Raw genomic sequence first — 144,179 nt, 5'->3', positions numbered from 1 at the left:
CCACTACGGCGTCTCTCATAATCATATGGTGGTTTTGGGACGTTAAACCCCACAAATCAATCAATCACCAGGTGGTGACGCGTGCTCATGCCTTCATATATGACGCGTACTTTGCCCCGCGCAGGGGTGGGGAAGACACTCACCCGGGCGCGGGCTTGTCTCGCGGTGGGAAGAAAATGGCAGCATATCCACGGAGTGAATGATGGAGAGTGGGGCAAAGCATTCGTCCGTCCATGCGTCCGTCTGTGTGAGCGTCCATGCGTCTGTTCGTGCGCCCGTCCCTGCATTCGTTCATGCATCCGCCCCTGCGTCCATTCATGCGTCCATCCATGCATCTGTCTGTGTGTCCGTTCGTCCATCTATTATACACTCCAAGTCCCACCATCTCGCATCTTTTTATCATATATTCCCCATATAGAAGCACCGCTATTCAGTGGACATTCCAAGGACTAAACGAGAGATGGCACGCGCACACTTTCTTACGGCTTGCGCTTCGGGTCTACTTCCCACCTTCAACCACCTAGAGTTCATGGTATATACTAGTTCACTGTATTCATAGCACTGCGGCCCAATGCTCGCTAAACCTTTCTAAAACCAAGGAGGTTACGCCCAGCGAGTATAACGTAGCAACCTTTTCCTGTCAGTTAGTGCTCAATGTACATGCCAGTGGCTGCTAATGTGAAATGAGAGACAGGAGGATTCAGCTTTTAATTTCTTACGGCTTGCGCTTCGTATCTGCTTCCCCCCTTTAACCACCTCGAATTCATTCATGGTATATACTAGTTCATTGTATTCATGGCCCTGCGGCTCAACGCTCGCTAAACCTTTCTAAAACTAAGGAGGTTACACCCAGCGAGTATAATGTAGCAACCCTTTCTTGTCCGATAGTGCTCAATGTACATGGCAATGTCTGCTAATGGTGATCGCAGCGTGCGCGTTGACTAAACGCCGAATGCTCCTGTCTCTCATTCCCCATTAGCAGCCATTGACATGTACATTGAGCACTATTTTTTATTGTTAAACAACGCACAGAAGAAATCTCTCACCGGCACCACCTTGGAGATCAAATGTTATACCTATTTCGGGTATGTGGCACTGGTGGTTACGTACTACGAGGGACGCGCAAGCCACGCCATAAGGAGCTTCGCCTCTAAATCTTACGCCTTTGGCTTTCACCGGAATGATTCTGTTGTAGTTACCGGGCGCACGAAGGTCAATGCACTCGCTGCACAGTCTCCCTTTGCTAAAAGGGCACGGTTTTTGAGACACATCGAAAAACAAATTAAATGCTTATTCGCGTTCATCTGTACCTGTGAGTACGTGTCGTGCGTCAATTGTGCGTTAGCAACACGGAAAACCTTTATATCTGCCTGCCATTCTTCGCGTGACATTTCAATTAGTTGCTATTGCATTCATTGCTTCGCCTTCATGGCTAAGCTGTCATATTTTTTTTCGTTTAAGGAGGGGCTTGCTTCCAGTGTGATTGCAATCACGAGCGTGGCACGTGGTGGCTTCTTATGCTGCCGCGGTAACTATACAGCTCACACACAATACTCACATCAATCAATGGCCGTAGACTTAAGGTCTATGACGCAGTTATTTGAGTTTATGGCATCATTTGTCGAGAGAAGCGCCACCGTTTTCAAGCAGGTTTTGAGAATTTGTTGTAAATTCTAGGCTACGCACGGCTCACCCGTTCTCGTGTACCTCGACCACAAATGCAGCGTTTTCTCGTGTTGGTGAGTAAACGTTAAAAGTTAGACAAAGCTAAAAAGTTATGACGTAGAGTGAACATTGAGGATTGTTAACGTAAGAAAGATATCGACTTTATGAAAGTTTGCTGCTCAGCATGCGCTTCGGTGGTCGTGGGATGTCTATTCTGAGGTCGTTAGAGGCGCTGACGAACGCTTGAAAGATGAAAGACGCCATGGTGATGCCGGCCGAGAACAACGTTTTAGGGGATGTAAAATAATATGTGTACGCTTACGCATCACTTAGACAACTTCCAAAAGAGATTTCTACGTGGACTCGTTTTTCTAAAAACCACGTACATCTGTAGAGTCTACAAAATCTACATATTCACGTTATCTAATTATTTCTATCGAATGTGGGCTTCATCCTTTTAAATAAATACTAACCCCTGTATTCACAAACGCTCCTCGACTCGACTTTCACCCTTCACTTGACACAGTTGAACACTGCGCCACTGCTCGGATGAAAAGGACCTTGTGCTACTCAAAAATTGCAGCAGACTATCGCAGATATGCAGTGACTTGCCGTGCCTATAGAAAACAGTCCCATCGGTTTTTTTCAGTGAAGGTGAAGCGTTGAGTTAAGGGACGCTCTAGAATACGGGGGTAAGATTGCTGTAAAATGCAGTGAAATGAGAGCAGAGATCTATATTGCTCTATTCTGATTAAAAAAACCATGTTTGTGATGATGGTATACGAAGACACTTATAGGAACATAAAGCTACGTTCGTAGACATTGCTTTAATATGTTTGCCATATGTATTTATGGTCACTTGACGTAGTTTGGAAGAAGTACCCGCTATTTTCTGGTGCTCTTAGGCTAGTCTTACCACATTTACTGAGTTCTTTCACACAATAAAGTTTATTAGCATAAAAGTAGTATATTTTCATTACAATAGATTAGTGACATTGAGTCTGGAAGTTGAATGAGTAACCCGAAGAAGGGTAGCTCAAATGAGCGCTTGAAGTAGCCAACACTACGTCATGCTGACCTTTAATTGCCATGAAAACTTGATAAAACTCGAGTGAATCAGCGTCGTTGTCAGACTTAGTTCCAGAGGGCGCTGTGAGTACTGCTCGAAAAAACGAAAGGGCTGCACAGGCATATATTCCACATACGCCACGCGCACAAGCATCGGGTAAGTACTTCGTCGTTTCCAGCGTCGACCATGGTCGACAAGAGCAGAAACGTGTATAAGGAGGAAGCTCGCTGGCTCTGGCGGTCCCTCGCAGGCGGAAGCCATCCATCAGTTTAAAGTGGGTGGCGCGATGGCCACGGACGTTCTAAACTTTTCGTGGTCTTCGTTTTTCATATATAGCTGCCTGGAGACATGGTAACGTTAAAGAAAAATAGCTTTTAGGTCATTTACTAGCAATGACGTGTAACCAAATCATGTTGGACAACTAAAAATGGAGAGGAGGTGCTGAAAACATATTGCTTCTATATTCTCTAACTGTGACCCTTATGACTTTTAAAGGGCTCCAAAACCACACCAAGTTGAAAAGTGCGACAGTAGTTCCTTCTCGCCTTTACTAGCCTTTCCAAAAGCTGATTTCTTCCTCGCCATTTATTTCGTTATAAAACACGTAGACAATGTAATCGCTAAGCGTTGAGCCTGTCAGGAGTTTGCGCTTTTCAACTACACGTTGTTATCTCTGCTTGCGCAGTTGCGAACACAGAAAACTAAATGGTGTCAGCTTATGGCGCATAGTGCTCATGCGAGGCAAGGCAGAACAGGCATGTGACTGCATGGCAAGCAGAGTAGGAAACACTACACTGCATATATGTCTCGTACATAGACCAAACGAGAGCTTATTTTATCCTGTTGTCACGTGAGCAAACTGCTGGTGTCACGGATCGGGCGGAAAATACAGGAAACGCTGGGCGAGAATGACGCACTCGTCTTAGATGCGAAGCAGCTTATGGCGGAGTTCGATCTCGTGGTGTGTGGCATAGAGATTTGTAAATATCCACTAGAGGGAACTCTGGCGCTAGTGTCTATAGAGCTGCGACGCATGGCACTTCAGTCAGCATGGAAATTATGGGTATGTCATGGATTTGCCTAGTCTTCGTACTTTACATTCGTTGCGGCTTCGCGTGGCTTGAAGCTGCTTTGTAACGAAACAAAAAAACTTGGGCGAATGTTCGGCTGTTATGCTTCACCACATTAATATTTTAGGTTTACCTCTCGAAATGGGATCACGAAGGAAAAAAACGTTTTGTTCTTTCCTTCGCAACAAAACCAAAACACAGCAGTAAACGATGCCACAAATGCATTCGCCGCCCGCAAGCACAAAGTTTAGGCGAATTCATGTCATACTTATGATTTCTATGGTCGCTGAGCGATCGCAGCACCAGAGTCCCCTCGAGTTCTTTTAGAATACTCTAGGATGTGTGGTGCGACCGTGGACCATGACTGTGCATGCGCAAGAGGCTGTACCCTAGCACTGCCAGGACGGGGTCACATGCTAGCACGTTCTGGCCTGTGTAATGGGCTGCGTAAGACGCTGTGGCCTCTCCTCCGTGAAATTTTCAGAAATCACGTGACGGCATCGGGGAATTAGATTATGCTAACGTGCGATGAACGCACGTGCTTCCGCGTGGCGTGGTGATGGTGTCGGGCTCTGACGAGAGTTCGGGATGAGTAACAGGAACTGAAACTACAGTGAATTATGATTGATCGATTTGTGGGGTTTACCGTCCCAAAGCCACCATATGATTATGAGAGACACCGTAGTGAAGGGCTCCGGAAGTTTCGACCACCTGGGGTTCTTTAACGTGCACCCAAATCTGAGGACACGGGCTTACAACATTTCCGCCTGCATCGGAAATGCAGCCGCCCCAGCCGGGATTCGATCCCGCGACCTGCTGGTCAGCAGCCGAGTACCTTAGCCACTAGACCACCGCGGCGGGGCTACAGTGAATTATGGTGTGCTCCACTTTTAGGGACGCGTTAACATCGGGCAAGGCGCTCGTGGTGATCGAAACTTTGGGCTGCTTCGCTTATTACTCATAGTTCACTTTAGTAGAATATGTTGTAATTTTATGTCGTATTTTCAAAGGTAGTTTAGGGGCTCTTTCAAGTACGCCTCCTCTCTGCTCCCCACTCAACATTACTGGAAAACTTGTAAACGAGGCTGTGTCGTAAAATAGAAGCAAGTGAATCTTAATGCATAAACCTCCGCCACACGCATTCCTTTTATTTTTTTCTCCTTAAGTATGATTATATTATTATTTATAACAATAACACGCTGCTGTATTATTATTATTATTATTATTATTATTATTATTATTATTATTATTATTATTATTATTATTATTATTATTATTATTATTATTATTATTATTATTATTATTATTATTATTATTATTATTATTGGTGTAAGCAGGAAGATATTATTTCTCCCCTGCTATTCACCGCATGTTTACAGGAGGTTTTCAGGACCATACATTGCTAAAAGTTAGGCATAAGCGTTAATGAAGAATATCTTAGTAACGTGCGATTCGCTGATGACATTGCCTAGATGAGTAAGACTAATTACAGCTCATGATTACTGAACTGGATACAGAAAGCAGAAAAGTAGGTCTGAAGGAAGGTGTATAACAGCTTCATTTTGCCAGAAATTACGTACGCAGCAGAAGCCAAAAGGCTTACAAAGAGGGTTCAGTTTAAATTGAGGACAACGCAGTGAGCGATGGAAAGGAAAATGATAGGTGTAACCTTAAGAGACAAGAATATAGCAGAGTGGGTCAGGGAACAAACCGGGGTTAAGCAAATGATAGCTGAAATCAAGAAGAGGAAATAGACATAGGCTGGGCATGTAGCGTGTAGGCAGAATAATCGCTAGTCATTAAGGGTAACTGACTGGATTCCCAGAGAAGGCAAGCAGGTTAGGGGGAATGAATGAATAAACTTTATTGAAAGTCCGGCAGCTTTACTGGGTGGGGTGGGGGAACAGGGGATTAACCCCTGTCCCTTCCCACTCCCCTTCGATTATGATGGCGGTACCTCAGATAACCGCTGGAAGTCCTTGGAAGGGGAGACAGAAAGCTAGGTGGGCAGATGAGATTAAGAAGTTTGCGGGTATAAAGTGACAGCAGCAAGCACAGGACCGACTTGTCCGGTGGTACATGGGAAAGGCCTTTGTCCTGCAGTGGACGTAGTCAGGTAGATGATGATGATGATGATGCCGGAAGCACTTCAAAAGCCGGGGACGTCTTAAAAGCTTGGTTCTTATGATACCAGAGGCAGGGGCATTAATATCGTTATCTGATAAAAAGTAACTTTTTGGTCATTTTACTGTTGCTATAGAGTGCTAAGTAAACCACGTGGTATCTGGGAGAAATTCGGCATCAAATATGCTCCGTGCCTTCATCTGGATCGCAGCTTGCGCTCCATTTGTGCCCGATTTCGCCCCATTACAGAATGTTGAGTGCTTGCAGAGGCGGATACACTGCTTGAATAAGAGATGGCAATTTCCCATCAGCTGAATGAAAAAATTTCTCCTCAGTTGGCATTAGAGTTCTCTTCTCAACAGATGCTGAAACGGTGAAATTGAATCCAATACGTAGTGAAGACGAGCTTAATTATAAATGTCAAGAGTAGCGTTAGCAAAGTAAGGTATTGGGGTACTTGGTTTTTCATGACGTTTATTTCATATACAACTTGCGCTTGTACTGCTCACTTCATTTTTGTCTCCTCGCTAACTTTGTTCTTCGCAGCAACTGTAGCGCTATTTTTTCAGTCATCCTCGCTAACTTTATTCTTCGCAGCAACTGTAGCGCAATTTTTTTCAGTCAAGAGTAGCACCACATTCGAAAATTCACGCTATTAGTACGTGCGCTTGCAAACATAGTCGTTACAGCTTTCTCTAAAGCTTATAGATAACAGCTTTGGGCAATGATTAACTGGAGGGCCGATTTCAGCGCAACCTTTAGATGGATACCTCGGGAAGGAGTGCAAGTGCATTTTGCTATAAATATTGTGCGGTTGTAGGCGAAATTAGTGAAATTATATTCGATTTTTAAAATACCTGAAAGGTACAATTTTAGTCCGGTTTATATTTCTACTAGTCGCAGATTATCGTTTATATTAAGAGGGCACGCCATTGTGTGTTACAGCTTTAAAAGAAAGAATTGATTTAAAGGTCACCTTAAATAAAGAAGTTATATTTAAAGAGGTACCTGCAGGGTAGTGCACGCAAATATTCAGTTTCTATGGTGTTCGAGATGTCCATTCAGCTGTATTCACATGACAGGTATGATCACCGATGGATCAGTCACGTGATATGTGACGTGACTTGGATCTCTCCGTAGCCAGCATTCCCACGACAGAAGAGGATTTACGCTGCTGGTGAGGATTTCGACATTGCTTCTCAAGGAATCCAGCTGTGATTTGGGCATCGATCATTTCAAAAGTCGCTCCTCACGGACCGAAGCGGGAACAACTATTTTAGGCTGCCGTAATGCGTGATCCGTAGGCTGGAATCGCTATTTTGTCCGTTGTGCGAATACACCTTTAGATCTCCCTCCCGATGGCAAATGCTATCCTCTTGCTTTACTCAGTTCTAGACTACCCTCCCGCAAAGGCATTGGACCGGTGCTTCAATCTTTGACCGAGGCGTTTTTCTAAATTCAAATGCATTTCTTAGTCGGGCTATGTCAGGCGTCCGTCGGGATCCATCAACCGCCCTCTGGCTTAACAACAGCGGCGAGAGCGCGCGTCTCTAGCAGATGGAGCACCCCCCATTTCACGCTTCGGCGTCGGCAGCAGTTATCCTCGTTGCCCCTAGCAACCGGAGCCTTCACCTCCTTACTTTGAACGTAACTTGCCACTACCTCAATGCAGTGCAAATGAAGCGCGTTTGTAGAGTTTGTGATGCCACCGATTGCGTAGCGTTTGTGTTGATAAGACGCTGACATTATGACCGTCAGGTACAATGAGAGGTGCGGTGCTTCGCCACTTTTTCTCTCACCGTTCACTCTCTCTCCTTCCTGTGCTCCACCATCTCGTTCGCTCGCGCCTCACTCTCGACTGTTCGCTGGCTGGGCGCCTCTCAAGAACATCCAGAAATGTGTACCCGAGACAGCACAATTAAACGCCAATGCAGAGCCGACAACGCTCTTTATTTTAAAGGCGAAGCATTACTTAGCTAACTTCGGCAACTTTGAGCGTATCTGTCTATCGATATATCTAGCCGCCTACGAATTTTAGCTCTCCTGGCTTCGATAATGGTATCGATACCAAAATTTATATCGCATAGCATCACTGTATGACGAGCATAAGTGACTAGTCATAACATGAAAATCATGAGATGTCATGAATGTCATAATTTACATGTTATGTTGTTGTTGCTCTTGCGGTGATTTCGTTCACATGGCATATAGCACAACTGGTATGGTGTGACATGACTGCATGGCAAACATAAGCGACAAAACCTAACGTAGAAATCAAGGCATGCATGTCATGTAAGTCATGACTACATGCCACGCTCACGATGCGCTCGTGGTCATTTCGCTAGCTTCCAATTTATCAAACATGGTATTGCGGAATGTGAATAGATGACGGTGTATGACTGATGAAAACATGATAATTATGAGATGCGTGTCACATAGGAATATGACTACATGACGCGCTAATGATGCACTCGCGGCCATTTAGCTTCACATATACCAAATTAGGTATTACGTGGCGTGAACTGACAACGAAGGTAAATTAGACATCCAATCATGATAATTATGACATGCGGGTCATGTAAAACATGACTACATGCTACACTCATAGCTTGCTTGCAGTTCTTTCACTAGCTCCACATATACCAAATTTAGTATCACGGGATGTGAATAAACGACCAAGGCAAATGGCTTGTCCAAACATGAGTATCATGATATGCGTGTCATGTAAAACATGACTACATGCTAAGCTCATAGCACGCTCTTGGCCTTTTCGCTAGCACCATATACATCAAATTTGGTATCACGTACGTAACGTCAATAGACGACGAAAGTAAATGATACGTCCAAAGATGACAATCACGACATGGAAGTCATGTACAGCATAAAATACGTCCACCTCATGATGTTGTGATGATTTTAAAGTGACATATCGACTTTCCTCGATCGTGCTTCGCATATCATCAATTCCCACTGTACGTGGGATCTACCAATTTTCGTTCACTTTATAGTATTTTAAAACCAAGCACACTAGCTACTAGACCTGGAAGCGCATACTGCGTTTCTCGCGACACAAAAGCACCACGCTGGGTGAAAGGCACCATAGACTGCACGGTGTGAGAAAAAAAATCATAATTCTTTTAACGCTGAGCTCTCACGTACGAAACACTGTTTTTGACAGCACGCAATGCATTCGGATTTCCTTACGATTCCCTAATGGGAGGTGGGGCATTTTTCAATATTAGACGTTCCTGTGGGAGAAATCTTTGTGGAATTTCCTGCAGCTTTGTGCTACAAAAGCTGGCAATATCCCATTTCAAATTCTTTTTCATCGTTGCGGGTCGCCGCAGAACTGCTTTCGTATAGCGTAGCCCTCTTGAAGCAATCATAGCTTTCAATATTGCGACTTCTATCGAGATAACCACGTCATGTCACTACAAATGTGGCCACTATAGGCACTGTTGCAGTGATTCAACTGTTCAAGTCAAAATTACGATGCCGCAACTGAAAGCGGAAACGAAGGGTGCCTGCATTGCCTGAGCTTAAATTGTCGCATTTCTATTCATGCGCGTTGTATGCACGTGGTCAATTACTGCACGCAGCGTGCTGTTACGTTCACGCAGCGTGAAACAGTCAAATAAAAAATATACTAAGTTTGGTAATATGTGGCGTGAATAGACGACGAAGATAAATGACACGTCCAAACTTGATAATTATGCCATGCATGTCATCTAAAACTTGACAGAATGCTACACTTATAGCACGCTCGAATCCATTTCACTTGCTTCACGATACCAAATTTGGTGTCATGAACGAACGAATAACACAAATGCCAGGCGCAAACTTTATAATCATAACATGGAAGTGATGTACGGCATAATTTGCGTGATAAGACAGAATATATTATTATTATTATTATTATTATTATTTATTATTTGAGTACATAGAGAACACGAAGACAGGAGAAATAGGAAGGGAACAGGCTGACAACTGCCACCTATAGGGGCACAAAGCCTGCCTGCTCCTTCGGGAAGGGGAGGCATAGAGGAAATAAGGGAAGAAAGAAGGAGAGAGACGAGGAAAGTTTTAGAAAAAAAAAGAGAAAAAGAAACACGCACACACAAAAATAGCCTCATGAAAAGTGTGTATAAACGTAATGATCGGACATTCCACTGCAGCACGGAGTGGCGGGGCTTTCAAGTGTTCATACTGTTTTTAGTAAAGGCCATCAAGAACTAGGACGAGCGCCTCCAAAAGATGTTCTGCGGCTTTTGCTGCTGGTGTCTGGCGACGAGCAATCAGCAATCTAATGACATTGAGCAGCATCTTAAGTAGGTTGAAGAGCTGGGCATCGTCGTGGACAGAGTCCGATTTGTTTGCAATCTTTTCCACTGTAGGCGGGGCCTTAGTAGTAGCTGGTGCAGATGCTTTGCGAGAAGCGATATTTTAAGAGACTGCCTCGGACATTTTCTGTGAAAGCGCCGACCACGATGTTGCCGAGAGGGAGAAGTTCCGCTTCTGCTCTTCCCTCTGACGTACATTTTTAGTACTATACTTCGAAAGTGCAGGTACATCAATTTTGCCTTCTACAGTTGGTGAACGCGAACTGCGGTTAATGGTCTTCTCTCATGATGCTTCATCTGTGGCTCTTTTTTTTATAACTTTTATTTTTTCTTCAGGGTGGGACATTCTTTGTCTGTTGCCAAGTGCTCGCCGTAAGACTAAGGTCACCGAGATGTCGAGTTGTGACAAAATTTTACATTGTGCTTTCCGCCACATTTTACACAAAGGAAAACACTTATGCATAAACTCTGCACATGTCCAAGCTTCAGCAATTTACGACACTGTAAGGGTCTTGGTACAAAGGGTCAAACTGGGTATCGCACTAAACCAACCTTTATGTGACTGGGAAGCTTTTCACATTCGAAAACAATTTTTACACACTTCGACGAGCCTAGTCTGCGGACACTGATGATTATGCATAGAGGCGTGCAAACAATAAGGCTCTTCAAAACGTCATATTGAAGTTCCAAGTCGACGTCAGACATAACACCAGCTGTTACATTCGTGCCCTGGGGTAAAAAAGTCCACGTGTTGACACCACAGAGATGTTCAAACCAAGTAGAGTTTGCACCGCCTTTTTATCTGTTGTGTCAACAGCTATAATATTTTTCCGCGGCTTCACACGAACCTCTTCGACAAGACCAGGGGCCAAGTTGAAGAACAAGTCATGTAGCTTTGGCTTGGAGATAGCATTGAGGCTTACCGTCACGTCAACAGGCACGTAGGCTACAGTCGTGATCTCGATGTTGTTGTATATGACAGTGTCTTCACTTGAGTACGACGTAGAAGACTTCCGTCTTGAGCAATGATGCTTAGCAGGTATGAAGGCTTCTGAGTCATCCGATGTAGCATCAGACTCAGAATCGGGAGCTTTCGATGCCACTGAAGAGCTGAGGCGCTTTCTTTCGGTGGGAGGTCGGTCCCTGCTAAAAGACGCTTCCACTATCATGTCTTCCATGGCAAACTTCACCAGAAAGGCGTTTCAGCAAAGCAGAAGTCTTGAGGACCAGTAGAGACGGCGCTGGCTGTTGCTGATGCACAGATAAGCACAAGATACATGAAACTTGAGCACTAAAAGAAATACCAGCCGATGCGTGAAAGCTTCGGCGTCGTCTTCTCCAGATTCTTGGGCAAGGTGGTAATTGGAAATAAACATATTCGCACAGCTCAATCTGTCCGCAAAGACGCCTCGCTGCAAATTCTTGTCTTCGAATAAAGAACAAGTTGCACATTGAAATAACCATTGTTCGCTTATGCGACACACACCGAGGGCAGGTATTTGTCAACCCAAAGCATAATCTTAGCAGCCAATGTGAAGCTGTTTGAAGATGATATGTCATTTCCTGGCATACCATGCGCTGCCTTATCGGCAGCTGGACGTGGCTAGCGCCTATCTTAAGTATTAACGGCGGACGCCTATCTTGTCTTATCCCAGCGCTTCCCAATCGGAAAGGTGGACCCACTACATTACGTAACTCCCTGCCTTTCTCTTTATTCTCTTTCTCTTGTTTTAATAATGTAAATATGGTCTTATGCAGCTTCCAATATAATTCTCATAGGTCTATCTAAAGTGTGGCAGCTTGGGCTAGTTGGTATGGCATTACGATAGTTATAGCGCGAGAACAAAACGACGACACAGAGACAAGAAGGACACAGAGACAAGAAGGACACAGAGACACAGAAGGACACAGAGACAAGAAGCGCTCGTGTCTTTCGTGTCCTTCTTGTCTCTGTGTCGTCGTTTTGTTCTCGCGCTATAACTATCGTCTATCTAAAATATCAGCTTATGATTGATTGATATGGGGGGTTTAACGTCCCAAAACCACTATATGATTATGAGAGACGCCGTAGTGGAGGACTCCGGAAATTTAGACCACCTGGGGTTCTTTAACGTGCACCCAAATCTGAGTACACGGGCCTACAACATTTCCGCCTCCATCGGAAATGCAGCCGCCGCAGCCGGGATTCAAACCCACGCCCTGCGGGTCAGCAGCCGAGTACCTTAGCCACCAGACCACCGCGGCGGGGCAAAATATCAGCTTATCCTTGCAAAATGTAAAATAGTGTCCACAGCCATCACTATTTTCATCTTCTCTATCGTGATGACCATGCCCACTGCAAGGCAACTATGTCTCCTATGTACTACCAACCAACTTGTGCTTGCTGCTGCCATGTTATACTCGCACACCTAATATAATTTGGCCAACTAATTTTCCGTCTCCCTCTCGTGCGTTTGCCTCGTCGTGGAGTCCAGTCTGCGATCCTCAATGAACAGCTGTTATCTTGGCTAGGCGCTACATTTCCTGCCAATGTCCATTTTAAAGACGATAGTCTTTCTTGGGGACTTCTGTCGCAAAAATGTTCGTTTGTCTGTCTGTCTGTCTGTCTGTCTGTCTGTCTGTCTGTCTGTCTGTCTGTCTGTCTGTACGTTTGTCTGTTTGTCTGCCCTTAAGGATACCCTAACCGGCACCAAACGATACTCCAAACGGCCGACCCCATTCGCAGCGCCCACGAATATTTCTCAAGGTTTAGCGTTCATACTTGTGCGATTGTCATATAAAAAGGAATTATTGTGCATATTTGAGGCACCATAACAACACGTCAATATTCTGTATGTGTGTCTTTTTACTAAAAAAGACATACATAAGTAATTATAAGGACCATAGCGCTTATCACGCTGCGCGGACGATGCAACGCTTGCACGAAAAGGCAAGTGTTTTCAACGCTTTCGTAAGAGGACACAGTGGTGGCACCTACCCGTCGACTTGCGTTTTACACCTTATCACCTCCGAGACGGGCACGCATATCACACGCTTCGTTTTTCATGATAACTGCCAGATATTGCTCATGTCTCATGTCTGACGTGACTTGATGCGCTCGGTCGACGATGAGCCAGTATGTAATTAGATTCAGTAGAAAAAGCTCATTGTCTTAAAGTGTCTAATCCCAGATAAAAAGCTTGATAACATCAAAACTTTAGAGATGTACCACGATAGCTCATGGGCGATTGTTTAATGTTCGATAAGTTAGAAGGCCCATTCCTAAGAAGCTTGTTGATTGATATGTGGGGTTTAACGTCCCAAAACCACTTCATGATTATGAGAGACGCCGTAGTGGAGGGCTCCGGAAATTTCGACCACCTGGGGTTCTTTAACGTGCACCCAAATCTGAGCACACGGGCCTACAACATTTCCGCCTCCATCGGAAATGCAGCCGCCGCAGCCGGGATTCGAACCCGCGCCATGCGGGTCAGCAGCCGAGTACCTTAGCCACTAGACCACCGCGGCGGGGCCCTAAGAAGCTTGTTATATTTTATGGTATTATGAGCATTGGTTGCACAGGGGCCTTCTATGTCTAGTATATATGTTGCCCTACCGTATAGGTCCCGCCTTTGGCTTGTTTTGTCAGTAATGCACAAATAATGACATCTGCACTGAGATGTTTTTTGATTTTATAGAGAGTAACATATTACGAGATGAAAAATTCACTCTTCTAGCACCTTTATTAGACGATAGCGAAGACCTGGATGATTTCATAAGCAAAGCTTAAAAACTATCCCACGCCACTAAGGTCGTGCGGTTAAGAGGGCAACCTATCTTTTCGGAACATTCTCGGTGGCCTACCGCTTTCTTGTCACTGTTCTCTTGAAATATTTGCCCTATTTTCTAACGCTGTGAGCCATGTACGCTGTTTTATTGCCAGTCGTGTTTTGCCACAGAGTTCGGATAGCTCAAGAAGCTGGCAGAAGTTCGTGTGTGGTGAAGAAAATAAAAAACTCGAGGACGCTTAGCTTGTTTACACTATAGCAAGAACGCGCAGCTATGATTCTGACCACTGACAGACGTGGAAGGAAATAAAAGAAATAACGTAGCGCAGAAAACACGCGCAATTTCAAGTGCATCGCTCCCGGCGTATGGATGCATCCGTTTTCCAGCTGAGCCAATTTTCACTCTCGTGTGAATGCGAGTGTCCAGTTCAGCGCATGTTTCTTGGCATTGAGTCCGGAGAACTTTATCCTAGAAAATGTCCAGCAGACGCGTAACAGCCAAGTTTGTTTTTGACTCGGCACAACGGAACAACTTTCGCATCCAGCGAAAACACGACTTCGCATGGTCTCGTATATTCGTGAAGGGATGATTTCCATTCCTCGGAGTCACTACATTTGGTTGTTGCACGTCCCCCTGAAATAGACTGAATGTTCGCGCGAGGACAGCCAGGGGCTTGCCGCAAATTCATCCTGCCAAATAAGCGCTTGGTAGCTCCACTTCTCAATGCCGTGGGGGCCTGCCCGCTCCAATTATACCAGTAACTGTGTGACAAACGGTGAGATGAAGTTGGTTGCCTTTCTTTTTCGGTGTGTAGTCATAAGTTTTTATTTATTTCACTGCGGGTGAACGTACGTGGTCCCAGTTGTGGGTAATAGATTTAAAGGGACTCAGCCTTTTCAGACTTTAAAGCTACGGGAAGATACATCTATCGGCTTTTTTATTTACATTTAAAAATTCAAACGAACATTAGCATTGACCAGATAAACCTCTAACAGGTTAGCCACGAACTATCGATAGCAGAAAAAGATTAGGTTTTCAAAAAAAAAAAAAACAATTGGGGACATAGCAAGAGAAAAACTTGCCTCATGTTACGTTGCAAACCGGTTCGAAATATGTAGCTTTTCAGAGTAAATCTAGGCATTTTCAGCATGCCTTGATGACTTTGTGCTATAAAGGTGTCTGAAAACAGTGGAGGCACGTACAGGCGTTTTTTTCGGGGGGGGGGGGGGGGAGTGGAGAAAACTAATTTCTTGTGGCTTTTTAGCACCCTACTTTTTGTGAATAAGCTTAATGAAGAACCAACCATTATAACGTTTCGTTTTTTTAAGGTTTTACGATTATTGTCTGTTCGCGCAGTCATTTTGTGTACTAGTTCAACAACTTGTCGAAATGTACCCTTTGTTGTCGAATACACCCACCGGCGTCACTGTAGTCAAAGTTCAAGTCATTTCTCAGAATTCGTATACTCGCATAGCAGCTGAATTGTAACAGGTGACTTGAACTACGTAATAAAACAACGCAAGAGCAGCCTTCCCGCAATGCCCAAAGAACACACAGTGATTGCTTTTGATATGCTTTCTTCTAGAAGTTGAATACTTCTTTTTTAATAAGAAAACGCGGCCCAGTCACGCATTTAATGTTTCGCCTGTCTTGTGGTGCTGACATCGCTATATTTGGTGTCATGCCACCGGTTCCACCTTCATAAGATAAAGAAGGTTAACTATTAAAATACTTTTTGGGCTAGTTGTTGCATGCGTAACGTAATGCAAAGAAAGCTTGACCGCCTTTCTGTGGGGGTGACACGCTTGTTCGTATTTCCGTAAGCATATCTGAGTTTTGCATGGTATCGCAGAAACTGAACGAGACAAGCGTAAACTGCGTTCGATGCGAACGAAAAGCAAGAATCTTCTTTTTTTATTATTCGCATATTAACGCAGACGTTCTTCCATGCCCACTGTCTTCTTCTCTTTTTCTTTGACGAGTTTCAATGGCATCCGGACAACATGATGTTTTTTTCTTCTACCCATTGCAAACAACCTTCAAGTTGGTAGATAGGCTGCAAAGGCCTCTGAACGAGTTTTCCATTGATTTTCAAAAGACGAGAGCGTATTTTCTTGTCGACTCCCGAATAAACTTCCATTACTTTTGCCAGGTTTCAAAGTGATCTAGGAGTGCGTGAACCGATCAATACGATGTCTCCTCGGTTTACTCTCGTTTCTTGTTATTTGCGTAAGCTTGCTCTCTCAATTCCTTCAGGTATTCCTTGTTCTATGTTTTCCACCAATCGTTCATGCCGTTTTGCCGCTTTTTCTAGGTTTTTTGATGTTGACTTCATGTTGATCTTCGTCTTTGCCTGGAAGTCTGTATTTTTCACCTTTTATGTCAGCCGCCACAACAGGTAGCGGCTCATCTTGTTCGATGTATACATAAGTCAACGGCCTGTTGGTAAGCACTACTTCAGCTTCAGGGGTGATTGTTTGCATCTCTTCCCTGGTTAGCAGTCTCTTTCCAATTACTTTACTCATTGACGATTTCATGCTTCGTGTTATCCCTTCATAGAAGCCTCCCTACCAAGGCGCTTGTTCTGTGATCAACTTCCACTTTATTTGATCTCCCTCGTTAGCTTTTTTAGAAACTTCTTGTAATTCTTTAGCATATGATTGATTTCTATGTTCGCTTTTTTGAATCTCCTTGCGTTGTCACTATATATTGTGCAAAATGAGTCCCTTCTCGCTCCGAATCTTCTGAATGCATATAAGAAATAATGCTTCTGTGACACAGTTGTCGACAACTTAGAGATGTACAGCTCTTGTTGCACATACGAATACTTCGATGTATAGTTTTGCGTGACTTTTACGGCGTCGTTTATAAGCATCAGGCATGCAAAATCTACACCGGTCACTTCAAATTGTTGTCGCTAGTTGACTCCGTCAGCAGGCAGGAGTTCTGTGTCTTGCTTAATTGGCTTAGCGTCAGATTATCGACACTTTAAACATCCATGAATAACCTTTTTCACCAGCTGCCTTCATTGGCTTATCCAATATTTCGTTCTAAGCTGCTAAAGCGTTGCACTGACTCCCCCATGTAACGCGAGTTGATGCACATGCCATATCTTTGTAGCAGCAGTCCACTTTGGTAGCACAATCGGGTGTTTTTTGTTGTATGTCATACAGACGAACCTTGTGTCTTATTAGCCTTTGCTCATCTTCAAAGACTTCCCTACTACAAAGAAAGACCCTTGTTGCCTTAGTCGTATTGCTCTTGGTGAGCATAACATGTTCCCCTATCTGTCATTGCTCCAGTTTTACTATCACCGTCTCTGCATTCTTCAGTTTCTCAAAACTCTGATCACCAATTATCTGCTTCTTTTTTGTAATCTGTATGTATCTAAGAACCTGAGCTGTCACTCTGAGCAATCTTGTGTAGGTTCCATACTTCTCTGCGTCAATCACAGCCGTAATTGACGTGTGTGTGTTAGAAGCATAACATTCACTATTCTCAGTGTCTTTTCCATTTCCGTCTGCTCTGTGGCCTTGTTTTTCGTAAGAAGTTGCTTTGAATCATGCCGTCACAGATACGACTGTATCAAAGTCATTGCACTTACACCTGTGGTCATGAGATCAGCTGGGTTCTCTTCACTTGCAATATATTTCCACTCCGACAGCTTCGTTTTCTCTTTTATCTCCTTCACTCTATTTTCTACAAAGATGTCTCGTTTTTTGTTTCTGTGTAGCAAACTAACAGTGGTCGAGTCCATCCAGTATCTAGTAGCATATATCTTTCTTACAAATACGCTTCTGATGTATTCAGAAAGACGGGCAGACAGCAACGCCGCCATTACCTCAAGTCGTGGTAACTAGATTTGCTTCATTGGCGCTACTAGTTTAGTTTAGGCAAACTTTATTTCGAAAGTCCGAAGGCGTGCTTCTTAGCACACGGCGGGCCGCTCCCACGACGGGATAGTAAGGCCGAGACCTAGCGCCACATCATGGGCCCTCTGGACAGCCCAAAGTTGTGATGTTATGTCCGGACTCCGGAGAGCGGAGTTCCACTTGCTGCACGATGCTGTATCGGTGCCGTGTACCGAAGGGCACTCCCAGAGCGTGTGATGTAAAGTGGCCAAACCACCACATTTTGTACACGAGTTAAGTAAACCTCAGAGTAAAGTTGTGGAGAAAGACAGGGCTAGGGTACGTTTCTGTTTGAAGTAAACGCTATGTAAGTGCCACGCGCTCTATTTACTTTCTATGTGGAGGTGGAAAGTTTCTCCTATATGTACCGTATTGCTGGGTAATTTCATTGTATCTAATTGGCGGATTCCTGTTCGCGAAATCTTCATATTGGCGCAACGGTCCTCCATGGCCGCAGACAGCTAATCCTAGCTCCCTGGAGTAGGCCAACTTATTGAGATTGATAATTCCTCCATGCATGTTTCCCATATGAGCCGGGAACCATGTAAGGGTGTGGGTTGTAGGCGACTTCCCACCGAGTATGTTTCTGACCTCTTTGCACACAGCTCCAACACTGAAGGTACGAATGGCAGCTCCAGAATTGCTAAATATATGTTCATGGCACCGATGTAGAAGAGGAAAGGCAACTGCAACCGGCTCGGCCACATTAGCAGTTTTGGCGTATACCGACACCGCATTCATTGTAACCCCTTTGTGGTTGATTGGCACTACCGTAAATCGGTCTCTGGTCATCATATTGCGCGGCATCTACGAAACAGGCTCGAGATCCGCAACTTGGCTGAGAAGGGCCTGATCACGTGCTCTCCTCCTTGCAACATTTTCTTGGGCATGAATGTTCTTCGGGGCAGGCTAGACAATGATATTCTCCTTCTGATTCTTCGTGAACCCTTGGTACAGAGCCTCAATCTGAGCTTCTTTCTCTTCTTTCTTGAGAGTTAACGCGTTCTTTTCGACAGCTCCTTTGTCTTCATCTTCTCAACGAAAGGTAAATATTCAATAACACCCATATCCGCGAGAATCATCCTCCCCGCTTTTGAGCCAGACATCCTAATTACCTGTGTTCTTTCTTGGGCTTCCGCGATTTCTTCCAATATATTATAAATTCGCAACTGCAGGCGACGATCTGTGTGGGTCTAGTAGGGGAGCCCAAGGGCATTCTTTACCGCTCTCCTAATCATTGGATTAAGCTTGTCCCTTTCCGGTCTCTTCCAAACATGATTCCTTTTGAAATTAGTATTTCAGCCTCCTTTTTCTTCTCGTAGTGATTTATCTAATAGGCTGCTGTTCCATATGCATATGGATTTGCATCTGAATACCAGTGAATTTTCATGTGAATAGGCTTCCTCCTTTGTCTTGCATCAAACCATCGTGGTACACTGAACTCTTGTATAAATTCCAGCTCTCTAATCTATCTCCTCCACGTCGCCGTTTCATCATCTGGCAGCGCGTTGCTCCAAGACGTTCCTTTCATTCGCATGTTTTGTATTTCTCGGTTGGCTGTTACCGTGAATGGAGCAAAAAGAATCGTACACTCTTTCAGTGAGCTGTAACATTTGGCGCTTCGTTAGCATACCGCTGGTATCGATGTCCTTTATGTCAAACGGTAGTAGGTACAGTCATCGTCCTTGAAGTTCCATCTGATGCCAAGGACCTTTATTTCGGCAGAAGCCCCGAAGCTTGCGTTCTCCTCTTCCTTTATAGTTTGTTGTAATTGAGGCTCATTTGTGTGGAACTTTCTGAGAGTTGACGCCCCTTGAAAAATCTCCTTTGATTGACAGTAAAACTTTCCGGCTTCCTTGGGTGATTCAGCTCTAATTATCACGTTGTCGGCGTAGATGTTGCTGCTCAGCTGCTTAATTGTCTCCGAGAATTTCTCCTTCAACTTGCTGAAGTGGTGTCGTACTGTTGCTGCGAGCAAAAACCTACTAGGAGCAGTGCCAAACGTCACTCTTGATATTCTCCATGTTACATTGCTTTCACTCGAAATTTTATCCTCCCAAAGGAAACGCAGTGCGTCTCTGTCTTCCTCATGTACTGAAATCTGTAAGAATGTCTTCGCAATATCACCTGTCATTGCAATGCGATGGTGCCGAAAGTTCATCAGCATGTGTTAAGATTCGATACAGTTTCGAGGTTGCAATTTAGAGATGACCCTTTTGTAGATGGTGATGCCGCATCAACTACTATTCTCATCTTTGTTGTTTGACGATCTTTCCCGATGACGGCTTGTTGCAGCATGTAGTAGCGGTGTGTCGTTGGTGCACTTTGTTCTTCGGCCACTTCTGCCACTCCACTATTCAACTACTCTCTGATGGTACTGTCATACCGTCCAGTATACTTTCGTCCTTCCTCACCCTTCAAGTGACTTCCTTCAATCTGATCATTGCGATACTCTTGTTTTCATCAAGCTCCACACTATCTTTCCGTGGAAGTTGTACTGAGAATTTTTACTCTTCATACTTCAAGTTCCTGCTGAAATACTTCATCACACTTTTTTTTGCGCCTTCTTCGGTGCCCTTTATGCCGATTGTTTCGTTGTCCCAGAAATGCCTTAGGTCCGTCTCTATTTCAGGTTTGTCCACTTCAACGTGAAGCACACAACGGCTGAGCGTTTCAATAATGTTGCAGCTAAACTTAGCTTTGCCCTGCACTGTCCAATAGAATATAGTCTGTATTGCTGTCCGCTACTCTTCCAGTTTTCGGATGCCTTCAGTCATTATTTGGCAGTACTAGTCTGATCCAACGTGGATTCTGATTTCTCTGTAGCCTGTGCTTGTACATATACCGCCAGCCAGCTTTAATCCGTCGTTTTCATACCTATTCTTCCGCGAGACTGACAGGAATGACATTCATTATCTTGATATCACGTCAACCTCGAGTGCTTCCAACAAAACTTTTTTGCCACTGCATGCGCACGGCCGCTGGATCAAAACGCGCAGGGTGCGGCCTGCTGCGTGCGCCCGAAACAGCGGGAGAGGCCGAGTTCATTCGCCTGCCGCCGCGGCGCCACCGGTCAAGGACAATGAAAAGCGGCGGAGTAGCGGTGCGCGCGCGAATTCCCGGGATGTTTTAACTCGCGACTCTTCGTGCTGCAAGCGGACACTTTGAATTTGATATCCTCTCAGTGCTTTGTTTCACTCTACTACGGGACCTATTCCCTTGTGACAAATGGTTTATCGCTACTAAGGGAGACGGAGTGGCCTCGACTAAGCCATCCCGCCCCTGCGACAGTCAGCTTTAAATTCATGCTTATGACAAGTTTGCCCCGTCCTCAGGCCACAGGATTAATACACGTATTTCATAATATTTTACAAAAGGACTTGAAAGCATTTTCAGACCCCTTTTACGGCATTTAACTATAGCACAACGTTTTAGCTTCTCGTTAAAATCACTTTTGAATAAAGGCCATGATTTTATGTTTGCCTTTGTCCGCTGGCGCGACGGTGGATTACATAACCTTCAATTCATTCCAGAGTATTTCAGGAGCTATAATAACTCTAAATTAGCATCCGTCTGCATATTTCCCGTTCGAAGACTGTTGAATGTGAAAGTGTCTTCTTTGCTGTGCATGTGGAAATAATGAACATGCCGGGTATTGTGCTTACAATGAAACGTGCGTTTATTAACTGGAGCTCTACAATCTCTAAAAGATCAGTATATTTTCTAATACAGCAGAACGATTTTGCCTGCATTACAAGGTAAAAAAATGGAGGCGCCATATTCCTCAAAGGCGCAGAACTTTTCTGGAGAGGGGCTTGTGTGCCAGCCTTACAAGACGTTGCGCAGTGGCACTCACATTCCCTGCCCAGTTAGCTAGGAGTGGTCGAAGCAGCTTTTTTAAAAAAAACATCACAGATCTGGTTCGTGTGCTGAAGGCTGCCCGAACCACACCGCAGTGCAGGGCAGGTAACCAAATGTGTAAGGAGGGCTGAGTGAAGAAGTTTACACAGATTTCCACTTCTTCGAACTTCAGTGTCTTTCATCACTTCACTGACAAAGTCACATGCGAGTTCGCAAATTTTCACAATCTCCATGTTGGGATACCGAAGTTGTCTGTTATAGATTTTCTTGACTAAATCGTAAATGCTACCACACGGTTTCGTCTCTTGCAGGAGAACCTTGCATGATTCACAGGGCAACTGCAAGTAATAAAATCAAGCCAAGTAAAATTTTCATCAAAAGTACTATGCAACAAGTATGTAGGCTCCTTTTCTTACTTCGCTTCGAGACCGAAAGCCTTATCAAGTTGACGATCGTACATAACTTTCCGCTGTATCGCCATTTCATCGATGATTAGGGAGCAGAAGATGTCTTGTTCGACTTGTAGCGCTTGAAACTCTGCGCGGAGGCGTTCTGTTATGAGTGATGTGATGCCTATTTCGCCTGTTGAGTGCCCGATGTACTTCTGTAGTGTGGCACGACAAGGCAACTTGAACGAGGCCTCTTGTTCTCACATACTCGTAACCTTTGTTGGAGCACGCTTTCCAGAGGACGCACTCCCTCAGAATTGATTCAGTGTACGCTGGCTTCTTGGAAGCGAAATTCGACACTTGATTCTTGATAAATTCGGCGGTTTTATGGTCTTCGTCTGCGGCTCTTAGTACACTCACAAAACAGGCGATTTCTTTGTTGCTTTCGAAAGCTTGAAGCCGTTCACGAACCGTATCGCGCTGGCTTTGGAGCGTCTGCAGTGACTTATTGAGGCGGGAAATTTTCCGCAGGAGGCGGTTCGTCGTTTTCGTCGCATCCTCTATCATTCGCTTAAGGTCAAGGTCTGTTTGAGACATTTTATCTGTACATGAACTGGTTTGGCACATACTATAGGCAGGAAATGAACAGTCCCACGTTCCGTCCGAAGACCCGCTTGGTGCAACATGCTCTTGATCTCCGAAGAGATCAGGCTCGACATCTTCATGCCTGCTTTCATCTGGGCCATTTCATGCACTCTTTTTCGCGCAAGCTGATGAACCACCATCTGGTACTTCTCTTCAAGGCCACTTTCTTATCCTTGGAGCCCTTGGCTTTTGTATATAGGATGGGTAATTGGGGAACACCGTCGGGATAGCAGTTGGCCGGAGCATTCGCAGTTTGGTTCCTTTCTTATAGTCATTTTCGGTGAAGTGAAGGGAACAAACCGAAGAGCGGTCACTGGGTACCCACTTCGTTTCTTTTCCGCCAGATCCCTGCTGGAAGTTGTTGGTGAGCCATGCTTGTCGTCGTTCAGCACTCGAAGGAAATTCATGGTAGCTCAAACCGGGATTTTTCTTTGCGTTCGACGCGCACAGTGGAACACAGCAGTTTTTTGGCATACTAACTGGCCACTCTAACTACTTAGCTGGACTTTGAGGCAGATCACATCAAGATGAACACGACTATATTTGTTTGGAGCATGTAATCTCATTCCGCGGCGAGAAATTGGCGCGAAAATGCCGCGTTTGCCGTAGCGCGCCCGCACGTCTCTTCGGTGTGTCCCCTACTACTAACGCCCCCCGCGAAACTTGCGGCCGCAACTGTCAACAACGCTCGTCCTCCCTCGCCAATGCGCGGCGGCTCTACGCAGCAGGCCGCACCCTGTGCGCTTTGATCCAGCGGCCGTGGCATGCGCTTCCAAGTTTGACTTCAACTGAATTCATGGTCCTTTCCTCTTGTCCTCCTCCAAAAGAGCCCATGGTCAATCTTTCCTTCCCTTAGACCAGGAAACCAAACTTTTTTGACAAGCTCCTTATGATGAATGTTCTTTGGCTGGCAGTATCCAACTGATTTGATTTGATTTGTGGGGTTTAACGTCCCAAAACCATCATATGTTTATGAGAGACGCCGTAGTGGAGGGCTGCGGAAATTTAGACCAGCTGGGGTTCTATAACGTGCACCTAAATCTGAGTACACGGGCTTACAACATTTCCGCCTCCATCGGAAATGCAGCCGCCACAGCTGGGATTTCATCCCGCCACCTGCGGGTCAGCAGCCGAGTACCTTAGCCCCTGGACCACCGTGGCGGGGCCCAGTATCCAACTGAACCCCACAATAGCACGACTTGTTTCTGCCTTCTGGTATTGCCACTGCAGTTTGCAGAAAAATACTTGACGCTATGTTTTTATATTGCAGGTTGACCCTTGCTTTTCCTGATTTTCAGTTTTACCGTGAACGGCCGCTGTGCACTGCGCCGTAATTATTTTTCCCGGCACATAGACATTTCGTGCCTTTTCCTCCATATCTTTCATCTTATGCTCGCCTTGCATATTTTGGTAGTATGGCTAGTCCTTGTGCAATGGAAACATCTATGAGACGCTTTTAGCTCCATTTTATTCTCTTCATATGACGTATTTTTTCCACAGTCACCAGAATAGTGATTACTAGTCTCACAGAATATGCAAAAACTTTGTCGCGGTGCTCTGAAAATTACCCATCCTTTTCTGTCGCCTACTGTCAAATTTGTTGCCGTGGCTGTCCTTCCGCTCAACCACTCTCTCTCTACACTCAACTTGAACTTCTATATACCTCACAAAACTCTTCAGAGTTTCTCCATGATGTTTAGTTGCATTCTGATCTTGATCTGAAGACCTACCGGCCGATTCTCTTTGTTTCAGTTGGAACCCCATGTGCATCTTCACAGGTAAAGTAGCATCGGTGCATGTGACTTGATTTTCACGCCTAAAGATTGCAGCCCACGTGTGTGGACTTGTACCTTGTCTGATGGTCTTCTCAATCCTTCATTGGCTCTTCAGCTTGCTACTCTACTCAGGTTAGTTAGCGCTTTCATGTGTATTTCTACAAGTGCTTCGTCTTTCGCGTATCGCTGCTTGAGCATGTCGATAGCTTTCTCATAGTTACCATCTGAATATTAAAGCCCACCCACGATAGCTGCCGCTCTCCTGGTTAGTGATGACAAAAGGTAAGTGAACTTTTGATTTTCGTTTAATTGTGTTCTCACGTAAACAGCCGATTCAAACTGATTCCAGAATTTTTTCCGCTTCCTCATTTGGCCATCAAATTTTATTTTTTCTGCCTTTGGTAGCTTTACTGAGTTTTCTTGCGGCGCTTGCCTGGCATTTTCATTGGAGGGAACTTGTTTCTTCACTGGTTCGCGCTGTTCTTGTCGGCAAAGGTAAGCATTGATATTATGGAGAATGCTAATTGTTTTAGCTCTTACTCAGTGGTCTTCGCAAACTCGCCTTTGGCTGTTTCCGGCGTTATAAACTGTTCCACATGTTTGTGAACTTTCTTTAAGATGTCGGCGATGCTTGTGATGTGGCCGTAGTGTCTTTATTCTCCTTAAGCTTATTTTCTGCTTCGCTCACTAGGTTGGTTATTTGCGTCTTCGCCGTTTTCTCTTTCTTCGAAACTACTTCTGTGTTCATTTTGAATAATTGAGGAAACGGCTGGTCGCTTACAGAGTTCAGCGGCGAGTCTTCCTCCGTGGCTGTGTCGTCCTCTGTTGCTGTGCCGCTCTCTCAGCTGGCGATGCCCCGTCTCACTGCCGTCGGTTTGCACTGAGACGTCCTCTGCGTCCGTTCTCTGTTACCAGTCCTTCATCCTGGTATTCCTTGGCCAGTCAGAAGAGAAGCCACTATGCTGGCCACGGAACACCGTCGCAGAAACGAGACGAGACAATTTAGAAGTGTGACGGTTTAGGCTAGTTGGTACGACATGACGTTATAGCGCGAGAGCAAAACGATGACAAAACAGCCGATTCAAAATAATGCCAGGATTTTTGTCACTTCCTCATTTCGCCATCAAATTTCATTAATTATTCATTTGGTAGCTTAACTGAAGTTCCTTTGGGTCCCTTTGTCGTAGTTCTGCTCTCGCGCGATAACTATCGAGACGATACAAGCGTAGATTGCGTTCGATGCGAACGAAAAGCAAGAATCTTTTTTTATTCGCTTATTAACGCGCGCGCTCTTACGTGCCCACTGTCTTCTTCTTCTCATTTTCTTCGACGATTTTCACTACATGGTACAGCCGGAAACGTTCCGCGTGCTTTCCCAGCACTGCACTCACAGGAACCTTTGCGGCAATGCGTATATCCGACAGACCCATTGTTGTATTCCCTACTCGTAAGGGTCCTACAAACAACATAGTATGAACCTCACAAGTGGGTGGTTATTTCGCGTCTGCTCCACTTTATAAAGGTTACGTTTAGTCTGAGTTGTGGATCCTGTATCTAGAACTGGGAAAAGTGCTGGTCAGTAAAGCAGCATGTGCACAGTGCGGGGAACGAAGCACCTACGATTCTCTTAGAAAACTATTTTTGACTTAACTCGGAGAATATTGCTGGAGGGCTGTTCTTGTTTTTTATGCAAGCAAGTGGTGATTGCGTCATCTCAGACTTTAGGATGTCCCTAGGCTTTCATGAACAGGGCGCTGTCTGGGTCTACATCTACAGTTTCTCTTAAGAACTAGCATTGGTCTCTCAATCAATAAATGTATAGGCGCAACGCGGGGTGTAACAAAAACAAACTGGCATGCATGTTCAATAAAGGCCTTTTTTTGTGTTGCATATTCCACGTAATTTACCGTAGACTCAAGGCTCCTTTACATTCATTGCGGGCTACAACTTGGTGTCATTACATTGAGATATTGCAAAACGGGCTATGCTTGTCTGCCGTGATTCAACGGCATCTAGCTTACGCATACACTGATCACCTTCAATGCTGGAAGAATCGTGGTACCTTTATTGTTAGCGTTTTCATTCTCTCACAATCTGAGCACACGGGATTTACTTTTCTCGTTACTTCCTGAAAGTCATCGCGAAAGAAAAAAAGAACAGGAAGCAGAGCTGACGATAGTTATAGTGCGAGAATAAAACAACGACACAGAGACAAGGACACGAAGGACACGAGCGCTGGGGATAGTTATAGCGCGAGAACAAAACGACGACACAGAGACAAGAAGGACACAGGACATGAAGGACACGAGCGGTCGTGTCCTTCATGTCCTCCTTGTCTCTGTGTCGTCGTTCTGTTCTCGCGCTATAACTATCGTCATGTCTTACCAACTAGCCCAAGTTGCCGCACTTCTAAGAAAGCAGAGCTTTCAACTCTTGTTTTTTTCTCTTCGACCACAAACAGAATAAAAGAGAAAGATGCCACCTTGCATCTCGATCTGACCATCAAAAGCACAATGAAGGTAGCCCACGCGGGCCACCAGTCATCAAACCCTAATACTTTCACGCTTGTCGTCTGCATGCTTGCTACAACGCAGCTAAGGCGGCGGCGACGTTCTATGCAAGACTGGAGTGCACTGCAGATCGGCCGACTGATAACGAGGCTCATACACAAGTGTGGATCACACTGGTAACTTTTCTGCAGGTACAGCGGCAGCTAAGAGCTGGCGCGAAAGCAAAAACAAGGGTGTTGCGCCACAGTGAGGTTGTCACTTAGTAACTAAGCTTTTAATGGAATAATAATTATATGGACACTTCCGGCTAGATTTTGCCGCCGGCACTGCCATCGTCGTCACCACCATATGCAATGCAAGAAAGAAAAAATTCAGAAAAAGACTCCAGCGCGCAGAATAGAACTTGGGTTTTTTTTTTAATAGTAAGTGCGAGGCGTTCACAACTGATCCACTGGGGAGCACGTCCTTCAACGTTGAAACGGCAAGCTATCTATATCTATCGCTTGCCGCTGCTGATGGGCATCTCGGGGGGAACTATCATGTTTTTTGCATTCCCAGGAAGATGGCGCTACGAGCACGCGAAGCAACATCGTCATGACGCGGCGGCGCGTGCTCTGATCTCCCACGCGCACTTCGCCCCGCAAAGAGCAGGCCGTCGGCGCTCACTCGCGCGCCTCAATCTCGTGGTAGGGAGTATAGTACGTCTTGGCTGGCTTTCAGCTTTTACCTGAACGCTTCTGTTTTAGTTACCGGGCACACCATTGTCACTGCAATCATTGCACAGTCTACTTTTGCGAAAAGTGCACGCTTTTCAGACACAGCAAAGTAACAACTGATATGCTTATTTGCATTCATCTGTACCTGAAAGTACGTTTTGTGCGTCATTTATGCGTGAGAAACACGGGGCATAAGTTGATCTGCAGACCATTATGCACATGACTTTCCAATTTATTGCTATCGCGTTCATTGCTTCGCTTTTGGAACAAAGCTGGGACTTTTTTCTTTCTTTCATTTTAATTTTTATAATGCGACGCATTGCCCGCTTGAGAGGAAATACAGAGCCTGCTATGCTGTACGATATGGCAGAGATATAGCAAGGACTATTAAATATAGCTGTCCTCCAGTGTTGTCTGCATTCCGTATGCACGTACAAGGTTGGGCAGATTGCCGGCTCCGCATGAGTTCTGAAACGTGGGATGTGCTGCGTCATGTGACGCTTAAGAGGCTATTCGAAACGCCGAAACAATGCGATAAGATCATTACCAGGACGCGTGCTATCATACATTCATACCCTGTAACTGATTAGGTTTCCTAGAGCATTCTTAGGATGCAACGTAAACCTGCATATATGTTCTATCCACATCAGTGACCCTCACGTAACTTCACCTCGTTCTCCCTCCCAGGACAAGTCAGCCACGCTTACCAACTACGCTTTCACAGTGGCTGTTATTTGACCTTACAGGCGCTGTGAGGTCGATGTTTGACTTAATATGTTATGACAATATTGTTGACGTAATAGCTTATAAGACCTTTCAATATGGCCCAAACTGCTGATCAACTTTTCAGATACATGACACGGTCTATTTTTTGTTGCACACAAGTGGCGAGCCAACAGGCACTTGAGGTAAACAATTTTTTTTTTATCAAATTCTGGCGAATAGCTTCAATTTCACAGTAATAATAACCGCATATATTTGCCTTAACGGAAAACTTTATGGGTCATGCACAAAGGATTTATTATTTTATTACAAGCAAGGTTACCCCTGTTGCTTGTGTAGACGGCGTTCACCAGTATTCTTAAGAATTGCAGAGTGGTGCTTTTGTTCTCTTGTTATGCGCCTTGAATATGAGTGAAATAGTTGAAATTAGAGAAGACAACGTGGCACGCCTTCAGCTTGGTTCACTACACAGGTAGAGTGGCACAGGTATAAAAATGAAAAAAATTAACCCTGTATATGCATGTAATCTGCAAATCTCGTCGAAAGATGATAGTCTTGTGTGTGGAGAGAGTGAACAAAACATTTATTTGATGTTCTGCGCAAGAAAATTGGTGAATCGTATTTTGAAGGCGCTATGTTAGAGTGCCTCGAGCGTGCAGCGGACGTGAACGAGCGCATCAATACACGTCACACATGAAACATTAGCATTATCTGGCAGTTTTCTTGGAAAACGAAGCGCGTGGCTCTGAGACGGGTGTGCGCGCCTGTCTCAGAGGTGATGACCGTCTCATCTTAGCAAAGCGTTGGAAACTCCCGGCTGTGGCGGCTGCATTTCCGATAGAGGCGGAAATGTTGTAGGCCCGTGTACTCAGCTTTGGGTGCACGTTAAAGAACCCCTGGTAGTCGAAATTCGCGGAGCCCTACACTACGGTGTCTCTCATTATCATGTAGTGGTTTTGGGACGTTAAACCCCACAAATCAATCAAAGCGTTGGAAACACTCGCCTTTTTGTGCAAGCGTTGCATGGTCAGCGCAGCCTCATAAACGCTACGGTCCTTAGAATTACTTATGTATGCCTTTTCTAGTAAAATACGCACACACAGAATATATACGTGTTGTTATGGTGCCTCAGATACGCGCAATAATAGCTTTTTAATTGACAATCGCACAAGTATGAACGCTGAACCTTGAGCAACATTGGTGGGTGCTGCGGATTGGGTCGGCCGTTTCAAGTACCCAGTGCTGTCAAGAGTAGGCAAACAGACAAATTTACAGACAGACAGACCATAATTTTTGCGACGAAGGTCCCCAAGAACGACTGTCTTTAAAAAAATGGAGGAACAATGTCACTTCATCCGCTAGTGCATGCTGGCTTGACAGTTACTCACTGAAGCTTAAGGTGTTGCAATACTTAGAATGTGGCTGTCATAGTAGCATTTGAGCGTATGGTAGTAGTTTGGCTCTTCGGTCAGTAATTTATTATGCTTCATTGACGTAATTTTTTTCCGATGAAACTTCATTCAACGTTTTATTTTAGGAATGACGTACTACATAAAACAGGAAACGAAGTAGTGCTTTTAATGAGTAGACCTTGATTGAAAATCAATTACGAGCTTTTATTCCTCTCAAAGACTATAAAACAACTAAACGCACTTCAATCGGGACTGAAAAAAAACTCAATTACTTGCCTGGCAATATGGCAAAGTCTTTTTTTTTTGTCCTTGTATTCATGTCAACAATATATCTCAACCTTGCATGGCAGTTAGAACGAGTGTAACGTGATGTAGCCAGTATTCATAAGTAGATATTTATTTAGCACTTTTAGCTAATATAACGTAGCAATATACTGCCACAAGATGCGGCAAAATATAAGAGAGTAATTGAGACTTTTATTAGGCAATTATAATATCTAATTTTTGGCCTGTCTAGGCTGAACAACAGCAAGAGAAAAGTCTGAATGTCGGGGAATGAGTGATTTCTCTGCAATTTGTGACAGAATCAACCGTATATAGTTTCATTTCTGTGGTAGCATCCTCTTTAGGATAAGAGGAGTCACCTGTATGGTACTTAATGTCGTAAACAGCCCGCTGCGGCAACACTAGCTTTCTTCGCCCCTTCGTCGCATTGCAAGGCTCCGCGTACAAAATCTCAAAACGCGTAAGAAAAAGACGCACTTTTCGTCCCTTTGAAACTCCTAGCTCATTTTAAGTGAAGCTGCTCTTAGTGAAGCTTTTCATTTCCGGCGTTGGGGTAACGCTGATCACGTGGCTTCTTATTGTGGCGAGAGTGGGACTCCGTGTAAAGGGGAGGGGGCTGTGTGGTGCTAGGAAAGGCGAGAGCATGCTGCGCAGGAGGAAGTTTGTTGAGGGCATGCGGCGAGAGGCGAGGAGGAGCGCGGAGGCTGTCGAGGGATGAACCTTCGGGAATCGCGTAAAGGGGGGCTGCGAGGCGCAGTGGAGTGTAAATAAGCGAATCAGTGTCAGTGCTGAGGAGTTGGCGTTTTCAAGATGGTGAAGATATCTAATTCTTTTAATCAAAAGGGCAGCTGACGTGAGCGCCAGCGAGAGTTGACGCGAGAACTAACATGTCGTCGCCGAACCAACTGTGATGTTCGTTTAACAGAGGTTGAAGCTAAGCGCCACTCAACGGAACACTTGAAAAATATAGAAATACAATAGAGCCTGATGAAGAATGGCCATTAGCTTCGCTATTTCAACAGTCTGAGCGAAGGAGAGCTGGCTGTTTTTTTTTTCATCTATGTTTTCAATCACAAGAAAACATTTTCTTCCTTAGTTTCGCGGTTCCGAAAAAGCACAATTTTTATTGCGTCTACATGAGGTGGCTTCCTATAGCTTCTTTTTTATTTTGAATAGTATTTCATTCACTTCATGCTCCCCGCATTTCACTTTAAGGGCATCGCTTTGGATGAAAGCACCATACAGAAGTAACCAGTCAAACAGGAAAAAGAGAAGGGGCGGATAATTTAGTTGTTAGGGTCGCGTGATTTTCACGCGGTACGTCCTTTGGGTAAAAGGGGATCTGGTTAACTTCAATTCAGTGAGTTCTAGAAATTGGCTTATACTTTTCAAAACTAATTTTTGAGGGGCCGTTTCAACCAGAAATTGGCTCAGATTGTTTGATTAGAATTGTTTTTTAAGATGAAAGAAATCTAGGTGTGCTTCACGTTGCCATCTAATTGAGCTTGTGGTTTTTACTCATATATTAAAAAAAGTACAGTCCAAGTTTAGGAAACAATTTAATATTGATATGTTTGGAGTTTGGTATATTTGACGCTGCGAGACAAAGAAGTAGGCCTTAAAATGTAGCGTTTAAAAAAAGCGGGTCAGTAATATATGAATCTAGCGTAGATTTAAGTGCTATAAATTGTATATCGATAAAGACTATCAGATTAACGGAGAGATACATTTTCATGCTATCGTATCCCGAGACATTGCTCTGAATAACAAGGCCTCATTCATTGCGAATTTGGAGGATACCATTGTGTGCGCTCTTAGATTTCGTTTCCGGTTACTCACAATGAAAAGAAGGGAAAGAGATGCTGAAGTCCAAGAAGTTAGAACGAATGGTGAAAAGAAGCGACAGCATACCGTAGAAACAAGCCACTTACCTTTAGATTCTCGTCTTGGTTTTCATTGACCACTGTATTCACATGACCACATTTCTATAGCAACTGAACATTTAGGTACCGCTTCCTTTTGTTGATTACAAAAGCGAGGGCTCCGACTCCGGTAGCTTTGTTGCCTACACACATTATGCGGTGGTTTCTCGGTTAGTTGCGCTAACTCAAGTAGTTAACGCAATACGCCTGATACACCTGACGCATGTGGTACACCGTATGTTCAACGTCCTTCGCCATGGCCTTGAGTAGTGGCACCAACAGACACTCTCCGGATTTGATATACTCGAAGAGTTAGCTATTAGTTGAAATAACTACCCAAACAACTTGTTTAAGTGGTAATCAAACAAGGAGTTAACTAGTTAAGAGGGTCGTAAAACATTCAAAAATTTTAAACTACGTGTGTTACTTTAGAATCTTGGCAATCAATTCAATACTATACCTAAACTGGTTTGATCATCTGTGCGGCACTCGCTCGCTGGATTCTGTGCCGACCGATTGGGCCCTCACGATCTCTGACGACAGCGCAGCTCTGGCCAACTGGGCTGGTTCTACGCCACCTCCTGCCGCCGGTCCCCTACGACGACGTCGGCGCAGCTCTGGCTGACTGGATTAGCCCTACGCCATCTCTTGTCGCCGACAAGAGCTCTCGCAAGTGGTGCCCCGTCCTCGGACTCTTGTGACCGTGTTTTCATCATTTCTATCTCTCTTACGTCGTCGCTCGCTGTCCTAGTGCATATCTCTCTTTCGTTCTCTATACCTGTAATCCTATTCTTCTAATCCCTCCTCACCCCCATCCCTTGTGAGCTACTATTGAGGTGTCGTACGCTGATACAGACAGTTACGGGGCTCACGTTTCTCTTCTTTTCCCTCTGATAACCGCAATAACCACGATTATCTGTGCTCACCGAATATCTAAAAATGCGCAATTTTCTTTCCGAACTCACGTCACTGTCAAATGTGCAAGCTGACGTCACTTTAAGACAGCCGATGCAGTCTCTCTGTCCTCGATGAAACATGGTGACACAGCAATGTTTTTGAGCAGTTGACTGTGGTTTGTAGCATATTACTGCTTGGCGCCGTCACCACCATCTAACCTTCTCGAACTACAGCATCGTCTGTTTGAGTGGAGTCGGCTTTTGGGCTTTGAGCCGCACGCCGGCGCACCCATGCGAGTTCGAGATTGGCCATCGTCAGAGCAAGGCAGCGGCGGTGGCGACGATGGCGAAGAAGCCTGCGTCCTGTCAGAACTCGTATCGAGATCACGTGGCAGAACTTCCGCTGGCGAAAGCCCTCATCATGAACCTCCACTCTGCATGCCCACATCATCAAGGGTCATCGAGGCTGATAATTCCAAGCACTGTTCTGTGCTGTGGCTCGATTGATATGTGGGGTTTAACGTCCCAAAACCACTATATGATTATGAGAGACGCCGTAGTGGAGGGCTCCGGAAATTTAGACTACCTGGGGTTCTTTAACGTGCACCCAAATCTGAGCACACGGGCCTACAACATTTCCGCCTCCATCGGAAATGCAGCCGCCGCAGCCGGGATTCGAACCCGCGCCCTGCGGGTCAGCAGCCGAGTACCTTAGCCACTAGACCACCGCGGCGGGGCCTGTGCTGTGGCTCGCTGGGCAGCTTGTGAAAGCGAACGTTGTTTGTACTTTGATAAGTTGCGCGTGCGACACTGTCTGACGACGCACACGGTTGGCGTAGCGAGGACTACGCGCTGGACGCATGATGCGATTCAGCAACCGATCCGGCGTGCGACGCCGCACGTGGCGTACGACGATTCACGACACATGGGTCGAACAAACGAGCCATCAGAGCTCAGGCTCCGCCCACGTATGGCCCCTCAGCTTGCACGCTCAAAAGACATCATATCCTCTTTATCAAGCACAAAATGAACAACGTCACACAAACATGCTTCGTTGTCTAATAATATTGCCGACAAAGCTACACCTTCGCGAGCGAGAAACATCGCCACAACCCACATTTATTTTCGACTCCGAGCGTAGGCCTAGCAAGGCCGACGTTCTCGGTAGCGCCGCTCCTTTTCTAACGTGAGCTCATTGTCAAGCGCTTCTTTTTGCCATCATGGCAAAAGCCTGTACACCTATATGAAGCTTTACCCGTGCTACTGGTTTTCTCGACGGCCTCGATGTAAAGAGCAAAAGTGGGAACGAAGGTGGCGGGTTCGCTGAGATGGCCGGTGCTACTGTTCAGCAGCAAAATTGTCTTCCATCACGGTTCAATATCTCGTTGGTAGTTCGGAAACGGACGTTGGCTTGCAGACATAGCACACTTGAAACATCACTTTATTCAATCATGAGTTATTTCACGTCATAAACAGATTATCTAATGTTTTCCACGCCACCGGCAATGACGATATTCACGAATACCAGGTAGATTGGGGCTATCAGAGCGGCGAGGAACAAACTTGCGACGAGCGCCCACCAGTGACACCCCTTGTCACACTCCCGCGCTACCATAGGCTGCTGCCGCTAGACCGGTGAAGTGGCCGCGCGGCTACATTCGCAAAGTTGTTTGATTGATTGATTGATTGATATGTGGGGTTTAACGTCCCAAAACCACCATATGATTATGAGAGACGCCGTAGTGGAGGACTCCGGAAATTTCGACCTCCTGGGGTTCTTTAACGTGCACCCAAATCTGAGCACACGGGCCTACAACATTTCTGCCGCCATCAGAAATGCAGCCGCCGCAGCCGGGATTCGAACCCGCGACCTGCGGGTCAGTAGCTGAGTACCTTAGCCACTAGACCACCACGGCGGGGTACATTCGCAAAGTTGGACGCTCGCTCGGCAGATCACTCATTGTAATTGCACAACATACAACTCAAAGCGCCGAAACTGCTGTTATTTTTTCGTTTCTAAGTTTCTAGAAAATATTACTTTGTAGCAAAATAAAGCTAACGCTTCGTTTGTAACTGCTCTTACTCTGGAGTTTCACTGACGCCACATATCGACCAATGATCGCACATGGTCCCTAGCGAGCCCCCTCAAAAACTGTGATTTTATACAGACGTCATTAATTACAAAATGTATATTGGGCTGAATTGTTTTTAAAATTGCTGTGTCGTAACCTGACTAAATCAGGAAAAACTGCAACCGGGAAGTTACATGTTTGTTTCACGACCCCTTTAAAAAAGATAACTACTTAAACAGGGTAAAGTCTTTCTGCCAGTCATGTAATTTCAGGTGTTTGTTTTCAAATACCACCAGTTGGAACTCGTTTGATTTTGTGCATTTTCATTTCGCATTTTTTCTAGCTTTAGAGATAATTGAAGCTTAACTTTGCATATTGTCTTGATGGTTTAGAACTTCTGCGCGCTTTGTACAACCTTGGAACTGAGAAAAAGTAAGATACACATGCTTATTTATATTCATTGAACAAAAATGTGGAAGATTTATACAACAAAATTTTTATATACTGTTTGTAGATTGCTCTGTCATTCTGAAGGAAGGAAGGAAAATACAGGAAAAAGAAAGGCAGGGAGGCTAACCAGCCTATAGGCAGCTGGTTTGCTACCCTGCGCATGGGAGAGGGATGGGGGAGATGAAAGATAGAGAGCAGAGAGGGAAGAGAGAAACAGCACATTCGGCAGCACACGCGTGCATACTCAGTCATAGTCCAGTCTTGTCTTTCGTGGTGTTTGACATTGCTGTTACAGTCGCTTGCTCAAGTCTGTGTCGCGTAAGAATTTCAACAGAGCTTTCGTCGCCTTATGTTGCAATGTCTTCTCTCGGGCACTTGACAGCATAGTGTCCACAGACATTTGGCTGTTGTCGATGCGCGCAAAAGGGGACGCCAGTGACTGTCTCTGGATTTCATATAACAGACAGTCACACAGGATGTGGTGTAGCCTCTCTTCGCGATGACAGACATCGCAGAGAGTGTTGTCGGCCATTCCTATGACAAAGGAATAATGTTTTGTAAATGCCACTCCTAGCCATAAGCGATGAAGAAGGGCGGCTTCTCTTCGGTCGAGTCCAGTGGGCATGCGGAGAGCCATCAAAGAGGACAGGTTGTGTTGACGATTCGTATCGATGCTTGGTGGGCACCATAGTGAAAACGTGATTTCACGCGCAAGTCGTCGAAAATTACTGGCAGCATCGGTCCGTGAAAGTGGTATGGCTTCTTCTCGTGTTCCTTCAAGGGCTGCCCGCGCGGCAGTATCGGCATGTTCGTTCCCTATGATGCCGTAGTGACTTGGCAGCCATTGAAGCGTCACATGATGCCCTTTCTCGTGTGAAGTGTGGAGAAGGGATCGAATTTCGAAAACAAGCTGTTCGTATGGCCCGCGACGCAGTGCTGAGAGCACAAATTGTAGGGCAGCCCTTGAGTCGCTGAAAATCGACCATTGTTGCGGTGGTTCCTGATTGACCACACAAAGTGCAGTGCGCAAAGCAGCTAGTTCTGCTGCTGTAGATGCCGTGGAGTGGTCAGTCCTAAAGCTGATGGTAACACCTCTTGCTGGGATAACTACTGCCCCTGACGAACGCTGGCGGTTCGTGGAACCATCGGTGTACACATGTATGCTGTCTGAATATTTCTCGTGCAAAAGAAGACGAGACAGTTGTTTCAGCACGGGCGACGAAAGCTCAGATTTCCTCCGGATACCTGGTACCCTAAGATGCACTGTGGGTCGAATAAGACACCAAGGCGGTATGGATGGTTTTGGTGCAGGAGTGAAGCCCGAGGGAAGTTTCTCGTTGTATTTCACAATCATTTTGGCGAACGATGCTTGGCGCCTCTCTGAAGGCAACAGTGCAAGATGATGGTAGGGAGCACGTGCGAAGTGTCTAATGTGCGTTCTCAGGACTTCTACAACAATGTGACTTTGTATCGGATAGTCACCAGCAATTGCAGTTGTTGCTTCCGTTGACGTACATCTGGGCAGATCGAGCCACACTCTCAGCGCTTGGGCTTGTACTGCCTGTAGAACACGAACATTGGTCTTGCTGGTATTGCTAAGCACGAGTAAGCTGTGTATGAGGAAACCGAGAAACAGGGCCCTGTAGAGCTCCATCATTGCGTCTACTGACATCCCCCACGTCTTTCCTGCCAGGAACTTGAACAGTTAGGAAATAGCGGTCAGGCGCTTCTTCATATAGGTCACATGCGGACTCCAACAGAGGTCCCTATCAATAATGATGCCCAGAAACCGGTAGGTTTTGGCGTAAGAAATCGGTCGCCCGCAGATTGAGATGACATAAGGGGTCATTGCTTTGCGAGTGAAGGCCACCAGCGCGCATTTTCTGGTAATATGCTGAGACCTTGTTTGAACAAGCAGTTGGCAATCATAGTTGCTGCTTTTTGAAGCCGGGAACGTATCTGAGGACGTGTGACTGCCGATGTTCAGGCACGGATGTCGTCTGCGTATATGGAGATTTTAATGGTGCTTGGAAAGTATTTAGCAAGGCCAATTAGTGCAAGATTGAATAGCGTCGGGCTAAGAACTCCGCTTTGAGGAACACCCCTGGAAGTATAGCGTCGCGTAGTTGGGCCATCTTCTGTTATCACAAAGAATGATCTTGCATCCAGGTAACTCAAAATCCACCGATAGACTCGACCACCAAGGCCAACCACCGCAAGAGCGCCCAAAATGGCTTTATGTAGTGCATTATCATAAGCGCCTTTCACATCTAGAAACAAAGCTGCAGATAGTCGCTTACGGGATCTTTCGTGCTGAACGTACGAAACCAGATCAACGACATTGTCAATAGAAAAGCGGTCGCGTCAGAACCCAGCCATTGAATCTGGATGAATCTTGTAGTGTTCAAGATACCACTCCAGGCACCCTAGTATCATCCGTTCCATTATCTTCCCTACGCAGCTGGCCAGTGCTATTGGGCGGTATGAGGTGAGTTCGAGTAGGGATTTGCCCTGCTTCAAGATGGGTAACAAGCGACTTACTTTCCAGTCATCAGGAACATTGCCATCCTGCCACGAGATGTTGTAGAGGCTCAACAGTTCTCTCCTTGTACCTTCCCCAAGGTTGCACAAGGCTCGGTACGGAATACCATCTGGGCCCGGAAAAGTTGATTGCCTGCAGAGAGCTAGTGCTGCCTCGAGCTCTTCCATTGTAAAAAGGAGGTCCATGTGGTAGTCACGGGAACGGCAGACGTCATCTTTCACTGGAGAATCTGGACGAGTGGCTTGGTTGGCGATCCGCGCACAGAAATCTTCTGCGACATTGATGTCTTGCCTCCTTTGAGATAGCGCGAGCGCTTTGAATGGAAAACGCTGTTCCGTAGGGTGACGCAGACCTTGCACCGTTTTCCAAATGCGTGAGAGTGGCTTGCGAGGGTCTAGTGACTGGCAAAACGTTGTCCATCGTTCCGACGCTAATCTATCCATGTGACGCCGAATCTTCTTTTGCATCCTCCTGGCTGCCCTAAGATCGTGAATTGATTTTGTACGCCGATACCGACGCTCCGCCCGGCGTCGCAGTGCTCGGAGTCGCTCCAACTCTATATCAAAGTCATTTCGTGTGGAAGATATCGTCACCGTGCGAGTGGCGTTTTGCATTGTGCTCTTAATTGTTTCCTCAAACCCAGATCGTAGGCCATCGCTGCAAGCATCTTCCATGTCAGATTTGAAGTTGGTCCATTGCACTGCTCGAATGGTCGTAAATGGACCATAACTAGACAAGCCTTTGATGTTAAGGTAGATTGGAATGTGATCACTTCCTCGTGTCTCAACATCTGGAAACCACTTGACGTATCTCGCGAGGGAGTTGGAGACAAAGGCAAGGTCGAGACAGCTGCCGTATGTCACCCCTCGAAGAAAAGTGGGGCTGCCGTCGTTCAGGAGAGTAAGGCCATAGTTGTAGGCGATGTTTGCTAACCTGCGTCCTCTTGCATTTGTCCGCGTACTTCCCCATGCGTGATTGTGCGCATTGAAATCACCTATGAGGACCCATGGTGCAGGACACACTCTCAAAATATCCGCTAATCTCCTGGAAGCGAGATTATTCGACGGCGATATATAAACGCCTATGAGAGTAAACATGAGTTTGTTCTTTTTCAGAGTGATGCAGACATACTGATTGACATCGTGAAGTGCAATTGGTTGCACAACATACGTCAGTTCACGACGAACAAAGACGATGATTTTGCTGCACGCACCGTTCGTTGAAGACATGACAGCTTCGTACCCCGACAGTCTTATTGGTTTCGACAAATTGGGTTCACAAATGACGATGATTGGAAACACGTTAGTAAACACAAACTGACAAAAATCTGAAAGGCGTGATTTTAGTCCTCTGGCGTTCTATTGGATGACGGATTCAGCCTTGACTTCTTTACGAAATGTTGAGGTGTGAGTAGCCATCTTCCTAGTTAAGAGATTTAAGCACTGGGCTTAAGGCGTCCAATAGTCCAAGTGCGCTTCGAGCAGATGGTGTCTTCATGTCGACTAATATCGCTGGGATGGCTTCTATGAAGGAACGCAGCACCGAGATCACTTGACGATCAGTTTTAGGCAAATCTTCCATGACTGGAGATGGCTCTGGTGTGGCCACAACCTGCAAAGGTTCCTTGGCAGAAGAGCGCGTCGGGAGCGTGGGCCATTCCTCCAGAGAAGGAGGCTTCTCTGTTTCCTTCGTAGAAGTGGTGGGCCCTTTAGCGGTGCTACTAGATGGAACCGCTAAAGAGTGGGAAGGAGCGTCTCAGGAATGTGCCTTCTTTGAAGGTTTCGATGATACCGACGTCGATGCCGACGCCGGTCTACTTCGGCTGCCTCCCTGTGTGTCGAGTTGTCTCGGGCCATCGCTGCAGTTGGCGCACTTCAGAGTAGTCGCCCGACAGGCGTCTTCAGCATGAGGTTCAGCGCAGCGGGGACACAGTCGTAAGTTGGGGCATACGCCCTTGACGTGTCCTAGCCTGAAGCACTGATGACATTGAAGTGGATTTCGGATGAATGGTCGAACCGGATGTCGAAGATGTCCAACTTTAACGTGGGACGGTATGCAATCTCCCTTGAAAAACACTTTTACGCAGCGCGTATTTCCAAGGCGCCGCACTTGCGTAATGACAGTGCCCTCGTTTGCAGGCTTGATGAGGGTAGACAAGTCAGAATTAAGAATGGCAAAGTCGATGTCACAAATTACACCGGCAATTGATTTATAATCCATCGGGATAAAGGGGCGCATTTTAATGCCACCTAGCTCCGTCATTTGCTGCAGCTGTCCTGGCGCACTCACATCGTGCACGTCTATGGCGAGAATGTTCTTCCTTGGGTTTACTCGTACGTCCTTCATTTGATGTGGCACCGCACATTCGAGAGCAATGGAAAGGGCTTGCCTGTTCAGAAGCCGTAGGTTGCTTGATGGATCTTCGGGCATGAAGATGATGACGTGCGGCCAGCGCGCAGGCCTTGACTGCACAGTCGCTGTGCTTGCAGGAGCTGATGCTGCTGTATTCGCCGCCCTTCTCTTCGCCCTCTTATCCCGTACAGGTACAAAGCTGCCATCGGATGTGTCGTCTTCCGACATAGAATAGAGAGCGGTGTCCTCAGTGTCACTGGGAGAGCCAGCTCGCTTCCTCGTGGTTGACGGGTGTGAGGACCTGTGACCAGGCGGGCCTCTGGCATGCTCCACGGCCATTACTGCAAGACGGGGAGGCGAGGCACCTCAAAAGAGCGATGATTTCACTAAAAAAAACAGAGCACAGAAACAAGCGTTCTTCTAAAGAGACACTACTTCTTCGTCATTCTGAAGACTTGTTCTATGTTCTATACAGAGCCTAGACATTGTGTATTCAAAAGTTTATGAGGTATTCGTTCTCTTTGTTCTTTTTTGTCTATTTTCGCAATTTATAGAATTGTTTATAAGGAAGGACATGATATTAACTCAATAGCGTTAGAGATTTTTCGCAGAAATTCCGGCGTCCGTTTCAGCGTCGTTGGTTGTGACCGAAAAATCAAGTGCTCATTTCAAGTGATGATGAAACCTCGGCCGTCTGCTTAGGGAGCATGTGTTATGTCACGAAACCACCCCACTGCTAAACACGGTCAATGAAAAAAAAAGACCACATGAATCTCGCAGGAAAAAGAAATAAAACAAACATTGAACAGTTTTTCCTTCAAGTGAGAATTGAACCCAGGCCGTCTTCGGGGCAAGCCATTTGAGAAGCCTTTTAATTACAAGACGTTAGGACATATTTATTCATCTGCTGCGAAAGCATCAACAAAGGTAACATCCGAGTATGTGCGTGAGTTGCCTTACGGACATGTGGTGAGCCTTTCTCCGATTCGGAAAAGAAGTAATTCTGATATAGTGGCCACTTCACAACTGTTTTTGCAGTAGGCATTTAAGGATAGTTTTGAACGGCCGGTGTTACGGGAACATTTGTTCGTTCCTTTACGGCACGGTAGAGGCATGCACCGAAGCTGTAAGCTAGCAATTGAGAAGGCCGTGCTGTGCACGGGGCCTGATTACGCTACCGCGTTCTACTTTTGAAGAAGAAACTCCAGCGTCTTCTGTGTTATTTGTGTTCATATGCTTTACTAGGTCATGACCTTCTATTAAACAATGCGCATACATTGAACGAAATGGAAGCAGATTTAAACAACGATATGTGTATAGCATTTTTTGGCAAATTTTTTTTGCCATTCTGTAGACTTGTTTTCCATGCTTATAGAGTCTAGACTGTCTGTACAAAAAATCATTAAAATATTTGCTTCCTTTTTGTCCGTTTTTGCAATTTATAAGATGGCCTACAAGGAAAAGACGACACGGGGTTTATTTCTGTACGTATGATTTAAGTCTTGATTGTTTGTAAAACAATGCGCGTTAACCGATTGGGTGACATTGACATCAATTCAGTAATCTGCTGTTTTGCGCACATCGCGTATAGTACAGTACGTCTGGTGCAAGAGCCTTTTTTTTTCTTCCCCACCTTCCAACACCATAGTTATTATACAACTGAACAAAATAGTACAACAACAATAATAATAATAATAATAATAATAATAATAATAATAATAATAATAATAATAATAATAATAATAATAATAATAATAATAATAAATTATGTTTTAGCCTCGCCGTGGTGGTCTAGTGGCTAAAGTACTCGACTGCTGACCCGCATGCAGTTCGCGGAATGGAATCCCAGTGGCAGCGGCTGTATTTTTGATGGAGTCGAAAATTCTGTAGGCCCATGTGCTCAGATTTGGGTGCAGCGAATAGCTGGGCGGGCTTACGTGCGTTCGGAGAGGGCAGCTGAGTGCTACTCGAAAAGATTCGTGGTGAGATCGGGCTATTATAGGTGGCAGCACCGCCCCCGTGCAAACGTTAAAGAACCCCAGGTGGTCTAAATTTCCGGAGCCCTCCACTTCGGCGTCTTCCATAATCATATGGTGGCTTTGGGACGTTAGACCTTACATACAAATCAATCAATATATGTTTTATTTTACAGAACCATGATATAATTATGACTGGTGCCGTAGTGCAAGGCTCCGAAATTTCCGACCATCTGATAGATCCGAACGTTGAAGATTCGATCACGACCACTGCAGTCACATTTTGATGTGACTGCCACGGCAAAAGATGCCAATAACGATCGCCTTCATCGCACAGACATGTGCATCGGGCATTTCGCTTTAAATGTGACAGCCGTGGGTGGTATAGAACCCCCCGCCTTCAGATCAGCCACCGAACACCATAACCGCGGCTTCACTGCAGCGGACATAAAATTAGTCATTTATGAGATTAAAAGTGTTTTCACCGCAAGGGGGGCATCGAGACTACTTCAGTTACATTGTACTTCAGTTACATTCAGAGGAAGTGCCGGTGTGGCAGAATGCCGAATGTTTGAGTTCCGTGGTTTTTTGCGAATAATTTTCATTTCGCCTGTCAAACGCGGTCTTCTGCAGGTGTGCGATGGAGGTGGAGCCCTGCGGAAGACAACCGGACACCGGAAGGACCGCGGGTGTTGCTTCCAGAAGGCGCTGCAGCTCCGAGAGTAGCACTGACAGTGATGGCACCGAACCCTACAACGTCAGCAGTGATGAATAAGGGGACGACATCTTCGAGCTCGTCAGAAACCGCAAGGGAAAGGGACAATTTCTGAGCTCGTCACCCAATTCGAGTGAGGCCATCATGCGATCTTCACAGAATACCGAGGTATTAACCATCCTTTTCATTCCAGTTCTAGCTAGTGACAACGTTAGACGCCTTAACCGGCAAGCCGTGTCTGTACAGCTAGAGGCACTGGTGCCTAATGAAGTAAAGGAAGTAAGAGTGAATAGCCGCAAGAACATCCTAGCAAATGACTTCAATCATGTGACTGCGCTTGACAGATTGCGTGAAGTAACGGAACTTAATGGGCTGAAAGTCCGCTCTCATATACCGCTGGGCAAACAAGTGAGCACTGGGGTGATATATGATATTGCCGAAGCCATTACCAACTGGGACCTACCAGTCTTAATTAGGCCGGCTTCGGAAGATGCCATTAATACATATGTCGTATCGTGACATCACGGTGCGTAAGAATTGCATTTAAGGGCGAATAACTTCCATCACACATAAAAGTTTGTCACTTCCGACGCGCAGTTCACCCTTTTATACCGAAAGCACTTCAGTGCTGGAAGTGCATGATGTTAGGTCACGTAAGTGGTGTGTGCACGAACTCTACTATTTACTCTCGATGCATTGGGCACCACAACAAGGACACGTGTCGGGCCAGGACTGGGAAGTGCTCAAACTGCAAGGGCCACATGACGCCTCTTCGAAGGACTGTCCTTTTATTTGAAAGGAGCTAACAATACTGAAGAAAAGGGTCAGAGATGACATCTCATACCGAGGAGCAGCTGCATCCATTACGCGATGACGGTCGCATCACCGGCGCTGCACCAAAGCCACCAAAACCTCGTCGCCTCGTGAAGCACGTCCAAAACCACCTCCACCTCCCCCACTCTGGCCACACTAGTGCTGCCGGTTACAAGAACAAAGGCGCTTCTGCTAGCAGTGGAGCTGACACTTCATCATTATTACGCAATCAGAACGCAGCCGTTTTAAAGGAAAATGATGCCTCTACCAGCAATGCAGGTGACGCTAGGCCCAAACTCCCAAAGATACATGCGCCTGATAAGAGGCATCAAACTTCAACATTGAAGGACACTTCATAAGTAGCTCATAACTTGACGGACGAAGGATAACTTATCGGCATGGTTCGCACCCTGGTCAGTGCTATGCGCTTGCTGCTGAACAAGATGCAGACACCGACAGCTCAAAGCGTGTTGCAACTGCTTGACATCTTCACTCCAGCTCTCGCAAGCCTTCGGAAGTCTGCTGCTTGAAAACGCGAGCGGAATCATCATGACTTCACCATCGGCAAGATTTCGGGTGCATGGAACCGCGCATACAAGTTAATGGAACGAATGTGCTCAATTGATTAAGACACGGATGTGACTCACCGTATGTGATGTTAAGCACATAACTGCCGTTTTGTCGATGGCATGAGTGAAATTTTTCTCCTTCTCGCTCTCACTTTCTCTCTCTCACTTTTATTCCCTCTACCCTCTCCCTAGAGCAAGATAACCTACCAGGCTCAGCCATGGTTAACCTCCCTGACTCTCTTCCATTCTTATTATGTCTCTCTCTCTCTCTTAATTCCAAAGATACGTTCAGATCTGTATCAACTTGGTTCAGCAAAAGCTTGAGTTCAGCATTCAGACCTGAAAAGCACAGCTCCCCGGTGAGTTGTAAAATTATATTAAGCTTACACTTCTCGTCGTTTTTGCCAATGTTCAGTCAACTTCAATGAAAGCGGCCGACAGTGACGAATGCAATGCCTAGTGCAGTGAAAAACTATACGGCTACTGCCCTTCATTAGCTTATGAATACTTTTTGCATAGCACTGAGATGGAACGGTTGAAAAAGCTTCTAAGAGATAAAGCCCATCAAACAATGCTGAGATTTTCATGTCACACATCCATGGCGTATTCCGCCAGTTTTTTCCGAGCACACCGCAGCGCTTCACTGTGCCACATCCTCTGTATACGTTTTATTCGGATCATACATGTTGCGAAAGTGATCGCCGTCAAGGCATCGTAATGCTATCTTGGACACTTCTTGACGTAATATCGAGTTAAACCCGCCTTTCCCGATCTTAGTGCAGCACTGATGCCGTAGTGTTTTGATATAACAGATGAATGAGCCTGGTAGGTCTTTACGTGTTCTAGTGGCATCTTCCTTTTGTTATCTTCTTCACGCCCCACCGCGGTGGTCTAGTGGCTGAGGTAGTTAGCTGCTGACCTGCAGGTCATGGGATTGAATCCTGGCTGTGGCGGCTGCATTTCCGATGGAGGCGGAAATGTTGTAGGTCTGTGTGCTCAGATTAGGGTGAATGTTAAATAAACCAAGGTGGTCGAAATTTCCGGAGTCCTCCACTACGGCGTCTCTCATAATCATATGGTGGTTTTGGGACGTTAAACCTCAGATATCAATCAATAAATATTCTTCGTCCCAGTGTTGCCAGAATTATTGCGGCTATGTTAACAAATGTTTTTTTTAATGCGAAGCATTTCTTAGCGAACTTCAGTGACTTTGAGCGTATCTATCTATCTATCTATCTATCTATCTATCTATCTATCTATCTAGCTGCTTACGTTTAGGTGCTCTCGTGGTCACCCCATTTAGTTAGCGTTAACCGAAATTAGCATGAGAGGGTAAGATGGTTTGACGAATACGACGCGCTTGTAAAGACATAAATATTGTCACAATCCCGTCGCGTATGTCGTCAAACTCTTCCCGTCAGACCGTGGCACATACCCACGGGCAGGTATGTGCCGCTGGTAAGCGGGTATGTGCCACAGGTGATAAACACTTTGTATCTACCCAGGAACGACGAGAACACACATGGGTAATTTCAACGCGCGAGTGTTAAGAAATACCAAACGTCGGTAGCGTTGCCTCGACGAGTCCCAGCTGGAATCGAACCCAAGCATTTTGGGGGCCAATGAAGCATTTTACCACAGAGCTACGCAAGGTCTCGGAACTACTTTTGAAATAGACGCTAATCTTCTTGAAACGTTAATAGTGGTTGCAGTGCTGCCTAATATAAACATCACATATGTACTATTTTGATACAGCCGTCACGTCGGGTCAGATGTGGTTAGTTGTCATGCGCTGAAGTTGATTTATGTAGCAGTGTCCGGAGCCAGCATCTTCGGAAGCATCAACGCTTCATATCAGCCTCTGGTGTTGCTAATGCGCATGTTCCAGTTTATATCGTTGCGCAAGCGCAAACAACTAGTTAAATAAACATCTACAACTCTTCAACATATGTCTGTGCGTGCAACATATATTTAGCGTCATTTAATGACGTGTCGCTCAATGAAAAAATTGCAACATGGTCACCTTTCCACCGCATGCTTCGCACAACATGGATTCCCAGGAACGTGGGATCTGCCAATTTTTCTTTCATTTACTCGGCGCAGATATCAACACTCAGGTAAATATGTATTCAATATTCTTCGTCCCAGTGTTGGCAGCATTATTGCGGCTATGTTAACAATTATTTTTTTTTTCATTTACTCGGCGCAGATATCAACACTCAGGTAAATATGTATTGTTTTTCATCGCACTCTGGGCTCTATTTGTTCAAATCTAGACAGCAATGTATACAGTCTACAATGACAGCCTATAAGACAGCTTCCACCCCAATTACTTCAAGAAGCTGAACGCGTCTGAATGACGTCTATGCTAAATGACACCAGCTCATACCGAGAAAAGCAAGATGAGTAGAACCAACATAAATGTTATTTAAAATAATTTTTATGTTCAAAGTTATGAAACATTAAGCGTAGCTTGCAATGAGCACGTAGAATAGCCTCAGGTAACAATACTGGCGAGATCCGAGCTATCGGAGCATTTCGCTGGGCCACAATGTTGCACTTGTTTTCGGCAAAGTAGCCTGCGTCATTTTATTTCGAGAACAATTTTATTGGCAGTCTCGGCGGGTATTTCCCGTCGCCGTCACCGTAATGTCCCATATAAAGTCCAAATTTAAAAGATCGCCTAAGCACTTCATACGTTCTACCTGCGGGTAATAGTGCGTCAGCGAGGGCGATGAACGCGGCTGAAGCAGAGATCAAACAAGCCGGCCCACCTCCGTCACAGCACATGCGATAAGGACCCCCCGCCTATAAGACCGGCTGTGGAATGCTCAAGCAGAGGGCAAATGCCCCACCCGCTTTAACAAGCTTGAAAAGATTCAAATCTGGGGGGGGGGGGGAGGGAGGGGGGGGGGGAGGGAGGGGGGAGGAGGAGAAGTGGGTGATCAAGCAGCAACTGTTAACTTGGATTTTAAAGGGTACCGGCAAGAAAATATTCGCTTATCGTTCTTTCGCGTCAAATGAGAGTCCAAGCCCCCGAGAGCGTAGGAAGTGTATCGGTAAGCGTGAGTGGGCCCTCGAAAACTAAATACAGCATGCTTTAAAAAGCTACTTCTTATTCCAACTGTATATGCCTGACGTCAGGACATTTAGGGTGCCTTCATACACACACACGACTTCCACCCGGTTTTACGTTGGTGTCAGCTTTTGAATGAGTGCACGCCGACGCCCGCAAGTTTCAACGGTCGCCGTTGTTGATAACTTCTGTCGCAATCTTGGTTCTCAACTCAACCGGCTCAATGGGTTCGAAGTCGGTGCCATAAGTGTTCAGGTGATTGCTGGTTGCCTCGTCGCACGCGGCGTTAATTGTGTGGCACTGCGACGACCATAGAAACAGTGGTTACAAGTGTTGTACCTGTAAATTTGGACGAGTGGAAGTTTACGCAGCGAATTTTACGTTTTTGTGGTGCACGTGAACGTTCGCTAGGACTGCGTCACTGGTAGCTCGCGGCGGCCGAAGCATGACAGGTTGTTGCGTTTCACAATGTTCGAACAATCGGAACGGAATGAGAATGCTTCGCTTCCCGTAGAAAGACATGTTGGTTGGCCCAAATCAAGGGAGACCGCTTGGTGGTGACACCGTTGTCATTAATGTGTGCATTGTCAGTTCTGTGTTTTGCAATAATGTCTGTACCACAGTTACATAGAGACCAAATTTGTACGCTATACGATTGACGTATTTCAAGAACTACCATGCATCTATTACATTATATTACCCTTACAAAGTATCAAAAAAGGAGGGGGGGGGGGGTGCTGCCACAGGCGTGAAGGAACATGAATCGGGACTTTCGCGTGTGCAACCGTGCAACGTGGACCCCACGAACTTTCCTGCCCACTGATCCTATTTCTAGGGAAATTTTTACCTCCGTTGAGCTCTAGTTTTCACGTTGGAATACAGATAAAGCACGTAGACATACCGTGAGGTAACCGTTGGAACCCAATGAAGAGGTATCTTTAATGAAACAGACGTACCTAAGGGGAAAAAGATCTGTTTAACTGAATGCAAGAAAATATCTGTTAAGTCCCATGTTTTTTTTTTTTTTCATTTGATTATTAGGTGCAAAGCCGCAAGAGAAAGCTGAGCACCAAATTTACAAACATTTACTTTGGCAAAAATGGCAGAAATCGCAGCTGTACAGACTACATCTGCTTGGGCATCTGTGAACTAAATTACTTAACTTATGCCAAGGGTTGTACACAGTCGTGCTCAAAAATTAGTGGTCAAAATGCTTCTCTACATCTGGTTCCTTTTTACGTTGTAATATAACGCAGTTTTCACAACTGTCATTTGCTGTCAGCCCCCTTTCTTTGGCTAATAAAGCTGATTTTCAGATATCTTCCTAATTGTATAAATTGAAATTCTCTGGCGAAAGTGGCTGAAACCTTCTTTTAAGTAAAGCAAACCTAATAAAAATCAGTACAATGGGTTTCAAGCTACAAATGTTTGTTCTTTGTCTCTGTACTTTGTTCCTTGATTGGCAAGTAGGTGTTCACCTGCTAAGTTCGAGGATGTCAGTCCGATTCCCTGCCGTATATTGGCTGGATTTTGATCGGCTTCAAATTTGAAAACAGTCTTACACGTTCAGAAAATGTAGGTTGCCAAAGCTAAAATCCTAAACCATCTCACTATGTCATGTTCCATAATTGTAATTGATTGATATTAGGAGTTTAACGTCCCAAAATAACCATATAATTATGAGAGATGCTGTCATAAAGAACTACGAAATTTCGGCCACCTGGGGTTCCTTCACGTGCGCCCAAATCTGAGCACACGGGCCTGCAGCATTTTCGCTTCCATCGCAAATGCAGCCGCCGCAGCCGGGATTCGATCGCGCGACCTGCAGGTCAGTAGCCGAGCACCTTCGCCTCTAGACCATCGTGGTAGGGCGCCCATAATCATATCATGACATGTTATACGCCACAGTTTTTTAGGCACTTCTGAAGTACTGTACATCTTTTCGCTAAACAAACGGACGCCCACCTTTCACATGCAAAATAGTATACAGACAACCATCATGTGGTGCAACTTCCCTTCCTTGAATAGCTGTTCAGTCATGCAATGAGGACAAATTAAACATTTATTACGACGTGGCATCTCTATAAGTGTGTATTCATTTTCGCCTTCAGTTTTAGCCCGTGGTTTTTCAAATACATCTGCATTGACATGAATGTGACTGAAGGGGCTTGTTGGTGATTCATGACAAATGGCATTTCTGATAGCACAGCAAAACAATTTGACATAACAAGAATAATGACTTATTTCAAGATTATTGACTTAAAGGTCGGTTAATGTATTGATAAAGATTGGTTAACATCGAGATTATCCGTCTACCACAAACTTTTTGAAGTTTCTGATAGCATAGAAGAACGATTCTTTTAATACAAAGATTGATTGATTGATTAATCCATGTGCCATAAATGTTCTGAAGTTGCATTTTATTCAAGCTTAAGTGAATATTGAGTACCTTCATGCGCTCGCTTGCAAGTGGTCGGACAGGTTGCGCCTGCATTGCACTAACTACGTCTGTAATTGTATCCTAAAGCTGCTGTAGTTCCACAGCGCTAGGCATAAGGGATTACTGTTGTTAGCTGATTCTTAAAAAAACCATCACAAATGAATGCGAGGATTGTAAACATGCTATTTCCGAGCTGCCATGCATATTTATGCAGCATTACATTACTTCTTAATCAAATGCTTTGTCTTTGTGCTTCCGAGGTCTCTCATGCGCTGTGTTCACATGCAATGTTCAAAATAATTTATCGCAATCAAGGCTTTGTACAGCACTGGCATATTCGGGCACTAGCTGGCACACACGAAAATAACCCGCGCTGGTGGTAGAATTGCCTTGTTTAGCCAAATAGTGAAATACAAAAATTATTTGTGAACTTGATTCCGTAAAACTAAAGGCAGGGTTCTTATTGATAAATCCTTACACAAAATGTTTTCCTCCATATCATCTCGAAGCTTCGATAGGCGCAATATTCCTTTACACGACGATGCAAAATACCAGCACTTCTAAGAAGAACCAAAGCGTTCTGCGACGAGAACATGCATGTTACCTGCATGCACGGGCACCCAATGCTACAAGAACGAACCTTTTGAAGGGTTCGACCATGGAGCAGCTTATGGCCAAGCACGACGTCTTGATGTGCGATTACATAATGTGCGCATATGCGAGAACACCCCGCTGAAAAAGCCACGAAGGCTCACTGCATTGCACTCACAATGTTGAAAAAGCCGAACTTCACGTTTTTATAAGTGCTGTATGCAAGCTCTGCACGCTAACCAAGCCTCAGCCAACCCGCAAGAGAGAATTAACATGGCGGCCCGCCAAATTTAACGGTGAATATGAGTGACAATTGGGTTGCCTGCCGAATCTGGCGGCTACCAGCGTCTTCACTGTTGAAGATGTTGCCACCCTAAAACCGGGTGGGAGGCGTGTGTCTATGAAGGCTCCCTAACGACATGGCTTGAGCTGCGCCACCAGGTGGTAGTATATCCACGCGCAAGTTCTAATAGCGTATGCTCGTCCACGCGTAGCTTCTTCGATCGTCTGTTTCGTCTACTGCCCGCCGCAAGTGTGGCAACCCTCATGGCTGGGGGGCACAACATTGGGATAGTGTCACATTTAGGACACATGCTCTTCATGGACAATCCGAACTCGGCCAATAACTGCACGTTGCGTGTGTACGTGGCAGGACTGAAGTGCGGCGAACAGAGTAAACTCGGCTTGGTTGGCGTCCAGTCTCCGCCTCGGCCGTGGTGCCCGAAAACAACCCACAATTGTCTGAGTGCCAGATCACACAGGAATTGTTGGAACTTGCACTTATTGTCCCTAGTGTCACTGATGCAACACTTCACAGAGAAAAATATTGGCTCCATAACGACAAATTTAAAATCAAACTCTTCCGTTGCCCCTTGATAAGCGTATTCACATGCACTTACACTATTGCAGATTCCACTATAGCTAGCTTCACAGGTGCTAGATGACAGCGACCACACGGTGCGACTAAGCGATCAAAAAGGCTACGTGCAAGCTGCAATTTTTTCGTTTTCGTACCTCACGTTACAAAACTTGCCAGATTGCTGCATGAAGTCACCAGGAATAGTACTGTTGCCTCACGTCAAGTTATTGTCAATATCAGTAGGTGCGCCGTTAGATGATTGAGCTTAATATAAAACTAAAATATCAGCATTTGCTGAGCGTCACACTTGCTCAGAGCCGATTTGTATGACAGAGTAAACTCATCTCCGAAAAAAGATGTAACTAACTCTTTAACGGCGTGGTCGCCATCACTGGTGCGCGCGCTATCTCACTTTCTTGGCAGCAACCTGCAAGCGGCTTATATACCTTTCTAGGCATTGTGCCGTCAACACAAACAGAGTGCTCGACAAGTTTTCTGGAGGGGCCGTATCCTCTTACAACAGCGTTTTGTTTAGTTGCGGGAGATCGGATCCGGAAGAGCTGGCTGCCAACTTCACTTCGTATATATTATTTGAATTTGTTCCTATCGCATTCTTTTGTTCACCCGTACGCTGAAACTCACTTTTTAGTTAGCGATGCCCTCTTCTCGTAGGTGCCTATTTTACTAGATGCATGATAATTGGAATGAGGCTTAAGCTGGCCGATGTCCACTCAGCTTTCTATTTAGCCATCTTCGGTAAGCCTTGGAACATACGCCATATAGAGGTGACGGCATTAAGATACAATAACGCCATAATGACGCCTCGCATTGAGGACACAGTGTCTAGAGAATATGTAGAGGTTCTTCCGCGTGCCGTGCCATGTGCTTGGACGTAGGTGTACGAATGGTTTCTAATGGTTGCTCAAGAACGTAATGCATTCGTTTTGATATCTGTGTTTCTAGAGTCAGATGTGAGCAGCAGACCAGCAGAATTGTGAAGTAATTCATGAATAACGTACAGGGTTATGTGGAACACGTTTTTATTTCTTGCATCAACACATGACTATATACAAAGGCTTAATGAGCAAGAAAAATATCATGACTACAAGTTTCACTCTTAGTGAATAATCGTAATGGAATGACAGCATGTTCGTACGCACTAATGAGTCCATCAGAGTATATGCTCAGAACTTGTCGCTTCTGAACTCCAAAATTGTATTATCAGACCACAAAAGTGAAGGCTGTGATGACTATGCTCTTCTTCGTGAGCTTGTCAAAACTTGAGTTCGTACACGAGTTTATACCGACTTCTTGAGTACTTGTGCTAGCGCTTGTCACAATATTTTCTTGTACGCATTAGCTCTACGCGCACATACATGTTTCTTTTCACAAATGAAGCCTTTTCTTTAATTAAGTGTTGATTAGTTATTGCGTAAAGCAGGCCACTCAACGAGTATGCGTATGTTTTTTTTTTTTTGCTTCAGGCCAACACATGTTTGACGGGACATCTTTTCTAGGCGAAAGACCGCCAACGTGTGCTGTGCGTCGGTGACAACAAGTATTCAGTGCTTTCAGTAGGTATATGCTGTAAGGCAAGCCCTTAAAGCAGGCATCAGGGCAGGCCGCAATACACCTCTAATTGAATATACACATCACAAATGTCTGAAGCATGCGGTTGCGCTGCGTGAATGCGGCGTCGTCGGCTCACTGGCGCTGGCGTTTCACTCTTGCGATCATGGGCCGCCATCCTTCTATCAATACCTTTTGTAAGATCCTCTCCATTCAAGCATACTCAGGTACCATCAGCCCTGGCTTGTTCCCGTTATTGCCGCTGTTGCCGCTGCAGCAGCACTTGCTCTTTCCTGCGCGGCCATATGACGGAACCTCCTGGGTAGCCGCGTTCCGTCTCCTGACTTCAGTTTCCGGGCAAGTACAGCTTCCCTGGAGACGGTCTTGAGGTCATACGCCTGGCCGAGCTTGGCCATGATATCGATGAACATGGTGCTCATGTTGAGCTTCCATCCCAGCTCGCTGGTCGAATAGTCCCAGGGAAATGTGTGGTGGAAATTGTGGAAGCCCTCTCCGACGGCGACAAACGACACCCAGGGAGCCTCGGTCGGGGAGATGCTCTTGTCAAAAGGCTTGTTGCCCCACAGGTGGGCGAAGCTGTTAACCGACCACGTGAAGTTGAGTGACAGGATGAGGCGCAGCATGGTAGCCGTGCAGAAGGCGTTCCAGTATGACTCGCCCCACAGCAAACCAGGGATGACGGTGGGCAGTACGAAGGAGAAAAGTAACACCAGCCACATGTAGTACCTGCGCACGGAAGGTGGACACGTGAAAATGGGAAACAAATGATGAAAATGGTGGTTGCGGGGCCGCAGAGAAAAGGAATAGAAATACCACTTAACGGACATACATTAAGTGTTCCCGTTAGCCATTACATGCATCACGCATGAAAGGGGCGCGTATATACATCCTGCGGCATAATTTTGATTAATGTCGCTTTAAAGCAGTGAAATTCGGGTAGAAAAGAATTAGTCTGTATGCCGTGGACTAAAATTGCTGGGATTTCGGACGCTAGTTTACGCCCTCTGCTTCATTTATGTTTACATGTGCCTTTGAATGACAAATCCTGAGTTTTGAATTTTTTGAAAAGATCGACCATCATTTAGTAAATGCGTCGATGCGAACCTATCTACGCAAGCTGCAACCGCCCCTTTATTTATGGCAGATCGTTCACGACTCCTGAAACTGTGCGTTTGTGTAGTTGACAAACGAATCAAATCTTTGTCTTCCTTAACTGTTTTCAGCTCTGCCGGAGTGGAATAATATGCATGCATACCCACGAATACCACGGTGGTATGTTTTCTGGCTATTCGTTAATTAGGCTCGCCGCGTTGTCAGACAAGGTAATTGTCGTTAACGTGCACGAAGAGCTCTGGCCTGAAAAATGATACTTTCTGGCTGCGTGCAATAATGAAAACAGTGCAATAGTGCACTGCGTGCAATAGTGCGTGCAATAGTGTTGAAGATTGATATAGGTTATGTTGGCAGAGCATGCTGCAATTGGCTCCGACAACATTAAACTGTGGTTCAACGCTGATGTTCGATTCAACCTAAAAATCCAGAATTTCTAACCAATTAAAGAAGAAGCTGCGAGACCTATAATATTAATAATTGAGAACATATAGAGAAATAAAAGGGAAGACACTGAAGGAGGGAACTTCGGCTAGTCAGTTGGTCATTATCTCAACATTGTTGCAACCAGAAGTGGCCATTGTCTCCTGTGAAATGCTTTGGGATACGAATCGTCTTACGAATGCAGTCTTGCTTCATCAGTGAGGACGATACGATCTGTATGAAGAAAAACCGGAACCAGACGCTACTGTGGAGCCTACCCATATTTTCATCTCTTGTACACTAATTTAATCTCCCAAATGCTCTTTTCATCTCATATAAATAATTTTACTCCCATATATATATATATATATATATATATATATATATATATATATATATATTTCAAACTCTTGGATATTATCTCCACTGTGGGAGACCATAACCAAATTTTATTCATTTCTACGTGGGCTGGCGTTTGTATATTCCCTTTATATAACAGTACACCTAAGTTTCCCTTATTAATGGCTGGAAGAGTCTTTTGTTTGATGCAAACCTAGTAATCATGCTCAAGCAATGCGTTCTTTTAGGCGTTCCATGCTTCATTCTTTGTTTTTATATATTTATTTATTTTTGCTTTTTTAGATGAAGTAGCCCATTTTATGAAGCCCTCATGTGTACACAGAGAAACTTCCCTACATGGCCCGCGCCCGCGAATTCGCCTCTGAAGCACCATTTTCAAGTAGGAAAGGACGTCGGGAAATTGAAACACTGACGGATAAATTAAGTGCGAAAAAAATCTATGAAAAGAAACCGAGTGGAAGCATAGAAATCGCAAGCGAAACACTAAATGTTGGCTTCCTTGTGTATACCGAAAACAACGGCGCCCCTCTCATTCTCGGTGGCACACTTTTTTCTCCATGGTGGTTCGAGCGACCTTGGCCCAGAGGAAGACGCCGTATAACCCGCTTGCTAGCGCGATTTTTTTTTTATATGCGCTCGGGTTCTTTTACTGTGTTTTTTCTGCTCTTTTCATCACCCGGCATCTATCGCTTCGTGCCCGAATGAGCCATATCGTAATAGTTCTAAAACTCTGTACCGTCGTTTTCAGCGTTCTTGCGTCTCTAAAAGAGTCCACAGGCGCCTTTTTCTAACTCTTCGCGCATGCACTTCGCGCGGGAGTTTCATACGTGTCTCCTTGAAACTAGACGGGAAAAGACGCGGTCAGCCGGGCGCACGTCGTCTTTCATCGCGCCCTGGCGGAAATTCACTTCAAATGACGGCTGCGTTACAAGGAGATGAGCAGATTTATGCATGTGGAGGAGCACCTGTGCATCACTGCTGAATACGTTTATTCAGTACCCACAAAAGCTACCATGTAACTTTGCTACACCCGAACTATATTCTGTGTGTGGAAGTTCAAATCCACGGCGACTATGAAATGCTTTAATGATTGTCGACAAGCTTCACCTATATCTGCGAGCAGTGCTTGCGTCATGCTTTAAAACGCTCATTTCAAGAAAGAAGCCTTAAGATTATTGCTTTTTGCCTTGCACCCATGTGACCATACGCTTGTCAAGTGTTCTAATGAGTTCATGTTTCGCTTCGTGTTCCTTTTGAGACAATCTTCATTAAAGGCAGACGTTCAGGGGAAGATGGAAGCTTTAAGAGAAGAAACATTCTTGAACTCGAAATATCGCTCTAGCCAACGTTTCCACAAGAAGTCTTGTTTTCATTAAGATTGCAATCTGCCTATTTCAATGTTGTCGCCTGGAAGAAAACAAGACCGCTTAAGGAGACGTTGGCTCTAGCGATGTCCCGCATTTTAAAATTGATGCCGATGGCAACATGACTTCATGGCTTCTCTCAAAGGTGATCTCGAAACCGCACTAGTGGACCTATATATGTGGTAATTTAGATTTCCATTATATGTTCTAGAATATTTAAATTTGTCTTTGTGGTTGCCGTTGTTTTCGTACACAGTTGCGGCAGTTTTTTACCCTTCCGCTACTCAAGACCAGCTGGATCCACAATAAATGCCCAACAATACATAATAACTACACTATAGCAGCGGATCAACACTATATGCAATATTTACAGCCCAGCAGTGGAGGCCGGCTGGGAAATTCTTGTAGAGCATTTTTCGTGCGGCATGCTCCGATTGCGCGCCGCTCTCGGAGCCAGGTTGTTGCAATCTGAGCTCGTTCAAAATGAAAGAAGTGTTTGGGGGTGCGGCCGTTGAGCTATGCTGATTCATTTTCAAGTGTTCTTTTTCGCTTCAGCAGATAGAGGAATAAACAATTCAAAACGTGCTCAAAGCCTAAATTTTGTTCCCGAAAGCACTTCATTCGTGTAACTGAAATTACAAATTGGCGCCCACCTGTGTGCGCGAGTGGTACGTACGCGCCGGTACAGCACCGTTCAGAAAAAAAAATGTGCTTGTTCTCCGTATTTTTGTGAAATAAAGCATTTCGATTCGCTATTGTGTGTGGTAGCGACTACGCGTAGCAGCATAGTGCCTCTAAGTCACGTTATTCCGACGAAGACCACATCTCGCCGAATCGGCAGTGGACCCGCTGAATCGATAGTGGACCCGCCTAGAAGTAAGCCAACCCCCCCCGTGTGGGGCTTCCAAGCATCGAATACTGGAGAAATAATGGCACTTTCTGTGGTTGAATGTTGTGAAAACCTACCTCTGAACAATTAAAAGAAAGTTTTCAAGGGCGAAACTCCTAAAGATCTGTCCATCCCTTGTTGGTATATACGTAATCACCTATAGTTCCGCCTTTGCGAACTGCCCACTACTTCGTTCTTGCAAACATCCCACTACGACCCATCACCAATCCACCATTTGATGTAGTGATGTAGTGGATGATGTAGTGGGTAATATTCGCGGATTGTTCATGGTTTACAAATGAAAACCTCCAGTACTTCGCCCCACTCATTATGATTCACTCCGTGGATATGCTGTGATTTTTTTCTTGTATTTTGCAAAAAAAAAAAACGCCTTTGCCTGATGTTTTAGATGTTTAGAGATACCTAGATTCATGTGCGAATAATAAATTTAATATGTTTTTATTGTTTTGGCTGCAAAATTTTGTGAGGAAAAGGTTAACGCGTATATACCCCCCCCCCGCAAAAAAAGCAAGAAAAAGTGCGTTTTTGAGTACATTTTTTGAATGTATCTACAATGCTGCCACTAACTTACAACCTAGTTGCCGCTCTGATTAACCGTGTAAAACAGGCCTTTGGAATTTTTCGCGCTTATCACCCCAGCTTTGTGCCAGCCTCCCATTTTTTGATTAGCATAAAACAAATCCAGCGTGACACTTACTAATCCCCTATACATCAGTACCAGTACCAGTAACCAAGCAATTCATTATAATGCTGTATTACTGAATAACGAAGGCGTACCGGGACATACTTCAATGCAAAAGTGATAGGAATACTTCATTTCCTTTTGGTATCGACGTACGTTTTCTGCCTCAAAGCAAACGCTTTTTTTTATACGAAGAGCATTGAAAGGTACGCTGAAAGGTACGAAGAGTCGGCTATTACGCCATCGTGGTATGTTTGCTGTTTTTCAACAGTGAAGGTTTTATATATTTGAAGTAAACAGCCGGAGTTCAGAATGACATAATTATCGCGCTTTACAATCAATGCATGCTCAAAAGGAAAAGGATAAACTAGTACTTCTTGGTATCAATGTTAGTGGTCAGCCTTTACCAACGCTTCGAACTTAGGTGCTCGTGCCCTTCGTTACACTGACGCGTGCGGTTTCGCTAGGAGGTTATCAACGTGATACGTATCGAAATCGTACGAGCCGATTTGGCGGTTAGTACACTGGCATCAGCAGTAGTGGAAATCAATCAAAAAACAAATACTGCAATCTTCGTGCTGGCCGTTTTCACTACCGGCTTCTTGGAAGCTAAAAAATCTTGTATAATCAAACTTCAAGCCAGGAGAAAGATTAAGACTTACGAAAGTCTTACGAGCTTACGTATACCCACAACTTCACTAGTTCGCCTTCCATATAATCTTGTCTGGAATGATTATAGCAGAAGTTTTGTTTTCATTGCAAAATTAATTGCAAGAAATAGGTGGAATGACTCTTTATTATCATGAGGCGGCCATAAAAGTAATCATTTTTATTTCACCATCACTGCCACAAAATTCGATCATGGGGCAGAAACCTTCAAACTGCTGCCGGGTGTTGTAAGCCAAATATTTCTGATACGTTTGCTACTTTTGGGCTTAGGGTTTCTTTTAGTTTCACCTGAACAATTCAAAGTATGTGGCCGTCGCATGCGGGAAAACACCATAGCTCGTTCATTCAGGCCTGTGGCTCTCAAGAAAGTTCGTGAGCTGTAAATAGTGTATTCTATACGTGCACGGTGGTATGCGTTATATTTTTATCACTGTATATGTTACAATAACCCCCAGGAGTCATGTCTAGCAAAACGCTGGGCAAACATATCCAGTTCTTCATTAAAATATTTCTCTCTCTCTCTATCTCTCACACATCACAGTTCGTGGTCAACCATCATAGTAAGCTTCTCATGCATGTATACAGATGATAAGGTACTAACCATAAGAAATAGTAGCTTGCTTCGGATCGGAAACGCATACACGTAAAAAAAAAGTTACGAATACACGCAGACCCTTTTCGACCTCGTTGCTGGTCCTGTGTGTTACCCATACTTTAAAGAAAGTTGCACAAAAAATAGCATTTATGAGGCAGGGTACGGTTACAAGCGCAAACTTGCACTGTTTATTCTTAGGTGGACACATTGCATAAGTAGGAAATATGCATCGCCGAGAGTGCATGCGCAGAATAGATATAACCGGGACCAAGTGACCACAGTCCACCTAGCGACAGGCTTATTTTGACCAGCTCGTGTAAAGAATATGCCTATGACACCCCGTTGCAGCATCCCTCAGGTAGAAAAAAACACTAAGCGTACCGTGGCATTCGGCTTCTTTGATGTAGAATAAGCTTCTACTACAAAATGGGCATCCATGCTACAACTTTTTTTTTATATTCTTAACCTCATCCAATCTAGGATCCTGAGAGTATGTCCCACAATAATCGGCAAAAAAATTTTCTTCCCCTTTCTTCACATTTGTAGATGTGATTTCTCGTGAACATGTCTTTTTTCACACAACCTTTTTTGTTTTAAAGTTACGAATATAATAAAACAACAGTCCTTAGAGACGTATTGCGAACAATTTGCAATTGCATGTATCAAATGTTCGAGCTCAGAACCTCAGAGATAGCATGTGCTCACAAGCTCTTTCTGTGCTTTGCGTGGTTCATTAAAAACAGTGTAAACAGTATGGCATGTAGGATACGTGTCCAGGGATATTAACAACAACCACAAAAACAACAACCACCACCCCCACAGCAGCAGCATGAACAACAGCCAAAATGTGGCTCTGGATAACCAGCCCTTACTGCTTTTGGAATCTGGCCACTGGGTCTTGCAGGATGTCGCTGCAGTCGATGTGTTTGCCCTTTTCGGTCACTTCCGGGTGTTTCCGGCACAAGAGCCAGCCGACGTGTGCGAAGAAGAAGCCGCGGTTCACGTTGTGCGGGTCGGCATCGGTCTCTGAGTACTTGTGGTGGACGCGGTGGTCACGCACCCACTCGTACAGGTCGTTCTGCGAGTCAACAGTGAGTTGCCAAGTCCTTTAGTGTGGCCGTATACAGTGTAAAATAAGTATTCAGACACGTACTGTGAGGTACAATGCAGCCAGAAAACACAGCAGGTGAATTGTTTTGTGTTGAATATATTTAAAGAAAATATAGTGCAGCCTCTGCTCAATTTGTGATCGGCGGAGTGGCGCTAATCTTTAAGAAAAGTATATGTGCCAATAAGACAAATAAAACACATAGAAAGCGCCTGGCTAAAGTGAGCTGTCCGTATGTTCAACTTTTTAAACGAACACATATGGTCTTCTGAATTTGCGTGACAATATCCTGAATATTAAAAGCTCCTACGAAGTAAAGCCCACATTTGGCTTTTTAAGGAAGTCTGTAGCAACTTAGAGACATTTACAAAGTGGTACCTCAGTCCAGAGAAAGGATACGGTTTACGCCGCACATCTATAGTAATGAAAAAATCCAAAACAAATATGGCATGTAAACCATTGGGTATGAAACTATATGGCAAATGCAATATGTACCTTACCGTTGGTGAAGGAGCCAGAAATTTTATAACAGTTTATGAATTAAAACAAATTAATAATGAAAATATTTCTTGCTTCGTATTCGGATGTGTTGTAGAAATGTATGCAAGTGTGATGTCTGTAATGAAAAGAATGTTTGGTAACGGCATTGAAATGTTACTAAGTGTTCGAGCTACTAAGTATAACTAGTTATTACATCAGTGATTGTGGTTTTGTTCCTACTGCATGTGCTTATACTCTTAGTGTGATTCCATCATCACTTCGATGTAATTGTTGATTACTGTAATCCGTATATAATGCTGTATTACTGAATATGTTCAAAGTTGATTTGAAACATTCAGATCTGTTGCTTATGCTGCCCTAGTGAGGTAAGGCTTTATATAGTCAAAAGGTTTAAGTCCTCTTTTTGCTTTATGACGTGAGCATACCCTGCATATGTGTTATGCTCAAATAAAATATATCTCTATGTTTAGTTGCGTTTTCAGATATCGTTCAGTGGCTATATAAAAAAAGTTCTTAAAAATTAAAGAAGAAGCCACGCTGAACTCCTGTTTTGTGAGAAATGTTGTACTGTTGCTGTGTGTACTGCTGTTCAGGCCACTCGAGTGCCTAAGATGTAAAAAGAGCATTATGCAGCCATATTTACACTGCTTACGCATAGTGTTATGAGACGTTCATCTCCTTTTGCGCGAAATTAGGCAGTTCCTGCTCCATTTTGCTCGTTGGGTTTTGTTTTTTGTGAAGGGGAGCGTCCTTCAGAAGTTCAGCTTTCTAGAAGTGCAGAGCGGTTGCAGTTCACTTTTTTTTTCCTCTGTAACTTATTATCCCTACTTTCGACCACGGGTAAGCAAAAACTACATAAGTAAGAAAGCGCCAAAAAAATGCGCCGCTTGTGCATGAGTAAAGAAGTTCGAGTGAAGAGGGAAATTTCAGCATGTTGTCGTAGGCGGGTTTGGTTTGGTAATTAGACTTGTCGTTCAGTTTACGTCAGCGACGCGTCTGAAAAGCACCACAAAAAATAAAATAATGACTTTTTAAATGTACCTCGAAAAGCCGAACAACACCACCGCTCACCAGCAGAACATAATGTGAGTTTTGATTTCACTTGCATTACTATAGCGCAGACGCTTACGTCCGGAGTAGATATGAATCAACTGGCGATGAGAAGATCCGCTCTAAATGTTTTTGTTGTCATCGCGCTCGCCAGCTATCGTGCTGTCGTGGCCAGATCTATGTACAGGTTATCACTTTTGATTTGTTCCTACCTAATATACGCAACACTACACGCGCATATCTTCTTATTTTGGCTGCTTGCTACAGTTGTGTACAAATTACACACATGGCACCGTTGATAGTGTGTGGTAACTGCGATGCTTTAAGAGCATTTGACTATAGAGCCACGCGATAATTTTATGCTCTTCAGCCTTTGATAGCGTCAAATGACAGCTATGTCATTAATTTGATCACTATAAATTTTACGTGTAATACCACTTGGTCTGGTGAGCTTAGCAAAAAATCGCAATCTTATAAAAGCAGAGACATAACGCTGGTATCATAGATGAGGAGAGAGGGCTCCGGTAAGGTTAGAGACTGAGTCGCTGTTAGGATAGCGTTGCTCATTTCCAGGAATTGCAGATACCTTGTACGTGGCGTCATCTTTCGGTAGCAGGAACGGCGGCCTGCCATAACTGAATAGAAAAAAGGTGAGAAAAAAATCATACCTCTTAAAAAAACTAGTTATCGAAAACGACTCCGGGTTATATGTAGCAGAGACCCACTGGTACATCTTGGCAAAATTGCAGCCTCGCACTACAATGCGTCTGGCATCCCAGGGCAATTGAACACTGCCCATAGAAACACAAGGGATGGATCCCACTGTGAAATATCGAATGCTTTGAGAAGCTAGGTGCTTTGTCATTCGGCAATGTAACTTTGCCAGACTGTTGAAGTCTCTGCTGTACAAAACCAGGAGTCGTTTTTGATAACCAGATTTTTTCGTCAGATATGATTTTTTTGCCTATTTCTCATTCAATTGCGGCAGGCCACCACCGTGGCCGACGAGAGATGGCGCTACATGCACATGTCCCCAAATTCTTGTCTAGGCGGGTGCGAAGCTCGTTCGTGAAGCCGCACTGAGCTGTGGCGGACAACCAAGCGTTAAAAATAGTCTTACTTTAAGAAGGGATCTTGTGCATGTAAAAGTTAAAATAAGTTTTAGCGTCATCGAACTTTCGCTTTCATTAAAATTGCGGACGCCTACATGATGAACTTAGTTCAAACTTCGGATCGATTTTTGTTACACTTTACTGATGAAATTCTGCCTATCGATTCTACTGCATATGCTTCATTCAGTGTATTGAAGGTTACCGTCCCCTGAAATCGTATCGTTTTTGTAAAAACTTGGAGTACAGCAACGCCTTTAAAATGTTTGGGTGGAACGCTACGGACGTATGTGTTCTGCTTAGTTGCGTAGCTCACTCTGCATGTGCGACCATCCTGCAATATAGTGAGAATAAATTGAATCTATAGCAGAAGAAGGCAATACTTGCCGTAAAAAATATTAATAATAAAATGTTTTCCTATTACTTGTATATAGCTATCGAGAGGGTTCAAGCTGTTATTAAAATTACAGCATGCACTCTAAAAAAAGTCCAAATGCCAAATAGTGATGTAAAAATTTTTAATATTTGCTCATTGAGTGTCACATATTTTCTGTTGTTCTGCGTTATGCTGTATACTTAAAGTCAACAAAATTATTACACCCTTTAAAAAAGCTACATTTTGCTGTTTTTACGGCTTAAAATGGTAAGCGTTAATGGTGGTTTCACAAGATAGAAGAAAGAAATGTGGTAGAGGTAAAAAAAGACGTCAATTAAGGTTAAGCCTGGCTGAATATTTTCTATATTCTGGCGCAGATGGCTCGTATGTGCAGAAAAGAGAATCTCTCTGCAACGCGTAATTTGCAAGGCACACATGCACCACGCAGAGCTTACAATTAAGTTTGTTGGTTCATTTCTTGAGAAAGTGACGCACAGAGTGTTGAGAAAGTTGCAAATGGTTACGTCTTTTGAGTCTACCACTTAAAAACCTGCCTTTACATGTTCATACCACCAGGTAAGAGACAAAAGGCGAGTAATCGTTCTCGCGTAATTGTACTCTTTTGGTTCTTTGTGCAACATAAATAAACGCCGTGATGAATGAACGTGCAACTGGACGCGCTCACTGCCAATGGTACTCGGTCTCCTTTGTTCAGCGTATATCTTTGCTTTTTATTCACTTAAGTAAAATTCACAAACAGTCACGATTTGAATCGTAGGCCACTGGAATGGAAGTAGCTTGCCCTAATAAGTTTAAAAAAATAGGAAACTTGGTCAGTCTTGCGCGACATTGACATTGACTGAAAATAACAAGGATACATGCGTACTTGCAATCCTGCCGAGAAATCCCCATTAGCATCTACGGCTCGTCCATTTTAAAGAAAAACACGACAATCACAACTTTGTGATATTGAGAAGCGACAATTACATTAGGCGAAGCTTTCGCTCTCTGTCATTCTGAGAAATAGGTGTGCTGGTCTACATTGTTATGAAGGCGATGGTCCATGGCAGTACCGAGTAGATCAAAAAACAATCTCACCACCTTTTATCCGCTTATTTATTGGAGTTGAAAATCAAACAACGTGGAAGTTATCACGCGAGGAGATATTCTCCCGCTGTCCAATTCGTGGACATGTCCAATTCGGCCTCTACTGATTGATTGGAGCTGGCCAACAGCGTGTCGCCTGTTTCTGGTCTTTCTTCCGCAGCGTCATTTTGACGATAAGCAGCTTTCCCAACGCTCGACATAAATGATAAAGATGGGATGCGTATTACCACAACGAATGCTGCCCCCAGACATCAGCTTTCGGACGCACATCTCTGACGCCGTTCATGAACTCTACTACGTTGTCCCTTGAATTAGGTTTAATGCGACCGTGCGTCTGACGGACCTGGAAGATCGGTACGATCTCCCTGCATCGCAGTTCAAACATCTCCACACGTTCCTACGTACGTTCACACTTGTGAAGTGTATTTAAGAGTCCTGTTGCTGTACATTTCGTCCCCTTAGTTTTTTTTTATGCTGAGATGCGAATGTGCTGGCTGGTGTTGTGCGTTGACGATATATATATATATATATATATATATATATATATATATATATATATATATATATATATATATATATATATATATATATATATATATATATATATATATATATATATATATATATATATATATATATAGTCTAGTAGATCCTCCATGAGCGGTCACAACGTGGTTTATTTCGACGTTTCGGCCTAGAGTCTGGCCTTCATTCCTGATGAAGGCCAGACTCTAGGCCGAAACGTCGAAATAAACCACGTTGTGACCGCTCACGGAGGATCTACTAGACTATATGCAACGCTACGGCCACTCAACCACCATGCCTGCCTATATATATATATATATATATATATATATATATATATATATATATATATATATATATATATATATATATATATATATATATATATATGACGTAACGAACTATAAACGTGCTCCGGTGAATCGCACATGTCCACGAACTAGACACCACGAGAACAGCTCCCCAGTTCAAAAATACCCCAGGGGTTGCAAAATGTCCCTTCCCTGCAGCGTCCTGCCCATTCGCAGTGGAGCTTTATGACAGAATTAGTTCAAACCATCGCCAAGTACAGATCGCGCGAGGGTTACCTGCTTAAGAGAATGTGCTTTAACAGTGTAGTAAAAATCGCGGCACATCCAGCGTTACCATTTTTCCCGTTGTCATTAAACCAGCCACAAAACGTCGCCATTGGCTCGGGTGCACTTGACGCACGCAGTGAAGGTAACATAGAAAGAGAGGAGGCGGTGGGTGCTTATGCTGAATTTCTCCTAGCACTGGTTCTAACTGGGCGCTTGGAGACAGTCGGGTGATTCGGCCGAGGCCCCGAAGCGTGGTCCGTGCCGTGATCTGTCGCTATATTAGTGTTGTCTAATGTTGGCTTTGTGTGCACGCCACAGTGACGAGGACCGCTGTCCGTGACGCGTGACTGGTTGCCGAAGGCAATTTGAAAGTCAAAGCTGATAGCCGTCCTTGGAGGGCTGCGGCTAAGCGGACTAGAACGAGCAAGAGCCATCGGAGAACGTGCCCCGTTTTAAGGAAGACTGCATGGGACAGTTCCTTGCCGCTGCACAAATACTGCAGCAGAAGCAAATATGAGGTAGAAAGACAGAAATGAAGCTAGGCAGTTTTCTGTGACGCGCGTTTTCTGACATAACTCAGATAATACGAACCACGCACGAGGTATGAGCAGCAGTTTCAGGACCTTCTAAAAGGGTCATTTGTACGTGAATGTGCATCTACGTTGAGTAGGCGTGCTTTCAGCAAACGTATCTGAAGTGTACGTCACATGTGCTCCACAAGGAATGCGAACTGAGACTCTGGTAGTAATTTTTTCATGCGTGTTCCGTAGCGCTGGGAGGAAATTATGCAGTATAATGATTTACTTGTATACAACGAGATGCTCTCATATCAGTGGTGACAACAATCTTATATAGAAGTAGGGCATAGATAATTTACGATTGTCTTGAAATAGAAACCGATGTTGATAAAAACTACCATGGCCCGTTAACGAGTCACAGTCTTCGACCGTGTTCTATCATGTAACTATAGCAGAGAACTAGTAATTCCCCGTGCTGCAGAGTGCGGAAATACGACTGCGTTCATTAACTCAGACAGAATACAGCTAAAGGTGCTGACCGTGAGCTCTTGGATGGCGACCAAAAGGAAGCCTTGTTCCTGTAAATGTGAGCATTCACCGTGTACATGTCGCTGTACACTTGCCTTCTTTTTACCTCGCTCTTTGCAGCCCTTAGTCCATCCTCTAGTGTAGAGTAGTCAGCCAGTGTCAACGTGGTTAACACTACACACTTCTTAGTTTGTTTTCCGTACGCCTCAATGAGTTTCTCAACATACATACATAAGAAATGCATATCACATTTTGCATACATGCACGTACTAATATATCTATGCTTATAGTAAGAGTAATGTTGTTGCGTTTCCTTTTCAGGTGATTTCGAAGTATGCAATAGCGACTGCGGCAACTGGAAACACCATGTGTACCTGAGATCTTTACTTTTCTTTTTTTTAACTCCAACTTATCGGCTACGCATTTGACCGGACCTTTTTACAGAAGAATCTGGCTGATCAATCATTATATAATGCGCAACACACATAGCAGATTGAATACGATATATGCTAAATTTAAGCGCGTGATCGTTTCGCTCCTTCACATCTATACGAGCGCACAGTGAGAGGGCGTTGCCCGATATATAGGACACAATGTGACTTGTCCAGAAATGTTGCGTATGCCGGACAAACGCCATCGGTCGATTCACTGACACCTCCTAAAGCAGCTCTCAAGTCTCAAGCGAGCATGTTGGAAACAGATCGTTGGGTCCCTGTGTTCGTGGTCATGGCTTGCCTCGCTGTGCCACAGCACTCTCACATAAGCGGAGGGGTGGCTCTGTGTCACTCTTTGAACACTTTTGCCGTCAAGGACTTGCAAACAGTCCGTCGTGTAGATCTTCCGGCTCCAGGGAAACACTTCAACATCTCATATCACAGTGTCTCGCTTTCGTTACGCCGTGGGCGTTGCTATCAAGGAATACAGACTGATCGGATGTAAGCTAACGAACTTCTATGATTAGCGTTTTCTGAGTGGTTGTGCTGCTCGATGTTACTAGGTCTACTCACTCTTCTCCTATGAACTAAACGTATCTGGTCACCCGTTTACGATTGCGATGGAGGCAGAAATGTTGAAGGCCCGTGTGCTCAGATTTAGATGCACGTTAAAGAACCCCAGGTGGTCGAAATTTCCGGAGCCCTCCACTACGGCGTTTCCCATAATCATTTCGTTGTTTTGGGACTTTATTTACCCATTTACGAGCTTTTTTTAGGGGCGAAGCTCCTAAAGGCGTGGGTCTGTCCATCCCTTGTATGTATGTATGTATGTATGTATGTATGTATGTATGTATGTATGTATGTATGTATGTATGTATGTATGTATGTATGTATGTATGTATGTATGTATGTATGTATGTATGTATATATGTATGTATGTATGTATGTATGTGACCGCCTATTGTTCCACCTTTGCAAACTGCCCACTACTTCGTCCTTGCAAACATCCCACTACGCCCCATCACCAATCCAGCACTTCACCGACCATAAAGCAAATACTGTTGAGAAGTAGCCAATATTAAATGCAACATGGTCGTGTACTTGTATCCAGGTGCGCATTAAAGAACCATAGATTGTCCCACTGTGTCCATTCCTTGTTTGTACGTGACCGCCTATAGTTCCACCTTTGCAAACTGCCCACTACTTCGTCCTTGCAAACATCCCACTACGCCCCATCACCAATCCAGCACTTCACCGACCATAAAGCAAATACTGTTGAGAAGCAGCCAATATTAAATGCAACATGGTCGTGTACTTGTATCCAGGTGCGCATTAAAGAACCATAGATCGTCCCACTGTGTGCATTCCTTGTTTGTACGTAACCGCCTATAGTTCCACCTTTGCAAACTGTCCACTACTTCGTCCTTGCAAACATCCCACTACGCCCTATCACCAATCCAGCACTTCACCGACCATAAAGCAAATACTGTTGAGAACTAGCCAATATGAAATGCAACATGGTCGTGTACTTGTATCCAGGTGCGCATTAAAGAACCATAGATCGTCCCACTGTGTCCATTCCTTGTTTGTACGTGACCGCCTATAGTTCCACCTTTGCAAACTGCCCGCTACTTCATCCTTGCAAACATCCCACTACGCCCCATCACGGATTCACCACTTAACCAACCATAAAGCCGTTATAATGAAGGGGGAACGGAAGTGACGTATAGCTACCACTTAGGAATAATAAAGTCGCTTGTAAAAATATATACAATGTTTGTCACGTCTTTGATGATGTAGTGGGCATTCGAGGATGGTTTACGGTTCAGCGATGAAACCCTCTAGCGCTTCGCACCACTCATCATCATCATTCAGTCTGTGAATATGCTGTGATTTTTTTCCGTTTATGTATGTGTTCTTAATTATTTTCGTCCGAGTTCCCCTCTTTTTTTACTTAATTTTTTTCCTCCTAATCTTTTTCTTCTCTCCTAACTTCCTTTCCTCTATCTCTTCCCTCGTCCCGAACGAGCAGGCAGATGTGCCCCTCATTGGCATTTGTCAGCCTGCTCTGTCTCGATTTCTTTGTGCGCCTTTGTGTATATTTACACGTATTTTAAGTAATACGTAGTGCGCATTCCATTACAGTGAACATTTACCTTTTTCTCGCAGTATTGGTGATGGAAAGGAAAGGAGCGAGCGAGAGATGCCGATGTCGGCAAACCGAAATGCCGTTGCCTCTCAGATAAGCACAAAATGTGTGCGTTGAGGACAACTTCCAGAGGCAAGCGATACGTTATACAGCCTCCCCTCCCCCCCGCCCCCGGGAAGGATATCTCAAAACTCATGACAGCAGCATTTGCCCCATGCCTTTTGTGTTTCACGCCATTAAAGTTCCCGGGAAGACAAAGTGGGTATTGTCAGCTCTTGCCAGTAGTAGCAATGCGCCGAATGACAGAATATGTGACAACAAAAAGTTTAATCCGCTAGGGTGAAGTCATTAAGGCGATAGTAAAATATATCGGAAAGCTATATGAAGGAAATCTACCGACTAACTCATTTACATTCAATCTAGTCTAACTAAACAACACACGCTGAGTCAAAGAAAGGCAGCCGCTGCAGCGAGCTGAGCGACCATCATGCTCAGTGGAAGATCAGCCGTTAAAGCAGCACGTACTACGCAGGAGCTGTTTGGTGATCCTTGGTAAGCTCAGATCACAGTATATATACGCAGCTGCTGTCGGAGCAATGCAGCCTCCCCCTCCTCTTCTGGGAAACACTCATTGGTCTTTCGCGCGATGAAAGATGGCCGTTGCGTTAGATTTTCATTTTTGTCTCGATTGTCGGCGAATCTTATGCTTTCACTCAGACGTAGAACGTACGACGCGTGGGGTTATGTTAATGATTTGAAGTTAATACCGAACCTCAGAGTGGCAGCGGCTGGAAAAATGTGCCTGGAGTGTCTGCATAATTGATAGCACAATAAAAATAAAAAGAAAGTATTCATTGAAAAAGATTGCAGATTATTCCTTATCTGTCACGCCTGTTTTTCCAGTGCGAATACATCTCCAGTTGATTTCCGACAGCATGCCCACAAAAAAAAAAAAAAACTTCGCCTCACCTGCATCACATGGCACAGGCGTCTTATCGCATGCACAATTAACACATGTACTAGCGATACCACATTTATCATTTCAAAACTTTTAATTATTTCACTTGCACTGCTCTAGAAAAAAAAACAATTGAGAAGTTAGGCACGTTGTCGTCGTCTTAACAGACGTCTCTAACGCTCCCTCGCTTGATTTTCCGTGAAGGCCGCTTCACTTCACAAGTTATCATGGCCCTTGTATTCTTCTCCTGCATTTTCTAACCCTCGAAGGCTCATTACTGCCGATCCTAGGATGCCCAATTTCTTTAAAGTGCGTTACGTGCAATCCTATAAAATGCAATCCGCAGCTCTCAAGCAACGTATGCCGCTATCATGTAAAATCAAAACTAGATAGCAAAATAACTTACGCGCCTACTGTGGGTTCATTTATGCATTGATGAGAGCAACCAAAGTTTTCACATATTTCATAACGAGAATGTTTTCTTTTTTTTTGTGCATCGATCGTCCATCCTTAACGTGTGCTGTTTCATTGACAAGGACATGGCTTCCGATAAAAGCACAAAGACAATCTGTGGAATATCATTGTTATTAACACTACTAGTTTTTTAGCATAAATAGCTGTAGCTCTAAAGCTGTAGTATGTGCAGTTTTTCTCGAACCTTGTATTGCCGTTGTCCTGCGCTACACCATGTCAGCCAATATTGGCCACAAGGGCCTCTACTAGAGAAGCCAGCGCTGCAATCGTTCTGACGTCACAGATATGAAGCGTAAATAGGGGATACGGCAGCTTTGCCTTTGCGACGCCACTTTAATCGTCCCGTATGGCTGCACTCGTTTGTAGTCGCGATTTTACGATGCAAATCACACCCTAAAGTGCCACCAGGGACACCAATTCGTAGTTTGCTTGCTCATATTATCAGGTCTTAACGCTTCTTTATGCACTGAGCTTCAAAACAAAGGGAAGCACGCATGTTGTCCACAGCAAAAGCGCAGAAAATGCGGTGTGCTAGCAGACAACACAACCCGGCATTTTATGAGTGACTACACTCCGTTGGTGGCGCCGCGGTATATCCTCGAGGCCATTATTCGAGATAACTAATGAGCTTCCCCCCCCCCACCCCCATATCTCTCTGTGCAGCAATGTACTTGATTGATTGATTTATATGTGGAGTTTAACGTCCTAAAACCACCATATAATTATGAGAGATGCCTTAGTACGTGAAGGGCTCTGGAAATTTCGTCAACTTGGTGTTTTTCAACGTGCACCCCGATCTGGGAACATGGGCCTACAGCATTTTCGCCTCCATGGAAAATGCAGCCGCCGTAGCTGGGATTCAATCTCGCAACCTGCGGGTCTGCAGCCGAGTAGCTCAGCCACTATAATACAGCGGCGGGGTGGCAATGTACTTATGCAACAATAAATTGAAGGAGGCTGTCAATTTCTGTTGCAGTCAACGAGCCTCAGTTGCCCCTAGTGAATCCGGAGTCCCCCACTACAGCATGCCTCATAATCGTTTCATACTCTTGTCATGCAAACCTCATAATTTAACTTAAAGTCATTATTAGTTTTCTTTATTTTACATCACCACTCGACTCTCTCTTAATTGACAACTTGGGCTTCACTTCTGTATTACTCAGTTTTTCATTCGTGTGCTACTTAAACCTCGGAATAACAAGCGGGCAGCGGTGCCTAGAGCTTCGCCCTCATGTTGGGTTGTTATCTGCAGGGCCCTATGCCTCAGAGGCAGTGGGTAGTTGAGTAGCGTAGCAGCACGGTAGTTTGAATGCTATTTGTTTTCTGACAAGCTGCCCGAAATAAAGAGGCACGTTCCCCTGCCATTTCATGGTCTACTTTATTTTATAGTACCCTTCATTGCTCCACTATTACATCGTTCTTTGCTCCTTCAGCGCTACTATACGAGGTTTATGGAGAGCCCTCAAAGTTCATCGCTCTAATTACGATAGCGTTCCATCTTCTGTGTGTTGGCTCCACACTCTCCGGTATTGTTCAATGGTAAGTACACGAGAGGCCAAACCAAGGAATACAAGGAATACACTATTACGAAGCCAGCTTAATCAGGCAATTCGAGAGGCTTTGTAGGACTTACATTATAAGCGGTCTTGTTTCACGTTTCTAGATGACGAAAAAAACTTCTGCAAGTTCATTACCCTATGCAGTGCAATTATTCTCAAGATAAAAGCCTTAGATTATTCATGAAACGCGAAAATTGACTGCCCGTGTCAACGCGAATGGTGCGAAACATAATCATGAGATGACGTCTCCACGTGGCGTCTTTTTCACGTCCCAAATCACCAAAATGAGTGACGTCATCTTGACGTCATCATAACGGCACATCACACTATGTCATTGGATGACATCGTCGTTTGGTCGAAGGTGGGCCGGACCCACAGGCACTGCAAGACTCTGTGAGGTGCAGAAAGCTTGCAATAACTGTGATCACAGAGGCCGCTCAAAATGACGTTAAGGCGCAGAAAGTTTTCGAAAGGTTGGGGAGGGGGTAAAGAATCATTACATTCGATTTTGAAGAAAAAGAAAGAGGCTTTCGCCTTCCACTCGTTGTAGGCAAATGCATGAGTGCATTTCTTGACGATGCTATTCCGGCTGATGAGGTTTCAATTCAACCAATCCTGGGAACATTGGACCGAAACGAAAAGCATACCCAACCTCCTAGAACTGGCTTTGTTGTGCCACGTCAGAAGACTCAACCAGGCAGTGAAACTGGTCTTAACTAGAGAGCCAATCTACAGCCGCGTCGCGTGTCTCTGCATTATTTATTTCTTTTTGCTTTCAGGACACCCCCTAACTTGATAAATAAGGTTCCACTTATTAGCGATCAGTTTATTGGTTCATTCATTGATTTCAGGAATTTTTCTACTGACGCGCTTAGCCTTACAATGTGGGTAAGCCACTGCTGCACCTGTACCTATATTTATATAGGTTCGAAAATGCCACGATATGTTCCTATACCTTGTGTTCGCGTACACATCAGGTGCACAGCACGAGCACTGTCGGCTCTTTCACGCAGACCATTCAAGGCATAGCATACGTCGACACAGGTACGTGATTTTTCTTTTCTTTTTTATTTGCAACTTAGCTTTCACGCTGTAGGAAGAAACAAAAGCTTGATCGCGTGACTTGGCGAGCATCTCCATCAGCTAGCTGGTGTATAGAATAAAGAACGGCAGCGTCGGCGGCAGTCGTAATAGGCAGTCGTTGTCGACACTGGACACGATTTTCTTGGGCAATTGTTTACGGGAACAAAAGAACTGGCCATTTCTTTTCTTGATAGCAAACAGCTGCGATTTAATTGCTCGTTCGGCTCCATCGTCTTGCAGCAGTCGCGCATTGACGAAAAAACAAAAGCACATAGTTTGCCGCTCCCTCTCGAAAGTAATTTTTTCTGCATGGTTTGCTGCTGTGTGGAAGGTTAAAAAATTCCCGTGCCTCAGTGTTCACCTCGCGTACTGTATAGATGGGGGAAATTTTTCCATGTCTATAGAACCAAAAGCCCACCTACGTGTAACCGCGTTCTACCAGCCTTGGTTCTATTCGTGTGTAGTAAGGAACGATTTGGAGTTCTTGACGCATACACACTGCGTTATGAATATTTCTCTGAGCAGAGTATATGTTGTGCGAGCTCGCAACAACAAGTCGGGGAGCTCACACGGACAAGTTCTGGTCTTACAGCTTCGCACTTATATCCATTGCTCATGGACTTCCAGCTAGCCCGCTCCTAAGCCCTGCTAAATTATTACTTTTCGTTACTAAATTTTGTTACTATAGTGTCGAAGATTTCGTAGTGTGACCATCATTGAACATACGATTTGTTAATCACATAACGTAATTGTTGAATGAAAACTGGCCGAATAGTTGCATGCTGTGATGGAACTGATTATTGTTTTTTTTTCGTGTACAGATCAGATGAGGCGTTAGGCGCTGCAATTTTTTCCTGTGACTTTCCAAGTGACGCATACGAAAACAATGACATGTGAGGGGCTGGTGTATCACTTGCATCAAAGTTAAATTATTTATTAGAATAGTTTGTCTTCATTGACTGATATGCCATATGAAACGTTGCCTAAAGGCGGCTTGAGAACCTCCCTGGCTTTTTTTTCTTTGCCTGGCCTGCGTATTAGTTGCGGAGGCTACTGCAGAGGTCTGCGGTAACGGAAGGTGCTTGTGTATACGCCCTCAGCGTTGTAGCAGTCTTGAGAAGCGAGGCCTAACGTTTCTGCCCAATAGTCCTTCTAGCCGTTGCTCCCGCAGTGGGTGCACATTGCTAGCTGTCTCTTATCAGTCGAAGAAGCTTTGCCATGCCATCATAGTCTTGCTATTGTTTTCGCTCCAGTGTTTCTTCATTGTCGTATAATGCCTTTCTCGTCGTCTCTACCACAGGCGTAGTTGTTCTTGCATTCGTGCCAGAACTCGCAGAATTCGCAGCAATTTTGCACGGATGTGCGGTCATTGTGTGGAATAACTTCTGTCGCAATAAATTGAGAGCCGCACGCTTCGTCGAAAGTTTTGGAATGCGTTATTATATTCGTGCAAAGTGGTACATTACAGTTGCGTCAGCATTATTAATATTACGCGCTGTACTGAACCTGTGAACATTTAAATTGCCCAAGTGGTCGTCGTTTTTCCTCAATGACAGGGAGGCCACTATCGCAACGTATCCTCCGTCCCTCTTTGAATCCTTGCTCTCTCTTGAATGTTCCGCAATTTTAGTATCATTGTTAGTATTACAAGGGCGCTACTTTCATAATTACACCCCTGCCTATACACCGTGTTACATGCATGAATTCGTCATTTAAGCCATTCCTGTGATAAAAAAGTAAGAAAAAAAAGGCATTTAGAGGAGGTTCGTAAGTTACCTGCAAAATACTTTCGTCATGGTGTCATTTTTTTTTCTCGTTACTTCTTTTAAATTGACGAAAGGAATTCGAAAACCCTGAAACAGCAATACTCCGCTTCGCGAGGCAGCAGCCGCACTCTTTGCAACGAAGAATGCGCCAATCCTTCATTCTCCGTGACTACTCGTTATCATCCACCACTTAAAAGCGCATTATTCGCGTGGTTGTCTGTACAATGCACGACATATAAAGTAGGAGCGGCGGTACAGGTGTGACAATAGGCATTATTGCAGTTTCATGAGAGAAGGAGAAAAGTGGCCGCACTTTGAACTGAAAGTGCCCAAACGAACTAAGAGCGAGTGCACCAGATTGTCTCGGTGGTGGGCGCAGCTCACCTTGACTGGGGCGACATAAGACGAAGCTTCTAGCGAACCAGTAAGCTGGCACCATACCTGAGCCGCAACGCAGTTGAACAGCATGAGGAAAATTCTGAGCGGCGTCTTCGCCTTGTACGCTCGATGACACCAAAGCCTGTGCGCTCCGGCCGTGACACTGATGCCGGAGAAGATGAGGATGATGTTACCTACGAGATAAAGAAGAAAGAGTGGCAAAAGACAAATTCTGAAATTAACTACAGTGGTTGTTCATTTGTTTGTCACCACGCGTATGCGACACCGTCACCTTAGGGCTTTAATATAAAAAAAAACTTTCTTTCTGCACACACTGATGCGTACTTTGTACACCACACATGGAAGCGTATCTTCGCCTTTCACGCAATCTGTAGGCCCACGATAATTTTGCAATGCGCAAACGTGTTGTTATGACAAATTGTCTGTGCTTCATATTAAGGTTGATATAAATAGACTGTACCCATACAATATCTTGATCTCATGCTCTTGATTGATCAAATAACCACGCTGAAAGTTGTAAGCGACAGAGTAATTAATTTTTTCGTAGCCCCCAAATATGTTTTTTAATCCTTAACCAAATCAATGCGATATTGATCTTATCGAAATTATTTTATCTGTAGAATCAGTGCATCTATAAAAAATCAAGAAAGGAAGCACTGAGAGTAAATGCGACTGCCCCTGATTTTTTTTTTACTGCACCAAGTTATAGTGTCGAGCTTTGGGTGAAATCTACTTTTCTTTCAAAAGAGCTTCCCAGTAAGAACAAATGCTTACCAAAGACGTGCGTCTGCCACTTGCTGTAATACATTTCGTATATGCCGTAAATACCGATGACATGAATGAGCGTGATCTTGAACACGTTCCACCAGACCATCTCAATTTCGTACTTCTTCGGGGGTGCCACTTGGTTTGTTTTGGCCATCATAGATCCTGTTTCTGTGGTAGTGCTCGGATGCCTCTCCAGGATCGTTTCCGTCAAAGGAGCCATGCTGGTGGACTGGAAGAAGGACAAACGAAAAAGAAACATAACATTTAGTTAATGCTTCAGTTATGAGAAACTGTTTAGTATTTGTATACTACCTCTGGAACGCAAAATTACCACTCGTAACCGAGATTTTTAACGTGCTTGCGCTTTTAGAACAAATTCATACGATCAGGCCTGCGGCAGGAAGCTGGACTGGCTGGTCGATTCGTGACACTCGGTGCGTCTACAGCGTTCTCGAGAAAGAAGAAACGTCAGGAGACAGAGCTGGGAGGATGCTGACGTTCAGCCGATCTTACTGACTGCAAAGTACATCAACACGCCGCACTAAAGCAAGTGAAAACGGTATTGGGACGCATGCGCGAAACTACGCGTACCCACTTGTATCTCGCAGGGTTTCTAAGCAAATACGCCGCCATTGTCAACAAGATAGAAGCAGTGTGAATTTATCATTTATCGACCCCCCCCCCCCCTTTTTCGTTGCTGTTGGCTTCAGGAATGAGTGAAGGTCAACTATCCCACGGATTCATTGCGAATACCGTGGATATCGGCGCGTTTGGAGTCGAGGGTGTGAACTACCTCGGTGATTTTTGACTTCGGAAAGAGTACGAGTATTTTGATAAAAAGCTTGCGTGATAAACATCGACACGTCTCACTTCAACTAAAATCAGTTGAAGACAAGCATTTTTCTCTTTCCTGTTGTGAAATTTCTGTTCGTTCATTTTTCTTTTCCTCTAAAGCACTGAAAAAATCATCAAATGACTATCCTGAGATACATTGATACGAGAAGTGACACAACAAATCAAAATGTAATAATGATATTTGGGGTTTAACGTCACGAAACCATGATATGATTACGAAGGACACCGTACAATATGAGGGCTCAGGAGACTTCGATCATCTCGTGTTTGTCAACGTGCACAGACATTCAGCAAAATACAGGCCTCCAGCTTTTCACCTCGATCGACATGCAACCTGTGCGGCCGGGGCCGAACCATTGACCTTCGAGTTCACAGCTGAGCCCCGAAATCGCTGCACCTCCGCAGTGGACACAACAAATCAAATGTACAAAACTTTATATCAAAAGACTGAACACGTCCTTGTGAATCACAGTTTCTTTTTCAGCAGAGCACGTGAACATAGTAAGACAAATTGAGAATAACAGGCTTCATTGTTATTGCAATCAGGATACAATAAGCGTATGTTTTTTTACATTAGTACTTCAATACGCAGTCGGAAGTGCGAAGTTGGCACAGCACCACTGCTGTGGTGCTGGGCCGACTGTCCGGCATTCTATCACTGTAAATTCTTAGCTTGCCTTCTGGCGTTTGGCTTCAATGCACTGATGCCATGCGATGCACTTGGAGGGTTTCCTGTTCTTCATTTTAAACTACTGTGCACGTTGTGGCTGCCTGCACCGAACGTCGCTCAGGACAGTTGGGTAGATGACGCCAAACTGGCCACAAATGTAATGTGTATGAGGCTGAACAGTGATGGGATGGCACTCGTCCATCATTATAAGCCGAGGAGCATCATCGGCACTGAACTGAGTTGTAGACGAACACCTAAGCTCTTGATTGCGGGCATAAATTAGCCCCCTCACCAAAAGAGCTTGTTGTAAGGCTTCTTACTCTTTTGAATAAAATGCTGGTTTTGTATGGCGCAGGGTTCTCAAGCATGTTGGTCCCGCAGAACTCTGCAAAGCTCAAGTAAATGCTGAGGACCCCGCGCTGTTTTCATGCTACCATTTTATTTTGGGTAACGCTACAATCGTGTGCAATAAAAATACATATAATAAAGATTCATATGTGGAGTTTAACGTCCCGAAACCACCATGTGATTATGAGAGACGCTGTAGTGGAGGACTCCGAAACTTTCGACCACCTAGGGTTCATTAACGTGCACCCAAATCAGAGAACACGGGCCTACAGCCTTTTCGTCTCCATCGTAAATGCAGCCGCCGCAGCCGGGATGCGATCCCACGACCGGCGGCTCAGCAGCTTAGTACCTTAGCCACTACACCACCGCGACGGGGCTACATATAATAAAGAACTATGCATTGATATACAACTGAACACACTTTCCTTGCACTAAGAAATATATGCGAGACAAAGTAATACTCAGGAACAGCTACATACTGGCTTCCAGGATCAGCCAATTCCTGCATCTATTTTTCAGACAGGATTGTAGTGTTTGAGAATGCCTGCTCGCAAGCGAGTGTTGTTGCAAGTGACTGCCTCACGTCCACTACCTTACCATCGGCACATGTCTTCAAACAGCAGAAATGTGCATGGGGTAATGTTTGACATGTGAGATTCAAGTGCGACAGGTGAAAGGGAAGCTGAAGCACTTTTCTTAAAAAATCACTTAGGAGCGTGTAAGAACAGTTTAGTCCCTGCTGACTTAGAAAAGCGATGTGAGAGTTCTCAAAAGTGAACGCGAATAGCACTTTGTGGCGAAAAAACAGTGGCTGTGGCCACTGGGCTTCTTGAGACGCCGAGCAAACACGGTAACGTCCTTTTCGACATGCCACTTCAACTGAAATAGCTTTGATTGATTGATTAGTGGGGTTTAACGTCCCAAAACCACCATATAATTATGAAAGACGCCGTAGTGGAGGGCTCCGGAAATTTCGACCACCTGGGGTTCTTTAGCGTGTACCCAAATATGAGTACACGGGCCTACAACATTTTCGCCTCCATTATAATTGCAGCTGCCACAGCCGCGATTTGATCCCGCGACCTGCGGGTCAGCAGCCGAGTACCTTAGCCACTAGACCACCGTGGCGGGGCGTCTGCAACAGCAGCACTGCTGAAGTGTGGCCTCTTCGATCAGTTGCGGCAAAGGCACATCACGGGTTAGTCATGGAGGCCATGGTATAAGATAAGAAAAGAACACTTGCTTCGGGCCAGAGGAAACGAAGATGACTTATGTTTCCGCGCCCACACTTTCAGCGTGCTCGCGGGGGTGGAGCAAGACGAGATTTTATTTCACCTGTTCTAGAGGTCCTGCGGCTACAACAACAAAAACAATTATGACATCGTCAACAATGAAACTGGTCCTTCGTAAACAATAAGTTTGATTGAATTCTAAAATCTCTTCAGCTTCCCTTCAAGCGCGTGGATCATTTTCGGAGTCTGGCTACTGACGGGATTTATAACACAGCTCTGTTTCTGTTGCACGTTGATTCTTTGATGTGAACGCAAAAAGACATAGGCGAAGGGAAGAAAGTACTAACATACTGGCGCTGCTAACAAAAAAAAAACATTTATTTCAATCACCAAGCCGACTTATGCATAGTTTTTCACACGACTGCGACGACTTTTTTCTCTTCAGCTTTTTTTCTTTTTTGCGTTCACGTTCAAGAAGCATGACAGACAAACAAGCCAGCATCGCTACCCTCCTTATACGTGCACTGGCACTAGGGCATGAGTGATTGAGACCAATCTGAGCTTGCTTTTTGGCCACTAATTGACCCGGCGAGTGAGGAACAAGAAAAAGTTATCATTGACTCGCGAAACCCACTTAAAAAATCATGAACTTGTGTCTTCCAAAAACTGGTGTTTCGATGAAGTATTTTTGCGTCATTCACAATGTTATCCATCTGCCGAATAATAAGTTACCCACAATGAAGAACTTAATTCTTCCAGTACGGGTTCATGATACTTGTGCATTGAATGTAAGAGAAATGATTGCGCAAATTGTAATTGTCTCACGTTTTAATGGGAGCCTCAGATGTCTCAGGGTTAAGGAAAGAAGACGCAGGGACACAGCATCCGTCTTAAGACTTTGCATTCGAGAAAACCCTCACAAGTAGCCAAAAGCGATGCCAGTGTTCATTTTTACTCAGGAAGGAAACCTTCAGGCTCCTTTCGGCACCAGGATTCCACGCGAATACACCAACCGAATACGAGACGCGTGCTTCATCGACCACTGCTATGGCTTATCGCAAGGAACACAGTGTGGTTAATATATGCCTTGAGAAACATGTTGCTGATGGTTTCGAATATGAAAACTCCGCCAAAAAAGAAAATAATTATGTCAACAGGGAATTCAACGTTTTTTTGTTTTTTGAAAAGTAGCGAAAGTGCGAAAACGAGAGAAAACCCGCTCAACCCTGGTAAGCGGCTTCTTCATAGCATGGACTCGAGGGGATTTCATGGCCAGCCTTGTTCGCCATCCTAGTTTACGACAGCGATTCAAGCCTGGGTAAGGCAGTATGGCCTCCCACCGTTCTGCCCTGATCTCTCGTGCCACCTACCTGTCACGAAAGTCCAGTGGCCAAGGCACTCGGCTGCTGACCCTCAGGTCACGGGATCAAAGCCTGGCCCCGGCGGCCACAATTGCGATGGGGGTGGAAATGCTTGAGGCCACGTTTCGACCACCTAGGATTCTTTGACCTGAACCTAAATTTAAGTGTAGGTGAAAGAACCCCAGGTGGGGGAAATTTCCGGAGCCCTTCATAATCATATGATGACTTTGGGACGATAAACCCCCAACAATTAATATTATATTATCTTGCGCCACCCCTTCTTTGGTTGTTTCCTTGTATTCCGTTGATGCGAGGGGTTCGTTTCAGTGCTCGGTACCACACAAATCTTGCGCAAAAACTTTTTAGCGATATTGTGTGCTTTGATTCTGAAAACACTATTGTTTTTTCGGTGTATTTCATCTAAATAAGAGGTCCTCTCTATTGAATTTGAATTAGGGTGAGAGATACGTTCTTGTATCTCGTTTGTGATGTGATAAAATATTTCTTGAGATATTCACAGTGCCCGAACAGCATCTCCTGAGCTTTCACTTGGGAGTTTGCTGGCTCCATCGTTATAATAACATTTTTTTTTTGGTTTCGCGTCTCAAAACCATGATATAATTGCGAGAGACACTGTATATTGGAGGACTCCGGAAATTTCGGCCACCTGGGGTCCACTAATGTGCATACTAAATTAAGGGACACGGGCCTCAAGCAACTTCGTCTCCATCGAAAATGCAGCAGCAGCGGCCGAGATTCTATCCCGCTCAATGTGGGTCAGCAGTCCAGCAACCTCAAGACCAACGTGGAGGGTGCCTTATTCAGCATAAACGAAACCTTACTGCACCCCGACTTATGAAGGCAAACCAACACATGCGACACCATGCAGTGACCTTTCGAACATGTGGGCCCTTGACTGCAACATTCTCCGAAAACTGAGCCTAAGCGGTGGTCTGTGAGCTCCTCACACACACACACACACACACACAGTAACTTGATGTACCATGCCGAATGCCGTTCGAAGGACCTTGACCGAGTATGGGCTTCCCTGAAGAAACATACGGTCGATGTCGCTTCACCGCCTCTCAACCTTGGACCCCGTGCGGCCCATGTCTGGTTTCATGGCACATCCGCGCTACTGCACTGGAGTGACGCGGACAAGATAATTGTTGGCGGGGTCTTCACAGTATGACGCATTAAGTGCATGAGTACGACTTCAAAAAAGGTACCTTGTCTTAAAGGCTAATGTTTTTTTCCTCTTTGTTTTCATGTAGCCTCCGCTGTCGCAAAACGTTGCCTCCCTTTTCTCCCGCTGACAATCTTTCGTACATCCAACCTGCATTTCAATCGGAACATGGCACTCTTACGCTTAGTTGCATATACCTATATGCAATTTTACAATGCTGAGAGTCATTGCTTACGCCCCGCCGCGGTGGTCAAGTGGCTAAGGTACTTGGCTGCTGACCCGCAGGGCGCGGGTTCGAATCCCGGCTGCGGCGGCTGCATTTCCGATGGAGGCGGAAATGTTGTAGGCCCGTGTGCTCAGATTTGGGTGCACGTTGAAGAACCCCAGGTGGTCTAAATTTCCGGAGCCCTCCACTACGGCGTCTCTCATAATCATATAGTGGTTTTGGGACGTTAAACCCCACATATCAATCAATCAATCATTGCTTACAACAGCGTATGCAAACGTTTCGTCAAGGCAAACGTTAAGTGACGACTTTCTCAAGCTACGTCCTCGTGTGCACGAGCTGCGGTAGCTATATGGTGCCCCTTCATTCAACAAAGGGTGGCTTTATATTTTACGCCTCATACAGTGCAAGCAAACTGCGCTTTCATAAATCTTTGCAGAAATAACAAACTACAGTGCATGAAGCCGAACTCTAATCTTCTGAAAGTCGTCTACGAAATCGCATCATAATTACCAGGAGAAACAAACTGGAGCCACGATACTACTCAATTTTTCGTAGGGTTTAACTCTTTTAGCACACGCAAGGCACTCCGTATCGAAACTCGGTATGCCTGGCCGTGAATGCGAAGCGGTCATTGAATCATCTGAATGCAAGTCATTGGGTTCGTTCGTATACTTGGAAATAGGGCAATATAAACACAGACAAGTGAGGGCACAGCGCTATGGCAAAAAAAATAGTAAGAAAGCAATTACGAACACAGTATAGCGCAATTAGTTTGCCCATACTTCACCATGATTGTATTGCGCTTTTGTCAAATATACGCGTGCTACTTTAATTACGCGCCAGACCAGGGAAGGGGGAGGGGATCATTGGTCGTGAAAATAGTAATTATTTATCAAATACGCGCCTTGTTTTTGTTTTTTTTTTCGCATGGACAAAAAAAAAGAGGTGCCGACATCTCGTTGCATAAATTCAATAAAAAGTACACAGAAACGAACAGTGCATGAAATTCCATTTAGGTGGCTTCGGGAGACAAACGTTTTTTTAAATTTTTTTTGGTCATATTCAGGACTTGGTAAAAAATAATTGCGATTAGTTAGTGTATATTATTCTTGAGCAATGCCCTCAAGACAGCGACAACTTAATGAGCCAGGAGAGATGAAGGACGAGTGTGGCGTCGCTGAATGCCTTGACGCTCCCGCTTTCGCTGATCCTCACAGCGTGCATTTTGACGGTGCGTCCGAATTTACACCAGGCGAAATTTTTATCGCTAAATATACACTATGACATAATTCCGAATCCCGCATCTTTCGAAAAGTTTTGTTTGTCTTGACAGCCTGAGCAGACGTACTTAATGCCCATGCCCAGGCACTGCCGTTTAGGCACGAAATGTAAAGAAAGCTGGTTACCCTTTCATTTTATTTTAGAATAGCAAGCCTATTAACAAGTAATCACCAGAAAATCGCCTAATATCAATGTTTAGAAGGATACGTGACCAGTTTACATTGACTTAGTGCTTCTCTCTTAAGCGTCCATTTACTATCAGAGACACTCAACAAACTTGAAATTTGACTTGCTGGTTGATGAAATTTCAGTGCCGTGGAGATACTCAGGTTTAATCAAGTATCAATACGCGTATGCAAGCTCGAATATTGTAGGCAACGTTCGCAGGCCTCTCCCAGTGGGAAAATGGTATAGTTGACCGCTGTACGCAGGTGTCCAGTACCTAAGAGGTTCCTATAAATACATTAGAGGGAACTCTGGCGCTAGTAACAATGGCAGCTGGAACGCAAGGCGCTTCAGCGGGCATGGATGGGAAGGAGGGTAGTACAAGTGTTTGTCTAACTTTTGTACTTTCGGCTCCGGTTGGATTCGCGTGGCTTGAAGTTGCTTCATCATGAAATAACGGTCGGCAAATGTTCAGCAGTTTCACATCACCATTTTAACCTTTTAGGCTTACCATTTCAAGTCGGGTTACGAAGTTCGAAACGGTTCGTTCTTTCATTCGAAACAAAATTAAAACAAAACAAAAACAAACGAAGTTACAAGTGCGTTCGAGGCTCGCAAGTTAGAAAGCTATGCAAATACTTGTATTACCCATCATTTTCTTGGTCGCTGAACAATCGCTGCGCGAGAGTTTCCTCGAGTTAATTTTAGAAAACTTTATGTCCAGTACATTCTAGATTAAAATCGATGCATAATGAATAGCAGACACGAAACTGTCGGAGTAGAGAAAGAAGGAACATTGAGCCAAGCGAAAGCTAAATACAAGTAAGTTGACCTCATACGGTGGTGCATGAAGATAACGTCATGCTAAGTAAAAGTGCATGCCACTTTGAGAAATGCGCGTAGAAAACACGAACATTTTTGGCAGAGGCATGTACAGGTATACCTGTAGTCTCCCATGCACCGCACAAAAGTGAACTTCGCCCTTAAACACAGGTCATTTACATTCCTCTTGTTATGGTAATCTCCCAGCTCTTGAAAGGAAACGTGTATTCAAAATAACGTTTAGAAAAGGCACGAGCAGAAAAAAGGTTCCAAACGTACGTCATGTTTCAATTTTGGCGGCCCTCAAATGATGTAGACCACTGACTTACAAATGACGTATTGTGTATATCATGTCTGCCTGTAAAGTCGGTATACTGAGCGGTTATTGTGGCTAAATAGTTCTGGCGCTCTGAATTTGAACAAGTTGCTGGTTCAGTTCGTGACCAAGACTGACCACTTCTCGTGGCGGGCAACAGGATGAAGCTCTTATAGAAAGACAAATGGATCATGAAAGGAGATTAGAGAAGTTGGTGTGAATCACATTGATACTTTACTATCCCGTAAAGTTTTTACTACCTTCATATTTACAATGTTTTCAGCATTATTCTAGCACTCAGCACTCACCCTTCTAATTGGATTTAAATGCACGATATGTGATATCGATTGAATCAAAAGCATCGAAATTCCACTGCAACATCTTGTGCAGGAAAAATACATATTTTGAATTCCCACCTTAAATAGGATTATTTCTTTCAGACTCTGTCATTCAAGAGGTGTAACAATAAGACGAGGTGAAGAATACCATTGAGGTTGTATAACTAACTTGGAATGACTTTCGGGAACTGTTGTTCGAATCAGTACGCAGCGTCGTCACTTGCAGAACACCAGAAAACGTTTGTTTTTATTTTCTCGAAATCGCATAATATTTTTGAGTAGTTACAACCAGGGAATGAAGAGGCCGATCAGCTCACTTCAACTTGTGCCCACAACGAGTGCGACTTCCAAGACATTTCATGCCTGTTTGACAACGCTCGTCTGCCGATCCGTCGACATCTTCTAAAGCAGCACCACGATCAGTGTGTCACGAGCGGATTGTTTCTTCCTCGTATTCATGGTCGTGTATTGACTCGTCTTGACAGAGTACTGTTGTATAAGCTAAAAGTTGGTTCTGTATCAGTGCGCGAATTACTGTACTGTCAAGGGTGTGCGTACTGTGCTATAATATTCTCGTGTGGCACCTGTGAAACACTAGAACACATAATTTTAGAGTGCCCTACATTCGTGGCCTAGCGAGCACTGCTCACAACAGAATATGGCCCTATTGGAGTTAGGGGCACGACCCTTGATAATTGCCTGTGCCCAGGAGGATGTGCTTCTAGGCGTGACCAGGCCTATCGAGCCCTGCTAACTTTTTTAAGAAAATCGACTTGGGCTTGCGTTGATAGACATTTTTTTTCATGTCAGTATTTATTTGTGTTTACGAGTGCTTTTCTGTTTCGATTCTTTTCATCATCTTCTTCTCTCTTTTTTTTTGCACTACCTCTCATCTATGCGTCCCCTTTCCGAGGAGCAGGCAGGTGTTGTGCCCCTATAGGTGGCAGTTGCAGCTTGTCCCCTTCCTATTTCGCCTGTGTCTTCATGTTTTCTCTGTATACAAACGAAATAATAATAATAATAATAATAATAATAATAATAATAATAATAATAATAAAGTGAATACGAGGCTTCACACAAACTTTCAACTTTTTGTAAGACAGCGAACTCCTCCATGATACAACTTTCATTTTCATTTTAACTACGCAGCACCATTCCCGCTTTTTACTGATAACGACACGTATGTGACCGGTATGCACTGGCGTGAAATATTATGTTTAACTAGAGCTAGTCTTTCGGTGGTCTGCTTTTTTTTTTCAATCACGGGCTTCCACTCAGATCCTAATACGTGTTCTAAATATAGCTACAATGATTACATTAAGCTTTCGTTTCATCCGCAAGGGATGTAATGTGGCTATGCTCTCCGCTGGTGATAATGCCTCCTATCCCACAACGCCGAATCGAGCCGTATATACTGATGGTCACTGAGCTTTGATGACATCTATTTCTTTGTTCTTTTCAACGACAAACAAAAAGCGAGTGTTCATCTAAAAATCAACTTAAAGAATGTCCAGAAAGCGTCCATTACGGAACTAATTTGCAAAATTTTCTTTTCTCATGCACAACCTGCCTGATTCTGGCGGAAATCTTCGCCAGACAACAAAAATGTGGTGTGTGAGCGCTTTGTCAGTTACTATGGCTACACTACGCTGAACGCGTTAGAGTAAGCAACTGTTGCGCAAGGCTGTGGCTAGATTTATGGTCTCACATACACCCCCAAAATTATCAGCAATGCCGAGGAAGCGCGCGCACCAATACAAGCACAGACAAGTAGTCCCATTCATATTATTCACGATTCTTTCTTTTTTTTCTCCCTCTTTTTGTAGCTCAAGTTTCTTTCGGTCATTTGGAAGAAGAAATGAAGACGATCGTTGTTGCTATGAGGCCACTAACTTGAGTGATTCAAGGTCAAACTGCATTGACCATGACGGCCATACTTGGGTTTGCGATGCCAAGACTTATTAAGAAAATATTTCTGAAGGGACGAAGTTTTACTTGCATGCAGAAGCAACATCGCAAAAATTGTTGTTTCTGTGTGGTAAATCACATGTTATTGGTACAACTAATGCGCGAAGATATTTTAAGAATGTACGATGGCCGGCCTCCTTTTTTTAAAAGAAGTATGTGTTTAGAAGAGGCCGCCGACGTCGCTGATTTCCGCTACTGTTTCTCTCTCAGGCAAACATGAAACAGGAATGATAGGCCGACTCCAACACCGAAACGAGCAAATAAGACAGCAATCATACACAGGAAATATTCACACGCTCAAAAAACAAACAAGATCAGGAAAATGGGAACGCTCTAAAGCATAGTTCACATAGAATTTGAATGAGCTTACTGCACGTCACAACGTGCATTGTCACCCCGGAAAGTAATGTCAGTTAATGTGTCGTAAAATATCCACTTGCAGTTTTTCGTATTTCAGAGGAGCACATTTGACAGTACTTTAAGGTAAGTCGATAGGTTGTCACAAAATCATTATCGAGGAAGTCTCACTTGAAGCCATGAAATATCGTGCCGTCGAAACAGGATTTATTTAGAACATGCTATATTGTTCGGGTAATTCACAATTCTTGATGTCGTCCAAAATAACTCTTATTTGCAAATGGGAGGCTCTTGAATTAAATTTTCGTAAATGGCCCAAAGATGTTTCCAGTAAGAGCATCCTTTTCATATTTGTGAAGGGCATGAATACGCTATAGTGCGAGAAGAGGCCCTCAATGTCTTCCGATTTCGAGCTGTGTCACAAACACATTTTATCAGCCTATTCTGTGTGCACATTACTGCTACCACACAACGCCTGACAATTTATGGAATGTTGAATTGCATACATATACAATTGAACATTTCAGATCAATTGCCTGCATTCTATTCCGAGCTACACTGCAATATCAACGTCACCACCACCTGCCTTGCAACCACAATTTTCCAATCAACTATCTCTGGACATTTCGCATGACATTTCGCATTTCGCGTAGAATAGAGCGTGGCATAAATGAGAGTGATTCTAAATACGTCTCTTTTTTGGTATGCGCCGCTCGTGACAAACTCGCACGAACCGCGTTGCCTGGTATGCCAGATTTACTAAAAATCCACCTAAGCAAAATGTTATGATGTATCTATATGACTTCCGTGTATGTATCTTGAACGTCATATACTACAGTATGGTCATTTTGTTCGTGCTTGTGGAGCTGGTAATCTAGATAGTCGATCTAGAATCGTTCAGGAGGAGGCATACCGGGAGATGTGTTGTGTGCATATAAAGGCAAAGCAAGTCTTTACAGTGTGAAATTTTGTTGTAGTAGTAGTATCAAATTTTGATAATTGTAACAATGTTTCGTGGTACAAGAGTTGCAAATGGCAGAAACTGTACTTTAATTTTCACCCCTGCCTTATAATTCTAAACTTCAATGCGAGTGAATATAGATTGATGAGGTAGCGCCACTTGCGTCTACTTCTGACGGGCTACATTGAGGAAAGATGGACGGCAGTTTTACTGAAACCTCCGGGCTCGACAACAATCTTAGAGTATATTGAACCTCTTTCGAACAAAGCTTCTCAATTGGGACAATTTCTTTTTAGTGTCGTTTTCAGCGTGCACATGCGCACCATTTCGGTTATTTGAAACAAATTTTAAGACAGGTTGATGGAGTTTCTTTGTTCTAAGACTAAAGTAACAGCGGCACAGTTCCACAAATATTAGGGTCGCTACCGTGACTATACAGCAGTAGCTGTGGTTGCACGGGCTGCTCGGAGACCTATACCGCTGCTTCTTGTCAGGACCTGGTCTAGTGTATCTCTAGGGATCAATACAGACTCTTTAGGACTGGAGCCGAATATGGTATTCATTGCCTTGCAATTGCACACTTCACGTGAAATAACGATGACGTGGAAGAGCCATGCTTTATTTCGTCACTAAGTCGCACAAGATTCACCATCTCGTCAATATTCGGAAGGTTTTACTTGAGGGTACCCCATTAGTCATCCATGAAGGACAACGTCTGAGAGCTCATCCTGCCGTACATGTCAGATTTTATCATCTATAATTTGACCTAACCATTTCAGTTGTTTTTTTTGTAATAAGAGAACCTCAGTTTTTTTTTTCGTAGAAAATAGCTCAAACCCTATTATTTGAAAATGAAACGGTAAAAAAATGACATTGACGTGTCAATCTTGGTAATGTAGAGTGCGGTCCTGCCACCATGTTTGAGCTCATCAGGAAACAAACTAATGGCAGTGTGCGGAGGAAATAATAAGTGATGGAGCACAAGAACACTAACATTATTCCTCAATGTAGCTACCGTTTCCATGTGGAAACACTTTACGAAGAGAGACTGTGTAGGCTCATTTCTTGCACGTTGCAAATATACGTATTTTCTAGCTGCGAGGAAGGGCAGTTATAAGTCATGAGTTTATTGGCTTAATCTAGGTCGATATATATCTCAACTCTGTGTACCATGTTTTTCCTTACAAAAAATGAAACAAACAAAACCTAAACAAAGTTTAGGGCTGAGTTCAGTGAAAATTCATCGCGGTCGTTGCCCAGGATTATGTTTACCTGCCACAGATGACTTCCTTTGATGTTCTCAAAGCAGTGGCACAGTATAATCAGTGCGAATTATTCGCACCTCTGAACACTGCTTGCATCACTCAAGTGGATTTTGGTTGCTACAACTGGATGATATGCGCTCGATGTGGCCCATATTCACAAACCATCCTCAGCGTTACCTCGAGTTTTCCTCATCGGTTGTAGGTTTTTATTGCGCTTTATGTACAAAGTAGGCCAGTATTAATAAACCAGTCTTGTTGTGACCTTTTACCTAGTTGCCATTTTTGTGCACTCATAACGCATGTAAAGGGCACAAAAAGTTGAAAAAAAAACTTGAGGTAAGGCCAAGGTTGGTTTGTGAATACAAGTCATAAAATACTTCATTTATGAAACATTTAATGCACATGAATGTAAGAAAGCTAACTAGGTCCACTTTATATAATGATAATATTAATATTAACAACAACAACAACAACAATAATAATAATAATAATAATAATAATAATAATAATAATAATAATAATAATAATAATAATAATAATAATAATAATAATAATAATAATAATAATAATAATAATAATAATAATAATAATTATTATTATTATTATTATTATTATTATTATTATTATTATTATTATTATTATTATTATTATTATTATTATTATTCGCTTGTCCTATTGCATTCGTGTCCAGTGTATTTTTTTGTCACTGGGGCTAGATCATATCTTGTTTCCCTAATTTCTCTTATCAGCGTGATTCCGAAGTCGTTATAGAATGCTGTTCTCTCTCTCTCTCTCGCTGTCTCTCTCTGTGGGTTTGTGTGTGTGTGTGTGTGTGTGTGTGTGTGTGTGTGTGTGTGTGTGTGTGTGTGCGCTGTATATTACCATTATTATTATTATTCAGCATGAACGTGCGTACTATGTACAAGGCAAAAAAGGGAAATAAGGAGCAAACAGGCCAGTAACTTTCAATGACATTGGTACCAACGTCGGCCTACTTTTTAGAAAGGACAAGACAGAAACTGATACTCTCGATAAGAAGAAAAAAACGAAGGTTTTCGATCCCAAATACTAAGTTGACGAAGATATAAGTGGGCCCGAAGGTAAACAGGTTAATGAAAGCAAATAAATTCAGCACCACAGCCACATCGATGCTTCAATTTAATGTCCAACCTAGAATTTCACTCTCTGCCTGGTGTAAATTGCTCACGTTAAAAAGAAAAAAGCTGACCGAATAGCCATCCCCACCATGGTGATCTAGTGGCTAAGGTATACTCGGCTGCTGACCCGCAGGTTGCGGGATCGACTCCCGGCTGCGGCGGCTGCATTTTCGATGGAGGCGGAAATGCTATATGCCCGTGTGCTCAGATTTGGATGCACGTTAAAGAACCCTAGGTGATCGAAATTTCCGGAGCCCTCCACTACGGCGCTTCTCATAATCATATGGTGGTTTAGGGACATTAAACCTCACATATCAATCAAAACCGAACAGCCACACAGTCCCCACATAGCAATCCTTCTGCGCTAAAAAAAACTTACTTTAGAAAACAGGGCTGTGCTATGGTGAAGAATCATCTGGAAAAGCCCTGCAGCCAAGAACTGGCCGAATAAATTTATGCTGCTCGCATGACTGCCGGTGCTCATCGTTTTCAGCGGTCGCGTGCTGTCCATCAGCTCTTTCGCGTACGTCATCGTGGCGCCTTCAACGCATACGTCGCGTGGCATCCTAATTTCGAGAAGCGTGTCTGAAGCTGCATCTTTGACGACGATAACGAAAGCAAGAATGTGGGGCACGCTGGCGAGACAAGTGCGTTTAATTAGCGCAACTACACGACGTTCCGCTGCACCGACCAACGTACGCAACTAGCCATGATTCGAACGCAAGCTCGCCTCTCATGCAGCCATGCATCAGAGTGCGTCAATCGCTCGCCGCTCTCTCTGGCCGTCTCGGGCTTAGCTTCTATTCCGCAAGCTTCTATTAAAACAGAAGGAGATGACGGCTGAAAATACACTCGGCCTACGTGGAAGGGTCATTTTGTCTTTAATCGGTACCGAGTCGTAGTGCGCTCGTCCTTCGCCTAACGATCAAACAATCGAGGGGACACGTTCCGCGGCGCTGGTTTCGTTCGCCGGCGCGTGACTCGTAAACCAGCGGCACTGTGCGCGTGTGCTGCGCCATCCACGCACTGCGAGTAATGCCTTGAAATTATGCGGCCAGCCGGTTCTCACTGGCGGACGCAAAGACCATGCCAACAAATGTTTACTGACCACATCAAGCCTGGGATAATCATGTTTGATCGCACGCAAAGCGCTGCCACCGACAAGCCTCATCCACGTAGACGCCTGTGTCTTCTATACCGAGAGAGGGGTAGAAAGAACGCACGTTGTTAGACACGATTTGTTCCTTTTTTCGTAGGTGGTTAAACGACCAGCCAAATTTTACAGTAATGGTCTGTGGTTGCTTCTAAACGAGAATGTTGAGCTTGGCCGTTGATGTGACGGTCATCGTGAATGTGTCGATATATGCGATTATTTTTTGAAGTCCTACAGATTATGATTTGATTGATGCGTGGGGTTTAACGTCCCAAAACCACCATATGATTATGAGAGACGCCGTAGTGGAGGCATCCGGAAATTTCGACTACTGGAGGTTCTTTAGCGTGCACCCAAATCTGAGCACACGGGCCTACAGCTTTTTCGCCTCCATCGAAAATGCAGCCGCCACAGCCGGGATTCGATACCGCGGCCTGCGGTTCAGCAGCCGAGTACCTTAGCCACTAGACCACCACGGCGAGGTTTCTACACATTATGTATAATTGTTGTATCCATAACTGAACGTGTTCGGGAACTTTTCTCTTACGTGAGGTCATTTAGGTCGTGTGAACTTCAGCATTCTCCTAATATTTATTTATGTTCATGTTGTGATGACGTTTATTGAACCGGAGAAGTCGCAACGATGTCGCAACAAAAAATGGCCGTACGACAAGCCTCGCAAAGGCGGCCTAGGTTCTCGTGCAATCAGAGCACGGGGTTTTTCCTTCTCTTTGGAAGGCGCATACACGTTAGTGCGTATGCTCCACTACAATGTACTTACTTATTTTGTGGATCTCTATTCCTCTCCATTCCAACTTTTTTTCCTCCCCGCATTGATCTTTAAAAACACAAATGCTTAGAACGGAGCAGAAAAGGTATGGCATATCTATACTATTGTGATGCCAAGCCCAAAGGAAGAGCGTGGGTGGCTTTCCTTGTTTTGGTGTCTGTTTATATTCATCTCTTTCTCCGTCTTTCTATCTCTCTCTCTCTCTATCTCTGTCTGTCGGTCTTACTCTTTGTTTTAATTTTTTTCGTGCCTACTTCTTTCTATGTTTCTCTCTTCTTCGTCTTTGTCTTTCTTTGTTTCTCTCTATTTTTCATTTTATTTTTCTTTCCATCTTGCTCTCTGGTTTTTCTCTCTTTTTCGCGTCTATTTCTTTTATGTCTGTTCTTTTTCTTTGTTTTCCTGTCTCTTCATTTCTTTATTTCTTGTATTTATATCTATTTTTCTCTTTTTTTTCTGTCTCTCTCTCTTACTTTGTTCCTCTAGTATATATTTATTCCTATCTCTTTCGTTTTCTCTTCCTGTTTCCTATGCTACACTTCGCCAAGCAGGTTAACAGTCGCACCTGCTGTACTCGGCGGAGGGGCTTGTCTAATTACTGGGATGCAACCCTCCCCTCCCCCTGTGGAGCTTTTTTTTGTTGCAACACAGCCCAAACTATGGACAGATACAGCAACTTCCTTGTCAGAATCATTAATTAAAGTTGCTTGACGCAGGTTTTTGACTCTAGAGTATTTGGCAGCCGACAGTGAATTATTTCATTAATCTATACATGAAACAACGGGACAGCAACGAGGTGAAATTGCGTTTTGAGAAACATTGGTAAGGGCAAATAACCTCTGTTTTTTTATTATGTGGTATAACGAACCAACGTTTTTTTGTTATTTGATACTGGCGTTTCACAGTCACATCTTATCGCAATCGGGCCTTATCCTAAACGAATTTTATTATTGTGATTGGCTGCATAACGCAAACTGAAGAGAGGGGCCAATCACCGTTGAAAAGCTTGATCCCTCTCCGGCTTAATTGCGATCAGCAGTGCAGCATGTGACACAAGTAACAAATAATGCACACCAAAATCTTCCCATTTTTACCAACAATACACGCGTTTACGTCACAAATCAATAACGTTTGTAACATGATGAAAGAATACATCTTTCCAGGAGTAATATATTATATTATATTTATCTAGCTTCACGTGCGCTTGTACGTATCGTGCGATTGTTGGAACATTTACGATGACCGCATATCATGTAAGAGAAGAGGAGCCGGAGCCCCACAGAGGCGCCAAACTCTCCTAAAGACAGTATTTTTTTAAAAGCTGCTGGCCGAGAAGACACATTTTGAGTCTGTGAACGAGACATAAATGTCAGAGACTGATCCGTTTTTATAACAGAATTATGATCTTGAAGGCATACGTTTCGTAGAGAACAGATCCAGAAACCAGTCTATTTGTAAAAGTTGTTCGTATACCTCATGCCACATATTAGGCAATTTGTTAAATTAGTGTTCTCTTGCTTCTCAGTTGTGCGGCGAATAGACGCGGCGAAAGGAAACCCAATAAGACTCAAAAACAAACAAGAAAGACTACACTCTAAAAGTCACATTGTACTTAATGTTTATAGCACTTCGTTGTTCATGGGTTGTATGCTGCTGTCATAGCATGAGGGCTGTGTTACGGCAATCTATTACTTCGAATATGTACTTGCATTTTTACGTGCTCATGACACCGAAATTTACAGATCATCTGATAAACAATCAAAAATAAGCACCCAAAAAAGACGACGCCTGTAGCGCTGGCCCTCCGAAACTGTTTAGGAACCTTCACTTATTTATTATGTAAAGGTAGTCAAGAGTTGTTTTTTTTTTCGCTGAAAACGCAATATAAGCTTAGTGTAGGAAAAACGTGGATCGTCCCGCATAAACATTGGATGGTCGCGAACAGAAGAGATACTGATGTGTCTTTCTTTAGCCAAATATGGACGTCCTTCACCGATCTTTGCACTTCTTTGTGTCTTAAATATCTGGACGGCAGCCATAGACGTGCCTACAAGATAGCGGATGCCCTCCACCCCCACCCTTTCCCTATTCAACCAGGGGCAGGGTGAAAGTCTGCGCCGTAAGTTTACGCATTTATGGCCCCGCGAAGGTTTCTCACAACAATCGTGGACTATGGCCTCTGAGTTAGCATTGAATTCTAAGAGCTAGTTACTTCCTGTATGTATTCCCGGAAAGGCAGCGTTCATAGACAGGTCACTGTGAGAATCATGTTATCACCGCTTCATTTTCATTTTTTTTTCATCCTTTTTATCGTGAAGCACGTTGCCCTCCTGACTTTACTAATGGGTGAGAAGAGGAGGTTGCGGTGATAAAACCTCCCTTCCCCTACCGCCTTATAGAGAACCCTGCACATGCCTCCAAACTCCACATTAATTCTTTCAAACTTTTTCAACATTCGTGTACTAATTTTTATAATGCAAAAAACAGTGATGTTCATATTTATTGCATAAGCATTAGTTGGTAAGCACGCTAATGACTGAGCCTTTCTGGGCTCTGGTTATACTTACGAAAAATTCAGGCTCCAAGTACGCTCTCACACTTTGTGATGGCATATCGTGTTCATGTTTGGTGCCTAATTTATCACGGTACAAGTGCCACCTAAGTGTACATTCACCTTCTCAAGTTTAGCAGAGCTCCTTTTGAATATGAGTTCTTTTGTTTTTTGAACACATGGCATTTCATTCTCACCAAAACTGCGAAAAAATATTCTGACATGGTTCAATAACATTCTACCTTTTCTTTTATGAATTTATTCATAATTACAGTGAACTTCTCCTTAACTATACAGCACTACTTTCACGATCTAGTTGGTAAAGTGGTCAAAGCAGCACTTTGTCACTTCGACTGCAAATCGCACTATATTGGCCTAGGTTGCCACTACAAAATTTTACAGCAGCGCCCGGAAACCAGTTTTCTTCTGCCAGCTAGCATTTTTCTTCTAAGTAAATTTCATTTTAACGCTCTTAACAATAACGCCCTGATGAAACGACTTTTCTTGACGACTTTTCCTTGCTTTAGAAGTTTTGAATCGCATCGAGCATTTCCCTATCTCGCTGTGGACGTTTCCTTTTCCCTACTTTTCTCTGGCAGGGTTCTCTAATTGGCTTTCTTTTTTGCAGTTTAACCATTCATTTTTTCTCGTAATCTGACTGGTCCATGTTTATCTTGCTGTCGATAAAACATGTTTTACGGCAAAAGCTGTCATGAGATCAGAACAAAGGTAACGCACGGCACCGTATAGTTGTCCACCACCGCCGCCACCGCCGGTGTAACAAGTATCGAACGAAAAAAAAAAACTCGGTAAATAATAAACACCAATGACACCCGGGACCGCTGCATGCGTGCCCAGTATTTTACCACTGAGCCACGCCACTGCTTAGAACTTGTCTCTAAACTGGCCTTAGGCAAGCATGATGTCGGGAAAGCAATCGCGTTAATATGAGTAATATAGTGTTTTGTAACATCAAAGGAACTTCTAGGCGTCACACAACGTAAATTGCTTAAGGACTGGGTTGTTCAATGCCCCAACCTATCAGAAAACTTATTCTTGATAACCTACTTTATCATAGTTAGCCACCGCATAAAAAAAATGCAAATAATTTCCAACAAGTGTGTAGCGGATACCACGCTTCTCAAAAGAATGACCGAGCATAGCATGGTGAATGCTGGCCTACTACACAAAATTTATGATTATTCATGGCACAGTGGGTACCCAGCACTGTGCTTGAAGCATCCTTAAAGTGTTTAGAAAAGGCCCTGAAAGACCACTCTTCTAGCTTTCGCTGTGACTGTGCTGCACGTTTCATGTAGGCTTGTCGTTATTTTGTAAAGGCGTGTATGGTCCACCATTTTCGGCTGGAGACGGTACATCCTCCTCAACAGACAAAAGCCATCTCCCCGTACAAAATGTCATTGTCACCCCCTTGCAGACAGTGTTTGCTCGTTGTCAGTTGTAGTCAAACACTAACTGGGGCCCACATTCTGTAAACTTACACTAAATTGGGGTGTGACAGTAGAACACTACGGTATATGATGAAGTTCATAAATAGCCCATGCAAATGCTTTTGCGCCCGTATATTCCTATACTTATATTGTATTTTTTGTACTACTCTTGTGTTTTACATATGTATATACGTTATCGCGTTGCTTAGTAGGCACCCGGGGATTTTCAACCCATAGCTTTGGATGCCTTATTGAGACCCGTTAGTTCCAGGCATCTGCTAGAAAAACAGGTGACTGCGCTTCTCGTTTACAACAGTGCCAAAATCCCGGCTTCCATGGCAGACACGTATGTACTCCGGTGAGGTTGCGTGACCCAGTGTCCCCTTGTTTGCCCGTTTCTCGGGCATCACGGCTGCCTGCGCGATCGGGCACACGCACACTGGATCGTAGTCGCACGCCCCGCGCGGTCACAGAACGAGGTCAAGGAAGGGGCCGATCATCAACAGCCATCACCGCTGGCAGAGGAGGAGGTGCCCGCACTGGAGGCTCAAGGACGCCGGGCTCGGGGATTGTCCATTTTGAAACTGACTCCCTAACCCACTTTCACTTGCCCGAGAAGCACACCATCTCTTTCGCCTCTCCTCCTCCATTCAGCTTCGGTGGCCGCCGAAAGCGTCTGGCCGCGCGTGGCGGCGATTGCGTTTCATCCGTCCGGGCTTGTTATATAACATACTACCGTGACCTCAACAGCTTTCGCTTTTGCCTCGAACAATGTGCAGAAGGCCTGGATAGGGATCTCTCTGGTTACTTCGTTTTCTTCGTCGTGTTATTTACCCTTTCCTGCCGTGGAGAACTCCTTTCTAGATTTCATATTCATGGCTCTGAGTCGAACCCACCCGGAAAGCGTCTTCTAGAATGGCGAGAAATACATAAGAAGAGTGTAGATCTAGTCGTTTTTTTTTTTGTGCATTGCATGTTGTTTAGGAGACACTGGCGCTTTTTTGTGAAGTGCTGACTACTCTTTTTCACGGATACACGAAAACCACCGGAAAAAAATAACAAAGAGCAGCTATCAGAGTTTATGTATTTCATTCAAACAAAAGTTGTTGTGTTGGTGGCTCATTTTCGAAAAACACACATTCACACACGCACATCCTCACACCCAAGCACCAAACATTCACATAAAAATACGATAAAGCAAAACACATGCGATCTTAGCGTGCTCGGGGCATATTAGAGGGAGACGCAGCACGATTACAGAAGTTACCTACTACGTGGGCGCTGGTGTTCACTAAAAGTTACGTCGAGGCACGCGACGCCTTGTAAAACCAAGAGTAAGTAGCGTCAATGCTGAGTACTAACCACTCGCTACTGAAGGTGGTCGCGTGGTAATGGGCATGAATTCGACGGTTCACACATTGAGGGTACTGGATGAATTCCAGCACAAATGGCGTTTCTTGGGGTCTTATTTTCCCGGGCACTTGGGTGAGAAGAAGACGGTGGAGTTGAACTCGCCCGCGACAGATATTCTGAAGTGTATCTCGAGATCCTTCGACTGGCAAGCGCTTGGGAAGAAACCGCGCAGCTTGCGCATGTGGGGCTAGGCAGGCACACCAGTGGAGCTAGTGTTTGACATAACTATGTTTTGCCAGTAACCCCATGCTTATGCTAGTAGTTCGTAAGTACCGCTAGACTTGGCGAGACATGTCAGGTGACTACCTTTAACGTCATATTCTTATTTTAGTCACGTGACTACCTGTTGCCGAGTGGCGAGGACTTATAACGTGACTATAGCAATAACATGCTGTTGCCTATTGCAAGTCGCGTATACCAAGTCTTACGTGATCTTTAGCCATCTGTGTAAACATTACGTGATGTTACGTGGTTTTTAGTCTCGTAGCGCACTCATTCATCATATTTATTCCATTACAAGCCGGACAAACCGGCGTTGATGAAGATTATGATAACTTCTGTTTGCTCTACTCAGCCCAGTGAGAAATTTAAAGATTTCTGCTCGTTGAAAAAAGTCGCAGATTTGCGCAAAGGCGAAGCACTGAACACGATAATAACAAATTGGAAGATCCCATGCCGTATGACAAGCGGATCGAAGCGTGCCCCGCATTTCTCAGGCACAAATGACGCAATAAATGTACTCACAGGTACAGATCAACGCAAATAAGCATTTCAGTTGTTACTTCGCTGTGTCTGAAAAAATGCGTCCTTTTCACAAACGAAGACTGTGGAAGGATTGCAGTGACTTTTTTTGCGCCCGGTAACTACAACAGAATTGTTCCGGTGAAACCCAAAGGCCAGCCAAGACGTACGATCCTCCCCACCGTGGGATTAGGGCTTGCGAGCGAGTGTCTACCTTCCTCTTCGCCGCGTGGCAAAGTATGCGTGGGAGATGAGAGTACGTGCCGCCATGTCCTGACGACGTGGCGACGTGTGCTCATTGCGCCATCTTGCTAGTAATGCTGAAAACACAATAGTTCTCCCCGAGATGCCCGTCAACAGAGGTAAGCGGTAGATATAAATAGCTTGCCGTTTCAAAGTTGAAGGACGTGCCTCTCCGTGGCTCAGTGTTTAACGCCTCGCACTCACGTTTCAGAGGTCCCAAGTCCAATTCCGCACACCGAAGATTTTTTCTGGATTATTAAATGCGAAGCCTTTCTTAGCAAACCTTGGCAACATTGAGCGTATCTATCTAACCGCTTACGTTTGAGTGCTCTCGTGGTCAACCCCTTAATTTGGTGTGAACCAAAATTAGCATGAGAGGGTAAGATGATTTAACAAATATGACCCACTGTTGAAGACATGAATAATATCACAACCCCGTGGCGTACGTCGTGAAACACTTCCAGGCAGAAAGTGCACGTACACACGGGCGGATGTGTGCCGCTCGTATGGAGGTATGTGCCACAAGTGATTGACAGTTGGTATCTACACAAGAACGACGAGAACAAACATGGGCAAGTTTAACGCGTGAGCGTTAAGCAATATCTGACATCGGTAGCGTCGACCCCATGAAAACATATAATAAATGTCAGGGTTCCAGTTGGAATTTCACCAAATCACTCTGCATGGCAATGAAGCATACCACAGAGCTACGCCAGGTCTCGAAACTACTTTTTCAATAGACGCTAATCTTCGTGAAACGTCAATAGTGGTTCCAGTGCTGCCTACCCAATTTTATAAACATTACATACGTACTTCTTTGACACAACCATCACGTCCGGGTTAACGTCAATTGTGAATCAGTGTCATGCGCTAAAGTTGATTTATGTAGCAGTTTCCAGGGCCAGCATCTTCACGAGCATCAGCGCTTCATATCAGCTTCTGGTTATGCTTATACGCATGTTCAAGTTGACATCGTTGCGCAAGTGCAAACAGCTGGTCATATAAACATCTGCAACTTTTCAATATATGTCTGTGCGTGCAACACTTGTACATATATTTAGCCTCATGTCATGACGTGTCGCTCAATAAAAATATTGCAACACGGTCACCTTCCCTCCGCATGCTTCGCATAACGTTAATTCCAGGGTACGTGGGATCGGCCCAAATTCTCTTGCTTGCGTTTTCATATACATAGTTACGTATACATATACAGTGAGTGACAATTACGCCGACGCCGACGCCTAAGCGAAATCCAGCCTAGAGTGTCCATATAATTGCTATCACAATATAAAGTGTAGTAGAGAGGCCACTCATTGCACTCCATACGTCTTCTCTAACGGGGACACGTGGCACAGTTTAGCAACAGCACATTATTTTTTACGAATGTTTTTCTTTTCCGGCTCGTTGGAGCGAAGAAAATTCTGAACGCAAATGCATGTTGCACTGGACTGGGAGCGTAACGTTTTATTGCTGGCTGGCTGAACCAATGTTCATTTTTTTCTTTGTCGCATCCGCTGATGTATCGGAATAATGAGGCATGCGGTCTTGGCAATCTGCGTATGTAACGGCATGAACTGAGGCAAGCCAGGAAAAAGGAATAGCACGAAACGTATCGCGCATAAAAATGCGCGATGATAAAGGAAATGGGTTTGCTCGTGTAGGACTATAGTGATCGGCCGACATTCACTAGGAATTGATGTCACTGTAGCACCGAGGAAGGCCCTTGTTCAGAAGCGTGCACCTGTCCAATGAAAGTCAGCTCTAAATGATTGGTTGAGAAGGAAGCGCAATGCAGCTCCGTGCCAGCACCGAGAATCGAGATGCTTCCTTGATCGAAAACAATGATGTCACAGTATTACTGTGTGGCATCCACTTCCTTCTGACCATCTTTTTTTCCTTTTCTTGCTTTGTTGTACAAATCCTTTGTATGATCGCGTGCTACTTGCACAATTTCTTTTGTTCCCAGTCTGGCGTCTATCATACGTGGACTGGTCTGGCTTTCATTCAGCAGCGTTATTTCCTAAAAGTCAAGTCGTTAACCAGCAATAAACATTATTGATATTTTCTCTTAATTTCTTTTTTCAGAAAAAAACAGCAATGGTGCCTCACGATACCATAAACACACACACACACACACACACACACACACACACACACACACACACACACACACACACATATATATATATATATATATATATATATATATATATATATCTATATATATATATATATATATATATATATATATATATATATATATATATATATATATGTATGTATGTATATATATATATATACTATAGGACGGGCAATGGAAAATAAATGTGCAATAAACATCCATGTACCCAGTATTGTGTGCTACGTTTCCGTAGTTCATCGACCTTCGCATAACGGAAAGCCTGCTCAAATTTACTGATTAGATATGTCTGATCAACAATTTATTGGAAGTTGAAGAGGCTGTCATTCTGATTCACCCTAACTTTAGAGAAATCATATATAGAAACGTGATTAAAACCATACAAACTTTATTTTAATGTTTATTTCATCTTTATTTCGGGAAACTTATGAAATCAAGTTTGCCTTGGTGCTTGTCATACGTGGAGATGTCATGGCCATGGCTGTGACGAATACTTGTATGATGGCATATAGTAGCGTGCATTCAGCACACACACACACACACACACACACACACACACACACGTATATATATATATATATATATATATATATGGCAGTCAGGACAGACGCGTGGCGCAGGCGGTCAAACTTGTTATAACGCTTCTGTTGGTAATAGTTACCGCTTCCGTCTTCCTGCTCAACCTTTTGACGAGGAAGGGCTGCTTTCACTCGCACCTTCAATGAAGTGCGGAATTGGCATTAAGACTAGCGCGTGCGTGGGGGCCCGCCGGGCCAAACTTTTCTCCGAATTTACCTGGCTCCGTTAAAACACAATAAAAAAGCCTATGAGTTGCTGTGGGTGTCTTCGCCGTTCTGTAACACCAACAACGCGTTCATTATATATTTGAATGCAATTGTTTATTGATTGATATGTGGGGTTTAATGTCTCAAAACCACCATATGAATATGATAGATGGCGTAGTGGAGGGTTCTGGAAATTTCAACCACCTGGGGTTCTTTAACATGCACCCAAATCTGAGCACACGGGCCTACAACGTTTCCGCCTCCATCGTAAATGCAGCCGACGCAGCCTTGATTCGATCCAGCGACCTTCGGATCAGCAGCCGAGTGCCTTAACCACTAGACCACCGCGGCGGGGCAGTGCAACTGTTCCGGTTTGGTTGAAGTAAGCTCTGAAGAAAACCAAAACACTGGACACAAATAAGTATTTGATCTAAGCTTACTGCGAATTTGTTTTATTGTCTCTTCTGAAGTCGTGAAGCACCTTAGAATGAGGAGCAGGGCAACAACGGCTGTGACTGACGTGTCCTGAGACAATTTTTGTACTCTATAGCATAGAGCTCCCATCGTCCGAGTATAACTTCTGTATAAATTACAGTATCAGCGCAAAGGCCACGTCATGAAGACAATGCACCTCTACCGGACATTTGAAAGTATCAACTCTATGCATCTGTCTCAGAAATCCCTTTGAATAATTTGAATAATAATTCGTGGTGACGCGTGTTGCGCTGATAGCTATTTCGTTGTAGTCTTCCTCCACAGATTCAGCAGGTGCTTTCCTGCTTGACTTATCTATCTTTGACATCTGTTTGAATATTATAGCATCATCTTCGACCCATTATTTTCCTTTTTATTCACTCATATATGTGTTCGCCACGATCAGAAAAGCCGGAAAATACAATCGTAGAAACCGCCGCATGGCGCGCGTCTTTGTCTTGCTTGTGTGTGTGATTGATTTGTGGGGTTTTTTAACGTCCTAAAACCATCATATGATTATGAGAGACGCCGTAGTGGAGGGCTCCGGAAATTTTGAACACCTGGGGTTCTTTAACGTGCACCCAAAATCTGAGCACACGGGCCTCGACATTTCCGCCTCCATCGAAAATGCAGCCGCCGCAGCCGGGATTTGAACCCGCGACCTGCGGGTCAGCAGCCGAGTACCTTAGCCACGTCTTTGTCTTGCGCAGTTACCTGGAATTCGCGTCGGGGATGTAGTCAATCGCACACATACCATCTGTACACTAGGTGTCAGAAAGAGCGGGGGTATGAATAATCTTGCATTATTGCATTACTAACTCGTGGTCTGTCGCGCGGGTTCCACACAGAAAATTCTTCATGGCAAAAAGATAACATTAGTCGTTGTAACTTAGCTCTGATATCAATATTTAAGGCATGAAACAGCCTGCTATGGCCATTGCAGCATCATAGTTATAATTTTGTACACATTCTTGGAAGAAACACCTCGAGTAACTTATAGATTGGGACACTCTCGTGCTCCTCGTTGGAATGACCGGCTATGCATCCTGCGACCAGTAATGAAACAAGTGAGCGTATTCTGTGCGACTGTCCACAGTTCTGTTCACAGAAGCAGTCACTTTGCAACGCGCTCAATCGATGAAACGAGCTTCCTCGGAGAAGATAGTCCTACACCATTGACCGGACTTAACGTCACAGAAGAAGGCGGCAGAATCGCTACTGTGCTTTCTGTGCTCAACCGGTCTATCGTAACCGCTCGTATTGGAGCGTCCTGCTTGTATGCGCATGTGTTGTTGTTTTTTTTCAGTTTCTATTTTGCCTTTCTTTCTATCTCTCTTTTTTCACCTTCTCACCCTTATTTCCCCACCATGTGCAGTGTGCCGAACCGGTTTACCAGGTTAACATTCATGCCTTTTTGTTTGATGTTTCCGACTCTGTCTCGGTCATTCGTCTGACAAGTACTGATTGAGCGATAAAAATACAATAACTCTATATGACTGACTGCAAAGTAGTCGCACTGAGAATACTATTTTCAACGGTATCTTTCTGGGCCTACTACTGCGAGTGGTTGCAACTGCAAATTCAATAGACACTCTGACATGACCCATCTCGTTTTGAGTACGTACACATTACCTTTAGGCAGTTAGCAGACTCGCAGAAATACATTTAACTCCTAAGTTAAACCATCAATGGCAACATGTGGTTCAGTGTGGATTTCTTGCTATTTCTTGCTTTATATTTACGGCGCTGAGAGAAATATAGCGCTCTTCCCGGAAAAAGCGTTGGAGTATCTTCTTCCAATTACGCAGCGAGATTGGATTCAGCGTCTAACTTGGTTTATCCGAAAACCAACAGAAAGTGAGGACTTCACGTGGTATACCCCGTGAAGTCGAAGTCCTCTTGTGAAGTCCAAGTCCACAAGATGAGGATTTAAACCTCGCGATTATACTCGCAACGCCGATACTCTCATCTTTTGTTGTTTCGCGCACACAAACTAAAGCGCGGGCGTGAAATCCTACTTTGTATGTATTAGTCCTTCAAGGTGTTTGATCCTGTATTGCCATTTCGGTAGCCGCCTAGAGCTAATACAAGTTTCACTTTTTTTGGGGTCATGGAATTCGTAAATATATACGAACCCATTTGTCATTTGGAATCCAGCCCAATTGTTATAGGTTTTTTTACGGCAAGATGACATTTCTTTCTCGATTCGCTTTCTTAGTTACGCTCTGATTAAAAGTTGTGCAAAGTAACGCAGCAATCACGGATCGAAAAACGCCTATACGAAAGTACCTAGAAATACTTTAACTACCCTTATATTGCTACTTGCAATCGATCAGTTAAATTCAATGTATTGTGCGTTGCATAAACATATATAAGTACATACAAAACAATAAATAAAGTTAGGGACGCAAAATAAAAGAGCACAGGCACGAGTGGTGTTCTTTTCTTCGCGATTCAGAAAATACAAGCCAGGTGACGTGGGGTGACCTAGATTACCGTGATGAGCACAAGCTTGTAGCTTTTGGCGATGTAACTTGAAATTACGCCAGCTTTTGCGTATGAGTCGAAGGTATCATTCTGTGATAAATGGTTCCGGAAATGCTCGGTGGCGGTTACCCTTTCATTTACCCTTCCATTGGCGTCGCCACTGCTAGTTCCATCCGCGACATCCAGCGAACACACATTTCCACCCTCCTGCAGGATCAAGGTTTCTCTGAGAGTAACTTGAAAAAGTGATGACGAATATAATAACGAAAAAAAACTGCGCCATCCTTACTTGTCCAGCACATGCTGCCAATGCCACAGTTGTCTGACATGACATGTAACTTCCACTGCACATTACAGAATATTTTAGGCCTAACTATAATGACCTCTAGACACAACAGGTGTTGTCTGTACTTGGTCCTGGCTGGGTGCAAGCCAACGAGCTTCGGAAACGACACCTCGCGGTCATTTGATCAATGGAGGTGAATCGCACTGAGGAAGCGATGCTGAAAATGGAGTACAGGTATCCAACAGGATATATATAGAAAGGATGATGCGCATGCAATTAAAGTTACAAAACCTGCAGCCCTTGGCACGTTCATTTTTGTGCGAGTATTTGTGACGAAGAGCATACAAACATCAGCCAGGACATCACTGGGCATGCGCAAACCCATTTGCTGTACGTATTTTGTATATATGTCCCATGGAATTATGGGTCAAAGGAAGTGTTCGCGAGCGGCACACGACATGCCGAACCAATATGCGAGCGCGTCGGTCTATGGCAGACACGAAAATAGCAGATAAAGTAGGAGCGCCACACAGCCGTATATTGTATGGCGACGACAGGAGGATAACCGCCAGAGGGAGCCGATCGACCGTCTAGGATCAAACGGGCCTAACACCGATAGTGTTTTTTATGGATTCCCGCATTAATTCTGCCTCATTTTTTGCACTATGTTGGACATTGTCCCGAGAGCAAAAGATGATTGCATCTGGGCCTACCACATTCAATGAGGACTGAAAGTTCTGCTCATGGCCCCGCCGTGGTGGTCTAATGGCTAAGGTACTCGGCTGCTGACCCGCAGGTTGCGGGTTCGATTCCCGGCTGTGGCGGCTGCATTTCCGATGGAGGCGGAAATGTTTAGGGCGGTGTACTCAGCTTTGGGTGCACGTTAAAGAACCCCAGGTGGTCGAAATTTCCAGAGCCCTCCACTACGGCGTCTCTCATAATCAAATGGTGGTTTTGGGACGTTAAACCCCACAAATCAATCAATTCTGCTCATAAGCGTGATACGGTGGACGGGTAATTGAAATGCGTTCACCAGCTCGTGTAGAAACTACATGTGATCAACGGCAAGTGACAACTAACTTCTTACATCGTAGCGGCATGAAATTAGCAGAAAAGTGACCATCTAGGTTGATTATGAAACTCTGCTGTTACCACTGCTCCTCTATGATTTGTGTCATAGTGTTCTTGCAACCGTGTACCGCTAATCTTGTTTTAGCTAAGGGTGGCGTGAACAAGTAGAAATAACGTCACTATTACTTGTTCCTCAATGGCACATCCCTCGCACTCGTTATTTACCCGATACGTCAGCGATGAGATACACAGGGTGAGACCACTCATTTATTCTCTTCTAGCGCAGTAATGCGATGTGTCCCCCTGGTGCATTACTGTCGTTAACATGAATGATATGCGTTAAAGAGTAGAGATGCGGTACTGCACTTGTCACACGCGTGCAAACGTAGCTGATGTGTCTTGATTGATATGTGGGGTTTAACGTCCCAAAACCACTATATGATTATGAGAGACGCCGTAGTGGAGGGCTCCGGAAATTTAGACCACCTGGGGTTCTTTAACGTGCACCCAAATCTGAGCACACGGGCCTACAACATTTCCGCCTCCATCGGAAATGCAGCCGCCGCAGCCGGGATTCGAACCCGCGCCCTGCGGGTCAGTAGCCGAGTACCTTAGCCACTAGAATACCGCGGTGGGGCTAGCTGATGTGTCTTTAAACAAAGGCTGATGATGAGCTAATGAGGGGAATGTGGATCTTCGCACGTTCATAAGCAATGACGCATGACAACTTGACGCGTACATCCGCTCGACGTGGCTTTTGGGCAAGGCTTTACGGACAACGAACCCGTTTACTCCGTCCATAACGTCAGCTTGGAAGGCGGAGAACGTAAGTGTTGTAATGAAGAACGCAGGCAACGCTTTGCGCAGTAACCTCCTTTCAATTGTATAATAATGGCATACGCAGGCTTTTACATGTGACGCTAAAGGGGAAATGCACAGACTCCCTCGTCAAGTTTGGAGAGGTCGGCTCGTCTTTAATTACTCGATCTCGACAGTATGTTACCTCTCACACATTTTTGTGCTGCACAACGTTTTATGGTGTTTATTCTCGTTTTTCGCTGAGGCCATACGCTGCGTTTCCTATAGTGGCAAATATAATCCAATCGTTTTTGTATTGTTTTAAGAAGTTTTCTCTTATACACTATGCGCTTATGGTTCTTGAACGGGCGTGGCTGATTTTCGTCGTCAGGTGAAGTCATTTTTAACTTCACTTTACAATGCAAGGCGATTTCAACCACATGTCAGACAGCCAATCAAACGTTTAGAAGTCATAGAATTCTTCCTTGGAACAATCATTTCTTTTTTTTTAGAGCGCATCATACCGTATGACACCAGTCGAAAGTGAGCCACGAAACATTCCACTTATTGTTTGAAAATGAGCCGCAAAACATTCTATTTTTGTTGAGTTACAAATTTGGAAACGGAAGCTATTACTCCAATATGTATTAGTCATGTCCACCTACTAGACATGCACAGCTACGAAACGCTTGCCTTCTTTTTAAATGTACAAAATACTTTCTTGCAGCATGGCCCCGCCGCGGTGGTCTAGTGGCTAAAGTACTCAGCTGCTGACCCGCAGGTCACGGGTTCAAACCCCAGCTGCGGCGGCTGCATTTCCGATGGAGGCGGAAATGTTGTAGGCCCGTGTGCTCAGATTTGGGTGCACGTTAAAGAACCCAGGTGGTCGAAATTTCCGGAGCCCTCCACTACGGCGTCTCTCGTAACCATGTGGTGTTTTTGGGACGTTAAACCCCACAAATCAATCAATCAATCGTTTACTTGTGCTACAGAGTACGTGAAACTGTGGTTATGCCGCTAACCATGGTTGTAGAAAACTGAGCTTTACAACCTTGGTTTAGCGGTTAACCGGGAAGTGGCGGCGGCCATGGAGGTGGCGTTAGCCGCCTTAACCGAGCACGCTTTTGTGCTGTGTAATATCAGCGAACCATGGTTGGCGCAACCGTGGTGATTGGTTGAGACTGTGGTTAACGTGCCTGTGTAACAAGTATGTAAGATGAGTTCCGATAGTTCGGGCAACAAAAACGAAGACAACGAAGCTATGAACAAAACGCCTTCGATGCTCTCTGCTGTCATCTCTGTTTTTGTTGAACTGTCAGAACTACATCAATACCCCACCAATGAGCGAAGTCTGACGCCGTTGTAAATGTCATGCCCTATATAGAAATTAACTTGTCCGGCACTAGTAATGAGAAACGACTTCGAAAATTATGTCACCAAGCATATGACTACTGGAGAATGTCGCACCCAGGCAGACTTGGGGAAGGAAAGTGATGCTGGTCTCTCGTGCTTACGGGCCTACGAGATGTTTCTCCTGTGTACATCAGAACCGGAGAGTGCAGCACTACGCAACGAATCAAAAAGTTTTACGTCTAGCTCGGACATGATTGGTTCGAAAGCTCTACAGAATTCTCCCTATTCAGTGTGGTCAACCGCCATTAGTTATTGTAACCTTTAAAGGAACAATAAGGAGCACACATTTTTCCTGTGTGTTTCAGTAGAGTACAATTTTGTGGTTCCAAAAATACCACTGTTAGCGTGACATAACGCTTGGTAAACGAGAAAATGCGCCAAAAGAAATTGCGGGTGGAGATGCCACTGTGAAGTTTCCGCCCAAACACCGAAACTAAGTCAACTTTGAAGGCGTCTACTGGGTCTTACATATGTTCTACTCAATAAAAACGAAGTACATTGTCTTCTATGAATGCCCTAGGCCTATCATACGAAGTTCCGAAAATTTTCATTGAGCCAGAGTCGTAAAAATACGAAAAATAACTTGAAATTTCTTGTGGCACGCAATCAAATACAAACGCCAAATTAAAAAAAATGAAACTTCAAACTTGATTTTCTCTGCTAATCATGAACTTAAGACAGCGAAACTTACGGCATTAGAGTTCACAGAGCGCCCTTTATAAATCTAAATCAAGTCATTGTTTTTCTTAGGTATCTCTTTACGAACAGAAATAAAACATCAATGTAGCTCGAAAAATGATTTTTTTTACTCATCGAAGGTACGCACTGTTTCGCAGAATCGCGGGAAGGAGGCTGTTTAGCTGCGGAGGCAGCTTTCCTGCACACTGTTGCGCATTCGGTTTTCGCTGAATACTTACAACAGTTTCATGTTGGAAGGCTGGCGTGCAACCTGTTAGCTGAACGTGAACACTGTGTTGCCTAAAGTACTATAATCACCAAGTTTTGCCTTGAGAAAAAGTGCGAGTGGGATGAAATGCGCTGCTATGCCGTGAGCGGTGTATTGATTAACACATCCAACGTTGGTGTGTTTTGAATGGGAAGCCACGATCGTAATATGATCTTAACACTCCTTGACACACACATTCATGTCTGAATGCTTGTAACATGTGTGTCAAGGAAATAATGGGTTATTATTTCTTAAATAAATTAAAAAACGAGTACTTTTACTTGCAGGCTTTCGTCACACAAGTATAATCTGTCCTGGCATAAGTGTTATCTTTATCCACCGAATTACTTCCGAGAGCTGATCGGTTGTACAAAAATACTTCCAAACGCCGAAAATGCTCTAAAATTTACGGAATGAATGTTATTGGGGAGTACGAAATAATATTAACAACTACCTTCCGGCGCTAAGCGTTCAGTTATCGGGTGTAGAATTTATTCTCCTTTAAAAGGATTGATGGCAGTGAAACCACCGCCTGCTGGAGCTGCGGTTAAACTGAATTGAAATGTATACTTATTGTGTGGCCATCTCAGAATACTAGGACGTAGGGAAGAAAAAAAAACAACTCACGAGGTTCTTCATGCATTCGCCTAAGACGGCTCGAAAGCGAGAACCATCTGCATCGTTTTTTTCTTACTCGATGTATTGAGCTTCCTCAACACCTCTCCAATATATTTCTGCACCTAATGTTCTTTTGCACTACCTCGAAAATCGGAGATATTGCAAGCTTTTTTGCACCGTATACCTGATTTTGCACTGCCTCCATGATCAGCCCACCTTTGACCAAGCGGTAATGTCATCGGATGACATCATCAAGTGACACCAAGCTATGGGACATCTTAGGGCCATCATGAGTACGTCACAAAATTTTGCGATCCGTGACGTCATTATGACGTCGTCATGATGGCATAATTAAGATTTTTGCAACACTCGTGCTCACGCCAATGGTCGATTTTCGCGTTTGTGGGGCCATCTAAGGTTATCACCCTAAACACATAGGTGCAAACTTGGGATAACTTGTGCTGGTTCGAAATATTTGTCTCATTCGTCTAGCTTCTTATCATCCATTATGAGTATGACTGATCAGCCGATCGATCCACAGGAATGTCACACACAAACACGTGCGATGGAACACACACGCGCGCGCGCAAGTGGCATCTGCGCCAAGGTATATACAGACTGGTAGTGAAGGCTCTATAAAAGCCCATACGTTCAGAAAATGGTGGCTGATCAGCTGCTTACGGAGCTTAGTGCCATATCTGTGAGGAGCGAACACTTGTGGCGGAACAAAAAATAAAGTGGATGTGACGCAATGGTTAGTAAATAGGTGACGTCATTTTTTGTGCGCTAGCGTTGAATTCGATCTCAAACTACTTTTGATGGGCCCCTGATCACTATGGACTTGCGCTAAGGCGATCGCCGCCAAGTCATCCACGAATGCACTTCGAGACAACGCCACCTGATCTAATACGGACTCGTTACTAAATAGTGATGTTTAGGTGTACTATCATTCACTTTGACTCGGTTTTACAAGAAAACTTATTCTTCGAACTTTTGTTCGCCATTTGAGGCATCTTACGCCGATGGATTAAGGCAACCAACAGCGTAGCAGCGTATACATGTGATATCTGACGCGTGGCTTATTTGTTCCCCGCATACGCAGGTTGTTTAGCATGCACAATGCTTGTTATCTTCTGTTTTAACAGGAAGAAACAGGCACCTAGTCACGCCAAAAGAATGACATTTTAGTCTTATTTATTGGTCGCAATAACTCAAATTCATTACACCGCACAAAATGGTAATAAGAACAAAAAAAATCTGCGAACACTAAATGCGTTATGTTTTTTTTTTTGCATTATGCTCCACTAAATTACCCCTACGTATGCGAATGAACACACGTGATACCGTGATAGATAACTTGGCAATCTGCTCAGCGACAACGCGAACAGCAGGCACTGCATGCTCAACATGGAAACTGGGCTGCAGGAACTCTGATGTATGAGAGTCCAGCGAGCAGTGCATTCCGAACCATTGTCCTTGTTTCTTATCTAAAAGACATGGGTCACCAGGCATACGTTTGTTGCTACTACATCCTTGCACAGCACATCGTTTCCGCAGCTACCAACGAAAGCACTCGTCGTTAAAGTAATTGGCATAGTTCCGCTGCCCGTTGTACACTGCACTGAAGACATTCACCAACGATAAAGCGCAATTAACAATTATTGTTGGAAGAAAGAAATCTGATATGTAAAACCTATTGATTGCTACGACTTTAAATCAATTTTGGTTTTTTCACTATTAGTATTTGTTCCCTCCACACATAGTCGCACTTTCATCGCAGCTCCCACAACTCCTAATGCTGATGTCGCTGGCAATAGCTTCTGAACAACTTTTCGCCCGAGCCTTCACGGCCTATTTAAACAGACCTTGTCTGCGTCGCGGACATCTACACGATAGAATCACAATGCAACTGTTACTAAAAGGTTCGCGGCTGCGAAATAGAACTTGGGGGCTCGTTTCCCAAACCGTATGCCGTAGCCACTAGAACACAGGCGATTTTCCTTATCAGGTGGAATAGAACGCATTTGTGAGTATCCCACCCTCGTTCAATCACTCAGCATACTTTTACCAGGCTCATAGTTTGACAATGTTCTTTGCGTATACGTACTGAGACACCTGGCGTGAATTTACGGCGCTGCATCTTTAAGAACATCTTTTGTGTAAGCCGGCGCAATGCAATACTTCCCGCCTTTTCACAATGCTGGCGAAGTGTCTTCGGGTAGCTCTACAATTGAATGCGGGTGCGGATAATTATTCATCAACCACAATGCTACAGGAACTGACTGTGACAATTCTCGTTATGTGTTTTTGAAGTGATTTATTGGTGTCACATTGTGTGTACTACATTTCGTTTCAGGTTGTGCTAGTTTTCTGAGCATATCAGAACGCATAAATATTACTTTCAGTCTATTCAACTTTTCTTCCTGCCACCGACATTTCATGGTATGCCTATGAATGGTCTGTTCACGGAGCACGAAAAGTACGACAGTTCGAGTAGAATTATTCTTTCGCTTAATTCAGATTGTCCTGCGGTGCCTCTCTCTCTCTCTCTCTGTGTGGGGGTGAAAACGCAATATTAAGAAACAACGCAGAAGAAATCAGGTGAGTTAAGTTGCTGTGGCACGTAGCTGAATTCTTCAAATGGCGGAACAAGCAACTATATGTTTCATACAAAGTTTTTCACTGATCCAACCGGAGCAGTTTGTAACACGAAAATATTTTATGCCGGCGTTAGTCACGGCTCCACTGATGTATTTCCGTCATGAATATGACGTCGTAAAATATATACTAACAGATTGCAAAGGAAAAAATGGAATAAAAGTTTTGCCACCAAGCATCGAACCTAAGACCCCTCGGTTTACAGCGCGTCACCCGAAACCCCTAAGCTACAAAGGACACGTTGACCAGCTTGCTAACGGCAAGCTACTTATGTACACCATATACCATTTGGCGGTCAACAGAAGTCTGCAATTTTATGGCGCGAAGAGCTCGCGTAGGCGCGCTCTTAAGGTCGTTGCCTATTGCGTTTTGATGAGCGCGCGCCTCCAGAGGGTATGGTCTCTCTCTTGCGCACTCTTATAAGACTTGTGGTTCTGGAGAACACGAAGGTCACTTCGCTCGCTGCCGTGGCAGTGTTTACAAAAGGAACACGCTGCTCACATATGATGAAGTAAGAATTGTGACAGTTGTTCGCGGTCATTCTGTGTGTACTTGTGTGTTCGTTTCGTGCGTCTTTCTCTTGTTAGAGCAGCACGTTTGAAATGCCGAGCTGTGACAGTTAGTGAGTGCACGTCTTATATGTTCAATTTGTACGTGCTTTCTGCTTGAGCTGCGCGCTGCAAGTTTTGAGCTGCTTGCCTTTCTTCGCGTGGCATTACAATTTGTTGCGGTAGCATTCATCCTTTTGCAATTGTGGCAAAGCAATGCACCAAAAACGCTCAATCCTCCTTGAATACACGTTTCACTTTCGTGTTATACCGATTCATAAACAGAGAGATCAGCCTCTTTTTTTTTTTTTTTTGTCAATCGTGAAAACCCTGGATTGACCTTGTGAATTTCACGGTTTTGTGCTCTTCACTGGTCGTTTCATATCGACTCGTTTCGATCCACATTGGCTAGAGAACGCGTTTCGCTTATTAAATAGAGCCTATTTAAAAAAAATAAAGACAGGAAAACGAGAAGAAATCAGCTATAAAGTAGAGCAGGGAGGAAAACATGTTAGCATGTATCGAGTGCTTTCTCCAAATGTCACTTATTAAGAGCTCGGGAATATGCGCCTGTAGTTAGCGTCACATGTCCTTGTGGTATACTACAGACAGACGAGGAAGCACTCCAGGGAACGCGCCCACTGCTTCTAAAAAGTAGGATATTCCTTCTAGCAACTCCAGGTGAAAACAAGTGCATACAAATGTCTCGCGAAGAAAACACGTACCTCGCAGTAATTCCCCAGCGTGCGTGTTTACCTTTATCACCAGCTGCTGTTCATGAGTAAATTACAGTCCTCTCGAGCCATTAATGTCTCAGTGACATCGTGTGACGGCTGCACGGCTTACAATGCGTGAGAAACGAGATACAGTCATACAAACATCAACTCGATCGTGATTATTCATTTGACGCATGCAGTGTTATGCAACAGTAGCTTGCGCATGCCATATGCCGAAGTATTGTTGTGCTGAGCGACAGGCATCCCGTTGCCTGCCTCGATGCCTTCAAAGGCATGTAATTTCTAGCACTGACGATAATTATTTCTGTTGAAAAAACAGAGTATTTGGCTACAGCGAGTGCATCGTAACAGAAACTTTCACACTTACCTTTGGTTATATAATCAGCAGACAAGTGACGAAAACTTGGTAGTTTAACGAACAGTTTTCAAATATACTGGCTGGGACGTCGATGGTGTGACTGCGAGAAGTATTGCGTTTAAAAATAATATTATTTTCTATAACGGGATGAACTTCTCGTTTGGTGGTTACTATGATAACTACATGGTTGCAATTCCGTTGACTATATGCGAATGCGTCGGCCTGTCAGTCAGCACATACGCCTATCCAAAATTGATGTTTTTTTTTTCTTTTGCTGCAACGCCACAACTAACTATGTCATGAGCTTCGTCACAAAACTGCGGATAAGAGAGTGACTTGGAGTGCGTCCATAGCCGATTAAAAGATCACAAGGAGACAAGAATAAAGAAGCAAGCAGGACGTGTGTTTCCTCACAGTTCTATCACTGTTCCCTTCGTTCTGCAATGTTATATAAATCTGCAATAATTAAAGGACACAAAGGTGTCAGTTGGCCTAATTTCTATCGACAATAGACTTGATGTGTAAAGCATTGTAAATTAAATAGCCCCAAAACCTATAAAACTTCATGGGAAAGCTTTTTCCATGGCCCAAAGCAGCAGTGGGCTGGCGAATTACCATATATAACGCACACAACCGTGAGCGAGTATAGAGGCTAGCTTGAGCAAGTACTTAAATAGCTATGTAACTTTTTTGCTAGAGTGTTGCAATAGGTAATGCGATAATACTTAGAGAAATTGCGTCATCGAGGTTCTTTAGTTGTGCTCATTATTGCAATTTGCAAGCGGCTCCCTCCCCCACTAAATGCCCTTGAAGGTGCTTTGAGATGCTGGGTAGAGAAACAACTGATAGCGCGTTGGTGAGTTCATTTCGTTTTTCTGGCGTGATTTTTTGCGCTTAAGTCTTGCAGCATACGATGTGAAACTTTCGATGCATAATGTTAGTATTTATCAAGTCCCAACTTTTCATTGTAACGCCACTTAAGTTTTATGATCATGAAGTTAAGCACCTTCAAGCTAAAGTGCATGTTTGCGACCTGGGTGTCGTCCTCTCTGGTATCGAATCACTGGTAATCACATTTACAGTGCTACAAAGAAGTTTAAAAATGTTTTTTTATGGCGAAATATTTCAGACAACTTAGAACTGCTTTCTAAAACAAGAAGTTCGATTCGCCCCGCCAAACACTGTAGTCTATTGTTTTTTTTTAATACTCGTTTTTTTTCTCTAGTGCAACTAAATAAGACTAGAATGTGCTACGAAGTTATGTTGCTCCTTCAAAGGACATTTTTTTATATATAAAACTGAAATTCTTTCTAATTTGCTATACGGAAAGTTGTAATTGCGTTTAACTGCATATAGCACCCAGGAAAGTGCGTAACTGATGCTTGCTCTCATGCGTTCTGGCATTTAGAACAAAAGAAAGAGAATCAATTGAGGGTCTCGTTTTCTTAAGGTACAACGTAATGCAGCCATTATAACGTGAAGGTATGCAAAACATAGAGTATTTGCAGTCTTTAACTGCAGTGTAGTCATTGTGACATAAATAAGGTGGACAAAACAACAATTTTCTGGCAATACAGACCAAAACTATTATTATCTTGCCGCTATTTGTACGGACTCTATCCGCGAAGTGATCCCAATATATGAACTGGGCTATGGCCATATACATAGTGTGCTTATTCGTGCATTATAAGCCCTATAATGCATATTGTACTGTGCATATTGCCTCTAATTACATTTCCTTATTTTATTCGTAATTTTATTTTTTCTGAGTATTTATTGTACATTACTGTTATAATGTTGGGATAGCCGGCTCTAATGTAGCCTACCTTCCCATTCTCTGCCAAATATAAATAAAAAAGAGAAACCAGGCTTTATTATCGCAATTACTCTTCTTGACTGTGTATCATTTGTTACACGGGTATTCCTGCTAATTGTAGTATTTATTTTACGAAAAGCCACTTTAATGCCCCCCCTCCTTTTTATCTCTCTCTTGAAGTAATGCATTGTGAATCACGCAGGCGTGCACGTATGTTGAGCAAATAATGTAAGCAGATTTAGCGTACTTCATCATTCTTACTTCTGCACAGCCATCATCGCTATTCTTCTGAGCCGAGGCAGACATTGCGTTATAAACGGTGCTGCTTGCGCTGTTTGTTCCAGTCGTCCTGGGTCTTTCAAGGTAACGGAGGTGCTCGGTTCCGGAATGTGGGCATCGGGACAGCGCATAGGCTTTATCATTTACTAGACTTGTGCGGGATGGTAACTTCATATTACTGCTAACACAGCATTTAGTGCCACCTTATTCATTGATGACATCCCACACAGAGCTTGATGGTCGGTGGCGATGGTGAAGTGCCGACTGTAGAGGTGCGGGCGAGATTTCTGTATTGACCATACAATAGCCAGGCAGTCCAGCTCCTTGATAGCGTAGTGTCGCTCAACTGTGTATAGGTTCCGGCTAGCGTATGCCAAAACGTGCTCTTTAGAGGCGGCATCACGCCGCAGAAGCACTGCTCCGATACATTGGGCGCTGGCGTCAGTGCGGAATACTCCAGTGGACCCACCCTCGTCAAGGTGTCGAAACACTGGTCTTGAAGTGAGGCGTTCTTTATGGGCTTCAGATGCAAATTTGCAGCCATAGTGCCATGCGAAAGAAGCACCAGCGACTAATAGTGTATTCAGGGTAGCCGCTGTTGTAGCAAAGTTGCGTATAAAGCGACAAAAACAGGACGCTAGTCTAAGAGAGCTGTTCAATGTCTTTTAGATGAATGGTCAAGAGTACTGAAGTACAGCTGCGATCTTGTCAAGATCTGGCTATATACCGTCTTTCGAAACCATGTGACCGAGTACGTGGATAGTTTTTCGTGTGAACATCTTCTTTTTCAATTTATTTGAACTTCCGTGTTCGAAAGGCTCATGAAATACCTTGTCTGATTGTTGGAGATGTTTTCTAAAGGTAGATTTTAAAAAATATCGTTTAGGTAACCGAGGACGGTCTTCCATTCTAGGTCATGATGAACAGTGTCAATCATGCGCTCAAATGGGTCTGGAGTGTTTCGCAGGGCAAGTAGAATCACAATAAATAAATAAATAAATAAATAAATAAATAAATAAATAAATAAATAAATAAATCGGGTATCTCGAACAGTAAAAGCTAGAAAAAGAAAGGAAACAAGGAATTATTGTCAACAAAGCATTGAATTCCGTCGAGTAAATTTTAAAATAACGTTGTGATAAATTTGTCACCACTTGCCCGGGAATTTCTGGCAAATCATTTGGCTAATTCTTAGAAATGTCAGGAGGTGGTATGTTTGTCAAATATTCTACCATTTCCACAGCGAGGGTTGACGGGGACGCATGTGACGTTTTCAGCCAAAAAGCTGCCGTCAGGCTGTTTACATCGCGGTCCGCACGAAAACATGAGGCAATAACAATTGGCCCCGCACATGGATACGGTGGTTCGTTGGGTGTGCAATGAGCGTGAGAAAGCATTCCCGTTCGGTTTTTTTTTTTTTTTACGTTGAAGCACTCAGCGGGGGATAAACCCCGGGGGAAGTCTTTCACGCCCCTAAGTTATTAGTTATTGTGCGACAGCATCCTAACTCGAAGTAATTTAATATCTCTAAGAAATTGAAAGGTGTTGCCAGACACCCGCTGCCGCGTTCACAAAATTGACGGGCAATCAACGGTACACAGGGTAAAGAATAGGACTCCACATGCGATCTGCCACTTAATAATGCTAGCAGAGAGCGATAATTGCTTTCCGGGATTTTCCGCTTGCTTGGATCATCACCTTTCAGGTCCACGACTGCCGACAGTCCGAAGTTAGAAACAGTAGATGGCTGAACAGCACTCTTATCGTTCGCACTAATGAGGCGTGTGAAACCATTAGTATACCGACCAATTGCTACTATTTAACAACGGTCAATAGTGAGTGAAAGAAGGAATCTGTAGTGATAATAAGTGTTGATATAGTATCAATACGGTGGCTTGTATCAATGTGAATGAAGAGAGCGTATACACGTCCGTATATAGCGTGTCGAATCACGAATGGTGATCAAACACCTTCGCAAATGGAAGCTGTCGATGATTATTACTTTGTCGGGAACAAAGGGTGCGTACGCGTTTGTGCCGAAAGAGCATTGCCTGTGTACGCATACGAACTAGTGTATCGCTCGCGTGCTTGTGTGCATATGTCATCGAGCGCGTTCATACATACAGGAGTTGGAGGAGCGAGCGTACACAGTCGCTACGCGTGTAATAACTGCTCCTTCACCGGGGTTCTTTCTGAAAGGCGAGTCAAAAAAAAAAAAGCCTGAATGAGAACTTCTTGGAGAACAATTTCATCGCCTTCGCGAAAGTGTTTTGTTCTTGTTGTCGCCCTCCTCCGGCGCGCGTACAACTTCGTACTCCGTCGATGCTATAGCGAACGCTGCGGTTAACGGCAGGAAAGGAGGGCACTGCTGTCGTTCAGATTGCACGTGAGAAGGTTTGTCGTTGCGCATTCGTTCAAATCTTTTCTCGGTAGACGCGGTTATTCCGACGACGCGTGGTTGTGGTTTATTTATAGCAGAGGCGCACGGCGACCGGTTTATCACCTCTGATCGCGCTTGCTTGCCCAAGACTCTGACTTTCTTAAGGGGTATATGCAAAATGCCACATGTTTCTTTGTGTTACATTCGACTCTCACGCAGAGACGTTTCTTCGAAAGCGCGCTCGTCTCGGCGTTTACGAAGACGATGTAGTGGGATCCTCACTTCAGCAGGCAGAGCAGAGCGACACGTTTTATTCCGAGTAGTACAATGCTACTATTTTATTTGAGAAAGGAAAAATGGGCAGACGGTGAGAGGAGAGGACAGAGTTGATTTCAAATGCGAGTGTCTTTTTTCATTATATAAGGCGAATAGAAAAAAAACTGAACTTAATCAATATTAATCATTAAGAAGGTCAGCGAAAAAGACTGTTCGCGCGAAATGTACGAGGAATACCACAGCGTGCGCAAAGGTAGCGGCAGCCCTCCCCCCCCCCCCCCCCACCTTCCTTAATCATCGAAAGAAGGGGGAGGGGGGTTCCAAGCCTGCCACATACGTTTGCTCTGTTGGTCAAAGTGTACGCTTACGGCCAAGCAAGGTGTAGTGTTCGCCGAGGCCGAGAAACTTACGACGGGCACTTGTGGCGTTCAGTATGTGTGTGTCTTTATTTTGTAAGTTTCCCTCCCCTACTCGCGCACGCATAATTCTATTTTCAGGCGGGTCTGACCCCCCGTGCCACCACCGGCTCTCTGCCATCGGCTCAAGTTTCTCTTGCGTCTAGCAGTAAACAGGCACAGCACACAAGTGTCTGACAATAACGTGTGAGGACCACTCAGGTTCCACTCTAATGAATAGCTAATGCCCACCTTCCCCACCACGCTTACAATGCATTAGTGGACTGAAGTCCACATGTGGACTGAAGAAAGTCCATTGTGAGAAGCGCGTCATCACACCGTTTTCTTGTTTGTTGATGTTTGTTGAATGTATTTTTTGTTGCTGTTTTGTTGTCACTTATGTATCTTTTCTGTTGTGATTTTTCTTTCTGCACTGTAAATTCCCACCCCTGCAATAGCCATTTTGCAGGGCTACAGCATGTAAATGAATAAATGAATAAATAAATAAATGAAAGAAGAAATCTTTTGCGAAGCTCCGTTTCTGGATGTAGCTAGGTTAAAGGCAAAACATGCCCCCCGACTATTATTATTTGCTACTACTATTTGCTACGCGGGCCAAAGTACGCGTAAAAGATCAGAGCTGCCGCGCGCTCACTGCGCCATCCTGCTGATAATGCTGAAAACACAATAGTTCCCCCCACCCGAAATGCCCGCCAACAGCGGTAAGTTTTATATATGAATAGCTTGCCGTTTGAATGCTAAGGAAGGTGTCTCTCGATGACTCGGTAGTTAACACCACGCATTCACCACGTTGAGGTTCCACGTTCGATTCTGCGCACCGGACTCTTGGATTTTTTTTCTTGCGTTTTCATCTATACAGATACGTATACATATACGGAGCATGACATCTATGCCAACGCCGGCGGCGAAATGCAGTCGAGAGTGTCCATATATTGCTATCGCAATAATAATAATGTCAATAATGTACGAAACGTATTCTTTTATTTTCATAGTAAGCATACCAAGGAAGCCAAAAGGGGAACTGAAGGGCTCAATACTTAATCTGTTACAATTACAAAAAGGCTAGAAAATTACATATCAAGGAAAACTATTCACTTCAAACCAATTGACAAGAAAAAACAAGTGGAATGGCCTTTTATACATTTTCCTAAGACAAGACGCGTCATCTTTTCCCTTTTATTCCATATCGACTGCATTGATTCCCCTCCGCCGAAAAACTTGCTGCGGCCAATGTGGTGTAGCGCTGCCTACGGCATCTAATGCATTGTAAGCGTTATTTCTGCGTGTCACGTGGTCTTGCAGTATCTCCAGGATCAACCCCTCTTTGACTTAGTGATGATGTCATCTGATCACGTCATCATTTGATGGCAGCTTACGGGACTAGCGTCTACCTGGCGTCGCCATTTTTGGCGACCTTTGACGTCATGCTGGCATCATCGAGCACTTCATGATAGCGTCATCACTGCGAAAGCTCAGCTGATGTGATGTCATGATGATGCCACATATTTTGGTGACGTCAATGCGTGAGTTTTTTTCACCAGTTTTGTTGACGCCGACGCCGCTTACACGAACGATTGCTTTTCCCGTTTGATGAGGTAAGGCTTAATATAGTCCCCAATATACTTTTTCTCCGCATTACACCTAAGCATTGGATCTAGCAGTTTGGACGCCACGCGGAACATTCAAGGATTTGTTGACTGCTTTCCCGGTCTTCAAGGTTCACGTACTGTGCGTCACTTCTGCGCACAGTATACATAAAAAGTAGAAAGAATGCCCTGTTCTACACCATTGTCGCAGTAAGCGGCACTCTATGGCTAACACTTCCAGAGACCTATTGGTTTAATATACTCCCACCAAACGACAAAAGAAATATAACGGGGAGACAGTCGACGCGGTAGCTCGATTAGTAGAGCGTCGCACCCATAGAGCGCTAGATATTGGTTAGGCTCCCGCCGATAGCAGGTCCTCTTTTCTAAATTTTCATTTCTCTTTGTGGGATAATACTTTGATTAGGCGAACCTTTCTGTTTATGCATGAATCACTGGGCCGCATTGACTATTGGCCTGAATTTCGTTGCAGCAGAAAGCGCTGCATGAAAAAAAATGTTGCTTGGTGAACTGCATGAAGACATCGAAATACTTAACGAAATATCCTTACCGCGACATGAAAACAAAAACTTTTTGTTGTCGCGATGTGGTGGGATATGTCGGGACACAAAAAAAGATAGAACAAAGAGTAACAGTGGTCCTATCACGATGAGTAAACTTCAGAATGAAATATAAAGTAACAGTGTGCACATATCGCCACCAAGATTTTTCTTTATCTTCTCCCTTTCCCATCTTTCTTGTCCCCTTCCCTAAACTGCCAGTGTAGGGTAGCTAACCAGACGTCTCTAGTTAACCTCAATGCCTTCTCCTTTATCTGCTTCTTTACTTCCGTAGTTCACCACCAAGACGGCAGTTATGAAGGTCAGGAGGACTGCCCCATGACTCTTACTTGAAGCGGATTCGTTCTTCGCTGGTTTGCCCCCCCGTATAACGATGCTGGGGTATATCCATGTGCTCTGCACAATTTTCTCTTCATTTGAAAGAATACGTCCGTTCAGCGTTCTAAGAAAGGATAACTTAGTGCTGGCTGGTGGACTGTTTTAGTGCGTTGTAATATAAACACATTTCTTGATTATTTTTGTTGTTGTATACTGGCTTATATAAATAAAGAGAGAAAGGGAGAGAGGTGATTTGATGTATATAAAAACAACTCGCATTCACCAACAATAAGCATTCGCTTTATAATATATATAGCCATGCCACCTTTACTGATGTAGAACTAATTTCTTTGCGGGAGCTGGGGTGTTACTCAACATAGTGTTCTAGCATACCACCTCACAATATGATAAAACACTATTCGCTGCAGGACGCTCACATCTTATATTCCGTATTCGCGCACGCACAAACTGCCAGCACATGGACACGCCATTAGTTTTTCAGGCCAGGCAAGCTGTGTTCTAATTTTTCAATCGCCTTCGAAAGCTAGAGGTATGTAAAAAATATTTTATACTACGTAAAATGTATATTATGTTAAATTGTATGTTAGCTTAGTCAAGGACGTGTTACAACGGATAGATACGGCTTGTTTGTGAGGCAGGCAACCACCTAATTATTTGCTCATTGGAGCGTGGCAACCAGTGAAGGATGAGTTATTTTTGAGACGAGGTGAGCTAGGTTGGCCCTGCATGCTCCAATATAATGAACGCTTAAGCAAATGCCAAACAACAGCACTGGTAACCTACTAAGAACGTCGGCGCTCTTTGCAGTCTCCGTAACGCCAATATTGTAGGCGATTTCGTTTTAATTGAAGCAAATAACTAGTAAATTACCCGGCCACATTCCTTAAGTGACATTAGTCTAGATCAAATGTTTTTCCTGCAAATATTTGAAGATGCTTTCCATGCATTTGTCAATGCTTTTAAAACACATAGAGAAAAGCTTACGATTGAGACATCCGGGGGCATCAATGCAGTGGGCTAAGGGCTATCTTCATGCATCAGGCCATCTAAAACAGTCAAGTTTTTGTTTTGTTTTTTTTTTTCAAAATGCGCCAGTGATTCGTGAACGTGGGTGATCTAGAGATACAGGTAGAAAAAGACAATGGGGATGGCGTCTGAAAACAACGAAAACATAGAGAAAAACATTTTGAGTAGGCCAGTAACGTCACTCTTATGGACTCCTTTGGAAATAAAATGATGAGTGTATTAATTTGCGTGGTTATCATCGTTTCCACTTACACCCTCCCCTTTTTTTACCCCGTACTCTGACAAAGAAACAAAAAATTGTAAGATTTTACACAGCTTCTGTTTGCTACACTCTAGGCGTAATCGTTGCTAACACATCGCTCTGTTCGTTAATTATATTGGATACTACTGCACTGCGTTCTAATATCTCAAAGGGGACGAGATTCGCTTAACTTTGCCCACAAACCACCATCGCTTGCACAGTCGGCAGCGCTTCGACAAGGCACATCTCCACACACCACCCATGCACAGAGGAGAAGCCAAACGCCACGTCTTAGGTGCTTTTTTTTTTCGATGCGTTTATTCCTAGCGTAGATGAAATGTACGCAATGCAAATGTAGAAGCTCCATTGACTCCACACAGAAGCATTGTACGAGTTCACATTAAGACGATGCGTTTATGCATGTTCAAGAGCCCTGCACAGCTGGTTCGGATATCTCCAAGCATCCAATGAAATTCAAATGCCATAATGTTGGCCTTTAAGGGTTAACAGAACATTTGGAGGCATGAGCTTCTTAATAGACGGAGACATCAAACTTAAGCCGTTGTACGGCGTAGTAGCATCTCTGGCATCACACTCTTCTCATCAACAGGTCATACTTTTCAGGGATGATAGGGCCTGTAGAATACCGCTGTTCCAGCATTAAACCTGAAATAAGATTTCTGCTGTTTTTACGTATGTTTATATCTCCGCGGTTCTAATTTTTGTTTTTATCTGCTTTCTTTTTAAATCTGACTGAAATAATTGTACACACTGTTGCCTAATGACTCCTCGTCAGTGACGTAATTAGTTTTGAATTAGGGGCTTTTATACTTCCTGTAGTTTTTGCTTTAGTCGAAAACGTAAGCAGGACAATAATACACGGATATATTTAAATTCGGGGTACATGAACTATGCCATTTTACTGTATAAAGCAGTGGGCAATGCCATATAGCATGAGCTTTTTTTAATTTATTTGATAAGCCAAATCAGCATCTGTTGTTTCTCGCAGAGTGCTCCCTATCATAGCTACTTTAACTGACTATGGACATTTTCCAAATTGCTTCATCGCGGCACGCAATCAGGAGAGGCTGTTCTTTGTGCGAACGCACGTAGTCTAAATAGTCACGCGTTTCAACTTTAGCGAAAACTTATACTTGACTTGGTTATCTCCGCCTTGTCATATTTGATATAAGAATGTCGGCACTGTCCAAGCAGGACCGTTATATCTTAGGAAGCACCAAGTCCATTGTTATGGCATACTTTTAAAGAGTTAGCAGGTAATTATTTATCACTACGAAAAATCACCGCATTGCTTGAATCGACGAAATCGCCTTTGAACGGCAACATCGATGCTTAAAAAAGATTTTGGAGTGATCAGTTTTCCTGCATTATTATTTAAAACGTTCAGTTAGGTCACAGTGGCTTAGAAAACTTCGTCGCATTCAGTGAAAGAAAATACAATGTACTCTGAAACCATGGCGTAATTTTTAAATCATATGCTAGCTGTAAGTATACGCATACACGATGATGGTTCAGATGAAAAGAAGGGAAACAATTCCTCGACAGTTTTCTTATTATTATTTAGTCCATTGTGTCAGAACCCCTTTTGCCACAAATAATGATGATAATGATTATCAGAAGTCAGTTGAGAAAGAGCATCCTTCTTGAAATCTAAACTTGCACCGCAACACAATAGATACACTGGCTCAGCTCATGAAACTCTCTGCAGATGCATTGGTAACATCTGTGAGGCGCATTTCTCACACATTGGGTAACGAGCATTTTAAGGACTATGTGGTGCGTTGAAGGACTACATTACGATGTAGTCCAGGAAATGGAGGCCATATATCGTTTGATGTCTTTTCTTCTAGAGCAAGCTCAGCTACGAGTAGTTATCGAAAGATGTATGCAATAGGGTGCTTGTTAACATCGTTCGAAAAAGGAACGCACGAAGTGAAACCCGTGTCCCACGCAGTCCACCAAGAAAAACATTTCCGCAGCCAAGCTGGAACGGAGATGTTCTAGCTTAGCTATAAAAACTGTACGCAATCTTCGCATGCGATATCTTTCGCATGTAAGGTATACTCCGCGTGCCGACGTGCGCGCACTTGTGCCCCTACCTTGGCGCAGGTCGTCGACTCGGGCTTCCGCAAAAGCCAAGGCTGCGTTCGCTCAGCCTTCCTGGGGGACGCTCGCCGGGGGAGTCCGGAAAAGCCTTGAGAATGGGCCTTCGGCTACAAGGCACGGCTGCTGCACACTCCGGCTACGCCTGCGACCAAACTGTTAAAGGCTCCACCAGAGGTGCAAGTCAAATCAGGTGACTCGACTTCCTTCTCTCCGTACCCCGCATAACGGAATTGGGGAAGAATGCAAAATGTTGCATAACACCAGCAAGACAGCCGCGCACAGTGCTTGCACAGTGGAGCGAGAGAGAAGGATGAGAGAGGGTGTTGCTGCTAGTAGCTGACGTCTCTTCGATCCTGCTGGCTTATTTAAGTTTTGAGAAGGTGTCTCTCGGATGCGAGTCGCCGCTTTCTCATCCATACCTCCTTCCTGTCATTTTCCTCCTCTTCCAACAGCCATGTGCCAATGACCGCCTGGGCGGAAACTAGGCCAACACTGAACCGGAACAGAAGACCGTTTTGCAATAACAAGATTCTGTTTTTTTTCTTCCAACCACACAGTAGGGCGAGGGCTGATAATAAGGACAGACAGAAAAGTGTGCGCGAAATTTCACTTACTCTCAGTGGCACGGTATTCTGTACGCTCGTTGAAGTTGAAGTGGAAAAAAAAAGCCCGCATTTCGCCCTTTTCCCGACAAAAGAGAAGATGTAAAGGAGAAAACAAAATGGAGCTCTGAGCCACTTATGTATAAATTGTCCGGAATGTGATCGTTACGCGAAAAGATAACACAGGAGATTTTCAAATCTAACTCGTAATTTTCAACTCCCGTTAACTAAATATTTTTCAATCACGAGTATCAAGAGAGCCGAAGTGCTCAGTCACTCGCGACAATCGTGCAGAAAGCTCAGCACGAGAGAGACACGGAAGAAACGAACAAACAAGTCAGCGCAAAGCGTCTCACTCAGGTATGGCAGTGCAAGCGGTGGTGGCGGCGATATAGATGAGCAGCTACGGCGGCTTCCGACTGGGTACGCGTTCGAGCTCTGCCGCTCGTGCACCGGGAGTTGGTCGGGGCAAGATGTGCACCGCGCCGCTCGTATCGGAAGTCCGGCGCAGAGGAACGGCGAGAGCGAACGCCCGCGCGACCCGCTGCCCTACAAAAGCGGCCCCCCACTCGAGCTCGCGCCTGCACACACGGGCTCGCCTCGCCCTCCGTGAGAGGTCCCTTCTCCGTGTCTCAGCTTTGCATTCCCCGGCCACATTTGACGACGACGCCGGCAGACCAACTTTCCCTGCGCATTCTCGCGTTTCGCCGTTGATGAAAAGCAGTAGCAGATCCTGAAAAAACTCCTCAAGAGCGATGAGCGCGCCCGAATCATTACCAGCAGCTGCAGGAGTATCGAGTCACGGCTGTATACAACACTCCACTTGTTGGATCCGAGTGCGCGCTTCGGCGCTACTACGGACTCGGTTGACGGGCTCGCCTATGCGAGGCGCGGTTGCTTTTCCGCTTTTTGGGGAGCTGTTGTCGCGGGAATGCGTCGGCGTCCATTTCCGCGCGCAGTGAGTGCTATGAGAAGTGTGCGCTGATCTCTCTTTCTCTCCCTCTCTCTCTCTCTGCCTGTATTTCCACCCCGACGTGCATGCCGCCAACGAAACAACTCGAAATGAAAGCACCTTCACCTACGGTTTGTGATGACAGAACACTTTTTTGTTCACGGGTGTGCCGTCGAAAGCATCCTGAGAGAAATTAGGGTCTTTTTTTTATTTTGCTATCTAGAACTAAGCGGTGTAATGATCGTGAGGCGGCAACGTCGAATTCCTCAGAGCACGGCTGGCTGGGCTGACTCTGTGTCGGTATTCATGTGTGGACTTTTCTTCGGTTGTTTGCATTCGTCTGCGATAATTGTTAGACTTCCGGGTTCATATTGTGGGTCGTCAGGACAAAGCCATGAAAGTTTGCTGGCTCCTCATCTCTAGCTGCTACAGTAGTAGACGTCAAACGCGTTTAAACAAAAGATATTATAATCGCCCACTTTACCGCAACCTCGTGCGCAACGGCGCCCTGTTTTGTGTGTGTTTTATTAATCGATATGGCTGCTCTTTAGTTAAGAGGCACTACTGCAGGATGAAACGAAAAAAAAATATTGTCACCGCTTTGAATTTGATACCGCATTAATTTTGGATTATCGGTAGTCATTATTATTCGGCAGCCTTCCGCAACGACGTTTCTCATGAACCAGGATTTCTTCGAGTCGCAATATTGCCTAAAAAAGGGGAAATCTTGTCAAACATATTATATCGCTCAGAAAGGTATAATACGGGCTTGTAATGTGGCAGCACGGTACGCAAAAAATGGCATTCGTAATTTTATCTTGAATCGTTCAAGTACGCTATGAATATAACACTCGTTGACTTTTAAAACTTTATACTATTTATTCCTCAGTGCCCGCTAAGAATTTTCCGTTTAACTATGTTTCTTCTTTTTAATAGCAGCGTTTGTAATAGACATTTCTTGCCGTAATATAATGTCCATATTTCAATTGCAATTCTAGGTATCATCAGCGCCTCAGAATAGCTTGATTCTAAGCTTTACTTAATGTTTTATACTTCACAGTAGGCTGTAATTGTGACAACATGCATGTAAGAAAATAAGACGATACATCGCTGCTAGCATCATCCCCTGAACATATACTGAAAAGCGGCAAAACTGGCCCAGTATGGATTATATAAAATCCTCGGAACCAAGGAACGACAACAATATTGTAGCCACCTATAGCACTGCAGCATTTAGTGCTGATATCGGCACGCTAAAAAATTGCATTCGTGCCTCTTGCATGTAAAAAAAAAAACAACACCTCAAATGCTGTCATTACAAATTTCTGAAAATACGTAGTTTATCAGTCTCTTAAAGCGCTAAATGATTCCCTAAATACTGTTCGCAATAACAGCGTCTTTTTCTTTATTACTTTTACATCATGTACTCTGGCACAATTGTGTTGGCCGTTGTGTATCTAACTGAAATAAATGAAGGAATGAATATTCGGCCAAAAATAAATGCAAGCATTGGCGTCAATCACTCTTGCGAAACCGATTACCTTCTGATGCCCTTGTAATTGACCGTACGTCTCAAGCTATACTTAATGCTTGGGTTAATTCACCTGCTTCCGATCATCGCACTCGAGACTTCCTGCGCAATAAAGGAGGATGGCCAGACTTATGGTATGTGCATCTGCTCTTGTAAAAGCAACTGTGCAGGTTATCTAGTTTGTTCTTATTAAATTTTGTGGATTATTTGGTGTTATTGGGACGACATCAGCTGTCCTTCCAACTCCCTCCTAGAACTGATAATAAATGTTCTCATCCCTGTTACAACTTGATGTGATTGCAATATGAACTTGCAATGAATGATTGATTTGATTGATTTGTGGGGTTTAACGTCCCAAAACCACTATATGATTATGAGAGACGCCGTAGTGGAGGGCTCCGGAAATTTTGACCACCTGGGGTTCTTTAACGTGCACCCAAATCTGAGCACACGGGCCTACAACATTTCCGCCTCCATAACTTGCAATGAAGTTTCACTCATTCACACAGGTATAAAAACGAAAAACCCGCCTTCAAACACCACGGGCCTCCTTTCGTATTGACAACAGTCCCGCCGAAAAGAACGGCGCTGACCGCGAGTCCTATTTACGAGCGTACCGGTAAAATAATTTCCGTCCTTGGCCCAAACGACGTGCAACACCCCGGCCGACGTAGGTAGGCCACGCAAACAGCTATAGCAAAGAAAGAGTGCGCGAATTGCGGCGGCGTTCGCAGTAAAAGCAAGCGCGCCGACAAAGAAGCAGCAAAGCAAGCGGCGGCTGCTTCGTCGCAATCGCCAGAGTCCGTTGACCCAGATGAAAGCACCTTCTTCTCGCGGCCGCCACTTTCGCCGTTCGGTCTGGAAGGAAGGAAGGAAGCCCGGAGGAAGGCCTTGAACTGGCCATGTATCTGGGACGACGGCCACGATACGGGCTGAGCGGGCGCAGCATTACTGTAGGGATCGGTGAGAGTGGTTGCCCGGAGAGAGGGAATGGCTCGGTGTGTACGCGTCGCCCAGTCGAGGGGAGAGGCAGAAGCAACGTGCCGGCGTAACCTTGCGTAAGACGCGCGCGTAGGTCGGTTTGTGTGCCGGCACCCGCCAGGCAGGCAGGAGAGCGCGCACGCGTCCGTGCATTCTCGATAGGCGAAAAGAATGAGCAGTGCAAGAAAGTGGGCTGACGCAGACGTCTGACCGACAGACCCGCGCGGCGGAGGCAGTGACCTACTCAGAGCGCGCCGATGTGGCCATCGTGGGAGGCGTGCAATCGCAGGAAGGGCTCGATGCAGCCGCCGGCGGGTCGGTAGCCGTGATAAACAGGGGTGAAATGAACGTGCTCTGACCCCAACCGGGGAAGACCTGCGCGTTTTGCACTAACGGATCGGGTGCACGGGTCGGCGTCAGACTCTGATGAGGCAAGAACGAAAGCCAAGTCGCACCATTGGAGTCGTACTTTTCTCACTTTATACAGTGCGTGAAATGAGGATTCACCTCATTTATTAACAAACACTGACAACGGCTTGAGCATGCGCTATGCTATGCGCTACACTACACCCAGGCTTTTCACAGAAGCGACGGAATCCGAAGTTGCGTTACCCGCCGTTTCTGACGATTGCAGTAAGAAGTGTTGGTATAATAAGAAACAGCTGTTACATTGGCAGATTGACTTCTCGACTTCTCGCTACGGCATATACCAAATGGGTACTGAGACCAGATGGTTGCTGGGAAAATTAAAAATTGTGTCGGGTATACTTAACCTGCTTGGTTATGATATATATATATATATATATATATATATATATATATATATATATATATATATATATATATATATATTTAGGTGAAAAGGTTTCCTGTTCTCTCTAGTAGTATTGGCAGGCGTCGTATAACCTAATAAGTCGGCACTCCGATATCTAAGGCATGTAAACTAGTTCACGTTTCAACAAGCGAATGTAGTGGATAGTCTCTACCGAGGGACAACTTATACAAATATTTTGTTTTATTTTGTTCTTGCACTTCTTTTGTTGTTTTTAACCTTTCCGAACATGCCCAATGGGTAGCCACTCATATTTATTACTGAATCTTGCTACTTCTACCTTTCTCTTTCTGTTTTTCGCCTTTTATTTCTTCCTATTTGTATTTCAGTCCCTCTATTTATTTATTTCTTCTCTCTTTTTCAGAGTTTATTTCTATCTTTTTCGTTCATATCATTCCGTTTTTTTTTTATCTCATTCTTTTATGCTAGACTTCTCTGTCTCACCTCCTCGTTTCTCTCCTCCTGAGCGTTTTTTTACATCTCTTCTCCTCACCCGTACTTTACTTTCCCACTCTCTTGATATGCTATTATTCCATACTAGGCTGTGTTATGTTCAGCTAGACTGTCAAGATAGGGGAGTTGTTATGATGCTCGCCTTCGGACTTATTGATTGATATGTAGGGTTTAACGTCCCAAAACCACCATATGATTACGAGAGACACCGTAACGGAGGGCTCCGGAAAATTTGAGCACCTGGGGTTCTTTAACGAACGCGCAGATCTTTAACGAGCATACGGACCTACAACACTTCCGCTTCCATCGGAAATGCAGCCGCCGTAGCCGGGATTTGATCCCGCGACCTGCGGGTCAGCAGCCGAGCACCTTAACCACTAGACCAACGCGGCGGGGCTGCTCGCCTTCGGATCATAGGTGCACGGTCACGAATGCCACCTTGTCGAACCATTCTTCCTGTCAAGAATTTTTCTACGTCTCGTTCTTTCTCTCTCTTTCTCTCTCTTTCTCTCTCTCTCTCTCTCTGTACTCATGTTGTCACCCATCATTGTTATTGCGTTCCACGCCGATCCATTAGGCCCACGTGTTCTCCGAGCTAAGCAGAAGATAAATAAAATGACGTTGAGGGTAAAGACAGTGCGCGTCGGTTTATGATTAGAATAATTGTCTCGACTAGTGGGACTCAGACAGCTTCACTGTCAGATCAGTCACAGCCACGCAACTATACGCACTTTGTGCGAACTCTGAGCAGCATTGCGACGCTCACATTTGCCATCATCGCGTCTCCGACACCGGCAACAAAGCAGAACACGTTCAAAACAGCAGAGGTAACCATGGTTTATGACTCGTGGGTGTGGTATGGACATTGCGTTGCCGAACTCGAGATCACTGATGTTCCCATCTTTAGACACTCTAAAGCAGGGGTATCAAACACGTGGTTCGCAGCCCACACATGTTTATTTCATATTTTTTATTGCCTTAATCAGTAGGTTCATCAGCTACACATGGCATGACAGGTCTACAGCATTCTTCTCGAAAGGCACTTTCTGTGATCACCATGTGTTTATAGATAATCGTTAAACAACGCTGCCTATCAGAATCGGCCTCCAGGCTTTAGTGATATTGAAGATCGGTATCAACATGTCAGAATATTGGCGCCCGACATTCTTGAGAAAGCACTCACGAGATATGGAAAAGGTTTTCTTTCAATTTCCCCCTTGCTTTCGGCCCTTGCAAGACTAAATTGTTTGAATGCTGCCCGCTGGCTAAGTTGAGTTTGAGGCCCCTGTTCTAGAGCGAACATGCCGAGTGACGCATAACGCGTACACTTGCGACATTTCCAGATCTTACACCACTTCATCTGGTGCAAAACGATCGGAGGTGTCACGACCAACTTGCTCGGCGTCGCTCTCATTTTCCTTCCAAGGTCATTGAGACAAACTAGGTCAACTATGAAGCATCTAGGTTGAGTATCGGAATGAATAATTATTTATTGCTTTCCTTTGACAATGGACACTGATGAGAGTGGCATTGACGAGAGTGCTAATATACTGTTAGCTGTGCAGTCTTGTGTAAAGCATGGATGTTTCGAGGGTGGGAACATCTATGACTCGTGAACAGTGCTGTCGCGTGGAAAATCGTATCGTAGTACTAATATTACAAATGTGAATGTATGTTCAGGAGTAAATTTACTACTATTTTATGGTTCGTAACAACTTCGATTTAAAGTATTATGTAAGAGAAGAATATTAGCCGCAGCCACGTATCGACACCAACTCAGGATTGTACGGAACGTCATTCCAAGAATGTCGTTCCAAGGAATGACGTTCCGAGAACTGGTTCTTTGTTGGAGGAACAAAGGAACGCCACCATTCCATTCAGTATCAGTGGAACTGTAACGGTAACTCGTTAGTTTTACGTTAGAATGGCCGAGGAAACTGCGTTACTTCTGTAAACGTTCCGCTGCATTGAACAAGCGCACGCAAGTGGCATATCATGATGTACGGACCGGACGGGCGACCGCGTGAGCGCTGAAAATTGCATCATCTCCCACTAAAGCAAACCGTGAGTAGCATGTGAAGCAGCGCATTTGTTGACTGAGAGTTCCGTTCACCAAGGGCACCTTGCCCGCAATAAACGCGTCCTTACAAGTGTAGCATACCTCGCTGCAGTTTCTGTTGCTGTCACTTATCCCGAACTCTTGTTGAAGCATGGCACGCGGTTTCATCGTCACACCATGCGGCAACACAAGCGTTCATTATGAGCCTGCAGAATCTCGCTCCCCCTCGCCATCACATGATTGCTGAGAAAGTGTCAGGGAGAGAGGGCGCAGCGTCTTACCAAGCCACGTACGCAGGCTTGAACGCGCCAGCACGTTGTGGCCGTGCTTGGGCCAGCTGTTGCGCATGCGCAGTAGGCTGATCACACACACCAGATGGAGCTCGACCATACGCTGCTTCGCATCTAAAAATGTACCGCTCGCATGTTACGTGACCATGGTGAATCCTGGTTTTCACCTCAAGGCACTCACCCGCAATTATTATTATTATTATTATTATTATTATTATTATTATTATTATTATTATTATTATTATTATTATTATTATTTTACGACAGAGATGTTATGCTGCGGGTTTGCCGTAGGTTTTATAAAAAAAAACAGTAGTCGCTATCATGAACAGCCACGCGTGTTGTTTATCCTGTTTGTCTTATTTTGATTCACGCCAAGAACACCTACGCCGAATCGTTCGGCGTGGAACACAATAATTCTGATGTGCGAGAGAACTAGTACAGACACACGGAGAGAAATAAAGAGATAGAAAGAGAAATATAGGAAGTCTTGGCCCACAAGAAAAATTCTCGGTGACATGAGATTCGAACCGGCGTAACCACGACCTGAACGTAGGCATCGTAACCAGTTGGCTATCAAATTCTTTCCATTGTACTTACACATCATATGAATGACACTTGTAAGCAATTCAATGCAGACAGAAAACTAACATGTTCATTCGGCTTATATCACGGCACACTAGCGAGAATACATGGAATAACGGCCTTTTCCAATCATATCCCATAACGGCAGTAAAGAAAAACTCCTCGCCAATGCAATGTACTATTGTAACGGACTTCTTGTTTCCTCGTACACATCTGTTACCTGAGAGACAATTTTAATGAAATCAGTTGTCGAGGAAACGAATTGACCTGAATTTATCTGTATGCATAATGAGCTCATGTTAGCAAAGCATAGTGAAGCATAGCCTCATTTAGTATAGTTTATATCAAGAGGGTGCAAAAAGGAAGTTATGTTTAGGAGGAAGGAAAACAGGAGGTGATAGCAAGTATACAGAGAGAAACATAAAAAGAAAAAGTAAGAAAAAGATACAAAGCAAAGGAATGAAAGAGAAAGAGAAGAAAATAGATAAGAAATAGAGAAAGAAAACAATAGAGAGAAATATTAGCAAGAAAGAGAGATGAAAGAAGACAGAGAAGTACTTATATAGAAAAATGCTCTTTGACTGCAAACAGAGGACCTTACTAAGTTGCAAGTGTGTATCCTGGACATCATTTTGATTGATTGATTGATTTGTGGGGTTTAACGTCCCAAAACCACCATATGATTATGAGAGACGCCGTAGTGGTGGGCTCCGGAAATTTCGACCACCTGGGGTTCTTTAACGTGCGCCCAAATCTGAGCACACGGGCCTACAACATTTCCGCCTCCATCGGAAATGCAGCCGCCGGAGCCGGGAATCGAACCCGCGACCTGCGGGTCAGCAGCCGAGTACCTTAGCCACTAGACCACCGCGGCGGGGCTGGACATCATTTTCTACTAATACTGAAATAATTCAATTAGTAGTCAATAAATGCCTAAGTACTATTCTTTTCGATGCGGTTTCTTCTGAAAGAAACTTAGTAATATTAGTGAATGTGTGGGAGATTTTTATTAAACTATCTGAACCGTGTGCGCAGTATCCCGAGTGCCCATTTGAGAGCCACAGCGGAAAAAGTCGCATGTGTTAGACGAGCACGAAAGTTGAAATTAAACATGCTCGTAGTACGGCAGGTGGTGTCTAAAAAACTCATCTGGCATTTTTCGTTTATCCTAATTTATCTGTATATGTTACTTCTACGGTCGGCGATCTCAAATTCGTATAACATATAGCTGGACGTGAACTTTACCTGCAGAATTTACATAATATCACAATTATCTGACAGTATACTTTGATTGAAAAGTGAAATTAACGTAATTGTAACGACACGTTCCAGTTTTCGAACTGTAACTGTAACGACTTCCTTTCCCATTAATGGAACTTGTGACGGGAACTCGTCACAAAATTCGGAAGGAACGAGGAACGAGCTTTCGTTACTGTTTTAGCGGAACGTGTACAACACTCCACCAATCTCACCTGAAACACATTTAACAAATAAATAAACAGCACTTACTAAGGGAATATTATCGGATACTGCATCTCAGACACTTTGAGTTCACCGTGACCGCATAAATTGAAGGCCACCGCGCAGTTATTGTTTGCCTGTGAATACCACTGCTTGTAAAAGACGCCCACGAGAATTTCCCAGTGGTCTCGTCCACTGCGAAGCTGCGCCTCTCGCGGACGGTGCGTGTATAGTATGACACTGCAGAAACAAAGCAGAGGTCGAGATGGAAGCGTTCATCGCACGACCGTGACCAGCATGGTTACACGGTCTTCTGGTCCAACGGAGATGTCGGCATGCAGCACCTGTTTCTCAACAGCCGCTTTCGTTTTCCTACTGTCAGGCGTCCTTCACAGTTTGTGTGGGAGCGGGGACGAAGGCATTCAAGGACACAATTATGAATGGCTGCCCTCACAGACAGCCGCCAGACAGCGCAGTCATGGCCAGTCAGACTTGCCAGTGGGATGATAAAAGCGCAGCGTCAAGGTTAATTTTATTCTAACAATATTGTCTTCTTCGCGGACCGCTCAGATGATATACAGAAGATAACGGATACATTTGGAAGCGAATGTTGAACTCTATGACCAGGATGTAGAGCAACGAAATGTGAATTGACGATATAAATGATCTCAATAATGAAGTGGTGTCACTACAGCACCTGGAAATAGCGAGGGTAGGGAATACAAATAGCGCAGAGTATGAGAAAATAATGGTGATGGATGTACATAGAAGTACAGGAAAAAGTCACGGTACCTGCGAAAGGAAAAAGTTAGAGTGCACAAAGTGCTATGGGGATACAATAGATACGAGGCATTTTGTACCTATTATGAGTTCTGGAACCATTACAGATTTCCCCTGATTTTAAAGCACATCCTTCGAGGTTTGTGGAAAGCTATCGTGGTTTCAGGGCTCATATTTGGGAACTAAGTTGTCTGCTCAATAATTATCATCATGTATCATCATCATCATCATCATCATCATCATCAGCTTGAATACGTCCACTGCAGGACAAAGGCCTCTCCCATGTTCCGCCAGTTACCGGGTCGTGTGCTTGCTGCTGCCAATTTATACCCACAAACTTCTTAATCTCATCTGCCCACCTAAGCTTCTGTCTCCCCCTAACCCGCTTACCTTCTCTGGTAATCCAGTTAGTTACCCTTAATGACCAGTGGTATTCCTGTCTACGTGCTACATGCCCGGCCCATGTCCATTTCCTCTTCTTGATTTCAGCTATGATATCCTTAACCCCCATTTGTTCCCTAATCCACTCTGCTCTCTTCTTGTCTCTTAAGGTTACACCTACCATTTTTCTTTCCATTGCTCGCTGCGTCGTCCTCAATTTAAGCTGAACCCTCTGTGTAAGTCTCCAGGTTTCTGCTCCATAGATAATTACCGGCAAGATACAGCTGTTATATACCTTCCTCTTGAGTTATAGTGGCAATCTACCTGTCATAATTTGAGAGTGCTTGCCAAATGTGCTCCACCTCATTCTTATTCTTCTAGTTACTTCAATCTCGTGATTTGGCTCCGCGGTTATTACCTGCCCTAAGTAGACATAGTCGTTTACAACTTGAAGTGCACTATAACCAATCTCGAAGCGCTGCTCATCATGTATAGCCTTACCGAATTCTTAATCAAAGAATTATAACTTCAGACGATGCGATGGTATTATATAAATCTAGCAAATAATAATACTACAAGGTTTTCACGTGATAGCAACTTTGTCTTCCCTAAAATGAATACTAATCATGGTAAGCAAAGCGTCTTTTTCTCATAGATCACTGTTTTGAATTTTATAGCGATAGAAATCAAAACGGTAAAAATTAACGAATTCAGAAAATCATTAAAAGATTGTATTCTTTCAATCTCCCATTTTTCTATCTTTGTAATTGTGTTCATGGAGTACTTTAATGATTATCTATTTTTTGCTACCATTGTGTGCTCTTTTCTTCAGTTCGTTTATTTCTGTCTAACTTCAATATTTTGTATTGTCACATTTTGTAATTCTCAGGTTTCACAAGCTGTAACCAATATTTCTTATTTATTTTGAAAATGAGGTCCTATTGCAGTTTTTGACTTCGGGACCTCCTTCTGCCTAATATCACTGTGTAACCTTCGTACTAATTACAATAAATGATCGTTTGATTGATTGATTGATTCATTGACTGATTTATTGATTGCATCAAGTCAGAGATGCAGTCATGACTTGACGTCAATAATAAAAATAAACGCCAAGCCTGCGTGAAAGACGCAGATAGTCTCAGCAAAAGCTGAAAGAGCAGCCTTTCAGTGTCTTTTCTAAACAATCTTGTTCTTACTCTTGTTGACCTTCACATGTGGCTCACACCCACTGTGGGGGATTGGCTAATAAACTCATTGGATGACTACTACAAGCACGCTTGCCTAATACACACTACGTCATTAATAATAAAAATGTGTGTGTAGTAGGCTGGCATTCCATGTGCTATTTTTTGTCAGTCTTTTTAGAAGTGTGGTATCCGCTTAACACTTGCAAAGAATTGTGTGCCAATTGTACATACAGTGGCTGATGACGATGAGGAAGTGTGCCTGAAGTGGGTATGCGCCACAGTTATTACCTGAAAAAAAAAAAAACTAGATTTCGTAATGCGTTGGAGCATTGGATGACCCACTCGTTACGTTATTTGAATTGTTCGACGACTGGTTGTTCTTTCGCTGTTTTAAAACGCTTTATGAGTCATATTAACGCGCCCCGCCGCGGTGGTTTAGTGGCTAAGGTACTCGGCTGCTGGCCCGCAGGTCGCGGGTTCAAATCCCGGCTGCGGCGGCTGCATTTCCGAAGGAGGCGGAAATGTCGAGGCCCGTGTGCTCAGATTTGGGTGCACGTTAAAGAACCCCAGGTGGTCAAAATTTTCGGAGCCCTCCACTACGGCGTCTCTCATAATCATATGGTGGTTTTGGGACGTTAAACCCCACAAATCAATCAGTCATATTAACGCGATTGCTTTCCCGACATCAAGCCTTCCTAAGATAAGTTTGCGAGCAAGACCCAAGCACGGGCGTGGCCTAGTGGTGGAGTACTGGGCTGGCACCCAGTGGACTCGGGTTCGAGCCCCATGTGTCATTAACACTACTTTTTTTCTAATTTGGTGCGTTGTCGTTACGGACACGGGCAGCGGCGGACGACAACGGCAGCGCGTGACCCGAGTTTTGATCTTATAACAGCTTTCGCTGTAAAATTAGGACGCCTAGCAGTGTGTGTTCATGAGAAACCGACAACTGAAGCTGTTAAGTGTGACACTGAATGCCTAATTCTTGAAGTGGGAGAAGTTCAGAGCAAATTAGGTTCGAAGAAAGGCTAAGAAATATTAGTGTCTGGTAGATGGGCTGGCCAAATGTTCCGGTATCCGTATGTGACGAGCTCCTAATCACTACAATAATAAAAAAATAACTAGGAGAACTAGGGTAGGCTGGAAGTGTAAGCAATATGGCAACAACAAGTGTATGGCGAAAAGCAATAAAGGCGGAGAGGCTTTATTGGATAGCAGCGACGAACAAAAATTTGGCTCTGAGCAACTATGTAAAGGGCAGAGACAAAATAGGGCAAATGTATTTTGTTATAGTAGAAAGAGAAGAAAAAGCATTAGTGTTTCAAGCGAGGTCGGGTGCCTGAGAACGCGTAGCTATTAAGCGAGAATCATAAAGCTAAAGAAAAATATACAGGCTGTTGCGGAGCTACAGAAACGACAGAGCATGATCTAAATGAAAGTGGAGATATCCACACTGGCGTATTTGTGGGCTATAGCCCACATGGAAGCTCGGCTCTTATTGGTCACAATAAAAGGGGGACCTGTCCGTGACAGAAAAAAGTGGGAGACAGTTATAAAGGATTCGGGGCGGAACACACAGGGAAAAAGGACAAAAATAAATACTGGATTCTAATTTATTTCATTTACTTTATTTGAAGAAATAAAAGGTATTATTATTAATACGGGCATCGTGACAGAGAGGGGGAGAGAGCGCAACCGTCCGTAGGAGAGAAGAATGAGCCAGAGTTGGGCATGCGCTGTAGGAGGGCGGACACCGCACAATGGACACCACCCGGAACATAAGATGCTGTCACATCTATAAACGAAGTTTTTGAGGGAAGTTTTCAAAAACGAAGTTTTGCAACGAAGCTTAAGGACTGATGAGCGTTTAACCACTCCGATGACGATCGAACCTGAACAAGCCTCGTACGGCAGTATAGTGTTCAGCGAACTTGAAAATCAGTGCAGCTTCCCAGTAGAAGTGGAACGAGTGAAAGAAAAGTGGAGCAGGGGGATCTTCCTTCGATTTTATTTTATTTATTTATCCTTCTTTCGCCCATTTCTTTTTTGATGTCGGTTTCTTGCATTGCTTTTTTTGTATCTGTTTCTTTGTCTTTCTCGCACTTTTTGTATTTATTTCTATTTCTCGCTTTTTGTTGTTTCTCTTTGGTTTTTTTTGCGTTTCTCTGTTATTTCCCAATTTATTGGTCGTGTCTGTTTCTTTCAATCTTTTTCTATGTCTTTCAGCATTGTCTGCTTTGAGCATCGAGAGCGGCACAGTTATTGCTGCTGCTGCTGGATGCCACCTTGAAATGTCGCCCCATGGTAATGCTCGCACTCGTAAGCATAATAAATGTAAGGCACGAGTTCCAAAAAGAAAATAAAGCGCCTTCATTTTGGGGAATGATAAAAAAGACAGCCAAATTTCCGAAGTCCACCTCTACGGTGTCTCTGATAATCATATTATGGTTTTAGGGCATAAAGTCTGAACAATTAAATCGGAAAATATATAATTCATGAACAAACATTTTTACCACTTTTCCGATCCTGTCTGCCTCATGTGGATCACCTACGTAAAATATACGTGGAGGAAGCGACGCGCTGAAGAGTAGTTTGACGTAAAAATATGCTGCTATGAAAATGTTTTTTTTTTTTGTAAATGAACTTCACTTCTCTTTTTTTTTTAAGAATTCACGGACATTCGGAATTGTGCTGTGGTAAGAATGTGATTGAGTTTCGTTGATTGAGAGTTGTGTGGAATTTTGCAACGACCAGTAGACCTACCTAAAAACAAAACAAATAATTTGTGGAAAATATACCTACATTTTAACCAGAAAACAAACTTATGTTTGTGCTCACGCCAGCGGAATACAAATAAATTGTTTGGTGAGGAAGTCTGCTAAAACTTCATAAGATTGAGCAGTGGTAATCACGGCAAATTTTGATTCCTAATTGCGCAAATAGCCTTGTGAGAGCAAACGAAATGACACCGTTTTTACACTGCACCGATGTGTTGTACTGCCATTGTGCCTTTTGCCGCTCTCTATCATTTGAAATAATTCGCCAAAATAGAAATAATTCGCCATTTGAAACAATTCGCTTCTTACCTTTTCATCCACTATTCTACGTTAATAAGCTAGACTTTTATGTATTCGGCTGCTGACCCGCAGGTCGCGGGATCAAATCCCGGCTGTGGCGGCTGCATTTCCGATGGAGGCGGAAATGTCGTAGGCCCGTGAGCTCAGATTTGGGTGCACGTTAAAGAACCCCAGGTGGTCAAAATTTCCGGAGCCCTCCACTACGGCGTCTCTCATAATCATATGGTGGTTTTGGGATGTTAAACCCCTCAAATCAATCAACCAGACTTTTATGTATACTAGTACGTATATCTCACTCTCGACTAAAGACCACCACTATATCTATTTACCATATCATTAATTACTACTCCGAAACGCTAACGAAATAGCATACAGTATTGAAGACAGCCAGCCTATTCTTCAGCCGTTTGAAACTTTTCGCGTTTACGTTTGATGCACTCCAACCGCCTTTGACATATACGCTCAACGTAACAATCGCATATAAGTAGACGATCAGTTTGTAAAACAGGAAAAGTCCAAGTATGAGTGCGACTACTCGAAGTCAACAAAACTACAACATTGCAGACACTTTGTAGCCAACAACGTCGAAATTGAGCGAGACAGGAAGAAGTTACGATAGAAAAATTGGCCCCGTATTATCATGTTTTAATCTAAATGTCGTCGAAAGACGATAGTCTTGCGTGTGAAGAGAGAGAACAAGACGTTTATTTGATGTTCTGCGCAAGAAAATCGGTGAATGGTATTCTGGAAGCACTGCAATAGAGAGTCTCGATACGTGCCGCAAAGGCGAACGAGTGCATTGAGGCACGTTAGACAGAGCGCCATCTGGCGCTCTGTCTTCGAAAACGATGTAAGGCGAAAACGATGTAAGGCTTCGAAAACGATGCAAGGCGTGCGCGCTCGCGGAGAAATACGCGCGCCTTTCTCGGAGGCGATAAGGTGTATAACGCAAAGTGTCGGGCAGCTGCCAACACCGTGTCATCTTAGCAAAATGTTGGAAACACTTTCTTTTTTGAGCATCACTTGCACTGTCAGCGCAGCGTGGTAAATGCTGCAGTCCTTAGAATTACTTGTGTGTGCCTTCTTTAGTATAAAAACAAACCCACAAAACATCGCCGTCTTGTTATGGTGCCTCAGATATGCGCAATAATCGATTTTTTATTGACAGCCCCAAAAGTATGAACGCTAAAACTTGAGCAATGTTGGTGGGCGCAGCGGACGGGATTGGCCATCGGACGTATCGTTTGGTGCCGTTTAGGGTATCGTTACCGTGGACAAACAGACAAATGTACAGACAGAAAGGCAGAAAGACTGACAGACCAAAGCTTTGGCGTCGAAGGTGCACAAGAAACACTATCATCTTTAATAAATGCCTGAGAAGGAGGGTTATTCAGGGCACTAAGTCGGCCTAAGCTCGCAAGGTCAGAAGTTCAAAATCGCACTATTTTTTTCTGTAGTAAAAATATGGATTTTAAGAAATTTAGGAAGAGGCCATGTGAGCTACCATCCATGAGAAGTTGAGAGCCGCTAGGCTGTCAGATGGTGTTCTACAGTGCTATGAAAGTGCAACAGAAGCATCTACTTAGAGACAGCGCAGCAGTATAACATCCAATGACACAATAAGAATCGAATGCAGATGCCGGGCTATTCCCAATCTCATATTTACCTAAAATGCGTGATAAAAGAATCATTAAAAAACAAAAAAAGTCTGCGGTGCGGATTCACTGGCGACCATCTACCGGTAATGCACTTCCTCACCAGAGTAGGATTGGCCACCCTGGTGCAGTACTTGGCTACTACCTCCTTAATGAAAGTACCGATCAACCCTCGGCCCTCAGTCACCAGTGACTGCGAAGCTACTGTCCAAGGCGGCGGTAAGACCTGCGACGCAGCGGAGCGTGCTATGAATCTCTCCGTCCAGACAGGCCACAATTAGAATCTGAATTTGGCTACGTTTAACGCTAGAACGCTATCTAGAGAGGCTAGTGTAGATTTGTTATTATGTTGATATGTAATAGGGCACAGTGAAGTTAGGAGGACAAGTGACGCTTATACAATGGTGAAGAAAAGACATGTTCTATGCTACCATGAGTTATTTGACAGAAACGGACTAAGGGTGGGTTTTTTATGCAAAAGAATATCGCTGGCAACATAGAGCGATTCTATAGCATCAGTGAGAGGGTGTAAAATATTATAATTAAGTTTAGCAGAAGGTACAAGATGAAGGTGGTACAGGCCTACGTGCCTTCATTGAGCATTGGTGAACATTTCGCTGAACGCTTCCATGAAGACGTACAGTCAGCTATTAATAAAGCAAAGACACAGTATACTATTTTGATGGGTAACACAATGCCAAATTAGGCAAGAAACAGGCCGAAGACGATGCAGTGGGGGATAATGGTGTCGGCTCTAGAAATTTCAGAGGGGAGTTATTAGTGGAGTTCGTAGAACGAAACAATTTACGGTCCTTGAATATCTGTTTCAGATACCGGGCTAACCATATGTGGGCGTGCCGAAGTCCTAATGATAAAACTATCAGTGAAATTAACTTCATTCTGCGGGCACACCCAGACATTGCGCAGGATGTAAAGTAGTTGACAAGATTCGATGCAGTGACCATGGAATGGTAAGAGCGTGTATTCATTTAGATTTTAAAAATCAAATGCATAACGTGATACGCAAAAAGCCACCTAATGAGCTAGCGGGGAGAGGTAAAATAAAGAATTTCATAGTTTTGCTTCAGAATGAATTCCAGCCTCTAACAAGGTAACCGACGTTAGCGTTGACACAACTAACGATAACCTTACTAGTATCATCAAACAATGTGCAATGGAAGTAGGAGGTACACTCACTAGACAAGACACGGGCAAACAGGCAACGAAAAATCTCATTAAGAGATCACATACCATGAAAGCCTCAAATGCAACCGAAAATATAGCACTAGCGGAGCTTTTGAAGTTGATCAATAGGCGCAAGGAAGCCGATATCAGAAGGTATACATAGAGAGAATTGAGCAGACTCTAAAAAGCGGTCGAAGCTTAAAAGCTGCGAAGGCTATCTGGTACATAGGCAAAAACCGGATCTTTGCAGAAAAGGACAAGGAAGGCAATGTCATAACCAATATTGATAGGATAGTTGAGGTGGCGGAGGAGTTCTCCGGAGGGCTGTACTGAAGTTGAAATAATCAGCATGATATTGTAAGTTGCAATATTTCAGACACCATAGCGATTTGAGATACTAACAGAAACGACGGGAAGTAATGAAAGTTTAAGAAGGAATGCAAAGAGGCAAAGCCGCTAGTGAGAATAAGGTAACAACGGACCTGCTGAAGAATGGCGGAGAAATTGTGTTGGAAAAGCTGGTCCCCTTATATACGAAATGCCTCCTGGTGGGAAGGGTACCAGAATCTTAGAATAACGCCTACATCATTTTAATTGATAAGAAAAGAGACGTGAAAGAGTTGAAAAGGGCAGGCTGGTCAGCTTATTGTCCGTTCTCCGCAAACTATTAACGAAAATAATACCTTATATAATTAAAGCGACA

The 144,179-nt window shown here is 44.1% G+C and overlaps 1 protein-coding gene across 1 annotated transcript; it reads right to left on the bottom strand.

The window, feature by feature from the left end:
- Positions 1 to 52,548: 52,548 nt before the first annotated feature.
- LOC119161163 (acyl-CoA desaturase-like) lies at positions 52,549 to 126,544 on the bottom strand. Its single transcript, XM_037413514.2, has 6 exons — positions 126,424 to 126,544; positions 125,459 to 125,607; positions 76,236 to 76,458; positions 75,504 to 75,634; positions 60,112 to 60,317; positions 52,549 to 53,852 (listed from the first exon to the last, which is right to left on the bottom strand). Exons 3-6 carry the CDS (start codon positions 76,447 to 76,449, stop codon positions 53,339 to 53,341), a joined length of 1,065 nt encoding a protein of 354 aa, XP_037269411.2. The 5' UTR covers positions 76,450 to 76,458; positions 125,459 to 125,607; positions 126,424 to 126,544; the 3' UTR covers positions 52,549 to 53,338.
- Between the last annotated feature and the right edge of the window lie 17,635 nt (positions 126,545 to 144,179).

The sequence above is a fragment of the Rhipicephalus microplus genome, chromosome X, assembly GCF_043290135.1.
Source record: "Rhipicephalus microplus isolate Deutch F79 chromosome X, USDA_Rmic, whole genome shotgun sequence".
Taxonomy (NCBI): Eukaryota; Metazoa; Arthropoda; class Arachnida; order Ixodida; family Ixodidae; genus Rhipicephalus; species Rhipicephalus microplus.
Note: the sequence above shows the minus strand (reverse complement) of the source record. Positions and strands in the feature narration are given on the sequence as shown.

Excerpts from the sequence above, each read along its gene's own strand:
- LOC119161163 (XM_037413514.2), bottom strand. The coding sequence starts at position 76,449 with ATGGCTCCTTTGACGGAAACGATCCTGGAGAGGCATCCGAGCACTACC. Across the intron at positions 75,635-76,235 it reads GTGGCAGACGCACGTCTTTG|GTAACATCATCCTCATCTTC; the intron begins GTAAGCATTTGT and ends TTTATCTCGTAG. Across the intron at positions 60,318-75,503 it reads TCAACTGCGTTGCGGCTCAG|AACGACCTGTACGAGTGGGT; the intron begins GTATGGTGCCAG and ends GTTGACTCGCAG.